At 35.4% G+C, this 131,504-nt stretch overlaps 1 protein-coding gene across 5 annotated transcripts; it reads right to left on the reverse strand.

Moving 5' to 3' along the window:
- Window positions 1-44,119: 44,119 nt before the first annotated feature.
- Window positions 44,120-121,529, reverse strand: MAP3K7 (mitogen-activated protein kinase kinase kinase 7). Of its 5 annotated transcripts, none has more exons than XM_044676479.1 (17): window positions 121,264-121,529; window positions 100,258-100,368; window positions 99,426-99,491; window positions 98,087-98,132; window positions 97,021-97,159; window positions 93,023-93,147; window positions 91,369-91,497; window positions 88,803-88,933; window positions 87,901-87,982; window positions 84,173-84,303; window positions 83,320-83,449; window positions 81,437-81,517; window positions 71,181-71,245; window positions 63,464-63,569; window positions 47,949-48,010; window positions 47,131-47,246; window positions 44,120-44,341 (listed from the first exon to the last, which is right to left on the reverse strand). In XM_044676479.1, exons 1-17 carry the CDS (start codon window positions 121,381-121,383, stop codon window positions 44,161-44,163), a joined length of 1,821 nt encoding a protein of 606 aa, XP_044532414.1. In that variant the 5' UTR covers window positions 121,384-121,529; the 3' UTR covers window positions 44,120-44,160. The 5 variants fall into 5 exon arrangements, with proteins under 5 accessions (XP_044532414.1, XP_044532413.1, XP_044532415.1 ...); XM_044676478.1 differs by having other exon boundaries at window positions 71,181-71,248; XM_044676480.1 differs by lacking the exon at window positions 81,437-81,517.
- Window positions 121,530-131,504: the final 9,975 nt, after the last annotated feature.

Consider the following 131,504-nt stretch of genomic DNA (forward strand, 5'->3'; position numbering starts at 1 on the left):
AACTTCACTGTCGTTCCTTCCAGGATTCTGGGTTTCCCTTTTGAAAAATATTTGACGGGGAAAATCTATTTGAACTGATGTGGAATGAAGTGAATAGAAGTGGGAGAATAATTTCTACTCCCATCTCAATACTGTAAAAAAAAAAAATCAACAATTTTGAAAGAGCAGAGTCTGGTCAAGAAAATAATGAATTGCTATTTCAGAAAGCCGATGGTAAAAAATACCACTCACCTTCCAGCAGAGAGCTGATAAGAATATTAGGCAGAATGAGACACATTTTTGGACATGGTGAATATGGGAACTTATTTGATCATACTTATTTGTTATAAGGGCTTTTCTTTCTTTCGGGGGGAAGGTAGGAAGGTTGGAGGGAGAAAAATGAATATTTAATAATTTTTTAAAATAAAATTTAATTTTAAAAGTATATGAGATAGATATTTGATTCCATTTTTTAGAAGTCAATTTTCTTTCTTTTCTCTTTTCCCCTCAGTTAGGAGAGTGGCTTTTGAATCTTTTTGATCTATAAAAGTACTGTAAAACTAAAAAAAAAAGATTACTCCCTTGCATGCCTATTTCTCCCCCCTTCCTCTCTCACCCCTTCTCCAAATCCAAGAAACATCAAACTTCCACAAAAATCAAACAAAAAACAAAGTACATCTTTCTATTTGCATAGCATCTTTGATATGCAATGAAAAACCTAAATGGCAGAAGCCATTGCCCTCCTTGGTATTAAGTGGAGCAGTGGAGAGAATTCTAGATTTATGAGTCAGGATTAAGCCTGAGTTCAAACTCTACCTTTCTAGCTATGTGACCCTCACTAAGTCACTTAACCTCATCAGTCTCATTTGCTTAATTTAAGGTTGTGAATTTCCATTTCAACTACAGAATGAGACAGTAATAGTTTTTCTCTCACAGAGTTATGTTGAAGAATAAATGAAATATATATATAGTGCTCTGCAAACCTGAAAGCATGGTGAAAATATTAGTTATTGTAAATATTATTCTACATTTTTTTAGAACAGGAAAGCCTTTTAGAGTTCACGTAGGCCAAGTCTCTTCATTTTACAAAGAAGAAAGGGGCAAAAAGACCTATTTGTGGTTATACAGCTAGTTAAGTGACCCCATGCTGTTTCCTATTATAGCATGTTGTCCCCCACCATTCTGTATTAGAAGATAAGAAGAAAACAAGCATTTATTAAGCACCCATTATGTGCCAGGAACTTTGCAAATATTTCATTTGATTCTTGCAACTTTAGGAGGCAGCTGCTATTATTATTCCATTTTACATTTAAGAAATCCTAGCATATAGAGGTTAAATAACATTTCCTGTCTCATAGCTTTTAAGTATTTGAGGATGGATTTAAACTAAGGTCTTCCTGGCTGTAGTTTCATGGCTCTATATTCCCCAAACCAGCTAGCTGCTTCTCTTCATTCCTGTACCTGAAAAAAAATTCCTGGTTTTGTTTTTTATCAATAACAGATAGCATTATGTTGAAAATTCAGAATATTCCAAATAAATCGAAACTAATTCTGGACACTCAGGAGCAGAAAAATGAACTTTCATTAAGTAAAAACCCATTGAAGAAACTTGTTTCACCAATGCTTGAATTCACCCTGAAAACAGTGACTCCCTTTCAAACTTTAGATTACTTCCTAAGACCTTGGAAAAGCATTGCTTAGCTAGTAAGTATGACCAGACACCTAACTTCAATGTCGTTCTTTGGAGGACTCTGAAGGGGATAGCTATCTAGATATGGTTTCTACCACAGTGCAATGGAAAGAATGCTAGACATGGAATCAAAATATTGAGTCTCTAGTTTTTAGTTCATTTCTACCATTTACTGGGTCTTGGGGAAATTAACCATATTGGGGCAATCTCTCTGTCCAGAAAGTGGAATAATATTACCAGCCCTGTCTACATTATAGGATAGTTTTGAGGATCAGATGAGACAATGCATGTGAAAGGGTTTGTTTGTGACTATAAATATTAAGTATCCAGCTCTAACATTCTAAAATTTGATTGTTTTTTCAGTAATATAAAATCATAAAGGGAAAATGTACTTATTAGGGTAGTAAGAGCCAAGTAGGACTAGGGGCAAATGGAATACAGGACATGTTCAGGGGATGGAAAGATTTGGTCATGAAAAGACCAAATAACATTGGAGATAATATTGGATAGGCTGTAAGCTATAATAGAAAGAGCTTTGGATTTTTAGTTAAAGGACCTGGTTTCAAATCCCATCCTTTTACTTACTGGATGACCTTGAACAAGTTGCTTTATTTTCCTGGGCTTCAGTTTACTCCTCAATAAAATGAAGGAGTTGCACTACATAATCCCTAAGGCTTCTTCTTACTCTAAATTTACAATTCTCTGACATTTGGACATTTGTAGAGGGGAGGGAATTGATGAAAGGAGAGGTAGGTGACGTCCCAATGACAAGTTTTGTCTAGGTCGGTCCCAAGCCTTCTTTCTGAAAACAACTCCCTTATTCACACCTCCTACTCATATATCTGAGGAGCATTTATGTGGGAAAAAACTGCCTTCTTTTAGTTTCTGAATTTCATGGCAGTATATTTTAAGAATAGGGAAAGACCATTGAGTTTCAGGATGTGGGATTTGAGGGCTCCTCCAACAGATGCTGGGAAAATATTAAACATAGTAGGAGTGACCTTGTCTTCTGCGGAGGCTTCTTTCTTTTTTTTTTAAACTCCAGTAATATTTTATTTTTCCCACTTACATGTAAAAATAATTTTCAGCATTTGTTTTCTAACATTTTGGGTTCCAAATCCTCTCCTTCCTCCTATTACTCCCTTGATATAGATTATATATGTGCTATCATACAAAACACGTGTCCATATTTGTCATGTTGTGGAAGCAGATTCATAAAAAAAAAAAAAAGCCCATGAAGAAAATAAAAAATAGTATGCTTCGATCTGCCTTCAGGCTCCATCAGTTCTTTCTCTCTGGAGGTGGATAGCATTTTTCGCCATGAGTCCTTTGAGATCATCTTAGATCATGGTGTGCTGAGAATAACTCAATCACTCACAGTTGTTCGTCATACATTATCACTATTACCATGTGAGATATTGTCCTGGTTCTACTCCCTTCACTTCAAATTAGTTCATGTAAGTCCTTCCAAGTTTTTCTGAAATTGTCTTGCTTGTCATTTCGGATAGTTTATAGTATTTCATTACCATACTATACTACAACTTGTGCAGCCATTCCCCCAAATAATGGATAGCCCCTCAATTTCCAGTTCTTTGCCAACCCAAAAAGAGCTGCTATAAATATGTGAACGCTTGTTTCCAGCATCAACTTTCAAAACACTTTGTTGGCATACACATGATATATAAAAGTTGGGAATTGTAAGTGAAGTCTGAGACTTGCTCCCCAATTCTAATGGAACTTATTTAGTAGGTAAGTCCTAGAAATCCGCCTGAGAGACTGGGATTTCATGAAGGAGGCTGTGATATAGAGCCATAGACCTGGAGTTGGAAGAAGCCTTGTCTGGTACAACACCCTGATTTTATATATGAAGAAACGTTTCTGCCCAAGGGCATAGAGGTAATAAGTGGCTGGATTTGGATTTAGCCTTAGTCCAACTGACTACAAGTTCATCACTCTTTCCACTTTCAATTTGTTGCTTCCCAGTCATGGCTGTTAAGACTGAGAAATGCCTCCATATCAGACGACTTTAATACCACCAGGCTCACAACTCTACCTGTGACTGATAAGCACAGTTTCCTAAAGCTTAGCCAGGTTCCATGTCTTGTCTTTAACACATAGCAGATGATGGCAGAGGTGGAGGTGAAATTTGAAGTTAGGTCTCCTTGCCTCCAAGTCTAGTATGCTAATAACAGTGTTGCCTCGAATATGTATAACTAAGAAACTATTTCTTTTCTAAAGAGATAGGAACTTGTATTTGTGGTTATTTATGCTCCATATTTAGCAGATGTGAATATACTAGTTCACAGGGGGACATTTACAAACAAAGGGCCGTTTGGGCAATTATAATCTTAAAGCAGTGGTTAACTGCCTTAATCAGACAGCACAGGGTAGTCCATTCTTACCTAGAGAAAAGGCACCAGCCACCTACCAACCCTCACAAGGAAGCTGAAGGGAACTATTTAAAAAGAAATGCTGAACTATGCTAATATTACCTTCTAAGAAATTCTAAAGCTCTCTGAAAGAATGCCACTTTATAGCAGTCAAAAATAATAGAAAGAAAGGGCAGGGGGAATAAGTAACTATGGCTTTGATCTCTAATAAGACTAACATGCTTTATATTATTGAATTCCATTGTACTAATGGATAAAGTGCTAAGCTTAGAGTCAGGAAAACCTAGGTTCAAATCCCTGTCCATTGAATATACTATTGAATATTCTGTTGAATATTGAATAGTATATTGAATATTTCAAACCAAAATATACATACATATATATCAATATCATATACAACATGTCCCAAACTGAACTCACTATCTTTATTCTCAAAACACCCTCCCTAAGAATTTCCCTGTTTTGAGGAAGCTAAGTGGCTCAGTGGATAGAGAGCCAAGCCTAGAGACAGGAGGTGCTGGGTTCAAATCTATCCTCAGACATTTCTTAGTTGTGTGACCCCGGGCAAGTCACTCAATCCCAATTGCTAGCCCTTTCCTCTTTTCTGGAATCTATACTTAGGATTGATTCTAAGAAAAAAAATGTTTAAATAAAAAAACAAAACAAAACACTTTCCTATTTCTTTTGAAGCCACCACCATCTTTCCAGTCAATGAGATTTACAACCTTGGTGTTATTCTTGATTCTCCACATTTCTTTGCTCCACATAGCCAATCAGTTGCCAAATCTCCTTTTTACTTCCATAATATTTCTTATATCTGACCCCTTTTTTCTATTTGTATAGCTCCCATCTTAGTTTGGGTCTTTATTACTGCTTGCCTTAATTATTGGAACAGTCTCCTAATTGGTCTTCCTGCCTCAAGTTTCTTATTTCCCCAGTCCATTCTCTACACAGCCGATAAACTGATTTTCTTAAAGTGTAAATGTTTGACCATATCACTACTCCTATTCAATGAATTTCTCCTGATCCCCATAGCTATTAGCATTAATTATCAGCTTCTTTGTTTAGTTTTTAAAGTCCTTCTCAATCTGTCCTTAACCATAGCAATTTTTTTGTATTACTCCCCTTCTTGCCTTTTTGCTGTTCTTTACAAACAATCCATCTCTCTTCTCATCTCCTTAATACTGTTACTCATGCCAGGATAATGGATGGAGTGAAGGCATTGACTAAGAAAGAGTCATATCTTGTAAGAGGAGGAATTGTGGAAAGAATCTGAACTGCCCACAATATCCAAAAGTAAAGGATTCGAAGGAAAAAAATGACTATCTTTTCTTTTTGTATTTGTTGTCTAGAGAAACCTCCTAATCTTGTCATAAAGCACCACTTATTGGTTGCAGAATAAAAGAATAATATTATTAATTTATAAAAGAGGAAAGGACCTACTTGTACAAAAATATTTATAGCTGCTTTTTTGTGGTGATAAAGCCACCACAAAAAGAGCAGTGGCAAAGAATTGGAAATTAAAGGGATGTCCATGAATTGGGGAATGGCTGAACGAATTGTGGTATATGATGGTGATGAAATACTATTGTTCTGTAAGAAATGATGAACAGAATTTAAAAAGAGCTGGAAAAACCATTCTGGATGGCAATTTGGAACTATGCCCAAAGGGCTTTAAAAGACTGTCTGCCTTTTGATCCAGCCATATCACTGCTGGGTTTATGCCCCAAAGAGATCATAAGGAAAAAGACTTTTATAAAAACATTTATAGCCATGCTCTTTGTGGTGGCAAAAAATTGGAAAATGAGGGGATGCCCTTCGATTGGGGAATGGCTGAACAAATTGTGGTATCTATTGGTGATGGAATACTATTGTGCTGAAAGGAATAATGAACTGGAGGAATTCCATATGAACTGGAACAACCTCCAGGAACTGATGCAGAGTGAAAGGAGCAGAACCAGGAGAACCTTATACACAGAGACTGATATACTGTAGCATAATCGAATGTAATGGACTTCTGTACTAGCAGCAATGCAATGATCCAGGACAATTCTGAGGGATTTATGAGAAAGAATGCTACCCACATCCAGAGAAACAACTGTGGGAGCAAAAACACAGAAGAAAAACAACTGCTTGATCACATGGGTCAATGGGGATATGATTAGGGATGTAGACTCTAAGAGATCACCCTAATGCAAATATTAATAATATGGAAATAGGTCTCGATCAATGACACATGTAAAACCCAGTGGAATTGCTCATTGGCTACAGGAGGGGCCTGGGAGGAGAGGAGGGAAAGAACATGAATCATGTAAGCATGGAAAAATATTCTAGATTAATTAATTAAATAAAAGTTTTCAAATAAAAAAAGAGCTGGAAAGATCTACATGAACTTATGCAGAGTGAAATAAGCAGAAGCAGGAGAACATTGTACACAATAACAGCAAGATTGTGGAATGATCAACTGTGATAGACTTAGCTACTCTCAGCAGTACAATGATCTGGGACAATTCTGAGGGACTTATGATGAAAAGTGCTATTCACCTCCAGAGAAAGAACTTTTGGAGTAAGAATGCAGATCAAAGCATGTGATTTTTCAATTGTTTATTTGGGTTTTTGTTTTATATGATTATTTTCTTACAAAAATGAACAATATACAAATATGTTCTGCATGATAATATATGCATATATATAACCCAGATTGAATTCCTTGATAATTCCATGATAACATTCTATACATATACATGTATATATATGTTTCTTACAAAAATGAACAATATACAAATATGTTCTGCATGATAATATATGCATATATATAACCCAGATTGAATTCCTTGATAATTCCATGATAACATTCTATACATATACATGTATATATATGTTTCTTACAAAAATGAACAATATACAAATATGTTCTGCATGATAATATATATATATATATATATATATAAAACCCAGATTGAATTCCTTGCCAGCTTTAGGGAGGGGTAAGGGAGGGAAGGAGGCAATTAGATCACATAATTTTGGAAAACTTATGTGGGAATTTATTACATGTAATTGGTAAAAATAAAATATATTTATTTTTATTTTGTTTCTTAATCGATTAATTAAGAATATTTTTCATGGTTACATGATTCATGTTATTTCCCTCTCTTCTTCCCTTCCCCATCCCATAGCCAATGAGCAATTCAGCTGGATTTTACATGTATCATAGAATATCTTTATTTTTAAAATAAGAAACTTGTCACAGGACTATTTCTCTTTTACTAAAATCCAGAAAAGATGAGAAGTCACATGGCTTTCCTGGCTTCCTTCAATACTCTGCTTCAATCCTTTCTTTTTCAAGAGGCATTTCCAAGGCTCTCACTCTCTAGTGCCTTCCCTCTGAGATTATCTCCCATTTACATTGTATATGTCATGTATTACATGAATCTTTTTCCTTTTTCCTCCTTTGGAAAATGAGCTCCTATAGGATGGAGTCTGGGCTTTTGTCTTTCCTTGCATCCTCAGAGTTTAGTACAGGACTTGGTTCACAGTAAGCATTTAATAAATGCTTGCTTGCTGGACTGAAGAATGAGACTAATTACAACAATAACAATGGTAATAACAACTTATACTTATCTAGCTCTACATGTTTGTGACATTATCTCACTTGATCCTCCCAAGAACCCTGGGAGGTAGGTGCTATTATTACTTTGATTGTACAAAAGAGGAAACTGAGGTTTGAGTTATTAAATGACATGCTAAAGGTCAGTGATCTAGTGAGTGTCCAAGACAAAATTGGAATATATGTACACCATTAAGTAAATACAAAATCTCTACACAATGAACACGGTGGGGTTTTTTAGGGGGACACTAATAACTGGGGAAATCAATATCTATGAGGCTAAATTCTGGGTGGCAACTATTAGCTCCAGTTCACCACATGGATGATTTTTCTCTTCCTATCCTGAGACCTATTGAGTTTAAACAATTGATGGATCTACTTAATATCCTCATTTGAAGATGATGTAGTCACTGCCTCCTTGGCTTTGTGAGCCAGCGAAGAGAGGTTTAATGGTTCAATTAACTCCTTGAGGAGATACATGGTGCTTGAGATATGCCAAATAAGCAGCGGGCAACCTCTGTGGGGGGAGAAAAAGGGGAGTCCTACCTTCTGAAGCCATCGCTTACCGTGGTGCCAGATGTAGCTGGTGTTTTACTATTGCTTTCTTCCAATAGCAGTGCTCAGGGGGGATAAACTTTACTTAACCTAATTAATTTTAATCACAGCTTTCAAATCTCATACTGTGAAAAGAATTACAAATTGGAATACATTAATAGAAGCCATAGTTTATGCTGCAAGCTAATCATGAAATGTGCATTTACATTTTCTGCATGAGTTTGCAATTACTATTGAAATAAAATTCGGTTATGTCCTTTTAAATTACTAAAATGTGAAGAGCAGATTGAGCTGGGCCCATTTGGGTGCTAAATGACTAGAGGAAAGTCTACATTTCAAAGAATTAGGCTTGGCATACCCTGTCTGGATTGTCAGGGTGGGAAATGATTTCCAGTTGTCTGCTTCTAGGCAATTTCTGTTACCTAAGTAATAATCTTCTCAACTGATTCCATATTTAACAATTGGATCCAAAGGAGAATTCTGATTGGAAGGAAGTAGATACAATTTTTTTGTTTGTATGTAATTATATATGTGTGTATGACTTCATTGTGAAAGAGGCTACAGCCAAGTGAAGGTCCTAATCCTAGGCTGAAAAGCCACAAGCTCTCTGAACTGCCTTCTCCCAGACCAGATGTAGCATCAGAGAGATGAAACACAGATGGTGATGGATTCGATGTTCTAGGACATTCTAAACTGTTATCTTATGATTTTTATGGAGTTTATATTCTGTTTGTCAGACCATCTGGGTGAACATTATCTCACTTGGTCCTCCTTTGTTTGGTCCTGGAAAGAGTCCATTGGGTATAGAATTTAGAATGTATTTAATCTTCTCCCAGAGTGTGCCTCGACTCCCACATATCTTGGCCAGTCCCCTATCAGTTTACAGAAGTAAGGTAACTCTTTAGATCAGTAAATCACTAAACATGTATTAAATGCCTACTATGTGCCTAACACTGGGGACACAATGAAAGCTAAAAGATAGCTCTTGTCCTCGAGGAATCTATAGTCTACTGAAGGAGAGAACGTGATAATAAGAGACAGACAGGATCATTTGGAAATAATCAAAGGAGGGAAAGGATAAATAAAGGGTATAGGGAAAGGCTTCCTGTAGAAGGTGGAATTTTAGCTGAGATTTGGAACTTGGGAAGTCAAGAGGTAGAAATGAGAAGGAAGTGTATGGTAAACAGGAAAGCAGACTTCACCTCAGCCATATATCATATTATACATGCATACACATTTATATAGAATATGCACACATATGTACATACATATGCACACATATTATATCAACATGAATATACAAGTATATGTATTCTATATCAGAAATTCTTTTTTAAAATTTATTTTTGTTTAATTAATTTATTTTTATTAGAAGTTCTTAATGAAGGGCTTTAACCTGAAACAAACTTCAAAGGACCTATAAACAAGGATGGGAAACATTGTGTCTTTATTTCAATATAATTAGTTTTGTGATATTGGAAATTTGGGGGTCCTTGAACTAATTTTGAGGTCCCTGATCTAAACTTCCTATGGACATTTAGGGCTCTTTCAAACTACATTTCCCATGATTCCTTGCCTGCATAATCATGTAGGCAGGAAGCATAATAATGTAGAGAGAGGTAAAATAATTAATCTGACAAACTAAGTAATTCACCTTAGGTCCCTGGTTTAACCCAAGTAGATCTAACTAGTCCTCAATTGGAAAAGGGCCAAGCCTTGAGCCGAGGGCCCTGGAGACATATGATACAAAAGCTTTGGTTACAGAGTTTCTTTTGAAAGGGAAGTTCCTTAAGTGAAGTTCAGGAAGATTCAGTCTTTACACTCACCACATGGAATTTCAAAGGAAAGATTTACAAACGATCTCACCAGCTTCGGAGCTCCTCCAAGTCCCGGTCATGAACCAGAAGAGCTCCTTCAGGTCCCGTTCATGAATCAGAAGAGGAGAGCCCTGAGCTCAATGAGGTCTCTTTTTAAAGGGGCTTCTTTTGCTTCACTTCCTGTGCTTTCCTCTTAGTTTACATGTCCAATCACAACAGATGCTTTTCTAGGACTGTCCAGGAGGCAGTAAGTAAATTCTGATTTGCTACTCACTCTAGCACACGTGGGTCATAGACCACCCAACTTGTGAGTTAAGTGGAGATGTTTTCACCTTTGGTGATTAAATCTAAAGATGGGCAGGGTAGATTTAATCTAATTAACACAGTTTCTGTTGTCATCCTGTATTTTATTTAATATATCTATAAACATGATTCCAAGATGGGGTCCATAGGCTTCACAAAACTGCCAAAAGAGATCAATGGCATAAAAAAGATTAAGAATTCCTTCTCTCATTTAACCTTTCTGAATATTGGTTTTCACATCCAAAAATGCATCCTTTCTTACTTCTAAATCCTCTAAGCCTATGCTTCTGTGAAACACATAAAGAGCATACCCATGCAAATGTAGCTATAGTTAGAGATATATCCATCCAACTTGAGTGAACCAGTCCTGAGCTCTTTTATTTCACAGATAAGAAAACTGAGGCCCAGAGAAGTTAAGTGATGTGTAGGTCCTCATACTTTATAAGTAGTGGCACAATAGATAGAATGCTGGACCTGGAGTCAGGAAGAATTGAATCCAAATTCTGCCTTAAACACTTAGTAGTTGTGTGACTCTAGGCAAATGCCTCTGGAAGTCTTAGTTTCCTTATCTATAAAATTAGAGGGCAAGGGTTTCTAAGACCTCTTTTAGCTCAAATTTAATGATCCAGTTATTCCTATGTCTGGTGCTCTATACACACCACATTACATTGCCTTTCTGCTGGAGGACCTGAAATTGAATCCTGGCTCTATGCCTAGCTTTGTGACTTGGGTCATATCACCATACCTCAATGGAGTATTTAAAGTATTTGGGGGAAGACTAGACCTCTGGTAAAAGGGCTTGCCAAGCTTTTTTCAGCCTGCTTTCCTTCTTTGGTGTCTACCTGCCCCCCAGTTCTTACTTGTAGCTTCAAGGAGCTGTAGTATGTGCAGTGGATACACCCCAGTAAAACCACCTTGATAGATGAGTTAAACCAAGTGGAGGGTCACTGACAGATCTTGAACCCATTAATAAGTTAGGGAGGTTGCTTGCCCCTGGCAGAAGAGGCAGATGAGAACAATTTGTTCCAACAACCATGAAGGTGGCAGAAGCAGGTGCTCTGAGGTGCTTAGAGCTTAGTGAGACACAAAGAAGCCAAGGTCATCTACTGCATCCTGAGTCATCACTAGTCCTCTTGGTTTTGGTCCTGCCACTCAACTTGCATGACTCTGGAAGAGGGAGGGAGTTTGATGACTTTGTGCAACCCTGCCTCACTTAAATCCAATTTACGAATGAATCAAAAGACATCACTGGTGGGGGCAGCTCAGTAGCTCAGTGTATTGAGAGCCAGGCCTAGAGACGGGAGGTCCTAGGTTCAAATCTGGCCTCAGACACTTCCCAGCTGTGTGACCCTGGGCAAGTCACTTGACCCCCTTTGCCTACCCTTACCACTCTTCTGCCTTGGAGGCAATATACAGTCCAAGACGGAAGGTAAGGGTTTAAAAAAAAAAAAAAAAGACATCACCAGTGATGTCATTTTGGTCTCTTTGAGTATGGATGACAACCGCCATATTTTTATAGATCTTAATTTCTTGTAAAATGAGCATCTAAAATAGTCATTGTTCTCAATCCTGTGGTGCCATGATGCTTCTGAAAAGGGCACATGTAAACATAGTAATTTTTATGCACTTATAAGAATTACATGCCTTTGATATATATATATACATACATATACATATATATGTGTGTGTGTAAGCACAATTTATATGTAAGTTATGCACATGAGCATGCTCTCTTCTAATACACAAATAAATAGACATGTACAGTAATAGCTACATATATATATATGCACACATTTGTTATATAATTATTTGTTATAGTAGAGATTTTATTTCCTGGTCTTGATTCCCTATTACCCTATGGGTGCTTTGGCCCAGGCAAAAGGAAAGAGATTGGGATATGCAGCATACCCACCCCTACCACCCTGTGCAGCAGTAAGGCTGACATTTGAGAAGCAAAGTCTCCATGATATTTTCCTTCCCTCGCTTTCCTACCAAATGGGATCAGAACTCTCAATGCTTAGTAATCTAAAACATTATACACATATTTAAATTTCAACGTCAATTTTAGCTGTTCGTTGAATTCATATCTGTCTATAGAATTTGGTGGAGAAGCAATGGATTTCAGAATTTTCCCTCCAGATATCCATTTTTCTTCACCAACTTTCTGACATACAGGAATAAGAGTCTGATTTTTGGATTTAGAACCTTAGAAGTAGAGGGAAACTTGGAAGTCATCCTGTCCTGATCAGAGCTAGAAATCCTTTAAGACTGAAGGATTTCCTTCCATATGGTCATTCAGTCATTCAGAACTGGTTTCATCATTGGAGAAGTTCTTCATTGTAGTAAATTTACTGAAATCTATCCTCCTGTAACTTCTGCCAATTGCTCCAAGGGTTTGACTTATGGAACTACACTTGGAAAAGTATAAAAAGCAATGAGCCTGGAGTCAGAGGATCCAAGGTTCAAATTCCACCTTAAATACTACCTACTTGGCCTTGGTTAAGCCACTTAGCCTCTTTGGGGCCCCAGTTCCCGTATTTGTATGAAGCATGGGCTGAGAAATGTGAGCAACTATGTACAAACAAGCTAAAGACAGAATGAATTGGAGATGATGGATCAAAAGAAAGAAGGCACTAACCTGAAGAGGGGGTAGTAGTAGGTTGGGAATGCCTTCTTGTAGGCTTCTAGGGTTTAGTTGGGACTTGAAGGAAGCCAGGAAGTCAATACACAGAGTTGAAGTGGGAAGAACATTCTAGGCATGGGGGACAGCTAGAGAAAATGCCCAGAGATATAGTGTTTTGTTTGTGAGGCAGTCAGGTGGGTAGAGTTACTGGATAAGTGTGTATAGTAGGGAGTGAGTTCTTAGGAAGATTGGGAAGGTCAGAGGGGGCTAGCTTATCAAGGACTTTGAGCATCCAACAGAACATTTTGGATTTGATATTGGAGGTGATGGGGAGCCAGTCCTAGAGTGGTAGCAGTATCAGAGGAGAGAGCAGGGCCATTTTAGAGAGATGATACAGAAGTGAAATAACCAAGTCTTGGAAATAGATTGGATATGGGAACTGAGAGGGATGCCCCTAATCATCCTGAATGACCAACCCTGGTCACATTCTAGTCTTTTTTTTAAAACCCTTATCTTCAATCTCAGTATTAATTCTAAGATAGAAAAGCGGTAAGGGAAAGGAAATCAGGTTAAGCAACATGTCACATAGCTAAGAAGCGTCTGAGGTTTGATTTGAACCCAGATCTACCAGACTCTGGGTATTCTATCCACTGTGCTCCCTACCTGCCTCTGTTATTGTCTTTCTTGAAATGTAGCATCAAGAATTAGACACATTACCTCAGGTGTTTTTTGACTGGCACAAATGAAAGTAGGATTGGATTAAGACCCCAGACACAGAGCATAATGGAAAGATCATTGAATTAACAGAAGATTTGGGTTCAAATCCAAAAATTTTATTTAAAAATTTTGGTTCAAAGCTCTGCTTCTTAATACCAAGAGGACTCTGGGAAGTCACTAGGGAGATCTCCATCGGTCTCAATTTCATCGTTTGTAGAGTGAGGGGATTAGAACCAGATCACCTCTAAGGTTCTTCTAAACTCTAATGTATGTTCCTGTGCCCTTCCTTGACCGAGAGTTGCTTTTTCTTCGATAGTTATATCATACTGTTGGCCTGTGTTATCGAGCTTCTGGCCCTCATAATCAGCCTCCCCACTGCCAATCTCTGACCACTCCACTCTAGCCTGTACACTGCTGCCAGATTAATCTTCTTAATGCATAGCTTTAATGATGTCATTTCCTTACTCAAAAGGTTTCAATTACTCTTTCTTGCTTAAAATCCAAACTCCTTGGCCTGACCTAGATTGTGAAAGCTGCAAGGGACCTTAGATGTTCTTCTAGCTCATTTTATAGGTAATGAAACTGAGGTCTAGAGAGACTAAGTAATTAGCCCCCAGTCAAACAGCAAAGTAAGGATGGTGTAAGAACCAAATTGAATCTCAATCAGAGATTCTTGATTCTATACAATTTTTGTTATTGTTGTTCAGGCATTTCAGTTGTGTCTTCATGACTCCATTTAGGGCTTCCTTAGCAGAGATATGGAAGTTGTTTTCCATTTCCTTCTTGAGCTCATTTTACAGATGAGGAAACTGAGACAAATAGGGTTAAATGGCTTGCCTAAAATAAGTACCTGAGGCCAGATTTGGACTCAGGTCTTCTCGACTCCAGGCTTGGGGCTCTATCCACTGTGCTACCTAGCTACATAATGCTGGTTCACAATTAATAATCCCAGTCTGCATACAGCTTAACTTTTAGCCTCATCACACACTATTCTCCTCTATGCTCTAGTCCCCAAAGCTCAAAGGTGCTTTGACTTGGCAGAGCCAATTGTTAAATTTTCAGTGTGATCATTTACATCTCAGATGTCAGAATCAATACCAATCGGGGCTTGATTTATTGTTTCCTTGATTGTCTAGACATAAGAAAAATGTTACAGTTGTTAAACATCTGCCAGCACACCCTTATCTGAACACATTTCTTATTTTTCTTGCTCTTGGATCCTTGCTGCTGATGGGTAAGAGTTCACTATGTGTAGGTGCCCCCAGATCTAGCTGCACTCTAAGCCATCTTCCTTCCTTACCCTTTTCTCATTGCTTCTCTTGCCTTTTAATCCCTTTGCTCTGGAAACTAACCAAATCAATTCAGAAAATGACATGTCAACCAATTACTATATGGCTCCAATCGCCTTCTATCCTTGGAGCAGGGATCATTTCATTCTTTGTACTTGTATACCCAGTACCTAGAATAGAGCTTGGCATACTGTAGGCACTAAATACATACTTCTTGATTGGATAATAAAAATACTAAGTAGCATTTCTATGGTGCTTTAAGGTTTGTAGATTGCTTTATAAATATAACCTCATTTTCTCCCATATCAATCCTGGGAGGCAAGTGTTATTATTATCCTTATAACGAGGAGAAAGTGGAGGAAGATGGAGACAAAGATATTTGTCCAGGCTCACATAACTAGCATGTGTTTGAATCAGGATTTGACTTTAGGTCTTTGTGACTACTGTCTAGCACTCAGAACCTAGCTGCCTGCTGATTGATTCCTGTGACTTTCCAGGTCAAAGTATCCCTCCTTTGCTACCATTATCCCATGTGTGCAATTTTTCTCCATTTAGAATATAAACTCACTGAGGCCGGGGACCATGTTGCTTTCGTATTTATTTCCCTTGGGTTAAGCACAGTGCCTGGCTTATAAAAGAACCTCAACAAATATTTATTGAATGAATGGTAAACCAATACATGCAGAATCTTTTTTTCTTTCTTTCCATTGATTGCTTTCAAGCCACATATTCTCAAGGAAGTTGCAAAATTTTAGAGAAGTAAAACAGGAAGCTGCTTTGGCTTCGGCCACTGCATTGCCCTTCAGTCATAGCTTTGTTTGGGCATCTTGATAGTGCCATAGATATCAGGAAGACTCATTTTGAACCTGTCTTCCTGACTCCAACACCATCACCCTAGTGACCATCACACAACACTCCCTCAGAGGGAGAACACATCAAAGAACACATCTAAGATGCAGGATGGAATTGAGTTTGAGAGCAAGTGGCACATTCCTAGTAGAACCTCTATGTTCTCTCTTTTTTTGACTGAGAGGCACTGATATTCAGGCAGCTAATGCCTTGCAGGAAGAATCTCCCTCCTCCTTTTCCTTTCTCCATCACACTTATTTCTTATGAATAGGTACACATCTCAAACACCAATGGGGAAACAGAGATTCATTTCCCTGAAAATGAAACCATGCTTAGCACCAGGAGAGACAAACAGAGGGCTCCGAGCTGCCGTAGAGCATCAATGGAAATGGACCAGATTTGTTGTGAGCAAAAACTCCTAGTTGAACAACTCATCAGTTTCCCACTGGGAATGCTTTAGTGGAGGAGTAGGGAGGGAACTAAATTTCTGGGCTTTTTGCCTGCCAGCCATGGAGAGGTTGATGCAGGGATTAATGAGGTATGTGGAATAGGAAGTGCAGTCCATTGATGTTAGCTTGCTCATATTAATTTCTAATAATTACATACAAGCGTGCCTTTGTCAAACCCTTAATGAAAACAGAGAAAGGGTATGGATGAGTGATCTGACGAGACAATTCACACCCAACTTTTGACTAACAAGAAGAGCAACACCATCCACAAGGGGGCAGAGCCAAGGGGTGAGAGGCAGAGTAAGCTTGGTGGTCAATGCCATGTATTTTTTTATGTTGGATGGTAGGAATGGCAGGTGGGGCTGAACTTTTGATTGATCAGAAATGCTCTGATCCTAACTGTTGGTTGGGACCAGGTATTGATGCCACACAAGCATGTTCTCAGGTTGGAGACACAGGGATAAATACATTTACAAATGTATAATGTATAAATACATTACAAATAAATACACACTAGACACAGGGATAAATACATTTCCTGAAAAACCCAATATTCCAATGCATTTGTATAGGATTAAAATTGTTTTCATTCCAGGATTTCCATAATTAAACCCACTTCCCTCATTATATAGGACACTAAGGGTGCCCAAAGCCGAAACTTAAGTTGTTAGTATTAGTCAGCTTACCTGAGCCAGAATTATTATGCATCCTGCTGCTGACCCCAACTAATCTTTTCTAATTATTGTTTTTCTTTTATTAATGGGAGAATTTTTTGCCTGGATATTTGTGCCTGAGGCAGAATTTCAGAGACTACACAGCAAACTTATTTGCCTCTTCAACAAGGAGGAAGTGTTGTACAGTGGACTGCATTTTGACCTGGAGACTGGAGACTTGGATTTGAGTTCTCCCTCTATCCTTGTTTGGGTGGCTGATCTAGGTGAAGCCACTTCATCTCAGTTTCCTTATTTATAAAGTGAGAATCATAATCACTATTGTAAAATGTTACAACTGGGAGGGACCTCAGGATGATCTAACCCATAATTTTACAGACAACAGAGGGTCATAGATCAAAGATCATAGATTTAGCGTCAAGAAGGCTCTGGTCCAACCCCTTCCATTTATATTGAAGAAACTGAGGTAGTAAGGAAGTGAGACTGGATTTGAACTCAAGTTCACTGAATCAAACCCCAGTGATCTTGCCATTATGGAAAAGATGTTGGGGATCATCAAATGCTGATTATGCAGGTCAGGAAGCTAAGACTCACAGAGGTCAAATAATTTGCTCAAGGTCACAGAGGAACCAAATGTCCAAACTGGGTCTCAGTCCTAGTGCTCTTCCCATGATACCAGGCTTGCATCACCTCCTAGTAGGTGCTGCCAAGAGAAAAGTGCTTTCTTCTAATAAATATGAGCCATTCTTTTCCCCAAGGGCTACATATACCATATATAAGAGTCAACTATTAGTGTGATTTATGAAATATAAAAACCCTTGGTAGGTCTACTGGTGCCTTTTATTTTTGTCCTTTGAAGCCTAATCAAAATGGAACCAAATTCCTACATACTCCAAACGTTTGGGGAAGATTCTTTAAAACCTTGTAATCCATGTGGAAAAGAGAGATCAAAGGAAAATTAGATGGCAATTTGTTAAAGAAATTTGTGGCAGCATTTTAATTATATAATGTTTCTCTGATTGAAATGAAGAACTCCCCAGGAAATGCTTTATACGTTAGAGACATTCCCTTCATATTTTATCACAAGTTATTACAGTCCTGCACAGAAAAGCCTTCGTGCCAGGAAGCACCCAAGATGCTGAATAATAAAAACGCTTGTCTCATAGCCCCAGTACTTTCTACTTCTCAGACCTGTGAGGTTATAGGAAGTAGAGTGAGGATGGATAGAGAAAAGGGTTTGGAATGGTGGAGGCTGAAAGGGGACGGGGAGGGGTACAACTTATTGTTTGGCTTCTATAGCAAAAGGAAGAAGTCTTGGGGCAAAAGATCTTAGTAGAGGCATATAATGGGACAGTCTGAAGTCAATTTTGAAACGTTAGAACCTACCTTCTAGCCCAATTTGTTCCAATATCCCTCTACATCCCTTTAACAAAACATTAGACACTCATCTCTGAAATCATTTCATGAGAAAGCAGGCTCAGCTTCTATCAATGGAAAGAATATTGGACTAAGGGTCAGAAACTCTGAGTTTGAAAATGATGGGATTACAGTTAAAGTTATATGACCTTGATGAGCTAATCAATCAATTAATCAATGAGCAATGATTAGATGCCTGCTAGTGCAAGACACAGTGCTAGGGAAACGAAGACAAAAAACAGTCCTGCCTTCATGCATTTTGCTTAATCTAACCTCTAGACTTCCTTAAGTGTTGTTGGATGGGGCTGGGAAGGGATGAATTAAATGAACTTCAAGCTTGCTTGAACAATCTGTTAAGCTATGAATCAACTGCCCAAGTGTCAAGCTATTCACAGCTGTGTTGTAGTGTTGGACTTGCTGAACTCTTATCTGGAAATAAGTGAGAAGCCTTGGACTCATTCATCCCTTTCAATACATTTTTCTGTGTTGGCATGTCCGATGTGAGACAAAGAAAAAGAGTAATGCAATGGTGAATTGTAATGGTGAAAGTGAAGTTGGGTGGACATGGGTTCAAATTCTATTTCTGATAGGTAGGTGCTATGTGACCCTAGATTAGTGACTTCACCTAATTCTCTGAGACTTGTCTACTAAGTTATATATGAATTATTGACTTAAGGAGTCAGATAGGGCTGTAGTGAAACTAGAATTTCAAGGCAAGGACTTTATATCACTGGAGTAGGATCATTATATGCCAGAGAAGGAAGGGACTTGGAAATCGTCCAGTTCATTTCCTTCATTTACATGTGAAGATACCAAAGATCAGAGAATTGAAAGGACTTGTTCCAGATAATTTTCAAAGTTGGGAGCATCACTTACATCTCCTTCCTCTCAGAGTTGCTCCCTTTCCATTAAGCCACACTGCCTTCTTTGGGACTCTTAGTTTTGACATATATTCTCATTATTTTTTGGCTCAAGCAGGGAACAGGAGTTTAGGAAATATGTTGGTTTTTTGCTGAATTCTCACAAATGATCAGATTCAGAATTCTTAATAGAGGAGCCAAATAAAGCAACTCTGAGCCAGATCCCCAGGAACATTTAATTGGTAAAATTTAAAACCTGGAGAGAAAACTTTCCTTCATTTTTCTTTTTCCTATTTCCAAATCCACATCGGGAGTTTAGGATGGAAGAGTTGATCTTCCTTTCAACAGAGCATTGGTTTCCATGGCAACTTGGCTTCTACCTCTTCAGAGTTACAAGCTGGGAAATTCTCTTAAATGCTTAGGTAGAGTAACAGCCTTTGAAATGATGCCTGGGACCAGCAGTTCAGTTTGTGCAATGTGTCCTACACAATCACCTCTGGAATTTTGTCATTTGGTTTGTATAAAGTACATAGATGTGCACAGAGTTTGGGTCTGTGGGGCCTGAGATCACCTGGTCCACATTCTATGTCCACCCATGATTAAGTGTCTGTCCTGAAATAAACAACACTTTCCGATTAGACAGTTTCATTTGTCCAGACTCGAATCCTGGGACCATGCTTCTTCACTCTAGTCCTTTTCAGCTGCATCCACTCATTTTTATGTCATGCTTTGGGAGCTAGAATCAAATCAGCATACTTTGCTTCTGGAAAGGCTAATTAATCAAATACTTTGTATTTTATTCACCATTTCTATGCCATCCCAGAACAAATATCTGTCCTTAAGCCACTACTCCCTTAAATGGAATTTCTCCCCCAATCAGAAGGTAAACTTTTTGAGTAAAAGGATCATTTATCTTTTTTGTATTTGGACCCCCAACATCTTGTACAGTGCCTGCCACACAGTAAACATCAACAAATGTTTTTTCATTCATTTATTATACAGTATTCTGATAAGGTATTTTTCAAGAAAGATTCTAGATACTTTCGTGATTGAACACTTGGAATAACTATCCACTTTGCAGAGTAGAATTCTGATTATCCAGGTCCATTTGCTTTTTTTTTTTTAATTGAGTCACTGCCTTTTGGCAATTTTAAAGTTTAGGTGAGTTTTGAACACAGCATCATATGTAAGATGCTTCCTCATCAGTTTGTCTGGAGAATGAAAAGTTTCAGTGGGCAAAGATTTTAAATTGTCTGTATTGGCTATTGGGCTTTTCCAGCTTCCTGCTATGACAAATTGATTTTTTTTTCTAGTCTGTGCAAGATTTGTAGTTGGCTACAACCACCTACTGGTAGAATTATAATAGTAATGTAAATTTGCCAGTATAATGCATGTATCAAAGAATATACATACATACACACACACGCACACATTTATAATGTCTTAATCATAGCTCACATTTGGATAATGCTTTAAGATTTCCAGAGCACTTTTCCCAATAGATTTGGCATCATGGATCTGCTTTGGAATTCTAGGGCCATTATATAGAATACCTCCCTGGAAAGTCAGTTAATCTCTCTACTGAGATTAGGTCTAGGATTAGGAAATAACAATACCTAAAGAGTTGTTATGAGACTCCAGTGAGATAACATGGGGAAATCACTTTGAAAACCTTAAAATATATAACTGTCAGCCATTTCTGATTATTTTTCTTATTTTCATTTTTATAATCTATGGAGTATAAGTGTGCCTCTCCTTCTTCAACTTCCCTAACACTGAATGTTGTGACATTTTTTGAGGTCATCTTTGCCAGTTTGCAGAGTTTGAAAAGAAGTGTCTGGGTTGTCTGATTTGCATTTCTTATTATTACTGATATGGAATATTCTTTCATGTGGTTGTAAATGCTTTGCATTCCTTGTGTTGAGAACTGTTCATATCCTTTGATCATTAACTATTGGGGAATGGTTGTTAGTTTTATAGTTATATTTATTATTTGGATATCATGGTTACCAAACACTTAGAGAAATCTGATGCAATGATTTTTCCTCATTTGATCACTTTCCTTCTTATCCTAAATGCATTAATATTGTCTGTGTAGCAGCTTTTTGGTTTCATATTCCCTCTTCTCCTGTAAACACAATATTATGTTCCTTCAGTTACTCTAATTTTTTTAAAGATAGCTGTTCCCACTGGCTTTCCTGCCCTCCCCCCCTAATCCCATCTTCTCATTGATATTCTCCCCTCTTCCTCTACTTCCTTTCAGCTAGTCCTCTTTCTTGGTTTTAAAATTTCATTTCCTTTCTTGCCCCTTTACATAAAGGCTTTCTCTCTCTTCATTATCCATCTTCTCTTTCTGTTTTTTCATTCTCTGATTCGTGATTCCTATAATTATCTACTCTATCTCTTTTCTCTGTATTCTTCAGGCTATCAAAACTTCCAAGCTATCCATTCTAAAGTATCCCCCTTTAGCAGCTGGATAGCTCAGTGGATTGAGAACCAGGCCTAGATAGTCCTGGTTCAAATCTGGCCTCAGACACTTCCCAGCTGTGTGACCTTGGGCAAGTCACTTAACCCCCATTGCCTAGCCCTTATCACTCTTCTGCCTTAGAGCCAATACACAGTATTGACCGAAGGTAAGGGTTAAAAAAAATTAAAATAAATAAAAAAATAAAGTATCCCCTCTGGGCACTTTATGCCACTGTCTAGTAGGGCTTGCCCCAAGGATTTCCATTGTACTTCATTTATAGAGCAATGTCAATTATTGTTATTATCATCATTTCTAATAATTATAGTAGTTAACAATTATATTGTAATGTATCATGTAGTAGGCACAAGTAAGTGTGTTATAAAAATGACTTCATTTTATCCTCAAAACAACCCTGGGAGTTAAGTGCTATTATTATCCCCATTTTACAGAAAGGGTCTTAAATAATAAATGCCAACTCACAAAATTTCCCCTAAGATGTTGACAGTACTTTAAAAGTCATATCTCAGTCCTCAAATAATCATGTAATTTGTCATTTTGAAGTTTTTACCTTTATAAATATTAAAACAGCGATATGTGAATAAACCGGGGGACCAGATTGCCTTTCAGTTCTAAGATCTTAACATGATCCTTCTTCGCATTTGTATCAGTGAAACTATTTATATTCACAAAATTTTCAGGTTTTTAATAAATAAAAGTAATAAGGAAGTTTAGGAAATGGTTAGATTTTCAGTAATATTTAATGAATTCTGTTTTAGACATAATGAGTTTGGGATCCCTTTGGGGCACTGAGTTTGAAATGTCTAATAGGCATCTGGTGAGGAGGGACTAGAGCTTTGGAAAAAGACACGGGCTGAATTTTGACATAGTAATCATCTTCATGAAGGTAGTGAAGAGTGAAGAAGCATGGTCCCAGGATGTAGAATAGAGAGAAGCCAAAAGGGAATCCAGAACAGAGCCTTAGGGGATAGCCATGGTTAATGGGTAGATCATGGATGAGACAGTCCAGAAAAATGAGACATAGAAAGAGCAATGAGATAGGTAGACAAGTCACCTAACCCCCATTGCCTAGCCCTTACCACTCTTCTGTGTTGGAACCAATATGGAGTCTAGTATGGAAGGTAAGGGTTGAAAAAAAAAAAACCCAGAGAAGAAAAAGCATCCATGACAAGGTGCTTAGGTTGTAAAGGTCGGAAAAGAATAAGAAGTGGATGTACTTTGGTGGCTTTTAAAAAGAGTTTAGCTCAAAAAGTTTAGAGAGATACAGGACTAGAGCTAAAAGGGATGGCAGGATTGTGAGGGATTTTTTTTTAAGAGATAGACATGTAGGCAGCAGGGAAGGAACCTATAAAGAGGGAAACATTGAAAATTAAAGAGTGGTTTGATAGTGGGGGGATTCTGTTAGGGAAGAGTAGAAGGAAGGAAATCAAGAGTAAGAGTGCATATAAAGGAACTGGCTTTTGCAAGAAAGTTACTTCATCATTAGAGACTGGAATGAAGGAGAAGATAAAGGGGAATGATATTAGAAGGATCTGAGATGAGAAGATGAGAGGATTAGCAAAGTGATTTAGCAAAGAGTCTTGACAAAGTGACTCAAATTTTTTCAGTGAAGTAGGTGAGAGAGGGAGGAAGAGAGTTGAAGGAGAGTGTCATTAAAAGCTTGAAAGAAGAAAGAGTTTGGAACAGCCCTTGTGATGAATGAAATAATTAATTAAATGACTAAAGATTCCTTTGTTTCAGTGAGGAGCCAGTTGAGATTAGATAGGATACATCTGTAGTGGACCCAATAAATGGTTTTAAAAACTTCCTCTTTTTAGGGGGCAAATATCTGAAAAGCAAGGGGATACCCATCAATTGGGGAATGGCTGAGTAAGTTATAGTATATGATTGTAATGGAACATTTTTGTGCTGTAAGAGTTGACAAGCAGAGGAGTTCAGAAAAACCTGGGAAGACTTACTTTTTGATGAAGCTGAGTGAAATAAGTAGAACCAGGAGAGCATTGTACAGTGACAGGAATACAGTACAATGAACAATTGTGAATAACTTAGCTTTCATCTGTAATACAATGATCCCAAACTATCTCAAAAGACTCATGATAAAAAACAAACATCTACTTTCAGAGAAAAAGAACTGAGTCTGAATCCAGACCAAAGTAAACTTTCACTTTCTTAATTTTTTTTTCTATTTGACATTCCTTCCACAAAAGGATTATTTGGGAAAATGTTTTACATGATTGAACATATAAAACCTATATGAGGTTGCTTACCATCTCAAGGGGAATGGGGATTGGGGGGAAGGAGGGAGTGAAAGAATTTGAGATTCAATATTCTTTGAATAATGTTAGAAACTGTTTTTACATGCAATAGGGAAAATCAAATTAATTAAAAAACAAAACAAAAAAACTTCATCTAGTTACATTAAGGTGGTTTGAGCAAGTTACACTTCACAAGGAGACACTGGTAGAGGCGTGGTAAGAAAGGAGTTTGAAAATTATTTGTGAGTTTTAACTAAATGTGAGATAAATATGAATCAGCAGCATGATATGACAGTCAAAAAGTGTGATCTTAAGTTACGTTAAGATACAGCTTTGGGGAATAAGAAGTGATGGTCCTGCTATACTTTTCTTTGGTGAGGCCAGACCAAATCTGGAATACTGTGTTCACTTGTAGCTGTGATGGTTTAGGATGAAAAATAGTAAGCTGGAAATCACCTGGACAAGGGCAACCAGGAGAGTGAAAGTTATGATTCTATTCAGGTAAAAATCAGTTGAAGGAAAGAGAATTTCTTAATGGTCTCTCTGTTGCTATAGTTACTGTTGCTTTTAATCCTTTCAAGTTTTTTTCTTTTCACAAAGATGAGCTTATTTATTTTAGACCTTGTACTTGGTATTTGTATTCATTTATTTTGTTTTGTATTTTTGTTGTTTAGAGGGTTTCCTAGTCAAATAATTTACTCTTGTATATTTTAAAGGGGTACTTCAGAGGCTTTTTTTCCTGAATATCCATCATTTTTCTTATATGACCAGTTCATGTATGTATAGCATGCCATTTTGGATTGCATCTTAATCTCCTTTGTTTTTCAGGATACATTATTCCATTCCTTATTCTGGTTTTTAGTGAATGTCGAATAGTCTTGCATTTTTAAAATTTCCTTTCTTTTGCAGGTGAAGATATTCTCATGGTGACTTGCAGAATTTGTTTTTTGTCATTGTTAAATTTATCCAAAATGTATCTTGGAGTTTGAAGCATAGATTTTTTTTTTGCTCATTTGTTTTTTGAGATCTGTCTGTTTTTGCAATTGGTGCTTTGCTTTCTGTATTACCAGGTTTTAGACAGTTTCCTTGCATTATTTCTTCCATTATGGTATTCAGGTTTTTTTGAATTTCATATTCTTCTGGAAGGCTTATGGCCCTTCATTTGTTTCTACAGATCCTGTCTTCAAGATCAATTTGTTTTGCTTGCAGAGAGGTCATAAATTATTTTTAAAAATTAATTTTAAAAATTTAAGTTCCAATTTCTCTCCCTCCCTTCATTAGTCTCCCCTACTCATTGAGAATACAATAAATATGATACTTGTTATACATATAAAATTATGCAAAACATAGCATAAGATATTTTAATTGTTTCTCTTCTAACAGATTGCCCTTCACTTCAGTGTATTCATATTCCCATTCTCTCTTTAGCTTTTTTGGACAAGAATTTGTTTTTCTATTATGTTGTTTATTTCTGCTGTTCAGATCATAAATTCTGTTATTCTGTTAGTTCCTCTAATTTCTCTCAAAATACTTATTTCTCCCTCTCTGATTAATCAAGTATTGGTTCATTTTTGTCATGTAAAATTTAATTAGTTGGAGAGAAGAGGGATTTTTGAATAAACAAGAGAATGGAGAACATCGTGAGATATAACATGGACAAAACTAAGTATATTAAATTAAAAAGGTTTTGCAATTAAAACAAATGTTGCAAAGATTAGAAGGAAAGCAGAATATTGGGGAAAATTTTTATAAGACAGCTTCTTGGATAGAGAGCTCAAATCTAAAATATACAAAAAATTCTGTCAAATTTATAAGACTAGGAGCTTTCCCTCAATTTTGATAAAGGGGCAATAGATATGAAAAAAATTTTTAGATGAAGAAATCAAAGCTATGCATAGTGTATGAAAAAATACTCTAAATTACTACTTATTAGAGAAATGCAAAACAAAATAATTCTGAGCTAACTCACATTCATCAGATTGGCTAAAATGGCAAAGAAAAAAAAAGAAAATGACAAAGGGAGGAGATGTGGGGAAAAGGTACATTAATAAACTGATGGTGGAACTGTGAACTGATCCAACTCTTTTGAAGAGCAATCTGGAATTATACTCAGAGAGTTACAAAACTGTGTGTACCCTTAGATCCAGAAACCATTTCTGGATCTATTTCTCAAGGAAATCAGAAGAAAAAGGAAAAGAACATATATGTTCTAAAATATTTATAGCAGTTCTCTTAGTGGTGGCAAAGAATTGAAAACTGAAGAGATGCCCATCAATTGCAGAATGGCTAAACAAATTATGGTATATGATGGTGATAGAATACTACTGTTCCATAAGAAACAATGAGCAGGTTAATTTTTTTTTAATTTGGAAAGAACTACATGGAATAATGAACAACAAAATGAGAAGAAACAAGAGAGCATGAAACACAGCTACAGATGTAATAATTGAAAAACAAATTTTGAATGTCACCTCCAGAGAATGAACTGAAAATGGAAAAAACGAAAGATACATATGTATGTGTGTATTCAACTCACATTCTTGCCCTCTGTTTATGTATGCTCCTTCTAATTGCCTTAATATGACAAAATTCTTTGGCATTACAAGATTCATCACCCCATGTAGGGATATATAGTTTAACATTATTGAGTGTCTTTTGATTTCTCTTTACTGTTTACCTTTTTATGCTTCCCTTAAATTTTAATTTTGAGAGTTAAATCTTCCATTAAACTCTAGTCTTTTCTTCAGGGGTGTCTGAAAGTCCTCTATTTCAATGAATATCTATTTTCCCCCCAAAGTATTATATTCAGTTTTGCTGGGTAAGTCATTTTTGGTTGAAGTCATAGCTCCTTTGCCCTCTGGAATATCAAATTCAAGGTCTTCCAGTCCTTTAAGATAGAAGCTGCTAAATCTTGCGCTATCCTGATTGTGGCTTCATGTTAACTTAATTGTTTATTTTTGGCTATTTGCAATATTTTCTCCTTGAGCTGAGACTTCTGGAATTTGGCTACAATATTCTTAGGAGTTTTATTTTTGGGGTCTCTTTTCAGGAGGTAATAAGTGGATTCTTTCAGTTTCTATTTTGTTTGCAGGTTCTAGAATATCAGGGCAGTTTACCTTGATAATTGCTTGAAAGATAATGTCTAATTCCTTTTTTTTATCATGTGTTTCAGCTAGTCCAATAATTCTTGCATTATCTTTCCTGTATTTATTTTCCAAGTCAATTGTTTTTTCCAAAGAGATATTTCACATTTTTTTTAAATTCTTTCATTCTTTTGACTTTGCTTGATTGTTTCTTTATGTCTCATGGAGCCATTAGCTTCCACTTTTACCCACTTCTAATTTTTAAGACATGATTTTCTTGAGTGAGCTTTTGTACGTCCTTCTTCATTTGGTTAAATGTACTTTATAAAGAGTTCTTTTCCTCAGTGCATTTTTGTACCTCTTTTTCCCATATGGCCAATTCTGCTTTTTATGACGTTCTTCTCTTCAGTGCATTTTTGTATATATTTTTCCATTTGGTCAGTTCTGCTTTTTAAAAAGCTTTTCTCTTCATTGGATTTTTGTGCCTCTCTTACCAATTGGCCTATCTGTTTCTTAAGATATTAACTTCTTCAGTATCTTTTGTGCTTCCTTTATCAAACAGTTGACTCTTTCCCTATGATTTTCATGAATCACTCTCCTTTCTTTTCTCAACTTTTCTTCTACCTCTCTTATTTAAGGTTATTATTATTAATATTAATAAGATTTAAACATTTTAGTTAAACTAATTAATATAACATTATTATATTAATATCTTATTTAAGATATTATTAAAATCCTTTTTGAGTTCCTCCATTAATCCTTTTTGAGCTTGAGAGCAATTCATATTTTTCTGGGAGGTTTTGGATGCAGCAATATTGACTTTGTCATCTGTTTCTGAGTTTGTTTTGGTCTTCTCTGTCATTAGAATAACTTTCTATATTGTTTCTTTTTTTTGCTGTTAGCTTATTTTTCAGCATTTTCTTTTCATTTAACTTAAAAAACTGTTAAAGTTGAGTTCTTTAACTGTAGTGAAGAGAGTTCCAAACTTCAGATTCTTTGTACAGCTGCTTCAGAGCTGGCAATGAAGATCTATCTGCTTTCAGTTCTTCCAAGATGGTATCATGTGAGGTGTGTTGAATATTCTCTTAACCTGTGCTCTAGTCTGTGAGTAACCCCTAGCACTCTTCTATCCCATTGGAACTGTGACCAGGGTCCCCTGATCCCCTGTGGCTGCAAGTCTGGTATATGCTGAAGATCTTCTTCATGCTGAAACTTCACCCAAGGACTGAGACCTGGATCTGAGTATGGGCAATACGACAAGAGTTTTTCACTCAGAGCCAGCAAAGGGACCCTTGCAATCTCCTTCTGAGCACTTGTCCAACCTCTTATTTTCAGTGGCTTAGATCTCTGGTAGCCTTTGCTCCTGTGCCCATTGCTGTGGTTGGCATGCTGTGTTTCACTTCCACCCTGATGTATTATATCCCTCATGCTGGCCTTTCAAGTTGTTTTTGGCTGAAAAATCACTTCACCCTGTCTTTTTGTGGGTTATGCTGCTCCAGAATTCATTCTGAGGTATTATGTCATAGTTTTTTGGGGATAATATGGTAGAGATCAGATAGGTCTGTGTACCTTCTTTTGTGTTCCACCTCTCTTTTTGAGATTTTTGATGGTTTTAGTCCTATATTTCCCCCTTCTCTGTCATATACTTTGTGATCCCTTTTCCTTTAATGGGGGATTTACCTTGGGCTGGGTCTGAAAGCTGTCTCAGTTTACTCCCATTTTAGGGAATTTCCTTTTAACTTTTGTTAAAAATTATCTATCTAGATCAGTGGTTCCCAAACTTTTTTGTCCTACCGCCCCCTTTCCAGAAAAAAATATTACTTAGTGCTCCCTGGAAATTAATTTTTTAAAAATTTTAATAGCAATTGATAGGAAAGATAAATGCACCTGTGGTCATCACTGCAGCACCCACCAGGGGGCAGTGGCGCCCACTTTGGTAATCACTGATCTAGATGATGTTTTTTTTAAAAAAAAAAAACATTTATTGGGTCAACTACAAATGTATGTTATCTATTCTTAATTGGGCTCTCCAGGAACAAGAAAATCTTTCCATTCCTACTTAGTACATACCAAACAGCTTCTCAAGAGTATAGAACTGGCCCTAGCTGCTTTGCAATTCTCTTTTCTTTAGCCTCAGTTCAGTCCTATATTCTGGCCCATTTTCTCAATTCTTTCTCCTCTGTAGTTCTCTGGCTGGGTTGAATGAAAGTCTGCTATTTTTGTGGGTTTGGAGGAAGGGTGGAAGGGGTATTCCATGCAAAATTTCAACTGCCAACTGCCTCTGATTCTTAACCTAGAAATATAGTCTCTTCACTCCCCACTTCCTCTTTCTGGCTACAGTTGATGTCTGCTTCTTATTGTAACAGGATAATAGGGAAAAGAGTAGGGACTGGGGAATGCTGGAAGAGCCTAAAGCAGGAGTACAATCTCTCAATGGGTCCCAAAGCACAAGCCAGTGAGTCAGTTTGGGTACCCTGGGGAGGGGAGGAGGTCTGAGTGCTATTAAAGAGTTAGCATTCTCTAGTGTTAAACCAAAATATTATTAGTTTGTTGAGTGTATTGTTTTCATGGCCTCTGGAAACAGTTGAAATTTCTCTACCTCTGGAGCATAATTTTTCTTTAGTGGTGGTAATGGTATTTTGAAAGTTAGTCAGGCTGGAGAAAAAGTGCCTTATCCTTCCTTTTGTTAGTTATATGAACAAGAAATGAAAGATTAGTTGAAGAAAGTTGGGATGTTTAATCTAGAGAAGAGAAGACCGTGGAAGCAACATGTAAAAATAGTGCTCAATTATTTAAAGGATTATCACATGGAAGGGGGATTAAATTTGGTCTGTTTGACCCTAGAAGGGAGAACCAGAAGCTCGGTGTGGAAGTTACAAAAAGGCGCATCTAGACTTGATGTCAGAAAAAAACTGTCCAACAATGAAAGCTGTCTAAAAGTAGGAAATGGGCTGCTTTGGGAAGTTGTGTTCCTCTTCAGTGGAGGTCTTCAGAGTTTTAGGTATGTTATTGTTGTAATTGCTTTCCTGTGTGGGTTGTACCAGATGGCTATTGACATTCCTTCAGATTCTAAAATTTTGTGATTCTTTCAAATTGAGAATTTTAGAGAAATAGGAAAGTTGGGAAAGCTTACTTCAATGACATCAATATTTTAGGAGTGAAGTCCATTTCCTGAGAAATAAGAGATGGGGTTCAAATTAGGACTTGAGGAGTGAAGAGGAAGTCTGAAAGCATCATTGTATTATAGTGAGCCAATAAAAGATGAACAGGACTACAAGATACTCAGGAGGGGATACTTAAGATTAGATAGCATCAATTTTCATCTAAATTAATCCTCGAGGTTTGATGACTTCCTTTAGTTGTAGCTAAAAGTCTAGGAGTAAAAGTTGAGGAAACAGAAAAATCCAAGGCTGAGGATTTACAAGGAAGGAACGATGGAAAGTCAAGGATGAAGATAGGCATGGTAGGATACACTTGTTATCGCAACTACCATTGATATGGGCAGATCTTTTGAATTTGGGAGTTCTGGGGTACCTTAGATTATGCAATTCAGGGTCTGAATGAAGTGTAGAATCAAGATGATGAGGAGCTAGAGAACTGAAGGTTGTCTAAGGGCGTGTGGGGGCGGCAAACTCGACTAGGAAATAAAATAAACTCCTATACTGATCAGTAGTGCTGGGGACCCAGAAGTAGTCCTTACACTTCCAGCCTGAGTAAGATGGAAGACTGTCTTAAAAAAAATCCAGGAAAGAAGATTCAAAGGTGGAGCGGAGCCCATTATTGAAATATCTGACTCAACACTAGGTGGGGAGAAATGTGAGGCACCTGCAATACTGAAAACTAAATGGGTCAGACTGTTGCTGGACTTAACGAGGCTTAGTCCCTCAGATGAGAGGTTGTTTCTCTTACCCAAGAACCTGTAGTTTGGTCACCATGGACCCAGCTGTAGAATTACAACCCTTAATGAGCTGACCTAGCAGGTGAAATCTGGGGATCGTGTCAGCATTTCAGGGCTCCTGTGTCCGGTTAAACAGAGCCAAGTACTGAGGAGTTTTAATTAAGCCCCAATTGGGAGTGAAGAGGGAGGAGGGCTTGGGGAAAAAGATGAAAAACTCATTTCTTATTACAGCATGTGTTACTGCTTACATAGCACGGATCAGGCCTCCTCAGTTGCCACGGGGGAAATTACCATATGTAAATACCAGCCACTGGATCACAAAAGGTCCTCCAATGCTCCGAGTGATTAGTGTTCAACTTAATCTTCAGGGATTAGTATTTATGCCAAGTTAATAACTGAAAGGATATTCAGTAAATGACTCATTTAGCCATAGTGTACGTTTATGGTTTTACACAAATAATCACTACAATTTATGGTGATTACAATATTATGTTCCATTTCTACTTGTGTTTGGAGGCAGCTGTTTCTCCCTGCTTTCCCTCAGGTTGAATATAATAAAACCCATATTGGGTCATGTGCTGGGTTTGGGAACAGGGATTGCTTTCTGAGAAAGACCTTGTCTATTGTGCTGATTGTACAAATATGGCCCCTATGGAGAGATGCTGTTCCACTGGCCCAAATCCAAGATCAGAACTATTCTCCTGGAGGTCATTCATTAGAACTGAAAGGAAGGATTACTTTCTGTAAGCCTCATCACTGGTAATTTACCCTTTCCTAAATCAACACAAAATTTTCGAAAGGCCATAAAATAATATTTTCTCTGTCTCTAGTTCTTTCTGTCTCTCTTTCTCCTTGTGCTTTCATCAGTGGAGGGAACTCCAGCAATGAAGATACACATTGCATCTTATACTCTTACATACTCAGTGCCTGGGATCCTGAGAGGTTTAAGTGGCTTGCCCAAGGCCACACAGCCAACATGTGTTAGAGATACAACTTGAACCTTCATTTTCCTACCTCTGGGACCAGTTATGCCTACTATTCAACATTGTCTTCCATTTTTCCTTCCTTACCTTCCTCCCTTCCATCCTTCTTTACCTTTCTTACTTTCCTCCCTTCCTTCCATCCTTCCTTACCTTCCTTTCTTCTTTCCATCTTTCCTTTTTTCCATCCTTCACCTTCCTCCCTTCCTTCCATTCTTCTTTCCTTACCTCCCTTCCATCCTTACCTTCTTCCCTTCCTTTCTTACCTACCTTCCATCTTTCCTTACCTTCCTCCATTTCTTACATCCTTCCCACTTCCTTTATTCCATCCTTCCTTCCTTTCTTCCATCCTTCCTCCCTTCCTCCTTTCCTTTCTTGCTTCCTTACCTTCCATCCTCCCTTCCTTCCTTACCTCCTTTCCATCTTTCCTTACCTTCCTCCATTCCTTTTATCCTTCCATCCTTCCCATTTCCTTCATTCTATCTTTCCTTCTTTTCTTCCATCATTCCTCCCTTCCTTTCTTCCCTTCCTTCCTCATTCCCTCCCTCCTTTCTTGCTTCCTTTCTTCCTTCCTTACCTTCCTCCCTACTTTCCATCCTTCCTTCCTTCCTTACCTCCTTTCCATCTTTCCTTCCTTCCATCAATTCTAAGATAAAAATGGCAAGGGCTAGTCTACTGGAGTTGTGACTTGTCCAGGACTGTATAGCTAAAAGTCAGTGTCTGAAGTCACATTTGAACCTAGATCCTCCAGGCTTGGTGCTCTATCCATTCTGCTACTTAGTTGTATGCCCCCAATATTGCCTTTCTTATATTTATATTTTGAAAAATTCAACTCAGGGAATTGAGAACTCTTCTCCTACTGAATTGACACTATAGTGTTCCATTCCATTTTATCAACTATCTTTTAAAACACACCCTTTCCTAGTCTTTAATTCCATAAGTATTGAAGCAAATGGAGGCTCAAGTGTTCCCCTCTTCCCCTTCTAATTATTCCCCACAACCTCTCCCCAAACTAGAAGATAATTGTCATTGTTTTATACTGGATACAAAAATAATAGAAGAGGTTAACATAGGGTTAAACCTATATTTTTCTTTCAGGAAGGAAACCAGGGAAGTATTTGAAGTACTTCATTTTGGAGATAGTTTATACCTGGCAATGGCTTGCATTTGGGCTGGTATTCCTCTACAATTGTGGAATAAATTGGTGTTCAGACAGAGAATGAGGGAGAAAAAATTAATATGTTTAGGAATCACATAGCAGGTTAGACCTGAAAGGAATCTTAACATTCATCTTGCTTGTTTCTATGATCTTTACTTCTCAGATAAGAAAACAACGTTAGAATACTTTTCCATTCGACTTTGGCTATATACAGGAGTGGTTTATAATCCTTAATCTTGATATGTGCAAGCATTCTACTTCCATGTTAGAGAAATATGGAATTCCTTTATCTTGTCAAATATTTTATCTTTCTACCCTTTTCTCAGGACCTCTGATTCGATTTTTTTCCTCATTGTGTCCTCCAATCCCTTTCAGAAGGCCATTATTCCTGCATTGGCTAGGCTCACCAGTTTTCCCAGTCTTGACCACTTAGTGAACCAGGTCACCTTTATGCTAGCTTCTACTTTTTAAAATCTCATCTGCTTTTCCTTTAGCTGATCATGTTTTACCATACCCCAGTCTTGGATTACTCCCACTATCTACTACCTCCATTCCTACTTATATATTCTTGAGTAGAAATGGAGGAAGTCATAAAATCGCACTGACTGGGTTCATTATTAACTTTACTTTAAAATCTTTCCTTTCTGTTGGATCTTCACTGAAGTAAGGCAATTCTACACCTTTTTTGCTTACTCACTAACCACAGAGGTTATTCTAAACCTCTTTCCTCAAGTCTGCCATGATACTCTTTCCCTTTTCACTCAGTTGAGGCACTTGCCTTATTAAGTCACAGAAAAAGTTGAGTCCATTTGCCAAGAAACTCCTCTTCTCTTCTTATCTTGTGTGCTTCTGGTATCTCCCAATATTTTATCCTTCACTCTAGACTTTAATGACAAAATTACCCTTCCTTTTGCAAACTTTTTTATATGTACTCTTGATACCATTTCCTCCAATCTTTCAAACAGATTGCTCCTATTATCAACCCACTCTCTAATCTTTAATCTCTCCTTATCTCTAAGTTCCTTCCCTGATGCCAAGATAAATGCCCATATTTCCTCCATCCTTAAAAAACAAAACCTTCATTTGTTCTTACCATTCTTACTAGCTCTTGCCCTATATTTCTCCTTCCCTTCTGAGCTAAACTCCTTTGCCTTTTCTTTGCATCCATTTAATAATGAGACAGTGAGGTACAGTAGAATGAAACTATGTTTGGCATTCAAAGCCAATCATTCGTACTCTGTCCCCCTTACCTTTCTAGTCTTCTTAGACCTTACTCTACCACCTCTTCTCCCCTATCCTTCCCCACTAAGTGATCCAGTGACACTGGCCTCTTTACTATTCCTTGAATGAGACAGTTCATCACAAGACTTGGTGCCTTTTCCCTAGCTGTCCCCCATCCCTGGAATGCTGTTTTCTTATCTTCAAATACTGTCCTCTCTGGTTTCCTTCAGTTCCCAACCAAAATCTCATCTTCTGGAGCAGTTTTTCCCGATTCCTCTCAATGCTAGTGGCTTCCCTCTGCAATTACCTCCAATTTGCTGTCTATATCTTCTTTGTACCGACTTGTTTGCATATTGTATTCCCTATTGGACAAGTTCCTCGAAAGCAAGGACTCTTTTTCCTTCTTCATTGTAGTCCAGCGTTTAGCACAGTGCCTTGCACATAGTAGGCACTTAATCAGTGTTTGTTCCCCAACTCTGGAGTCAGAACTATGTCCAAATCCCATTTCTGTTGGTTATTACTTCCATCACTTTAGGGAAATTTTTCTGGACCTCAATAGCATGATGATCAGGACCTTTGCCTGTTTAAATTCACATTTTTCAAAGTGTATTGTCAGGCTCCACCAAGGTAGATACTTAGAAGACAGCCAAAATGCTTGTCACAATCAGTTTTGTAAGAATTTGCCAAGTTTCTGAATCCTGTTCATCTTCTCTTGTGCTTATCCTTCAATAATTGAAGGTTCAATGAAACAATTCATGGGGGGAAAAGGATGGGTGCTCCCTCTACCAATACAAGCTTCTTTAGTAGATTGTGTAATGAGTTATTGACTCTTCCCCCCCCCAAAAAAAAAACAAAATCCAAGCAAAAACAACACACTCAGCTACCAGTGGCTAATTCTTGGTGGCCAGTCAGCATCTCCAAACTTAGCTTGGCTGGTTCTTAGAAACAGATGCACAGTCTATTGCTGGGCTGATACTTGAAACCTTTCTGGTTTGGTAGGACCTGGCAAAGACTGTACTTCATTGACTTCACTTTGAACAGCCCAGGGTAGCCACCTTATGCCAGCAGGATAGAAGTCAGTTTATTTCACAAACAAAAATAAAGTGGGAAAAAAATCTCCAGAATACTAAATATTTTTGCCAAATCATAGCCTTTATTTCAGTGTGGGGGCCAGAGTTCATGAAGTTAATTGAGATGAAACTGGCCCTTGGTTATTCAGGGGACAGTCTTTAAAATAGCACTTGTCCTGAGTCTCACCTTTGGGGACTACAGAGGTATTTGTCATTTCGAGGTTAGGTCATTATTTACACTATCAGGTTATTTAGATGCTAAATGAAGCTCAAAGGTACAATTATAGCTGTAATACTAGAACTTTTAAGACTGCAAAACCAACATAAGTACTAGCCTATTTTTTTTTTAAGAGCAAAGGGAAAAAAAAAGTTGATTACCTATACTCTTGATTTCTAGTTGGACCTTAAGTAAACATGAATCTTGGTGTAACAATCAGAGATCTTTAATAAAAAGTGGCTTGAATTAGCAACAACCAATTTCAATTCTGGTTTCTGGGGCTTCTGGTATTGGCTGTTGACATGCTATAGAGAAGACTTCCCTTTTGGATTCATCCCAAGATAAAAACAAAATAATTCAGTTCACTTCAACATGAATGTTATCAGGCTTCAGAATTTTCACTAGCCTTTCCATATGTCACAAAATAGGAGTGAGGTAGCATCTTGAGTAAGGCATTAATAGTAGCCTCAGGTATATTGCTGCAAAAACATAATCAATGAATTCAACTCTATCTCCATATGGGTGAATGACTTCAAATGACCCAAGAGAAATGGCTTGTTATTTTTAAAAGACTTCCCTGTAAAGGGATTCCAGTTTTTTGTATTGCTTCTTTCAGTGTTTATCACTATAGTACTCTAATGGGTCTTTGATTTTATTCTTGTAGGCACTTCCTCCAATAACATATCTAACAATCCATCTATGCCTGTCCATCCTGTGTGACTCTTATTCCATGACTTTACAACTCCAAGGATTCTGCCCCTTTGTGTATGGCATGGACCTCTTCTCAAATAGAAGGAAATTCTAAATTTCAGTAGAAGTTACTGAAAATAAAGATATCTTTTTTTTTTCTGCATCTAAATTCATAGATACTCTGAAATTTATCTGTGGCTATCCAATGATCTTAAATCTCTGGTAAAGAACCCCTATGTGACGCCATATTGCCTCTATCATCAAACCAACAAATGCTTGTTGACTGGCTGATACCCAGATCATTGCTGAGTTGGGAATAAAGCCTGCTCTTTCCGTTGTATTACATGGCTTATGTGGGTGCCAATACCCACATTTTTGATCTCCAAAGCAAATTCCATTCAATGAGACAGTATGGCACAGTGGAACAAATACTGATTTGGAAGTTGGATGACCTATGTTAGAATCCCATCTCTGATGCTCATTAGCTCTGTGACCTTGGAGTAATTACAAGCTACCATCTGCATTTTATTTCTTGGTGCTTCCTTTCAATAACATTTCTCACACAAACATTCTGTTTATTAAAATGGCTTCCTGAAGTTCATTTTGTCTTGCTGACTTCTGTCTTTTCTTCAAGAACTTAAATGTTATTACTTTGTGCTCCTGAAAACTCTAGTGCTATCATTTTGTGCTCCTTTTCATTAACATATTTTTAAAAGGAAATCTTTGTTTTAATTGTTACAATTTTATAGAAGAGTCAAGGACTAAGAAATCACAATAAATTTTGTCAATTAAAATGTCACTCTTGGGAAGCTGCAAGATCTGAGAGCTGACTTTGGAGTTAGACCTGGGTTTCAATTGCTACCTCTGAAAGTTCTTATTAAATATGACCATGTGTTAACTTCTAGGTGCTGAAATCACAAGTCTGAACCCCATAAAGAGAATAATTTTAATGCTTCAACTTTTACTTCATTTGATTTCCTTTGGGGTTGGCCTAACTGGCAATCTTAACTTTTCTCAGAGTACATCAAGACAAATCCAGGAGGGTCTCTCTCCCGAACCCCAGCCCCCTATTTTTTACAGAGCTGGGATTTCACTGCTGTAGGGGACTCTGAGCGAGGAAATTCTCTCTACCACTATAAAGGTCTGGTCTTTTGTTCTGCAATTGAGGTCTTACTCTGGAGTCCAGGAACTTTAAAAAAAAAACAACAAATTTTGATAATGATATCAATATAGTTTGAATCCTGTTTTAATTAATGCATTTAAAAACATTTTCAGAAGGGGTCCATTGGATTCTCCAAGCCCTGCCTTTAGTAAAATTTCCTAGGTCTTCCCGAGTCCCAGGGTTCTGTACCAGGGCTGCTGCTTCATGAAGACCTTCCTATGGATTGAGTTATTTATGATATCTTTGGGCAACTTTACACATGAAAGAAAATGCTATCATCTTAGTACTGTAAAATCTTTTTTTTTTTTTTTTTTTATCTTGGGACTCCATTCTAGGAGCATAGGGCCACAACCAGTAGGCAATGGGACACACAGTCACTCAGGGTCACCCAGCTGGGAAGTGTCTGAGCCCGGACTTGAACCTAGGACCTTTTAGTCTCTAGGCCTGGCTCTCAATCCACTGAGCTAGCCCAGCTGCCCCTACTTTAGGTTGCAGTTTCTTTAGCAGATGTAGTTTTTACAGGGTGGGGTTGCTAGCCCCACGCCCAACCCTCCTCCTTTTTCATCCGGGCTAGGGACCGCTCTTGGCCCAGGAGTGGTAAGGGTGGGCAGTAGGGGTCAAGTGACTTGCCCAAGGTCACACAGCTGGGGGGAGTGGTGAAGAGACCCTTCCTCCTTGGGAAGGCGAGGGCACAAAAATATGGCCATGCTTGCTGACAAGGGATTTTCACCTAACGAGGGCAACCTGAAGGAAAAATTGCTCTTCTTGTGGTAGGAAGTTTGTCAATTATTGATGAGTCAGGCAAATTAGAGTTGTACTGCTGCCTAATCACAAGGAAACACTTACTTCTTAAACCCTCATCTTTGTCATCATGACCATCACTTGTGGCTTTGTTTATAACTTTACAAGGCTGTTTTCTAAGAAACTGATGATAGTGTTACATAAAGGCTCTCGTATCTCAGAAAATGAACCTATTGTGTGGGAAAATCCATTTGTTCATTTTCTGTGCTGCCAGGGGAATGAGAAGATTGGTTTCTAAGTCAAGTGACTAACATCTATTGTGCAATTTTTAGTATATTATATATAAAAAAATAAATATAGCAAGCTTGATTTTGTTTTTTCTTTCTTTCTTTTTCTCTCTCTTTCTTTCTTCCTTCCTTCCTCCTTCCTCCCTTCTTTCTTTCTTTCCTTCTTCCTTCCTTTCTCTCTCTTTCTTTCTTCTATTTATTTGCTTGGTAATTTCATGGCGCTTTCAAAGCAACTATTCTGCTAGCATATGGCATCAATATCATCAACCATAAAGTTAGAGGAGAAAGACTGCATTCCATTACTTTAAATTATAAAATATCATCAGATTTAGATGATGTCTGAGTTCTCATTTTGCAATGATGCTTAACTGAAGAATGATGTACAAAATATTTTGAAAGTCCTGTGTGGTTAGGCAGGGTCTCAGTTCACCAAGTCTGCAGAGGCCATTGAGAAAGAGGCTGGCGAGGCTGAAAAATAGGATTAGATAAAAGGAACTGAAGTCCTTTCTGCTCTGGATGAGAAAAACAGACACTCAAGGAACTGCTCCCCTAAGTTAAATTATTGCCAGAAAGGTAACAAATTTCAGATGTTGGCTTGGGGTAAAGAGCCATCTCAGTCCTGGTGCTAGGCAAAAAGGTTTCCCTATAGCTAATGATAAATCTTTTTTTTTAAGACCCAGAATGAGGTGAGAGCAGGGTAGAATTAGAAAACAGAAAGGGGGGTCATGGAACCATATAGAAAGATCCTTTCAGCCACAGGACTTAGAAAACCACATACCTTTGCATTATTATATTTTATATATTTAAATATTTTCCAGTTTTCTTCAGTGGCCTCCAAATTTGGTTCAGGCTGCACTTGGGAATAATGTGGGCTACATGCTTGATACCTCTGGTGTAATGATTAGTAAAAGCAATCAAACTGAGAATCAGCAATCTTTTCAATTCAACCAAAAGGAGGCTGCATGCATGATGCAGTAGAATACTGGATCTGGAATCAGAAAACAAGGATTCAAATGAGCTCACACCACCAGCTTAATGTGGACAAACCAACCTTTCTGGGTCTGCTTCTTCAAATGTTGAATGAAGAAGTTGGACTAGATGAAACTTAAATATCCCTTCCAGCTCTATGTTCCTATATACATTATTTAACATTCCTTATTCATTTTGACATTGTTCTGAAACTCTAAAAAATGTTATACACATAACTGAATACAATATTATGCATTATAATTATGTTTTTGTCCACAAGACTTAAAGTTCCATTAAATATTATTGTATTTGACTTTGGAAACTCCCTACCTCTGGACAGAGTGGACAGACACTTATATACTTGTTGAATTAATTTATTACTCTGTACTAGGAAACTTGCACTGTACCACCAACTTTATATTTTTATGGTCAAAAAACACAGATGTACATACTTATCTTACTAAAGATGATGGAGTTTAACTAGCCTTTGTGTAGTACAAGAAAAGCAAAAGACTCTCTGTGAAGTATTTAGAATTTCTCCTGCACTGGGAGTTAGGAGTCCTGGGTTCTAGTCTCCAGTCTGTAATTAATTAAATGACCTACAAAAAATCAAGTATTTAATCTCTTAGGACCTCAAATTCCTCACCCGTAAAATGAAGCAATAGATGAAATGATTCCCAATAAGGAAATGCTCAGAAAACGCTGTGACTCTATGCTTTATAGAAACAAGGGCTAAATTATTTTAAATAATGTCAGGTATTTATGAAATGCCTAGTTTCCATATGAACTATCAGGTCATGTCAAAGCATCTGCAGTTTTTGGGGAAAATGTCTTCTTTTAGAGACATTAGTTTTTTAAAAATTGATTCAATATGATAAAGATTAAAAAGAATTTGTTTTAAAAATCCTGGACTTTTTTTAAACAAAGGAGAATATTTGAGAAAAAACATAAAGGTGTCATCAAAGTGTTTTTTAATTACAGCCTTTCATTATCATTTAGTGCACATGCATGCTATTCTTGGTCAATATGTTAATTTAGTGGCACAGATGTGAGTGTGTTTAAGATATTGGAAAAAGTTTCACCTAAAAGAACAACTGTGGAAGATTGAAGTGATTCTGAAGGGCACAGTTGTTCAATATACTAAAATACTTGATAGAAAACGAATTGACATTATCCCAATAGCCAAGAGGCCACTCTGAGGAAGACTTTGTAAGAATGTAGAGGGGAAAGAGCAAAGAGACAGATATGGATACAATAAATAAATGTGTGTGTGTATGATGGGGCTGGGGCGGGTGGGAGGATTAAGAGAAAATGGAATGAATATTAGGACTAAAGTTTGTTAAGAAGTCTGATGGCAGAGAAAAGCAATTTTCCCATTAGGAAAGTAATCATCTTATAGACCTAGAAAACAGGAAATCATTTATTCCTGATTCACAAAGGTTACTAAAAAGATATAATTTGTCTTGATCTGGAATAGGCAATACAAATAACCCCTCATTTCCTCAAGAAATCAAAACATTTCTAAACAGTAACTATAAAGATATTACAAGGATACTGAAAACGATCAGTTTTTATTAGCTTTTTTGTAAGGGAATTACAATGTTGCAGCAGAAAGCCACATAGCTCATTCCTTTATCATATGAAATCACTTGCCATTTTATATACAAGTTTTGAATTACAATCTTCAATTTCTCATCAAAAAAAAAATAAATCTAAAAAAACATTTTTGGGGGTTAGAGTCATAGAATACAGAAGGATAATGGCATTATGCAATATTTTACATAAAAATTCTGAATGATATAAGTAGAATTCATCAACTTTTTAGGGCAGAAACAAGGATGTGAAAGTCAGAATTTAAAAAGAGGTGGGGTGAGGAAGAGAAGAAAAATAGATTACTTCATCTCAATGAATATAGAGAAGGATAAGATTAATTAGGAACATAAGAGTAAAATGAAAAATAGTCAACACGCCAAAATATTTAAACAAAAAAGACAAGTACAACATTTGTAAACAACTGTATAACAAAAGCGTTTTGAACATGCTAATGTTGCCAAAAGGAAAATACTGGTGGTTGACTTTTGTGACTCAAAAAGTCATTGCTACTGCATAGATCTTAGACGAACAAAGTATTTGTCTTCACAGGTCATTTTATGGTAGGCAAATGTTACACAGGTAGAGCCAACTTTTAGTAATCAAAGTCTAATCCTTTAGTTGGTACACCACCTAGAATTCTTGCCTTCCTTTCTTCTCAACTCCACTCATCTATGATGATCAAGGCAAGAAGGTAAAAAGTAGAATTAAATTTGGCTTCTTGATAAAATTCCATTTAGAAGTTTGGAGTGAGAGGGTAGTGAAGAAATTGGTTAACATAAAGTTTGGGGACTATATTGGGATTTACATGATCCATGCCATCTATCCCTGTCTCCCATGACCAAGGATAATGAGGCACTGTCTACTCCCTTGTTAAAACAAAGACAAAAAATAAACACACAACTTTAGACTGGCAATACAAACTATTTAAGAACTAAACAAGTTGGATTTCACTCAATGTATAGGAAAACTACAGTACTTAAAAATATGAGTTGACTGTAAACAAAGAAGCAACTGCTCTAAATGGCCATTTAATTTATGTACCATGTCCTCAAACTAGCATGACCTTCACATAAGCTAAAGAAATTCTATTTCCCCTTTTAAACGTGGGTGGCGATGTGATACAGCAATAACCAGTTGATATCCTGAGATATGATCTGCCATCTGTCATTATTAACCATGCAGGTGAAATCATGCCTTCACATCCATGCTGCTCTGCATCATGCTTTGAAATATGTTATAAAAATCACTGATCATGGACTGAGTCCATTTCATCAGACTGACAGATGTATGAAAGCAGCAATGCTTTGGATAACTGTGCTATTCATATTTCTACAGTTATTTTCTCCGCCAATTACATTTTGCTATAAATACGTGTGCCCTTAAGTTGATCCCAATATCAGTTTCAGCTAGCTAATCAAATTATTTGGGAATGATAACCCTTCCTTTATTTAAAAAAAAAATGAGAAATTTTAGATTCCAGAGACTTCCCGATAATAGATTTAAGCTAAAAATGACAATTTTTAGTAACAAATCATTTTTCATCTTTATGATACCTATTCTCTCTCTCAAACATATACAAATGCTTTTGCACATGAACACATGCATGTGCACACAAGCCCACATACCAAGAAACTTAGTGGGAAGAAAAAATGAAAGGAAAAAATGTCATTTTTATGACTCGAATTTTAATCAGCAGCTTTGACATTAAGGTTCTTCAGACTAATGGCTCATTTGAAATATAGCCAAACAACTAAACAACTCCAACAAAAGTTTCAGTTATTTTTTGGGGCATTTTGATGACATAGCAACCTGCTATTTTAAAAGTTTTCTCCTCAGAAAATACAAATGCTTTAAGAAATCTGAGAATAATAGCATATGCACTTGGACTGACTGATGCCAGCTGAAGAGACATTATCTATAAAAATTCTAAGTGTTCCATGATCTTTTGTTTCTACCTTAAAATTATTTCTATCTACATGATTGTGGGCACGACAGACTGACACACATTCAAACACTCACTCACTCTCTCTCTTTCTTTCTCTCTCACTCTCCATTTCTAGCTGATGAAGTGTGGCTCCTTTCCTCTTAAGGCATTTGCTCTAGGATAGGTTTGCTTGGAGCAGACATCACTCACATCTTTGGAACATAGAGAGCTTGTTGAATTGATGCTGTTTGCTTTTACTTCTACCTTTTGTTCCTCACTTGGTAGATTCCTTTTTTTTATCAAGTGCAAGTCTTTTGACCCAGAACAACATTGCATCTGTGCTTCTTTTTCCATAGCTTTCTGAATATGTAGTACAAAACTAGCCAAGATTACTGTGGAAGGAATGATCATTTAGGATGGGATGGTTTTGATTAGGTTTTTTAGTTCAAGAGCTATGAGAGGCACAAAAGTTCTATGGTTTCAGCCCATGCATACGTACAATCATATTGAATTAAAAACATTTTTAAAAAGAGAAACATTTTGCTTCCTGCAGCGCCATCAAATTACAGTTCAATAAGACAAGGCTAAACTGCTCCTTTTCTAAAATGAAGCAAAAGCTACTTACTTACCTCCAAAAATACTATGGAAGGAAATCACTAAGGCAGAGGTGTTGGTAACAGATTGCCTTCCATTTTACACTATGCCTATAGGGTCAAATGTCTCTGCAATTATTTTTGGACAGTACTTTATCTTTAAACTTGGGATGATGCTTCTTTTTATCTAAAAATGATATTTTAAATTTGTTTGAGATGATATAAGTTTTTGTTTTGTTCTTACTGAGGTAACATCCTAATATGAAACCCAAGAAGATCTTCAATATAGCAGCCATTGTAACCCACCTTCTCTTTCTGTCAGGCTAGCCTTCAACACAATAAGCATGCAGTCATGGTTCACTGTATCTGCCTTAATGTTGAGTTCTGCTGCTTATTCAAGTCATGGATGTTCCATGTTATTCAACAGGATTGCTGAACTGCATGTCCACCAGAAGAATAGGAAAATAAATGATGTAACAAATGCAGCAAATATAGGGAGTAGGCATTCAGAACACATCAAGAAGCTAACACTCATGAATTATAAGTACTAATGCCCCCCACCCCCCAAAAAAACCAAGTCTTTCTGTGCGCAATTTTCAAATCCAAGGTCCCAGGGAATCATGAAGTGCCTTGCCGTTTTTGTTGCTGACTTCTGATGACCTCTAATTGTTTTTTGCATTGCTGGTAGTATGTAGAAAGACTTTTATTTTCATCTAAAAGCTTTTTATGTTCTTGTACCAGACGAGATGTATTTTGCTGGTCTTTTTCATCCTGGTCCAATTCTGCTACTAGTTCTTGCCTAAAAAGGATACCACATAATAAAATCCCAATTATGAAGGAAGAATTTATATAGTATTTGTTGCTAACTGGTAGCTCAAGCAATTAAAACTTTAATTCTGGTCCATTATTATATATATCAAGCATGCTACTCAAATAATATAATTATAATGTAGTGGGATGGAAAGAATCTTCTAAAACTATTTTATCATTTCATAGTCCTAATAAGTACATAAATAATATAATCCTTTCTTAAATAACTGCACTCCTAAAATGAGAGGATTTAGAGATGATAAAAGGCACAACAAAAATGAAAACAGTAACAAAAAAGGGAATATTATGTCTGATTACCCCTTCAACCTCCTATCCTCACTTTTTTATCTAGTTAGGGAAAGATGGGCTAGGGAAAGGTTATTTCTTAGGGTACCAGGAGGTAAGGGTAATAAGGTACATGGTTTTATCATACAAATTCTACTTAGACATTCATGCCATGAAGTCACAATCACATTTAACTCTATGCAGCTCAGCCAAAGATGTAGATAAGACAGCCCTAGCCAGTTAATTGAAATAGATGCTATCTAACATAAATCCCTTTCCTATTTTAGAATATACCACTTTGCTGAAAACACAGGGCATACTTTGAATTATTACATGTAAGCCCCTCATAAGAATACATTTGGATTATATTACTTGATTCTGTATATATTTTCAGAGAAGATAATCATAGACCTTGGCAGAGCTCTAGCCTAGGGAGCTTGTTTTTGTTGAAACCTTTTAAAATTGAGGGGCTTAGTGTTAACTTAAAAAAATGAGTATGTCAAAACTGGACTTTGGGGGTGGGGTGAATAATAACTATAAAATTCTTGAGTAAAACAAACAAACAAAATAATGCGGGGGCATCTAGGTGGCTCAGTAGATAGAGTCAGGCGGACCTAGAGGTGAGAGGTCCTGGGTTCAAATGTGGCCTCTGTCTCTTCCTAGCTGTGTGACCCTGGGTAAGTCATGTAACTCTTAATTGTCAGGTCCTTACTTCTTTACTACTACTTCTGCTTTGGAATTGATACTTAATATCAATTCTAAGTCAGAAAGTAAGGGTTTAAAAAAAGATTGTGAAATAAAAACATCAAGTATTTAAAGTTGGAAAAATATTTTGCTTTCCTTGTTTAGAATTTTGCTCAAAATTTTTTTCATTAAATGAAAAATTTACTTAAGATAGTAACTTAAAAAGTGTTAACAAAATTATAAATACCAAGTATAATAGTCTTATATCTTGAATTTCCAGAACAGTTCATCTTGTATCTGACTTCACCTTCAAATGGCAATACTCTGCTCATAATAAATGTATACATAATAGTAATTTATCAAAATTTAGAGGCCCAGTCTTCAAAATAATAAGTAACATAACAAATTACTCCATAAAGACAGTATCTTCTAGTTTTCATGTTCATTCCTATACTGAAATTGAGAGACAATTAACAAATGTTTTCAAAATATTTCTTCATGAACTATTTCTTCCCCTGGGATCTTATTTTAGTGATCACCACTAGTCCCAACTTGGCCAAGATAAAACATGCATTTCCTGAGGTGAAGTTAAGGACTAAGAGGAATGCAAAGTTAGAAATGTCTAAGTGGAAAAGAATTACAAAAAACAAAAAAAACAGGGCAAAAGAACTTGATATAGGTTGAATGAGTATATGTATGGGCATGTTATAATTTCAGAATAATTAGACTTTTCCAAATATATACTGGAGAATTAAAAATATTTCTGCAAATATTACACGTTTTAAAAATAACATAATAAAGGAGAAATGGTGTGGCATAGTGACAGAACACCCATATTAAAAAATCTTGCCTCTGACCCACACAGATTGCTGGGCTGTTATTAAACCTTTCAGCATCACTGGTCAATATGTAGCCCTCAACATTCCTGAGAAGGATTTAAACCAGATTAAAATTTAGAAATATTTAAGAAAAAGAAATAGATAATGTTATTATGTAATTTTCTAAGTCATTGTGGGTCCTCAGGGATCCTTTAGTATAGTTATTGGCTCCTGTTTCTATTTGTGTTTGATAGCTCTGTCACACACAACTTTTTAAGACTATAAAAACACAGTACAAATGCTGATCTGCATTGGAAGAAGTAATTTCCTCCCTATAAGTTCCCTAAAGCAATAAAATCACAAATCTGGTCCCAAAAGTTATCTTCATCATCCTAGTAATTTAAAACCCCCCCAAAAAGTATGAACACTTGAAATAGTATGCTTACATGAGGAAACTTTTTTATGTCTTTTAGTAGTATTTTAACTTTAAAAGTATAAGATGCAGGAAACAGAGTTGCAACAGCACTGATGCATCTCCCATTGTAGTAAAAATGGTATATACATAAGCAAGCCAAAGGGCTCATTTACATAGATACAATGACCTCTACAAACTTTTTACTTTAGAATATGGATCTCAATGAGAGTTTGAGGTTAGGAATATAGTTATTTATTCTGAAGACACTTCAATCTCCATTTTTGCAAAAAGATATTAACCTAAATTTTATTTTATTTTAAAATCCTTACCTTCCACTGGTTCCAAGGCAGAAGAGCAGTAAGGGCTAGGAACTAGGGGTTAAGTGCCTTGCCTAGGGACACATAGCTAGGACAGATGTAAGGCCAGACTGAAATCTAGGACATCTTATCTCTAGGCCTGGTTCTCAAACTACTGAGTCACCTATCTGCTCCCTAACCTAAATTTTTAACATCTCCAGAGATATGTTGAAAATCTCTATGAATGAAAATTGATAGTGTAGATGAAGAGTTTACTTACTTTCTCTGCAATAGTAATGCTATTTCTGTTTGAACTTTCATATATTCTTGGGCCATTTTACAATGCTGTTCAAACACAGCCATGGATTCTTTGGAGTTTGGGCATGGTGCTAGTGGCTGAAAATAAATCAGACATGTTAAAACATAATCAAATGAAATCTCATTATCTAATCTAGCTAGTTGGACTGTGACTGTAATATATTTATCCAGTACCAGGTTGCACAAACCAGTAAGCTTTTAAAAATAAGTGTTAAACCATGTCCTAGAAAATCTCAGCACACTCTTGCCAGGGTTAACTCAGAACTTAAATTTATACTTGCTGTTTTAACACTTTCTTTGTTACACAGTACCATGACCAAAGCTCTCTTAGCTAAGAGTATTAAATTTCAGGTCGCCAAATTACTTGTATTATACCAAAAGATGTTTATAGCTCACATAATCACATGTAGAATCACTGAACCTTGTTCTTATTTATATGTTCAACCAACATTAACACCAGAATGGATTGCGGAGTGTGTCAAATAATAAAGAAACTCACATAATGGCTATTTTTTAATGTTCTGATCTTAAAGAATAAAAATATTATGCTAAATAGTAGTGAATAAAGATGAAACAGTCCCTCAAAAATGAATAATGAAATAAGAACATATCAATCTACACATTTCTCATTTGATTACCCAAAACAAAAAGCAATTTATTGTAACTTTATTCAAAAGTGAATCAGGCCAATAACATAGTTGTCATCTCTAAAGAGAAATTCTTTTTAGTAAAAGAGTACTGACTAAAAGTTAAGGAGTTTTCAGCAAGGAAACATGTTACCTGTAGTTGGTGATCCAGTGTAAGGTAGGCCATTGGGATGGAGTTATCTGATCCATTAGTATCTAGAATTCAAACATTCATATTTTAAAAAACTTTATAATAGGCACAATTACATAAAAAAATCGAAAACCATGCTGGGAATTTTATAATTTTCCAAATGAAAAAAATATGTAGTAGTATTAATTATTCAGAATGATTACAAATTTAAAAAACAGCCAATAAGGTATTTATTATATAAATGCTAAGTAAAATGAGATATGGATTTGTTAGATGTTTTTCGTAAAATCATGTTCTGATACCCTAGCATTAAAATGACTGACAACTACAGCACTATTAAGACAGTCTGGGACAATCACACTAAAAAGAAACAAAACTTGACACAATTCATTTTAATCAAAGATTCTGCTTTCTGGCAGACACCTGACAACTGGATGCTTTAAGCTCTGATCCAGAGAAGTCCTACCTAGCCAAAACCTGTTTTCTCTCATTTCCTCTTTATACCAGGCTTACTTAAGGCTATACCTAGGCGGTGGGTGGTGGCCTAAGTTATTTGGTTGCCTTAATCCTCTAGCCAATTATGCTAAAACAGTTTGAAATGGCAATTGTTCATGAAGACTTTTTTTTAAAAATAATTCTTAACCTCTTTCTGAGAATCAATATTAAGTACTGGTTCCAAGGCAGAAGAACAAAAAGAGCTGGCTAAAATTGGGGACTTGCCCAGGATCAGAGTTGGGAAGTATCTGAGGCCAGATTTGAACCTAGGACCTCCTGTCTCTAGGCCTGGTTTCTCAGTCCACTGAGCCACCCAGCTGCCCCTGCATGGAGACATCTTCAGAATGGTTTAGAAGCAACTAGCACTACAAGATGTTACTGGAAACTTTTCTTCCTGCCACTATTCCAGAAGTGTTACCTAGGGTTTTCAAATACTACAAGCTATGAAATTTCAAAAGAGAGTGTACTGGGAAAATCATGGTAGAATAACATTAGATATTTTAATAGTAGTTCCTTTCCTTTCTTGTTACCGGAAAACAAAATGGTGAGCTGCTGGCATGTTAGTAATTAATGCTCCCTAAGAAATACTAGAAATGAAGACAAGGCCAAAAGGATAGCTGACATGCAACATTCAGTCTAGACAGAAAGGTTCATGGCTCAGTGACCTCCTGATTTGTTGCTTCCTGCTGTTTTCCATCCTTCCCCCCTAGTATTTTAAGAATTTTTTAGCTGTGATGAAATCAATCTACAAATTTCATATGAAATCCACTTTTCTGTTCTTTGAATATTGAAATGTCTACATTTGTGGATGTTTAAGTTTATAAGAAAAAAGAACATTTATATATGAAGGTAAATGAAGCTAGTCTGTATCAGCCTAAATTTATAGAGCTCTCCCCAAAAAATGACGGTTTATTCCTTTTATGTACAACCCAGGCATCAGAAATGAGCTAACAAAGTATTACTGCCTTTCAAGGCTCCCCAAGGGAGTTACTTTAATAAAAAGAAATGAATAATTAGTGTGCATTTCTAAAATGCTTGAGTACTTGAACCAAGCAGTTGTTTTAAATATCTACTTTACATATTTAGCCCAGGCACGGGGAACTTGAGACCTTGAGCTCAGTTTCACCTGGCTGATTTGCCTTCCTGTTGGGTAAGAAGTATTTCAATTATGCCTACCGTTATACAAGCAAAACAGCACATTTAGTTTTCAGTAATATAACAAATAGAAAGACAGAATGGTATAATGGGCGAAAGAGCTGGCTTAATGTCAGGAAGCTGTGGGTTCATGTCCTACCTCTGACCTAGTCTGGCCTGAGTGGCTCTGGGCAAGTCACTTGAAGTCTAGTGCTCTGGGCCAGTAGTAAGTATCAAACTCAAAGAGAAAATGGATCCTGGCTGACCACGTAATAACTTAGAAAATCACAAAATAACATTATGTTGTATTATATTTTTAAATACTTTTCAATGATTTTTATTCTGTTCTGGTCACACTGGAAGTTTTGTGGAATACAAAATACATAGGTTAGCAAGTGTGATAGTTTGGGTACCTAAGTCTGAGGTTACCAATCAATATTAATGGAGTGATGTTTTCTCACTTAGGTTTTCTAATATTACTGAAATCACAGGTTCAGTTCCTAACCCCATCCATAACGAACAGTTCTGGTATAGTTGTTACTCCATGGACACACTGGTTTCTCTACGATCAAATATAGCAATTCTAAAATTCCTGTATTTCAATGTAGTTTGTGATCTGGTTCTGCTTTACATATCCAACTTAATTATAATTGCTCTCCCACTGGTACCCTCTGTTCTAGTCAGCCATCACTTGTGTATTTCCGAGTTACCCTCCCTGTTCTTTTAGTGAATTCAGTAGCTGGCTGATGGTCATCATCTGTACATCACTCACTGCCACTCATAGATTTCAGCATTCATACTAATCATGTCATTTTTTCAATCTTTCCAATGTTAACAACCTTTCTCTACCCCATTTGGGTGACATTTGACCCCATTTGGCTTAGTCAGACAATGGATCTCACTCACCAGATAAATGACTCTATTTTGCAATGTCCAAACTTTTAAATTCCTTCTCATCCAAACCTGCCAACCTTTCCTACTCCTATTGTCACACTTAATCTACTCCTTATCTTTACTATGCTCTCCAGGATCTCTTTGTTGACCCTTTTAGTTTATCATTTCTATATGGCTTTAATAACATGATCAGACACTTTAATGTTGTCATGATGATCTGAAAAACTTACTCTTTGGGTTACCTTCCGAATTTTTTTCTGCTTTTGCACCAGGAGCTTCTGAGCTTCACTGGAGAAAACAAGTCTTGAAGTCAGGCTGATTTAAAAATGTATTGGTAGGGGGCAGCTGGGTGGCTCAGTGGACTGAGAGCCCTCACAGGAAGTCATTTAACCACCACTGTCTGGCTCTTTTGCCTTAGAATCAATACACAGTATTGATTATAAGACGGAAGTTAAGGATTAAAAAAAATGTATCGGTACATAAATCTTTGTTGCAACCATAATCCTTTTATTCTACATATATCTCACTCCCTATATTGATGGTTCCAAACTTTTCTCTTTCTCCTGCCTTTCCTTCTTGTCCTTGAATTGAACTGTCATTTACAGGAGAAATCAAAGTTTTTCACTGAGAATACTGGAACACTATAATATAATCTTCCTCACCTCTCCTCCATTTCCCAAATCTCAGGCTCTTTATATTCCTTCTTTCCTACTGTGGTAAGACGAGGGTTGTCCTTCCTGACTTATACTAATCTCTCTACCCACAACCTGTATGCAATTCCCTCCTGCTTTTCAAGTATAAAGATCTTCCCTCAATCCTTATCTCTCATTTCATTCAGAACTTTAAAAAGCACCTTGTTTTGCTATTAATGCTTTTGTCATGTCATACTGTTAACTATAATTCTCTAAATCTATTGTCTTGGATTCTGGGACGATGGCAGCTTAGACAGAGCAAATCTTAAAACCTCCTCACCCTTCCATAGTGAGATAGAAAACAATGCACTTTGAGAAGAAAGAGGACCAAATTTAACAACAGGACAGAGTAGGGAGACCCTACTGCTGGACAGCTAAAGAGGTATGCCAAAGAAAAAGGCTTGAATTCTTGAACTGCCCAGTCTGAGGTTGATAAAGGGAATCCCAGGACCCCTCCTCCATGCGATGTGCAGTCTCCAGTAGCTCCTGAAATCTCCAGGCGGGGGGTTGCGACAACCCTTCCTGGAGAGAGGGCCTTGCTGGCACTGGACTCAGGAAGTTGAACACAGGTACCTGGGAGGTGACTGGAGGAGAAAGCCAGAGAAACAGCAAAAATGCTCAGAAGATGACGGCTTAGTTGAAGCCAAACCTCAGACCACCTGGCTTTATCAAACCGACATAGAGAACAAAGAGCTTCAAGAGGAAAGAAAACCAGGAAACAGGAGGACAAAGCAAGGGCACCCTACTGCCAGACAGCTCTGGGAAAACACTCCATCTTGTACCCCACTTTTTTCTTTCCCCTGAGGTTTTAGCCTCAGGGCACATTAAGCAATACAGACTAATCCAATCAATACAGGCTTAATCCCATCAATTAGGTAAGTCTTCAGAGGTCAGGGAAACTCACCCTTCCCCCATACACTGCAGAGAAAGTAACAACCCTCCATTGCCAGCTGGGAGAAGATCTTTCATCAAAGCTCATTAAATTAAATCCATCTGCTCGAACTAGCAGAACAGAAAAGGAAAAAATATGAGTAAACAACAGAAAAAGAGAAAAGAAATTACAATTGACAGCTTCTTTCAAAGGAAGTGAAAAGAGAGCAAATGAAATAGAAGAAGAGGAAGAAGTTCAAGCAAATTGGACAAAGGCTTTGGAAGATCTCAAAATGCAATTAATTCAAGAACTTCAGGAACTCAAAAAGCAATCAAGAAAGGCTGAAGACAATTTGAAAAAGGAAATACATGAACTAAAACAAAAAAATAAAGTCTTAAAAGCCAGAACTGATCAATTTAAAAATGAAGAAAAGAAGGCAAAAGATGATCTACAAAGAAAATCAGACCAGAAGGAGGATGACCAAAAAGCCAGTGATGAAATTCAGTCTTTAAAAAAATAGAACTCAACAACTAGAAGCAAATGACTATACAAGGCAGCAACAATATATAAAACAAAATTTAAAAAATGAAAAATATGAGGAGAATATGAAACACCTCATTGATTCAACCAAAGATCTGGTGAACAGAGCTAGAAGAGACAATTTAAGAATTATTGGTTTACTGGAACACCATGACAAAAGAAAAAGTTTAGACATCATCCTATAAGAAATTATCAGAGAAAACTACCCTGACATTGTTGAACAAGAGGGAAAAGTGAAATTGAAAAAACCCACAGATCACCTCCTACATTTCATCCACAACTGACAACTTGCAGGAATATTATAGCAAAATTCAAAAACTATCAGACAAAGGAAAAAATATTATAAGCTGCTAAAAAGAAGTCATTAAGATACCAGGGAACCACAGTTAGGAGAGCACAGGATCTGGCTGCATCTACATTGAAGGACCGGAACTCATGGAACATAATATTCTGGAATGCAAGAGAACTGGGTCTACAACCAAGAATCAACTATCCAGCAAAACTGACTATATTTTTGCAGGAGAAAGTATGGTCATTCAATAAAATTGAGGACTTCTAAGTATTCATTAAGAAAAAACTGGACTTAAACAGAGAGTTTGCTGCCCAAACACAGAACTTGAGAATCACCATAAGGTAATTAAGGGGAGGAGGGATAAAAAAAAAAAATCTTTTCATTAAGGGACCCAATAAGTTCAATTGATTTGTATCCCTAGAAGAAAAGAAGATATGGGCAAATATTAAAAATTGTTATTATCAACAGGGTTACTAGAAGAAGTTTACATAGAGGGAATGGTTACAAATTGTATAAGATGAAATGTCAAGATATAGATATATATGTATGTATAAATATACACAAAACTATAGAGGGAAAAAAAAGAAGGTAATATTAAGAAAATTGGGAAAACAAACAAAATGGAGTAAATTCATATTCCATAAAGAAGCGCATGGGGCAAACAGGGAAGAATAACAATATAGTGGAAAGGTAAAGAGGTTGGAAAGAGGAAATATTTAATACTTAAGTGCATTAAAATCAACTTAAAGAGGGAAGAACAATCAGATCCATTGGGGCAGAGAATTGTTTTGTGCCCTATAGAGAAATAGAAGGGTAACAAAAGGACTGGTGGGAAGGGAAGCAACACTAGGAAGGGAGAGGGGTGAAGAGGGGGGGTAGTTTAAAAAGACCCTAAAGATAATAAGAGAGGAATAAGAAGGGAGAGGGGAGAAAGGGAAGTACAATAAGGGAGGGGACCAGGGGAACTGATTAAAAACAAAACACTGGTGTAGAAGGAAATAGTGAAAGAAGAAAGGGAAGGACAAGGAGAGAGAATCAAAATGTCTGGGAATACACAGCTAATAATTATAACTCTGAATGTGAATGGGATGAATTTGCCCATAAAACCGAAGCAAATAGCAGAGTGGATTAGAAACCAAAATCCCACCATATTTGTCTACAAGAAACACACATGAGACAGGCAGACATACATAAAATAAAAATGAAAGGATGGAGCAAAATCTATAGGGTTTCAACTGAGAAAAAGAAGGCAGGAGTTGCAATCATGATTTCTGACAAACCCAAAGTAAAAATAGGTCTGGTTAAAAGAGATAGGGAAGGTAATTACATACTAATAAAAGACAGTATAAAATGAAGAAATATCAGTACTCAACATGTATGCACCAAATGGTATGGCATCCAAATTTCTAAAGGAGAAGCTAGTGGAGCTCAAGGATGAAATAAATAGCAAAACTATACTAGTGGGTGACCTCAACCTACCCTATCAGATCTAGATAAATCAAACCAAAAAATAAATAAGAAAGAGATAAGAGAGGTGAATGAAATCCTAGAAAAATTAGTCTTAATAGATATATGGAGAAAAATAAATAAGGACAAAAAGGAAAATACCTTCTTTTCAGGAGCACATGTAACATTCAGAAAGATAGACCATGTGCTAGGGCATAGAAACATGGCAAACAAATGCAAAAAAAGCAGAAATAATAAATATAACCTTATCAGATCATAATGCAATAAAAAGTTATTAGTAAGAATACATGGAGAGGCAAACAAAAAACTAATTGGAAATTAAATTATATGATTCTCCAAAATAAGTTAGTGAAAGAACAAATCATAGAAACAATGAATAATTTCATTGAAGACAATGACAATGATGAGACTTCTTACCAAAACCTATTGGATGCAGCCAAAGCAGTTCTAAGGGGAAAATTTACATCACTAAGTGCATATATTAACAAATTAGGGAGGGCACAGATTAATGAATTGGGTTCTTAAAAAACTAGAAAATGAACAAATTGAAAATCCCCAGATGAACACTAAATTAGAAATACTAAAAATCAAAGGAGGAATTAATAAAATTGAAAGTAAAGGAACTACTGAATTAATAAATAAGACTAGAAGCTGGTATTTTGATAAAATAGATGGAAGTACTAGTAAATCTAATGAAAAAAAGAAAAGAAGAAAACCAAATTAACAGTATCAAAGATGAAAAGGGAGACCTCACCTCTAATGAAGAGGAAATTAAGGCAATCATTAAAAACTATTTTGCCCAATTATATGGCAATAAATATAGCAATCTAGGTGATATGAATGAATATTTACAAAAATATAAATTGCCTAGATAAACAGCAGAAGTAGAATACTTAAATAACCAATATCAGAAAAAGAAATTGAACAAGCTATTAAAGAACTCCCTAAGAAAAAATCACCAGGGCCTGATGGATTCACAAGTGAATTCTATCAAATATTCAAAGAACAATTAATTCCAATAATATACAAATTATTTGACATAATAAGCAAAGAAGGAGTCCTATCAAATTTCCTTTTATGACACTAACATGGTACTGATTCCAAAGCCAGGCAAACCAAAAACAGAGAAAGAAAACTATAGGCCAATCTCCCTAATGAACATAGATGCAAATATCTTAAATAGAATACTAGCAAAAAGACTCCAGCAAGTGATCAGGAGGGTTATCCATCATGATCAGGTAGGATTTATACCAGGAATGCAAGGACAGTTCAACATTAGGAAAACCATCCACATAACTTTATCAAAAAACTAACAAACAAAAATCACATGATAATCTCAATAGATGCTGAAAAAGCCTTTGACAAAATACAACACCCATTCCTATTGAAAACTCTAGAAAGCATAGGAATAGAAGGGCCTTTCCTAAAAATAATAAACAGTATATATCTAAAACCATCAACAAGCATCATATGCAATGGGGATAAATTAGAAGCCTTCCTAATAAGATCAGGAGTGAATCAACGATGCCCATTATCACCTCTATTATTTAACATTGTACTAGAAACACTAGCAGTAGCAATTAGAGAAGAAAAAGAAATTGAAGGTATCAAAGTGGGCAAGGAGGAAACTAAGCTATCACTCTTTGCAGATGATATGATGGTCTACTTAAAAAATCCTAGAGAATCAACTAAAAAGCTAGTAGAAATAGTCAACAACTTTAGCAAAATTGCAGGATACAAAATAAATGCAAATAAGTCATCAGCATTTCAATATATTTCCAGCACAATACAGCAGCAAGAGTTAGAAAGAGAAACATCATTTAAAAATCACCCTAGAAGGGAAACAACAAATTGGGAAAAAATCTTCATAACAAAAAACGCAGATAAAGGTTTAATTACTCAAATATACAAGGAGCTAAATCAATTGTACAAAAAATCAAGCCAACTCCCAAGGGAAAAATGGGCAAGGGACATGAATAGGCAATTCTCAGATAAAGAAATCAAAAGTATCAATAAGCACATGAAAAAGTGTTCTAAATCTCTAATAATTAGAGAAATGCAAATCAAAACAACTCTGAGGTATCACCTCACACCTAGCAGATTGGCTAAAATGACAACAAGGGAGAGTAATGAATTGATCCAGCCATTCTGGATGGCAATTTGGAACTATGCTCAAAGGGTTTTAAAAGACTATCTGCCTTTTGATCCAGCCATAGCACTGCTTGGATTATACCCCAAAGAGATAATATGGAAAAAGACTTGTACAAAAATATTTATAGTTGCGCTTTTTATGGTGGCAAAAAATTGGAAAATGAGAGAATGTCCCTTCGATTGGGGAATAGCTGAACAAATTGTGGTATCTGTTGGTGATGGAATACTATTGTGCTCAAAGGAATAAAGAACTGGAGGAATTCGATGTGAACTGGAATGACCTCCAGGAAATGATGCAGAGTGAAAGGAGCAGATCCAGGAGAACATTGTACACAGAGACTGATATACTGTGATAAAATTGAATGTAATGGACTTCTGTACTAGCAGCAAAGCAATGACCAAGGACAATTCTGAGGAATTTATGGAAAAGGACACTACCCACATTCAGAGGAAGAACTACAGGAGTGGAAACAGAAGAAAAACAACTGCTTGAACACATGGGTTGATGCGTACATGATTAGGATGTAGACTCGTAATGACCACCCTAGAACAATTATCAATAATATGGAAATAGGTCTTGATCTATGAAATAGGAAGAAACAAGTAGAAATGCAAGTTGGCTACGGGGGTGGTGGGGATGGGGGAAGAGAGAGTAAGAACATGAATGTGTAATCATGGAAAAAATTTTTCTAAAAAATAATAATAAAAAATGAAAAAAGAAAAAAAATGAAAAAAAAATAAACCTATTGTCTTTCCTTCAGAACATGTATTACAGGATTCTGCATGCAGTATGTACTTACATGAAACCTATCATTTTTTTTATTTTCACCTCTATGTTTTCGACGTTCATCAATAGCCCAAATCTCAGATGAATCTTTCTAGCACTTTCTATGTTATAGCATTATCACTGGACTGTCTATTGTCATACTGTTTAATTAGAATTTTGTACCCCAGGACTACACTTCCCAGAATTCCACTTTCATCCTCACATCACGCATCACGTCCTTATGTTTTGGAAAAAAGTTTCTGTAACCCTGCCCTCATGCTATCTTCTCCTGCTAACATGGACTGGAAAAAATGCTCTACTCAGGCTTTACTTTTACTTTTGTTTCCTCTACTTCAAGAGATTATTAATAAATATAATAAAATATAATACTTGGAGTTAATGGTTATTAATTTTAATCTTACAATACACTGTGTGCTCTTGGCTCCTCCAAATACTATGTTTCATACTCCCACCCCCTCCAACTTCTTATTAAGAATTTTTCAGCTTTTTGCCATCATGACTTCATTTGGGGTTATCTTGCTATGCATACTGATTTGCTATTTCTTTCTCCAGATCATTTTAACAAAGAAGGAACTGAGATAAAAAGGGCTAAGTGATTTGCTCAGGGTTGCACAGTTAATAAGTGAGATTGGATTTGGACTCATGAAGTTGAGTCTTCCTGACTTTATGTACTCTTATCTACAATGTGTCTAGCCCCTCCAATTTAATTAGCCCCTAATATAGGATTCTTAAGTTGCTATATTTATCAAATATAGTTGCAAGTTAAATGAAAGAAAATGTTCTTGCGCTTGCAAAAACAACCTAGTAAATTTTCTTTTTACTTCTGTGACCTTTTGGCATTTACTCTGAAGTCAATGTTTCTCAGTTAAAAAATAAAACGGTTCTTCATTTTTATAATTTGCTATCCTATTTATCACTATTAATTTGCTATGTAAACCCTGCCTTAATAGAGGCAGACTTTAACTCTGTAAATGATTATAAATTCCAAGTTAACATTCTGAATTCATGAGATTTTACTTATTACTTAACAATAATGCCAACCAAAAAAAGGTTAATCAATAGGACAGTGGTAATATAGCTGGTATCAGTGAAATTTAATTTCTTCTGGCTTAAGTTAGATTCTAGATTACCATTGGTTACCAACAGGCAAGGGGAAAAGGGTAAAAAAGCTACAAAGTAGAAAAAATAGTGGTAAGGTAATTTTGTCCAGTAGAATTCTAGTACTTTAATATAAGTTTACAGTTTGCCAAATGCTTGTCAAGCTGAGTGTTAGTTCAGGCTGGGAAAGGAGACAAGGTTAAGTTGGATGTCACAATGGGGATCAAAGGTCAGTGGTGCTGGGCAAAGAATTTGTGAGTTCTAGACAAAGCCTATAAATTGCTTTGTGTTACTTTCCACTGGAGGAGCTTCTGAAACTCAACTATATTAAATATGACTTTCATCAGAGAACTGTGTCACTGAATTTTTCTGGCATATGAAACAAGCATTTATAAAAAGTTCTATAAAAGTTTATTATGTGCTAAATTCTAGGCAGAGCCTTAATATGCCTGCCTCTAAGTCTCAGCTCTCATAAGAGAGACATAAACTGATAAGAGAGAAGTCCTTCTTTACCTGAGGTCTAAAGAACCAAAAGGGAGGGCTAGAATTTTCAAATGCATATATCTTACCACATGAAAACCATGCTTTCCTGTTTCTTTACCATTGGTAGAGATTGAGGGAGCATCACTTTGCCACAGGTTGCTAATAATTTTGGCCCATGTAGTCAGTGATAAATGTACTGAACCATCCTGGGCTGTGCTGAGCTAGAAGTGAAGAAGCCACCACTAAATTTAAACTAACTAAAACCAGTGAGCACGCCCATTGCTAAATATAGTGCTATCTTACATGACACACATGGGAAGGGAAGTGGCCCAGTTCAGTTTTAATTAAATTATAAACATGACTAAAGCATGCCAAATATCTATTACCATATATGGATAGTGGTTTACTTCTGTAAAGATGAATGGGAATGTGCTCATGACTTCAAATCTTATTTATTTATCATTTATAAAATATGTTTGTCTCACAAATTTTCAAATGGCCTAAATTTTCTAAGGGCACTTAAACTCAAAGATATAGGGTTGGAAGTGACCTCAGAGGTCACTTAGTCTAATCTTTTTATTCTAAAGGTGAGAAAACTAAGGCTCAAAGAGGGAGAGGGGCCTGCCTGAGATTACTCAGATAGAAAAAAGTGGCAGATGGCATTTCATCTCAAGTGTTCCAACTTCCAAACCAGCACCTTCTCTCCAGAGCTATGGGTGCTTGGTTTTCCCATTAGGCATGACAGTGACAAATGTGGATCAAAGAATCTTAAAAACTATATAACATGGGGCAGATGAGTGGCTCAATGGATTGAGAGTCAGCCCTAGAGACTGGGTCCTGGGTTCAAATTTGACCCCAGACACTTCCTAGCTGTGTAATCCTGAGAAAATCACTTAACTCTCTTTGCCTGCCCCTTACCACTCTTCTGCTTTGGAACCAATACATAGATTTTATTCTAAGACAGAAGGTAAGGGTTAAAAACCCCACACAATTATATAAGCACCCTAGAGTTAGTATGTAATATTAATATTCTTATTATTGTTTTTCACTTAAGTCAATGCTGATGATGACATACCATAACACTCTATAATGCATCTTTTTTGCCTTATGGCAAGTTTAGCTTAGTTGTGACTATGATATGATTTTACAGTTGTTTTTCAATGAAGCTACTTCATTTTGAAGTCCAATGTGACATGCTGATTTTAAAGCACATAGTGTTCACTGTGGGACACGCAGGACTTCTTAGAGAGTATTTTGGAGTTCATTTTGTAAAATCTACCTCATAACACATTAAACTAGTTGCCTCCTTTGGGTTGAAAAGGCTTCAGGATTCACGACCATGAAAAGGAATAACTACTTGTTTTTGTTACATGGTAGGATTAGAATTGTATTTTGGGATGGAAGGCACCTTAAAAAAGCAAACACCTTCTCTTCACAGAGGAGGAAACAGGTTCAGAGATTAAGGGACTTGCCTACAGCCACAGAGCCCAGTAAGTATTAGGGGCAAGATTTTAATGTAGGTCTTCCTACTTCCAACTTCAGCACTCTATTATACCATGCAATTTTAGTCTTTCAGGTAAGGGCCAAGATGACCTTTTTTTCCTATAGCATTATCAGTTAAGAATAAGTTAAGTGATCTTAGTTTTCTACTAATATCAAAAAGAAGTATGAGAAAGGAAAAAACACACATTGAAATATCAGAATATTTCTTTAACTGGAAAGAAAACAAAATCACCTGATTTCCACCAAAGACTTCATGCCTCTTATCAGGAATAATACTCAAACCCATGGAAACAAAAATACAGAAGGCAAGCTTGTTTTCATGAAACCAGATTTATTTTCCTATTGATTGCTGCTAAGGTATATACCCTAATATCTACCTGAATAATTCAAATATGACTTTGCCTTTGTAAAGATTCTACCAACAGACATCTTTCTCCCAAACTCTCCACATCTCTTACCTTCTTTCCTCAGGCTCAGGACTCTAAAATCATTCTTGACTCTTCTCTTACTCCTCATATCCAACCTATTACCAAAGTCTGCTGATTTTACCTTTGCAAGAGCTTTCCCAAAGGCCCCTTTCTCTTCTCTGGCATTGCCACCACCAAGGTACAGGCTCTCGTCACGCCATACTAGGATTACTGCAATAACTTCATGGCCTGCCTCGTCTCTCCCCACTCTAACCTACTCTCTGTACAGAGCTAGCAATGATTTCCCTGAAGTATAGTTCCCCAAATGGCACAGCTCCTACTGTGTAATTAGAATGTGATACCCTAAAAACTATGATTCCCAGTACCCCACTCTCCTCCAGTCATTATGTGCTAACATAGGCAGGATATAAATTCTGTGTGTCTGCCTCTCTCTTTCTCTTCTTCCTGTAATGGCAGTGGTGGCCGGAGGTCTTTTTAAACAGGCAAGAGAATCTAGTCTTGTGGTTCTATTTTGTTAGATAATTAATATTTTATTCCTTTACTTCTAGTGATTATTAATAAACTTTATAAAATAGAATACTTCGAGTATTAGATATTAATTTTAATCTTACATTTTTTGGTGAGCTCCCCCCTTCCTTACTCAGCCATGCATCCCTGGGTGATATGTGTGTTGGTCAACATCTTCCTCAGGGGGAATTGTATTATTGTCATAAAATTCTATATTTATAAAAATTTTTCTTATTTAAGAGTAATTTTAGGATAATAAACTTGCTGCCTCCCCAAATCAAGAAAGTAAACTTTTTGGAGAAGGAGCCATGAAAATGCCTGCAGAAACCAGACACTGCATCAAAAGATCCAGAATGAAGGTTGGGATATGGTGAATTGAACTGTGGAGAGTTGAACACATTTATTTTGAATGTACACACTTATGCCAAGGGGGACTGCCCCCTAATTGTTTTTTTGTCAATGCGCCTAGCAATCATTGGTTTTGTTCTCTTTCTCTTTTATTTCCCTTTTATCCCAAAATTATTTTAATTTCTCCTTAGCAAGTGCAATGGTTTATGTACTTCTAGTTGAAGATCCTTAGAGGTATAAGCTGGTTATGTTTAAATGATCCATTGGGGAAACTAGTCTCTCAAAGGATCACAGGGGCGATTATGTAACTAGAATCTGATACCCTAAAAACTATGGTTCCCAGCACCCCATTCTCTTCCTGTTGTTACGTGCTGATGTAGGCAGGATATAAATTCTGTGTGTCTACCCACTCCCCCACCCCACTTCTTCCTGTAATGGCACTGGCAGTCTTTTTAAACAGACAAAAGAGTCTAGTCACACGGTACTATTTTGTAGGATAATTGCCCTTTTATTCCTTTCCTTCTAGTGATTATTAATAAACTTTATAAAATATAATACTTCAAAGTGTTAGATATTAATTTTAATCTTATACTACTCAATAGATTCCTGTGGCTCCTTATCACCTCTAGGATGAAGTACAAAATGCTGTTTGGTATTCCAAGGCCTTCATAACCTAACCCCTTCCTCCCTTTCCAGTCCTCATACCTTACTCCCCACTGTATACTCTTTGATCCAGGGACACTGGCTATCTTGCTGTCTGACAATAAGACACTCCAATCTCTTGGCTTGGGGCATTTTTCCTTGTTGTGCCCTAGTCCTGGAATGTTCTCCTTCCTTCTCTGTGCCTATGGGCTTTCTTTAAATCCCAGTTTTACAGGGAGTCTTTCCCAACCCTTCTTAATTCTAACACCTCCCCTCTCTTACTTATTATTTTTTCAGTACAGAGGCAGTTTGTAAATATCTGTATGCTTGTTAGACTGTGAGCTCTGTGATGACAAGGGCTGCCTTTTGACTCTTTTTGTATCCCCAGTGTTCAGCAATGTACCTGGCCTATAGTACTGTAAAAAGGATTTCCTAAATTTCTTTTATTTAATGGGGGACCTGGAGATCCTCTTACCATAGAGATGTGTAGGGTTTAACCAGACTACAGTGATAGGAAGTAGAAACCATAGAGACAGGAAGTGAGGTATGAAAAGGTTATAAAAGGAGTCAGTTGCTGACAGGGCTGGCAGTTGTGAGGGGAAATTGGTTGCTGGGTGTGAGTTGGTCTTTGGAGTTTGGTAGTTAGTGGTGTAGGTTGGTGATTAGTTGGTGGTTGGGAGATATACATACATACATATATATGTATATATATGTATATATATATACATATATATTCTGGTGAGCTGAGCTGAAGGGTGATCAGCTGGACTTTCTCTAATAGCAGTTATAAGCAGACATAAGTAGTTTTAGGTAGTAATTATAGGTAGTTATAACTAGTATAAACATTAGGAAATTTTCTTTCTCTACCTCTTTCCTAGATTTCTCTCCTTTACTATATTCATTTTACTATGTTCTTTTACTATCTCTATTTTAATTAAACTAAATTGTTAATTTTTAAAAGCTGCTAGAAGTTTTTTCCCTCTGGCTTAAAGGGATAATACTAATTTACAACTCTACTATATTCTCATTAAAACTTAAATTATTAAAGGCTACTTTCATTTTGTCAAAACTCCTATTTTAACCCTTACAATAGGTACTAAATGACTGATATTACTAAATGAACATAAAGATAAAACTGAATCCTTACATACAACCTGTTAAAAATAAGAAATAATCAATAAGTCACCTGTGGAATCATCAGGGGTCCAGGGATGGCTCCTTGTTGGTTTTTCAGAAGTTGGTCCTGAGGTAGTGATCATTCTTACACTAGGACTGGATGACCTACTACTCACCTGTATAAGAAGAAATGAAAAGCAGTATGAAAAAAAATCATTCTGAAAAAAAGGTTGCCATATGAATTACATGTAAAATCACCATACAAAAAAAAGGAATGATTGAATATTGTTTTACAAACTATTTATGAAAAATAAAGTCTTTTCTTTTTTGCTTCATGTATGCCACTGAAATAGTTCAAAACAGAAACAAAAAAGAATGCAGATAAATGAAATCAATGTATAATAAAATATAATTTAAAGAGTTTAACTGTAACTAGATGGGCAAATATAAAACAGAATTTATGATGCATTAACATGTCACTGATGTTTCACCTCAGGCTCACAAAACCTAGGAGGTCAATCCCCTTATTTTATTAATGAGTAAACTGAGGCCTGACAGGTTAAGTGATCTGATCAAAGTCACAAAGGTAATGAAAGGCAAAGATCAGAACCCAGAAACCCTCTACTTCAAATCTAGTGCTCTTTCCAGTTACTATGCTAACTTAAATAAATAAAATGGAAACCAAAAAAGAGTTTCAGGTATTTGTTGTAGCATTTTCTCCTTTGGTATCCTTCTCTCAGATATGTTCCAAATAAATCAAGTGTAAGTCTTCTGATATAAGATTTCAAGACCTCCTTAGTTTTAAAAAATTATTAAAGGTCCTAGTGACTAATAGAAAATGTTGTACTGATTTGATTGTAGTTTATCTTTTCCAACATAGATGCTTACAAAGAAATACTTATTTTCAGAGTTCTAATAAAGAGAAATCAGGAAACTGCTCAAGAGTATTAAGACTTGACCTAATTTATAACAAGATTTTTAAAAAGAAAAATATAGGAATCTGTGACTCATGACAATGAATGAAAATATATAAGATAGCAAACTTAAACAAAAAAAAGGGAAATAAACCACAAAGAGGTTCAGAAAACATTCCAATGGAAATAAGTGAATATCTGGATGAATATTGAGAGAACTCTTTAAAAATGTGATCAAACCTAGTAAAGTGAATAATCTAGCTGAACACAAAAAATACTATTGTAATTCTGAAGTTTAAGTCCTTTTTGAAAATGTTTTCCTACTTTGGATTTTTTTTCAATTTTTCATCTGTCCTAGGACCAGTCTCTTTCATATTATCCATATGGTTGTTCTCATCTAGAGTTCCTGGATTTATGAAACCAGGGAATGAAGTTGATATTTTTGTCACCAGTTTCCAATTTTGTCTCTACTAATTTAAGACCACAAGAAAGGTTATAACAAGTTAAACCCCAAACCATAAAATGCCAAAGGATTCTTTATACTTAAAAAGATACATTACTCAATGAAGAACATGATGCTGCTTCAATGTATTGGGTATGAAAGTTAAAAGTAAACTTCAAATAAAATGAATCAAAACTTGGAACAGTAATTTTCCAATTAAAAAAAAAGTAAAAGGTAAGTGCTATAAATGAGAAATCTGACATCTGTTTAGTCTTTAATTTGAAATTCAATTGGTTTGTGCTTAAATTTGGGCCATTTTTCAATGAGCAAAGAAAATAATGAAAAAAGTCAGTAGTTTCGATAAGATAAAAAACTTCAAAGTATTAAAAATAGTTCAAAAAGGTTACAAAGTATCAAAAATATCTTAAAAATTAGTATTTTATTTTCACAAGGTAGATAATTTGATTTACCACTGGGAATGATGACAAATCTTTAATAGAGCACAGAAATACCACACAGCAGTTTTATTAAACCAAATTTAAATTGCAGAAGTAATTAGCACAGGCAGACATTTACCAGAGTTATTTTGCGCAGGATCAAATCTCTCTCTATATAAAAAGAATCAAGAGTTGTTTTAGGAAAATGAATTATGACATGATTTTTATGTCTCAATTTTAAAATTGGGAATATATTTTTTGAAAGTTAATAAATCTTGCCTAATGCTATCATTTAAGTTGAATTTCCAGGTAACTTGGTCAGTTATGCAACCTTGGGAAATCATTCAACATCTCTAGGCCTAAATTTCCTCATCTGTCGAATAGGGTGGTTTTACTAGATAATTGTAGCTAGCATTTTTATAGTGCCTACTATGTGCCAGGCATTGTGCTAAGTTCTTTACAAAATCATCTCATTTGATCCTCATGAACCAAAGAGGCAGTGGAGGAAACTGAAGCAAACAAGAGGTTAAATGATTTACTCAGGTTCATACAGCTAGTAAACTTGTCTAAAGTTGGAGTTGAATTCCAGGCCCAAGAACTCTATTTCCCCCTTCCACCTAGTAGGTTAAGATATGCTCGGTTTCCTTTCAGTTCTAATTCTCTGAATCTACGAAACCCCTTGTCTATCTCCTGTGATGAAGCAGTATTACAAGGGAAAAAAACCCCTAAATATTGATTTAATGGGATGTCCAATAAGTGACTAATCAATGAACATTCCAACCGCATTCCAATAAATAATTGTCAAAGTAGGGAGAAGGTCAATGACAGTTTTATCACAAGTCAACAAAAGAGTAAAATTTAAGTATTTGGATGGCATGGATATACTTTATCCTGGGCAGGGGTTGAGGGGGAAGGGGAAAGCCCCTAGCTAATTTATTCATGTAAATTTACACATTATGAGTAAAGCATTTTTTTATTGACTTCATCAATGCAGGAGGAACTTCTTCCACCAATGCAAGTCTATCCCTTCTCTACAAGTCTTGGGAGGGTTGTTTGGGGGAAACTGGGACTTTAGAGACTTGTTCAGGAGGGTCAGAGAGCCAGTGTATATCAGAGATGAGATTACTAACACAGAAGTTTAACCTCAAAAATAATCCTGATTTTATTATATAGCTTCTTTAAACTACAAATACCCTGGAAAGCTTACTATTATGTGATTTTCTTTTTTTTTTGACAGTAGAACAGGAACAGTGTAAAGTACAATGGTTTGTTTAAAAAAAAATCAAATTACTTGAATTATCTTTGCAAATAGTTTAATAATGCTAGAAAACCTAATACTGCACTCACCCCTTTCTGCATGTAGTTTTAGCCATAAAACAATGAACTCAGCATTCATGTTAGGTATTTCCATGTGCCTAATTATACTCAATGTATAGCTTATATTTCTTAGTATAACAAGGAAACCTATAAAGTAGGTATTATTCTTTGTCCCAGATATCCATAAAGTCTCCTGTACTTCACATGTGTTTTAAGTTTTATTAGGTTCATTCTGTCTCATTAAGAGCAGAAGTTTTATTAACATCATGCTGTCTCCTTTAAGAGGCAGAGCAGAGATATTGTTAGCTGCAACATTGATCTAAAGCAATCAATTATCAACAAGCATTATTAAGCACCTTCTATATGCCGTGTACTATGCTACTTGCTGGAGATATAAAAATAATAAAAACAAAACAGAACAATCCCTGTTCTTAAGAAGCCTTCATTCTACAGAGAAAAAAAACAAGACATTCATATGCAAGTATGTAAAGACTAAATACAGGCCACATTCTGTGTTCCCTTTCACACTGTAAATTGCCTTGTATAAACCAGAAAACTGCCCATAATTAGTGTTGATTTTCAGTATTTTCTTTTTTTCTTTCTTTAATCTGATTTCTGGAACAATTTGATATTTAAGGCTTATATTACATAGGAAAATGCTGAGACTTGGGGGAGTGGGATGGGGTGGGGGTGGGGCTAGTGCAAGATCTTGGTAGAAATTTCTAGAAAGCTACTTATCAAGAAAAGGAAAAAACAAGGACTATAGGTTTAGGGAGCAAGAAAAAAAGGATGAACTTGATCATGTGGTAGGAGACATATAATTAGATAGAAAAATTATATAGGTGATACTATGTATAATAGATCTTCCATGATTTGAACCTCTTCCTTTTTACTCTCTTTTTTTTTACCTTTACTATATAAAAGGCAGGTGGCTCATCTGATGTTCCATACAGAGAATTAGAACCACCAGTTTTCCAAGCTTTCCTAACGAGTAAGAAGTACAGGTGATAGGACCTAGAGTTCCTCTCCTAATGTAGAAAGAACTGGATGACTGGTTATCTGGCAATAAGAATAAAGTCACTGAGCAAACAATTTTTATTTTTCACTAAAAAATAGACCCCTGGAAAATCATCCATATTTGGTTCTCCATTCTAGAAGGATTATGAGGATTGTATTACTACCTTAAAAAATAACTAAAGCATTTGTCTTTTGCCTTTGTCTAGAGTAAGCTGGCTATCTGTAATTTACAGTTGCTGCAAGAATTATGTCCATGTCCCAAATACCAGAATTTTTCCCCAAGAGCACAAAAATGGAGCTTATTTCCTTTGTGAAAACCATTTTAAATCGCAAAAAGATTATTTATAGATTTAAAGAAAACAATTTCCATTGTCATCAGTGAGGGGAATGATTACAAAAGATATCTACATTTGTTTAGTCCATGACACAAACTAAAACACATCATTGTGGAAAGAAGTCTAAATTAATCCATTACTAAAGGAGACTAGTCATTTAAAGTCAGAATCCAAGGTATGACAAAAACTAACAGAGAACTAGGGATATATTTTAGATATCTTATATATTATCTTGTATTTGTTTTCCAATTGCTTCATTTACATCTCCTTAAACAGATTATAACTAGTTGTTTGTTTTTTTTTGGTGAGAAGATGGGATCACGTCCCTAAACATCATTATTGCCTATAATGTCAGGCTTATAACAATGTTCAACAAATATTTACTGAATTAAAAAAATATATTTCTAATGTGTATTTTGAAGAGTCAATCAATTCTTTACATATACTTTTTACATAAGGGTTTTCCATATCTCTTATTCCACATAAAAAATTTACTGAGACGGTAACCTTTAGTTTGCAGGAAGGGAAATATAAATTACTTAAAAATGCTGAAGCCCTACCTCATGTCATTGGTTAAACTAGAAATAGAATCTTATTGATTCCTTTCTCTAGGCAATATTACCATATTCCATTTCCAGTATCATAGAGAGACAATATTAGTTATCCTAGCACCTAGAAAAATGCCATGTACATAGTTGCTGAATAAATGTTTCCTGAATTTAATTACATTAATATGTTGGATTATTTGGCATATTCCTTCTTTGATAATCATAATGAGCTATATTCTTTTTGTTCTATGGCAAAATAAACTAGGTGTTCTCTCATTAAGCCCTATATTCCCAAGTACTAGGAGCCTGTTAGTTTCTAAAGAACTATACTGAGAAGATACAATGATTTTCTTAAGTAATAATGCTACTTACTACTCACATATATACCATGTCAGTAAGTTAAGGAATTATGATTCCATGCATGTGGGAATGTCTTTCACCTTTTCTGTAGTTCTAGACCACATATAATTTGGTAGACAAGTCCCAGAGAACTGAAACTTAACATGGTTTAGATGACTTGTGCATCTTCTCATAGTTAACAAGAGTTGGAGATGAATTTTGAGAATTTCCTAACTTTATGTCCAACAATATGTCTACTATGCCAAAATACCTTTACATTATCTCCATAAGAAACAAGGATATTTTCTTTGAATCTCATTTGACATAAATTTATGCAGTAGAAGGAATATTTAGTGCTTATGTTACAAAACAGACAGCCAACAGTCAGAGTTTATAATAGCAGATCTACATTTAAAAAAAGCAGCCCAGGTAAACCAGAACCGAAGGGCTTCCTACAACTTATTTTAAGTAGTTTATCTTGTTTGAATAAAAAAACAGAATAGTTTTTTATTAACTTTAATAGTTAGAGTAGTTTAGGACAATTCAACCCAATAAGTTTTTTACTCTATATATTCTGACTTGGATATAGTATACTTTCACACTTGAAGTTATTACAAATCAAGGAATAAGAAAGCAATCATAATGTTCACTAAGAATGCACTAGTGTGAAAATTAATAAGGTTGAAAGAAGAGCACTAATTCAAAGCAATGCCATTATTCTTTAGTTTAAAAAGGCATTACAATCTTTGTGAAATGAATGAAAGGAAGCATCACATTCTTAGTAGAAGGAGTAACTCTTGGCTAGAAGGCAGATCGTAATTAGGATATCAATGACAGTAGTAAAGAAAGTTTCAAAGCATGAGATCATCAAGCCTCTAGGAAGTCAAGCAGATGACAGATGTCCAATTATTTGCTACTAATTGTGAGTAATTAGCAAATATATTTGAGATGGGAAAATAGAAAGTTGAAAGCTCAAATTTGTTATAAAATAAAATTATTAACAACAAAGTAGCTAATTAGGTGGAAACAAAAATTTAAATTCACCAAAAACACTAAAAGAAACACATTATAAACATTTTGGGCAATCTTATTGTAGACCACAGTCATTTTCAAAAACAAGTTTTTTTTTTCAGTGAGAAAAATGAAAACCTTGGAATTTTAACATTTTAAATTCAATTTAAAAAATCTTTCTACTTATAAAATGGAGATTGAGTATATCTATTATGTATATGTATTGAGTATATCTAAAATAGAGATTGAGCATATCTATTAAAGATCCTAAAGGGGCTGTGCAGCTTTAAGATCTTTGTTAATGATTGTAAAAGCACTTTCAAAACTTAGGTACATTATAAAAATTGAAAATGGCAATGAATTATTCTTAGAATAAAAGACATTAAAATATTTTACAAATAATAAATGTTCACAACATATATGATAGCCAGCATTTAAGAACACTTAACATGAGTTAGAATTTTAAATTAGAATTATAAAGTGGATTTTCTAATATTTCTGATGCATCATATCTGAATATAAATTAGCTTAAAACAAAAAATTAATTTAAAAGTTACCATTATCAAAACTTATTATTTCTATAGAATATGAAAAGAAATTATACACAGAGTAATTATGAATAAAGGAAAAAGTAAAAAAGTGTGAGCCAATCATATTAACAGCAAGCTAATTCCCATTATGTAGGTAGCTAGGTCAAATAACTGGAAGTTTTATTTTGTAATTGAGATTACAACATGACATTTGATAAACAATACAATTTCTTGGGTCATCTAGGAAAGAGTGTCAAAGAAATAACATTGAAGATAAGAAAAAATCAAGAATTGAATTACATTATTAAAATTAATGAAGGATATAAGGGAATCCTAACATGGATAAAGGCATTTAAAGAAAGCTCACTTTATTTAAAGTAATGTTTTTTAGGATTATAACTATATAATTTTGTTAAATGATGACATATTAAATATGATAGTCTTCTAGGTATGCCAGTGATTTCCTGTGAATGCCAAAGCCCATCTGGACCACAAGATAGGAATAGTACCATTGGTTCATCTTACAGAGCAATAGTGAATTCATTAAAAAAATTATCATATTTCTATCAATATTATAAATGAAACTGCTTTACTAGTTGACACAAACGTTCTCCCCTAACTCTTCAAATACCCAGCTTAATTTACTTTATTTTCTGTGTTTATTTGGATTTTAATTTACCTGCTTACATTAGATATTCCTCAAGTCAAGTCAGCTTGCTGCAGCTCTAGCTTTTTCTAAGCATTAAAGCTCAAGATCAAAAGAACTTGGTCAAAGTTTCATGTCAAAGAACTTATCTGAATTTATAGCCTAAATTGTACAAAATGTATTGGAAAATAACTTGCAGTCTTCTCTAATTTAGTATTCCTCAAAGACAGAGAATTTAAGAATTGTCTTACCTGACTGGGTTCTGTTCCAGTAACACTCAAGTCTTGAATGGATCTACGCCTTGGCTGTCCGTTGCCTGCTAGAGAGAATGAAAATAAAACACTCACATGTATTTAGAAATGAAACAAGAGTACAGCAGGAAGTTGGACTTTAAATAAATCCAAAGAGAGAAACAAAGTGTGAAAAAAAAGTATGACAGTTTGGGTGCAGAGGAAGAAAAAGGGAGAGGGGGAAAGAAGAGGAAAGGAGAAGAGACAGCTGCAATGTTTTAACTCAAAAAATGCTGGCCTGCAACAGAAAATATACCCTAATACAATAACCACTCCTACCACATGAATAGCTGCTACTCTCTCTTCCACCATCTTCTGTCATGTGTTTAAATAGGATTAATGCTTGGGGGCTGGGGCTGATGACGGCATCTATTTCAAGGGCCTTACGTTATGCAAGATAGCTAAGCATGCTGTAAGACACTACTAGCTTTAACCTGTAGTCTTTTTTGTTGTTGTTGTTATTTTCCAAGCCCCACTATCTTTAGGCTCAGCTTCCTTGCTTTCATTAAGAAATATCCAAAATCATACTTAGTCCAATATTAGCCTTCATCAGAATTCAGGACTTAAAACACGGTAGGTGCTTAATGAATTTGTTAAAACTGAATCTAACATTTTAACTCTTCAGTTGTCAACAAAAACTTCCTTGCATTTTCCTTATATAGCCAAACAACTATCTGCCTTTCCCCTATCAATTATAAATGTTTTCTTCCTTGTGAATTGAAAACTGTGGTTTTTAAGGTATACAATTTTTAAAATTCCATCAGTTGATGAAAAGAAAATCTCTAAAATCTGAATGAATTAAGGAAAAATTTCACTGGGCATTTTGTTTTAGGAATAGGATTGTTTATATAGTATCTCCTAAGATGAGAGATCAGCTGTCCAAAAGGAAACACCAAAATGCTCTGAGTAACAGCTGACACAATGCTCTACATTCTTTTGACTTTGAAAGCTGCATTACGTAACTCTCCTACTAGCGGGCAGCACTCAGAAACATTCATTCTAGTTCTTGTAACCCTATGAGCACATACCACTCATACTCAGTATTTCGTAACCTACACATCACATTGATTTCCCCAACTTTGGCTCTAATTGGTGGCATAATTCAGTATACTTATTGCTCTCAAGACCACAATGTACTTATCTGACACAAATTTAAACAAACCTTTAAAAATAATCATGATTTTCTGCATGAATATATTTAAATTCAAATTCTAGTGATATGAAACTGAATTCTTACCTATACTCTTAAGACAGTTATCTTCACATTTATCTAAAAATTTCATTAAAGATCCCAAAGTATTCAATCTTTTTAATGTGAAAAAACTAGTTCTTAGAAAGTATTTAATAATGAAACTTATTACACAATGGTATTAATGGTAATACCATCAATTCATTTTGTTTCTGGAGCATATAAACAATATGCCTAAAATAAATAAACAATTGCCTAAAAACAATTTCGGACACATTTCATTCAACAACCCAATTCTAAAATTAGCTTGAATAAAACAGGCTCGTAAAAGTGTCTGGGATTCTCATTTCACATCAGCAACATTTGTGAATCTAAGTAACCTGGTATATCTGTCCCTAAACCATTAGATCATCATTGCAATAAAAACAAAAACGAAATAAAATATTCAGATTGGGCAAGGGAAGAAATGGGGAATCACAACTTTTAAGGGAATAGGGGAAAGCAGAACTGAGAGTCAAAGAGTGAATTCCTTTAAATGAGGAATTTTCAGGCTAGTTGGAAGAGCCAAAGCAAGCAGTACTGGGTGATGCATTTCAATTAGCATAACCACGGCAGAAACCATCTGGCAAATAGTTCACACAAAGCAAAAAAGGATTGCAATCAACAAATACTTGTTGCTCCAATATCAAGCTTTAAGTCATAATTTAGAAATATGAATGTAAGATAATCCATCTCCTGTTATCTCAAATGAAAATTACTAGGTCTGTTCCTAGGAAATTTTGATTGATTCTAATTTTTTTGCCCTATAGAATACTAATTTGGCAACTCACTAATTTTACATTTTTGTATGGTTCAGTGGAATGCACATACATACATTATCCATGGTCCTGTAAAAGAACTAGTAGAGACCTAGTGGAATGAGGTAGATGGGTTCCTAAACTAGTAGATCAAGTGGTGATATGAATATCATGGCTAGTTTCAAAGTCACAACTGAGTACAGTTTTCATAATTAACCATAAAGAACATTTTATTTTAGAACCAAGGAGATATGCAAAGAATATGGTTTGAAATGCTAGGTGGGAAAAATAATTCCATGACCTATATGTCGTATCACTGAATCTAATTCTCTGTGCAGTAATGTCAGATGGAAAGAGATGGCTTTTGAAATCAGTTGATTGATCCTTGAGTCAACTAAAAATGAACAAATTAGGTTTTACAGAGACCATTGCTTTCCTGGTTTAAGAAATGGAATCAGAGGTTCCTGAAAACCCTCTTATTCAGATACCTTATATTCTTGGCTTAGGGAGGCTTTTTTCCTCACCTTTCTATGTAATAATTTAAAACTTTTCCAAAGAACTTTCTCTATTCTTTTCCTCTCCTCACTATATATCTTTCTTTCAAAGTCCCTCATCTTCCCCAGACTCCCTCCTTATACCTACTTTAATATATAGCAGTGGTTCCCAAACTTTTTTGGCCTACCACCCCCTTTCCAGAAAAAATATTACTTAGCCCCCTGGAAATTAATTTTTTTTAAATTTTAATAGCAATTAATAGGAAAGATAAATGCACCTGTGACCATTACCACTCCCCTGGATCGCTGCAGCACCCACCAGGGGGCGATGGTGCCCACTTTGGCAATCATTGATATATAGGATGCTCTTCAGCTCTTGGTTTTGCATTCTTAGCTTTAACTATTCAAATGTCTGCTTTGTGATTAAGATTCTCAAGATATCTTCATTCATATTCTAAGAGCACTTTGTACTGAATTATGACACCATTTTTATACAAAATTAGAAATGATTTTGTATTCTGACATTTCAATTTGTCTGCATTTTCAGATCTCCATTTGGTGCTTTGGCAACTTTTGTGTTAACAATTACAACAGATAAAAGTAGCTTTGTATTTGATGAAAAAAACCTTGGACTTTTGCTTTCTAATGAATCCTAGAAAAATCAATGATATAATATTTGTAAAGTACTGTGGTGGCACACAGTAAGCACTCAATAACTTTTTGCACCCTTGCTCAAATCTTTCCCTGGGAAGGGTTATCTGTCCAGGGATACATTTAAGGTCAATACCATTAGGTTGTACTTTACCTTGTGTTCAAACTGTACTAACATACCTAGAAAGCATTAAAAAATGATGATAAAAAAGAACTTTTGATGTAGCGCCTATTATAGATTACTTTCTAGTTCCTTGCTAGTGTTAGATATATTTTACCCAGAATTTCCTATTAACGAGTTTATAAACTCTCCCCAAACTTCATCTTAATGACCTTGCCATTTCTCCCTTTCTATATATAGCACTTAACGGAATTTTCTGTATTTTATCATTAGCAGCATTATCTACAAAATATTCCCTAAATGACAAGGCATTTGTCCCTATTTCCAACTATCATTGCAAAAGTGATTGTAGGATTCTATTTTAGCTAAAACAAAAAAGAATCCTGAATATCATTTAAAAATTTTTTTGTTAAGCCTTCGCTTCATTCTAGAAACAACTCTAAGACTGAAAGCAAGAATCAGACTTAAGTGGATGCCCAGGATCCCTCAGCTAGGAAGTGTGTAAAGTCACATTTGAACCTAGATCCCAGACTCTAGGCTTAGTACTCCATCCACCATGCCACCTAGCTACCCTCCCATCCCCACCCCCGAATATCATTTAAAAAATGAGAAAGTTTTCTAGTTACTAGATTTGGCAGTTAAAGAAAGGAATGTATCTGTAATTACTATGGAATTAAATTTTTTAAATATAAAAAAATGCATAGTCCTGTTGTCTAAATTCAAAAAACATTCTTATATAAATAAACATGAGAACTATTTATTTTGAGAACCTCTTCAAAATCCTCAAAAATAATACATAAAAAAAAAAACAGGAAGTGTTTAGGCAAAACACCTAAAAAAAAGGTTCTAGTATCAATGTGACTGAAATCTATAGCTAATTTATTATTTCTTTAAGGATAAGGTGTGAGCACATTATTCATTATAGCATTAAATCACTTCATTATTTTTACTCAATTATTTTAGGGTCAGAAATTACAAAATACGTAGCGAAGTGCTTTTGTACCACTTTTTAGAAACTGAAGCAATTAAGAGCCCTTCATCTATAGACTTGATGGAGAATTTTCAAATGCTTATAAATAGAGGTGAAGGGGTAAAGCAGGGGGGAAAATTCTCTTACATTAAGTTAATAACTCAATCCTGAGTTATGAATGACAGGATCTTATAATAACATTAACAGAACAGTTTAAATACAAAATCCCCTGTAAAAGTAGCTACACTTTACAATGACAGAAATCAATTTGAGTATAAACTGTTAGGAATTAATGTTATTATTAGAGAATTATGGATCACTGAAGACTTCTGCATCTTAAACAAGCAATAACAGTTCTGTTAAAGAGCACTTTTCTCCTATTAAAAGGCATTGTGATTAGTTTTTAAGAGATAACTAGTACTACATAATTAAAAAAAGGACTAAATAGCTTGGTCAAATCTATGCTTGTCTAGTATATAAGAAACTCTGAACAACATTCTGGGTTTCTTAACAGTTAAACTGAATTACTGTGTCATTACTTGTATTCACTAGGGCAGTGAGGGGTAAACTTTTTAAAGAGGGGGCCAAAGGAAAGGAAATGCTCATTTTTCAGTCTATTTCTAAGGCAACTCCTTCCAAGTTTCATTGTATTGTATCCTACTCATTGTATTCGTCAGATTAGGAATAATGTCACACAGTTGGATAGAACATTTCAGGGGGCCCACATCTGGCCCATAGGCTATAGTTTGCCCATCACTGCACCAGGACACGGTTTCTCCCCACTTAACATATAAATTTTTAACTGCCTAGCTTCTTCTTGCTCATATGTGGACTGAATATCAAGATATCTCAAATCCCACATTCTGAACTTCTTAAAACTATAAACTACTCAATCCTTTTCTCCTCCTTTACCCCCATTCTCCTAACAAAAAAACTCACCACAATAAACTAACTACAAGTATGATACAATAAATAGTTTATACTGTTAACTGATATGTTGTTTCAAGGCTATAATCTCTACTCTATTGACATACTTTAAAAATAAAAACAAACACTACTTTCGGGTTTAGGATAAAATATTGAATAGTGGTTCAAAGGCAGAAAAGTGGTAAGGGCTAGGCAGTGGGGGTTAAGTGATTTGCGTGGGGTCACAAGCTATGAAATATTTGAGGTCACATTTGAACCAATAACCTCCTGTCTTTAGGCCTGGCTCTCAATCACCAAATGCCCCCTTATTAATATACTTTCTACCAAGGCAAGAAAAAGTAGTCACTCAGAAAAGAATATTTGGTATGGGCAATAAAAGTTATAAGAAGGAAACAGAAAATGACATACAAAGCATGAGATAAATGAATTAACAAAGATTTCCAGGCTTATGATCTTAACTCATATTGATAAAAAAAAAAAAGGCACAAAACCTTAAAGCAATTCAATAGAGATTAAAAAAAATCTCCAAATAAAAGAAAACTTTGACTTAAGACATGGGGATTACAACTTTTAAATCCTTAAAATTTTGCTGGCTGGAAAATACTCAAGAAAATTTATCTCTGCCTTGGAAAAATTCTAAATTTATTAGCTCACAAAAAAAAAGTTCAATAAATAAACATAAAACAAGGCTAACTTGTCTGCATTCTGAACTGAGAACTTTATGTGACCTAAATGTTTTCTCCCCCTCCCCTATGGTAATCAAGCCCTATATGCCCCTAACTTGCTGAGGCAGCAGTAAGCCACTTGGAGAACCTTTTATACAAAATGAAAATAAGTAGCACTGTGTGTTCCAGTGGTGCTTTTAGTTAAATTGTAGATGACATGTTTATATATATATATATATATATATTTTGGTGTGGATTGCTTACTCCACTGTCTCATTCCTCTTCTAGAGCAAAGGTGAACAATATGACTCACAAATAGTTCCCATCTACTGAATTAAAGGTTAACGATGCACCAACAAATGCTCTAGCTCTAAGATGCTTTTGTTTTCTGAATGGAATAGGGGTTATTATAGTTGTGGGATAGTTTTGTCCGAATTTTGTTGCTATTATAAGCTATTATTTTGGGAAACAGTACTTTTTTTAGAAAAAGTAGATGAATGGGGGCAGCTGGGTAGCTCAGTGGATTGAGAGTCAGGCCTAGAGACGGGAGGTCCTAGGTTCAAATCTGGCCTCAGACACTTCCCAGCTGTGTGACCCTGGGCAAGTCACTTGACCCCCATTGCCTACCCTTACCACTCTTCTGCCTTGGAGCCAATACACAGTATTGACTCCAAGACGGAAGGTAAGGGTTTAAAAAAAAAAAAAAAAAAAAAAGTAGATGAAATATAAAGGAATGGTTTAAATTGGGGACAATAAAGTATTTCTCTTTATTATACATATAGGGTAGATTCGGTACACATTCGGTAGAAGTTTTGGTAAAAACAAGACAAATGCAACTAAAATTATAATGGAAACAGGCAACTGGGAACAAAATTTGGGGGGGGGTACACAAAACTTTTACACCAAATTTTGCAGATATGGATCTCATTTCCAAGATATATGATCCATTCACCAAATGGTAAATGACAGGAACAGGCAGTTTACCAAAGGAAGAAATCCAAACTATCAAAACCATTAAGAAGAAGAAGATGCTACAATTTGCCCCAGTAGAGAGAATATCTACACTGACTAGATATTGATGTTAAAAGCATACCCTCTGGTCTAACTAGGATAGAAAGGTTATACAAGATGCTTTTGTAGTATGGATGAGGTAACTGAGACTGATTCTCTCATGTTGATTGACATTTAAGTGGCTAGTGCACTCTACTCTTACACCTATAAAAAGGTTACTTTGCTGAATGACTGGATGGGGGAAAAAAGAAAAGCCCTAAATTTTGAACAAGAGGAATTTATTTTATAGTAGCCGGAATACAGAAAGGTAAGATTATTAGACTTTTTTACATATGATTCACTATGCTGCTGTAATCTTGGAATAACTATTTAGTCACTCTAAAAAGTGACTGAGAACTTTGGTCAAGGTCTTTGACTTTTGGGGACTTCATGTGTGTGAAAATTTTAAGAATTTTAAGAAACAGACAACTTTGAAAAGGATCATAGATTACATAAATAAATAAAGCAACCTGTACTTACACAAATAAGCTAATTCTGATCACCAATGAGTTGAGTTCCAGGTACTATATCCCATTCTATATATTACTTTGTGCCAAAGGAAAATATTAATTTTGGAAACATTATTTCAGACAATATTGGGACTACTTCAACCTTAATAGAAAATATGTGTGAATTCTCATTGGGGTTTCTATGCTTCTAAATTCTATTTTTAATACATCAAAAAGTCTTTTCTTTGGCTATGCTATATAACTCTCTGGGAAATACATTAATTCAAACAAAAAAAAACCCCAAAATACAACCTAGGAAATTTTTTGGAATTAAGGATCACTAAATTTTAAATATTTGCTACTTTTATTAGTATTAAGGACACTTGCCTCATTCCCAAAAGATGATTTACAGGACTTCATATTTGATATACATTTCCTTCCCAAAAATCTACTTTCAATCCTGGAGCTTGTGTTCCTTTACTAAAAAGTAAAAGAGTTCACTTATTTGCAGTAAAGATTTAATTAGAAAATATGGCAAAAATGTTTACAATAATAAACTGTTGAAAGGGACATTTAATGAATTTAGAGATCTATCTGTTGAAAATGAAATCAAATACTTCAAATTCAAAAGTAACAATGTAAATGATAAAAGTTGAAAGAGATGAGATTCTTTAATAATTTAAAAGCACAGTTCAATCCAAATCTAATGGTGGCAAGACATTTCCAGGCACAACATTGACCATACAAAGCATAGCCATGCAAAAAGCCACATGCTCAATATCATTAAGACTTTTGGTTGGGTTATAGGTAATGTTTTCTTTTCATTTACAGAATCACACAGAATTTGAGTCAGAAGAGTCCTCAGTCATCAGGTCCAATTTCTGCTTGCATCAGAATGCCCCTTACAACATACCAAACATCCACTCATTACTTTTAGATAGCACTGACTGCTAGATTAACTGTTAAAGTGTTAACCATTATCAAGCCTAAATTTTCTTCCTAGCAATTTGCACTCAACTAACAACTTCTAATCCTGCCCTACAGGGGCAAAGCAGAAAATATCTAATTCCCTTTCTATCTTTATAGCCTTTTAGATAAGTGGAAAACAGCTTTTCTGTTCCTCCTAAGCCTCCTTTTCTCCATGTTGACTTTCCTTAGATTCTTCATTCTTTATATAGCATGAATCATCAAGTAGTTTTTTTCTTTCAGTCTAAATTTGCTTTTTGGATAGAATTTTTAGTGTTCTACAAAACTGGCTATCTTGATACTTCCCTGATTTGCTTTAAGCATTACAGGGAATCAAGCTTACCTGGATAATATCTAATTTTAGTCAGGATTTGGTGCCACAACAAAATGGTAACAATTGCAGTCAACTGAGCTTAGGTATCTTACAAATTAATTTCTTAAATTTAAGAGCTATTCTGGTTGGATAAAAATCTCTATGTTAAAAGCTAACTTAGGGTTAGTTAACTTAGGGGGGCAGCTGGGTAGCTCAGTGGATTGAGAGCCACGCCTAAATAGAGAAGGTCCTAGATTCAAATCTGGTCTCAGACACTTCCTAGCTATGTGACCCTGGGCAACTCACTTGACCCCCACTGCCTATCCCTAATTGCTCTTCTGTCTTAGAACCAATACATAGTATTGATTTTAAGGTGGAAGATAAGGGTTTGTTTTTTTTTAAGCTAATTTATCACTTTAAGACTTCAAAAACCAAGAAGTTAGAAATAAATCAAAATTTTAATGTTTTGTCTATCAATCCTTTCTTATGAAAGTGAAACTCAGTAAGCAGTTTTAAGAAAACCTAATTGTAGGAGTACAAAACTGTATACTGTGTCATGGAAGTAGCAATGGAGATAAAGAAATTTTAGACTTTAGATTTCAATGCACAAAACTAAACAAACTGTGTTTAATTTTCCTTTTCAATACATTTAAGTAATTTCTTTTACTTTTGACCACAAGAGTCATTCCTTTCAATTAATTGTTTGAACAGCTCAGAGAATCTCCTTTTGTTTGTGACAAAACAGGCTTTAAGGGAGGGAATAATGCAAAGGGGGAAAAAATCCTGCAAATAACCTCTTTAAGATTAGGGGTTGGCAGAGGGACAGGAAACCAAATAGAGTAAAAGTGAAACTATGTGTTGCTTTCACTGAATACTCCATTTTAGAATCATCTAACACATGGTAAAATTTTTTAAAAAAGCAAAAATCAGACTAAGACTATGATACCATGCATGGATTGGACACAAAAGTCACAAACTATTTTCTAACTTAAAACAATTATCCTAATATAAGTAATGAATCAGAAGTATATTCTTGGTATATAAGATTATTCTTTAGTAACATATCCAGCAAAACATCATATTTCAGGGTTCTACATTGTTTTGGCTTTCCAAATGGAGCAAAATAGTATTTATGAAATCCCTTTCCCCACTGTGAACTTCCTATTTAATCTGCTACCTACAAAAAGAGGCAGGATATGAAGTTGGTAAAGAAAGAAATGTACTGAAGAAGAAGAGGATGTAGGAATGTGGGAAAATTAAAAATCATTGCCTTTTTCTGTCACATGCTAGGAAGTCAGAGACCCTTCTAATTTAGCAAACACTTATCCAATTCAAGATGAGAGAAATTCTATCAATTCTGGCAATCACATTTTCTCCTAGAAAATGCTGGTTTTTTCAATTATATTTTGACAACTGATTCATTTTTCAAGCCCAGGTATGATGATAACGCTTCTGCTGGCCAACCTGATCATTTCGTGCAAGTCATTTTTTTCCTTTTAAATGGCTACTTGCATGGTCTCAAAAAATTGGAGCAAGAAGTATTTATTTTTGTTTATTTATTTTAATATGGTGGGTCATTATTCCAGCTTCTTAGCTATTAGACCAACTCAGGTGGTCTATGATACCTGATACGACGATCTGAGGGACATCCAGAATGTTGCCAAATGAAGCAGTTTTACGATGGCCCCGTTTAGGCTTGGAACAGGCTGCAAAAACACACATATACAATACACATGCAAACCACTACAAATAGTAACATATAGAATGATTGACTATCAAAAAAGAATATTTTTTCTATAGTTATGTTAACATGCAAAACTACATGCAAGACTATCTAACTTTTTATACATGCTTACGAAAGAAAAGCAGAGATTAAAAAAGCGAACAACTACCAATACAACACTTCAGACACATTAGTTTGAATTAAGCCAAGATAAAAACAGACAAAGACAGACAAAGATGGTCAAAGCTGCATGGCAACAAGGATGATAATTCCTAAAATTGTTTGTGGGGAAAAAATCCTGCCTATTTAGTATTATATGAGGAAGGGAACAGTAAGAGAGGGGAATGATCAAAGTACATAAGTTATCGATAATATTCTAATTACACAAAATTTGGATATATGTGTATGTGTGTGTATAAATTTTAAATTGGATGAAATTCTTTTCTTGAATGTGCCTATCAGGCCTGTATATCCTGTATAAACTAAATATAACTGAAAACAATAAAGACAAATACTTTTTAATCTTTCATAAAAACGCTTACAACCATACAAACTTCTTATAAGGGAAAAGTGAATCTTATATAAAATAAACAAAACCAGATTTATAATGATTTCAGAATCAGAGACCAAATTGTAATTCACCTCAAAGACAAAGTACTCTTGGCATGTCTTAAGTGTGTGTGAGCCTGACAGCCCTTGATCAATCTTTGAATATTGACTGGTTCACGTACTCTCAGAGCAAGTGATCCCAGGAAACAAACAAACAAAACAACACTATAGAGTCCAGGATACATTTTTTTCTGGTCAGTATTTTAGAGGCAACATTAACTTTTCTTGAGGAAGCTATTATCTAAATTTGTAGAGTTTTTTCATTTTTCTTTCTTTTTTGGAGGGGGGAAATTTGGCCAATTTCTATCTTGACAAAAGGAAAACCATCTTTTTAGGAGAACAAATTAAAGTAACTGAAAATGTTGCTAGGAAAAAGGAGCAATGTTGTTAACTCCAATAAGTTAAATATGCATGTACCTTTTAATTTCTGATCCTCTATCTTTCATGATGACATTTTAAAAATGTGAAAAGACAAAACCACATCAGTATAAATAAAACTAGTTTCTTTAAGATTCCAAAGAAAAATTACTGAGCACTTCTCCAAATGAAAAATAACTATAGTTAACTCAATTATTCATGCTCATATGGGGAACAGCAGGCAGGGAGGACTATCTAATCTTGGGCTTTAGAACATAGTTTTCTGCCAAACTTAAAACAAAATATTTTGTCATTCAGTAGGAAATAACCTACATAAATCACATCACTTACAATCTATTGGCAGAGATATGACAGTCTTTGTTTGGCAAGAAGTTTGGTTTCTTCTCATAGCTTTTTTAGTTAAAGTATCAACTGAGCTATGCTTGATAAAGGCTTTGTTTGCTATAAACAATGACTTAGTAAATTATAATATTTCTATTTTCTCCTCTGAACTTAAAGGGACATATTAATCTTCAATAATTTCTTTAACAGCCTATAACAAAGGTATTCTTAAATGAACTGCTAAGAACTTAGGAAGTATATTGTCAATCCAATCCAATTTTTATTTTGTTTTGTTAAGACAAAAAGGAAAAAACCCACAACACCAAACAACCACCACCAGACACCCACTATTAACAAAACATAAACCACTATTACAACAAAAATATAACAGAGAATTAAATATATTTGAAAGCTTATTCACATGATAAAATACTTGCTAGTGCTCTCCACCTCAGATACCTGCATTTCCTTTTTTACCTGTGGTAGCAGCTATTCTTGCTTCTATTTCAGACATGTCAGCACTCATCCTCTTGCCCTCTGATGATGGTGGCAAGCTTTCCACACTGCTCCCTCGAGATGCTCCCAAGCTTAAACGCCCAGAATCGCTCTGTTAAAATTTTAGAACTGTTTGAATAACTGATGCTCTGAAAATTTATCATGAAGTCTCCTTCAGGGGGCAATCTGGAGGGAGGAGGGTGCTAACTACAGTCTTTTTCAAGACTAGTCTCTAAGAGATCATGGAAGATTGGAAGATTCAGAAATACTGACAACATTCATGAGGACAGTCACTATACTTCTAAGAGAGAATTGTCCTCCATTTGATAACTGACCTTTGCTAAAATATCTTAAGGCATAAGAATAAAATTGATTGTTGAAATAATTTAAAATGGATAATTGATGCAATAAAACAAAACAGATATTAATACCATTAAAAGCAGGCTTGCAGTTGTCTCCTACATCTGAGCAGGCTAGTGTATAAAACATGACTTAAGATATATTATATACTTATTGAGTTAATAATATGAGACTTTGTTGGCACATGACAAGAATCATGCCATACAAAATAGAAAAGGCAATGTTCATAGCAAGGAAGAATAATAGGATGGTGGAAGGTAGATATGAGGAAAATTAATTTTATAATTAGGCCTATCCAGGCTGATCTACCTACTTAAGGAACAAGACAGAGAACTGTAAAATGGAAAACAATGGATACTGCACAAAATAATAGGGACAGAAAATATGCACAGAAGATAAACCACCCTCAAAAATGTTTATGTAGAAATGATTATACTACTGGCAAGATGGATGTATAATTTTTCACTTAACAAACCTGTTGTTTGGCTTGATTTTTCAACAATTTTGATTCTAAGCGCTTAATGGTATCATTTGTTGCTGGAATTTGTTCCATATTAGTGTCACTCTTGTTACTGGTATTTGTAGAAGTGATATCCATGAATGAACCTAGGAAGGCAAAATATTTGTAACAGTTTAATTTAAAATAATATATAATGTCTTGAGGAATGCTCTGTGTAAACCTTAAAGTAATATTTAAATGTGGTAGTGGTATAATTTTTTAGCAATAACAACACATCTACATATTGTTATCACTTCTAGTATCAAATATAAAGTTCTTTGGTATTCATAGCCTTTACAAACCCTTTTCTCCACCTCCAAACTTTCTAATTTTCTTATATCTTTAATCCCTCCTAATGTCTCCCCATGTACTCTGTAATCTACTGATATTTACCCCCTTGCTATTCTTTGAACAAGACACTGCATCTCCCACCGTACGCATTTTCACAAGCTGTCCCCATATGCTTGGTACTCTCTTCTTTACCAACCCTGCCCCCTTGGATTCTCTGCTTTCCTTTAAGTCCCAGCTAAAATCTCACCTTCTCTAAGAAGCATCAGTTGATCCTAGTAGCTTCCTTCTGTTGAGGCCTCCCACCATGTTCACTTTCCCCCCATTAGGCTACAAGCTTGTTAGGGGTAGGTATTTTTTTTTTCTTCTACACTCAGTGCTTAGCGCAGTGCTGGCACATAGCAGGTGCTTATCAAATGTTTATTTGATTATATTAGGAAGTTACTTATGTGAGGAAATATAAGAACAAGCTGGGGTAGGGGTGGAAGGTTGGGGAGCACAGACAATGGAGAAAGGCCTCTGGGTATTTTAGACTACCTAAGAAAGAAAAAGCCTTTTTTCAGTTCTCATCTTCTCTCACTTCTTTGCCACATTAAAAACTGTTGGAACATTCTCCTCTGCCCTGGCTCCTATCTACTTGCTTGGCTGCTCCTTCTGCTTCCTCTGCTTCAATCATTATCTAAGGCCTAATTCCTATGTGTACACATAGTCCTGGGGCCTCTTCCCTTCTATCTTTACATCCCTCTTAGTCACCTCATCAGCTCTAATTGGTGTAATTTCTATTCATATGACTCTCAAATCTACATCTGCAACCCTCACTCTTCTCCTGAGAAGCTCTAGTTCTATAGCACTGACTCTCTGTTGGACATTTCAATTTGGATGGGTACCATGGGCATTTTAAACTTCTTTATTTCTAATCCTAGTCCTTCTAATTCCCCTATTTTTGTTGTAGGATATCTTTCTAAGAATCCAGGTTCACAAGCTTAGTTCACAGTCCTTGACTCTTCATTCTTTTTTTGTTCAATATGTGATGAGCTTTGCTGATTTTACCCCACATCTCACAGATATGTTCCCTTTTCTTCAATCATATGGTCACTTCCCTAGCCAGGATCTCAGTGACTCCTGCCTGCACTATTGCAATGGCTGCCTAATTGGCTTCTCTTCTTGTAGTCTCCCACCTCTCTCATCTATCTTTTCTAAAAATGCCAAAATGACATTCTTAAAAGTTCAGGTTTGACTATGTCACATCCTTACTCCAGACATTTCGTTATCTTTCTATTGCCTGTAAGAAAGAATACAAATCCCTCAGCTCAGCATTTACAACTCTTCACAATCTGGTTCTAGGCTATGCTTTCAGACCAATTTCATATTATTCTTATTTCTTCCAAATTGGCCTATTTGTTGTTCCCTGAACATGAGATTTCATCTCCTCTCAGTTTTCTACAGGCTGTGCCTTCTGGCCCTGGAATACTCTCTTTTCTCTGGTTTGTCTATTGGCATTTATAGGTTCCTTAAAGGTTCAATTCATAGACCAGCTCCTATAAAGCTTAATCCAAAAAGAAGTGAGGGATTTTAAGAGGTAGATATGTGGAGGCATGTAAAGGGGAAAAAGGGATTTTATGGGTTCAATATACTAAAAGATTGTCGCCAGAGGACTGAACTATTATCAATCCTCAATTAAGAATAATCTCAAGTCAAAATTGACTTTTATGGTAGTTTATTTACAATTAGGAAGGTTGAAGATAGAGAAATTGAGAGAGAGAAACTCTGGCCTGGATGAGAGGCCCGGACCAGGTAAGAATTTAGAGGCCCCAGCAGAGGGGCACAGAGGTTAAACAAGGCTTCTAGCCACAAGGCCTTTTACAATTAGAGAGGCAAGAGAGGCCTCACTGAGGGTAGAGCCTCCAGAAATGCCAAGGGAGGAGAAAGGAAGTCAGCCTAACTTACCCATATGACAATTCAAAGGGAAGCAGTCAGAGGTCCCACCAGAGATCCTTCTACACCAAGTTCAAAACGCCAACTGTCTCCACAGGAAGTTACCATCATATTTAAAAGATAGCATCTTTCGTCACTTCCTGCATCCACCTCCTAATTTGCATGTCCAATCACAATAGCTGCTTCTCATAGGACTGGGGCAGTCAGTTGATTCTGATTAGTCACCCACTCTAGCACATGTGGGTTATGGATTTCCCAGAATTAGAGGTGCTCTCACCTTTGGTGATTAAATCTAAAGATGGGCAGTGTAGACTTAATCTAATTATCACAGGCAACATGTTCTGGGCTTCCTATACAACATATGCAAAGCAAGGGGATGGGAGGGGCAAGACAAGATCCAATCAGACTATGGAAGGCTTAAAATACCAGGCTACTGAGGATGGTTTATCCTATGGAAAATAGTGAACAATGAAGATGTTTGAGCAGGGGAAGCACTTTTAGAGTCAAAGGTGATTAGAGTGAGAGAAACATTTGTGTATTTAAAATGTTGGCATTTGAACGAGATAAGGAAAACACTAGAAGTTGGGAAAGCTCTTTAGGACTCTATTTTATAGCCCAGGCAAGTGGGTGTGAATGAGGGTAGTGAAAGAATGAGATCTTAAGAAATCATAACTCTCTACCTGGCCTTAGGGACCCTGAACATAACTAGATGAAGTTTTAGCCATAAGAAATTTTTTTCCTTTCTATTACCTCAAGAGGATCTTTTAATATATATCACACCTTACTCTTCTAATTTTCCTTATGGCCACTGTGTAAGGCCTAACTCCCCAAAGTAAAAAAGTGGAATAAAAAGTTAACATTCCCAGCAAAGAAAAGTTTTTTAAATTTTACTCTGAATTTATATGGACAATTTCTAATTTTACAAAGTTGGGTTCTAGCATAAATTATATTTAAAGATCAAATCTGAATCTTAAGTTAAAATGCTTTAAAAACTAAATTTTGTGAAGTAGAGGTTTGTTAGGTTTAAGCTGGTTTAAGCTGCTTTGTTGATGACCACAAAATATTGCTATCATCATCATTTATTATAAGATTTGGGAACTTTAACGTGAAATATCTGACTAAACTTCAGCTTTTCACCTAAGAAGTCATAGAAGTGAGTCATTTTAGTTTTGAGTCATTTTAACTTTCCCTGCTTCTATGCAAAAAAAAAGAAAGAAAAGAAAAGCCAATACAAATATGATATTCCACCCATTTACAAATAATCATGTGAGAATTCAGACTTAGTAGCAGTTCTTTATGGTCCACAATACCTTTTTTGTCTGGATACTGTGACATAGACTGAGGGACATAAAATTGCATTCAATCATATGAAACAAACAAAAAAAAGAAATGCAAATCTAGATGTCAATCTTTTGCTTGCTGATGATAATTTTATAGGTTTAGAGAAATCAACTTATTACTATTTTAACTTCTCCATATACCTGTGCTTGTGGCAGAATTACTTTGTCCTTCATCTGAATACTGACAAGGATATTGTAATGGCTCATCTGCTCCTGGAAAGTACTGTATAAAAATGTAAATTACAATTTAGCATGATTGAGATATATGCTGATACAATTCACTCATTTAACAACCAATTATTAAGTGTCCACTATGTATATAGCACCTGAATTATTTCACTATAGCAAATTCACTGTCGGATTCTTCCAAAACATAAAACTAGGTCAGAGCTGAGGCTGAGATATTTATCCCTTTGAAAAATATTTGTCTAGTTTGTATCTTAACATGGATGATACCAGTCACCACAGTTGTTAAATATTCAGTAATCTGAAAGAATTGAGGGACACTCTAACATAGAAAGGTAAATATTTCTTCTGACCCAGAGACAGATTATAACTTATAACCCACAGCATAAAGAACACATTAAAAAATGTTTCTTAAATTAGATTAAAATGTTTTTTTCCTTGAACTAAGTTGTCAGATTTAGCACAAATATGTGCTTATGGTAATTCAGAAATATTTTTAAAAATCATAGCAAGGCCTTCTGTATGTTGGACACAATATAGAGTAGCTACTGAAGGGCATCTATAAGAACCACAGGACAGAGAAGGTGTGGGAAGGTTTGATCTTCATCTCTGGGGCCAGTACTCATTCCAATGAGATCATAGAGCCAGCTATGCAGGTAAGAAAATTTTAAAAAGACAATTAAAATAATCAACAACTCAACAATTCTTTCACATCAAGTTGAGGAATTATCATAAAGCTCATTAGTGAACAAAGCCAGATCATCTATGACTCCATTAAATTAAAAAATTACTCTAAACTCCTGTAAATGAAACTTTTCCAAACCCCAAAAACAAAACCCCCTCAAAAAAAGTTATACCTGCATCAAGTGAGTCATTATTTTCACAATTTCCTCCATGGAAGGTCGTTGTGAAGGATCCTTTGACCAACACCTAGTCATTAAGCTTTCAATAGGTTTGGGTAAATTTTTGATCAGTGGAGGTCGAGTACCTTAGAAACAAAATATAAACATTTAGTTTACTTACATCAATGATGATGTAAACTCTGTAGGTACAAGTGATTCCCAACTTATTAAGAGTTTGTTTTCCAAAAATTTGTAAACTGGGTCAAACTCTGAATTTTTAAAAGCAACATTTTAAATGGAGATTTGGCTCAAAAAAACGACATTTATATCTGATATATAATTTTGTATTTCAAGTACTTTAGACTAACCATTTTATGTGTGACTATTTTAAAAGAAAACATATTAGAAATTCTATTTAGGATGCTAGGTACCATTATCTCCTCTACATTTATGGCTTGAAGCAGAGTAGGCTATAAAGGGCCAGGAGGTGAGAGTGGGGCCAGGGTGGCCCAAAGAGGTAGAAGTTATTCATAGATAGGGATAAGAGGTTCTAATATTTAATTTCAGTTGATTTTTTCCTTATTCCCTTTTCTTCTAAGAATGACAAGGGCTAATCAAGTTGCTTCCCATTCTCTTGTCACTGTCTATTGTTTCCAAAGAGGGTCTTTTTCCTTCCTTTGCCAACTGGAGAATGAAATATAGCCATATAAGCACATAAAATCTGGAAGGTTATCTGGAATTTTACTGGTAATAACAAAGGGGCAATAGATAGGAAAGAGAATACTGTCTTCCTATGCCAGGTGTCACTTTTTCTTTTCTCCCCCACTTGGGACTTTCTAAGCAAAATCAAAATCATAAATAGATGTTAATAATAAGCCACTGTTTCTAAAAAGAATGAAGATTCATCTACATTTATTTCATAAGCAAACCAGAATCAGGCTATCCTGGAATTTCATATGAGAAATGCAGGATGAATTTCATTGAAGGTGTCTGAAGGAGGAAGCAGTTTGGTATAGCAAAACAACATAGGCTCTGGAATTAAAACACCTACTTATGTGAACTTAGGCAAGTTACTTAACTATTTGGGTCTCAGTTTTCTCACCTATAAAAGGAGGGGCTTGAACTATATGGTCCCTGAGGTACCCCTCAGGTCTAGATCTGTGATCCTAAAAGGTAAGATGAGGTGGAGGCAAACACTGGCAGTGATTGGAAAGGAGTCAAAGAAGAAAGGTAATCAGATTTGACACTGCCCTTCTTGCACCAACCAATTCTATTGCCAAAGATTCTGCCCTTAGAAAAGATGAGAAGCAGGGATGGAGTTGGTGGGTGGTATCAGAAAACAATCCTAAGTTGTTTGCTAGGGAGGAGAAATCCCAGTAAGTGGCTGTGAAGAAATAAGAATTCCAGAGGCTATTAACCTATGGTATATATAATTTAGGGGCAGGCAGGCATCCTTCATTTATTTTTAAAGTAATGGATCCGATTTTACTGAACTTAGTGAAAACCTATACCTAGATAAGATCATTTCCCAACTTTTTTGGCGGTCAGAATGATTTTATATTAGAACATTTTGTTCCCAAAGGGTTTTTTTAAAATAATTTTTATTGATATATTTTGCTTTCACATTGCCCAAACTTCTTCCTTATTCCTCCTCCCAAACATTCTTGAAAAATTACCCTACATAACAAGGAATATTTTTAAAAGGGGAAAAAAAAAGAAAAACAATCAGCAACATTGATCAATACAATGAAAAATAATCAGAAAAATATAATGGATCTTCCATCTTTTAAAAGGAATAGAGGAGTCTATTTCCTCTTGGGGCATATTTATTCTTTGACTGTTTTTTCTATGTACGCTATACTTTTTGTCAACATTGTTTTCTTAGTTCTGCTTATTTCATGCTGTATCAGTTCACTGAAGGCTTTCCATGCACTCCTCTGTATTTGTCACATTTATTGTTTTGTAAACACAGCACATACTATGACTTATTTATCCATTCCTCCACTGACAGACATCTACTTTAGTTTCCAGTTTTTGGATATCACAAAAAGTGCGGTTACAAATATTTTGCTATATGGAAACTTAAAAATATATATGTTAATGACCTATTTGGTCATATGCCTAGTGTTATCTCTGAGGCAAAGAATATAGACATTTTAGTCATTTTATTTGCATAATTCCAAATTGCTTTCTAAAATGGTAGTAATAATTCACAGCACCATCAAATAGTGGGCTTATTCTGTAACAACCATTCCAACCTTGACTATTTTTATCTTTTGTCTGCTTTGCCAAATTCCTAGACGTGAGGTGAAACTCCAGTTATTCTGATCCATATTTCTCTTATTATTAGTTATTTGGAGTATTCTTTCACATGATTATTAACAGCTTGCAATTCTTCTTTTGAGAAATATTTGTTTAGATCTCCCAAGGGATTTGTTAAAATGAGATAATTACTTTGCAACAAATACTGAAAACTCTCATGGGGATAGAAGAATACTTTCACATATAATTTCAAATATATAAATACGTGTATGTGTGTATACACACACACACATATATAATTTTTTTTCTTTCTACTCACCATTATGAACAGCCCACATTATGCGGAAAGCTGGACCACCAATCTCATCGAAAGGTTTCCTACGGGTTATTACTTCCCAAAGGATAATGCCCCAACTGAACACATCACATTTTTCACTGTAATTGCTACCTGGAAAAAAAAAAACAATTAATTAGCATAACCTGATGACTTTCTTCCATAACATTTAAACAAAATGCTGGCTTTCAAAAAAGTTTTAAAGCAACTATAAGCTCCACAACTCAATATGTAGAGAATGAGAAACCATTTTTTGCTAGGGTTCCTTAATTCTTTCAGGCTGCTAAGGTGATTTTTCTTCTAAAATTAATTTAAATTTAATTTAATTAATAAAATTAATTTAATTTAAATAAAAATTTAAAATTAAATATTACCAGAGTATTTTGTAGCCAAATGACATCAGGAAATATTAGGTCAATCACTGAACTGAAATTAAATTAATAATGGTTCTTATTTCCTAGTCAATTACTGTTTATAGTAAAAAAATGTCTTTTAAAATAGTGTCTATATAATAGAAGCATAGTATGAAATGTATGAAATGTATGAAACACACAAAACTATCACCAGGAATCTATAGTAAATGGAAATGTAACAGAAAATTTGAGGCAGTATAATCATATCCTTGAACTCAGTCAAACATTGTCATTTGTATTCTTCTTAAATATTGCTTTTATCCAACAAATGAATTCTTTCTAAAGCAGATTCATTCAAATTTTTAGTGCTAATATCAATTTCTTAAGGGTATACTTATGAAAGGGAATTTAAACTCTTTTTCTTTATTTTAACTTAATCAACAACTTGGAGTCTCCTGCCTTTCACACTTACTTAATCATTAACATTTAGTTATTTCTAAAAGACCATAAGCACTCCTCCCGCTGCCCCTGCAACTCCCCCCACCCTGGGCAGTGCTAGGCAAATTAGAAGACTATGATTGGTTCCTGAGGTGTGACAGACCAGCCCACAGAGAAAGGAACTAGAAACCAGAGAGACAGGAAGTGAAGTGGAGAAAACTGCTTATAAAAAAGCCAGGGGGGAGGGAGGGTTGGGGCGAATCTGACTCATTCTGGTGCCTTGATGGCTCTTGCTGAAAGAAGACTTCTGGGTTGGACCTTTTTGCATTAGATTCATTTCTGAGTTGGGAGAGACTTTCACAGACTTCCACCTGGAGATTGGAACCTGGAGGCTGAGACTCTCTTGCTCTTCTGGCTGGAGATTGGAACTTTGTCTGGGAGTAAGCTAGATTTCTTCAGAGCAGACTTAAGAGTGGTAGGCTAGACAATTCCCCTATCGCCTCCCTATATTTCCCCTTTTACTATCTCTACCTTGCTGTAATAAAGCTAGTAAAGCTACTAACAGCCTTTTGACTTAGGATTTAATTTTTATAAACGGCAACCATAACAATTTTTAAAGTTCTTATATTTGTCAAACCCATTTTAATTATTACACACTTGAAAATATGGAAAAGATATAAATTATACAAATCTTGCTTTGGAAGATTTAGAACCTAAGATTTTATTTACACTTAAGATGCATTACCTATCTTACTTTACAGAACACAAAAATTACTTTGGAAGTTAAAAAAAAATCATTTTTTGATCCAACAAGAGAATTAGGTCATCACAAACTAGCATCATTTTACCTTCAAAAACTTCAGGTGCCATCCAAGCAGCACTTCCCTTGTTGTTGGTCATGTGTGTTTGAATGTCACAGGCAGTACCAAAATCACAAATTTTTAGAACTGTTCCCCCTGCAACCAGCAGCAAGCTGTTAAAACAACAACTTTTGTAAGACCAATAATATAATTCTAAGTGGAAAACAAATTTCATTAGTAGAGCTAACAAAACCTTACTACTCAACTTCTGAAGATATGTAGATAAATGATCACTGCATACTGTATATGTGCACATGGCTCAGTGAGAAAATATATAGAATTAGAACTCAAATAAGAGTTAACACAAGAGGAACAAAAATTAACTTATTTCCACCTCTTCACTCACTATTCAGTAGAATTCCTGGACCCATCCTTGCTATTCTCTCACTACTTTCATCACTATATAGTTTCTGGCTATATTATCTATCTTGGAAAAAACCAATCACTAGGCACTAGATTTCCAGTAAATAAAGAAGGTAATAAGCTAAGAGGAAAGTGGGAGGGTAAATAGCATCATTATCTACTTCTCTCTTCTATGCAAGTCATCTCTAAATATCATTTTTGGCTAGTGAGTCTAATAAAAACTTAGAAAAAATGGAATTTATCTTAGTTCCTTCTGTGGATTATGACACTAATGAAAACTCAAAGTATTGTAAAATGATAAAAGCATGCCACTACAAAGTGCTTCTTTTAACTTGCAATTATAGACTAAAGCATATATTACAAAACAACAAACCACCTTTAAATTGTTATTAGCCAAGAGGTTTGATAGTCATTGATACTACTCTATGTTTGTGATATAATACTCCTTTATTCAAATAAAATTAAAGTTTTTATAATATGTTTCCAAGTTTCAAGTCTATGACAATGTGAATGAACACAACCATAATTGAAGATGTAAAAATTTGGGTGTCCACAAATCAAAGTGCTGTAAATTTCCATGACACTAGTTTTTCTTGTGAAAAGTTGGGTCCACAGATTAATTCTTTAAAGCTTTCTGTTTTGCTCAAAGTCAGTGATATTTTCTATCTACCCTGTGCAGCAAAGGAAAGAAGCATTTATTTGGTTTACTTAAGAGTTAGTAAAGGGAATCTTTTTTTGAATAAATTATTAAATTAAGGTAAAAGTTAAGATGACTACAACTAAACATTCTCATTTACAAAAGAGGATAAAAAGAAAAGAAAAAAAGCCTCTAAAGCAACTATGGTTAAAAGGATTAAATGAAATGCCAACTGAGTAACTCTCTGACCTTTAGACTCTGGGCTTCACAACTGCTACACTGCCAGAACTATTACTATGGAACATTTCCTCACCTAGAAACAATTTTCTGATTCTGCCAATTAAGAGAAAGATAAATTGGTAATAAAATCTGTTTTGGCACACCAGTATAGAAATTTAGTAAGAAAGAGCAGTATACATCCTTTAATTTCAATTTAAATTAACCTCTCAAGCGAAATAATGCACATTAATTTTGTTTAGGCAGATCAATTAGAATTTATAGTTAAATTTAATTAAGACAGCTTGATAAATAAATAACCACTCATATCAAATGTTAGATCAGCATGTGTAGACATGTGCTGCCAGTTGTGGGGAGTACTTCACTAAATGTAGATGTAGAAATGCCAAAAGATCTGTGTCTGGCTCATAATTTAACTAATGGATTGTCAGAAATTTTAATAATTTAGTTTCCTTCCACAGATTTTTTTTCAGCAATACTATTTAAATTCAAAGTAGTCTTTATTGGAATATCTGATCACAAATGAAGCTCATGTAGGCATTACTGAAATAATTAATTCTTTATCTCTAGTTGTTATAAATATTCATATAGATTTGGTTTATTTATGATATAGTTGGCTTATATTACCTATTATATGTGTATAATCACATATACATACATATATTTTGTATGGAAAATGATTGGATGCACACACATACATAGCTCTAGATTCTAAGAAAAAGAGTATACCTAGGGCTATATCCATATAAAGTTGAGCAAAGCTAAATTTAAGAAAAATTAAAAATTGACAACTAGGAGAACTTAAAAAGCTTAATGCTTTAAATATGTTATGAAAAACACTTCAGCAAAGTGAGCACATACTTGTTACTCATCTCCAAATCCCCTTATCTTACTGGAAAATGTCATTGTATTGACCTGACTGTGTTGGGCTATAGTGGTAAAATTATAAAGGTTACAAAAAAGAAAAATTCCAAGAGGAAAAATAAGCTTAGCAAAGTACTCTCCCCCTCCAACAGACTACCTATAAAAAACAAACATCCCTCGAGATATAAATATATATTAGAATTTTTATATTGGGAAATGGTAAAAAAATTTCATTTCCTAAAATCCCGAACTCTTTTACCATTTTCCAAGCTGTAAATGAAAAAACAATATAATTCTGACAAAGAACTACTAGAAATTAAATTTGTTACTTTATATGGAGAAAATCTAAAGGTTTAGTAAAGTTATAGTATATAATAAATATTATGTCCTTAAGACATAAAATCAGATCCAATGAGTCTAGAGGGCCAAATAAATAATTTTATAGGTCAATGGACTAGAATGATAACAATTATGATCATAACATAAAATGACAATATTACACTAATGTTTAAAATTCTAAGTTGAAGAACAGGTGCTGATCTACACTGTTATCAATCAAACAACAAATATTTATTAAGTACCCACTTTGTGCCAAGCTTTTTGTTAAGTACTACGGATTTTTATTGTTTGGTCTAGCTGACTTTGTGATCCCATTTAGTGTTTCCTTGGCAGAGATATTGGACTGGTTTGTCATTTCCTTCTCCAACTCATTTTACAGATAAGGAAAATAAGGCAAAGAGGGCTAAGTGACTTGCCCAGAGACAACCAGCTAGAAAATATCTGAGGTCACACTTGAACTAGGGTCTTCCTGACTCTATCCGCTGAGCCACCAAGCTGCCCAGCAGGGCATATAAATTAAAAAATGAATGTCTTTGCCTTCAAGGAATACTGAGGGAAACAACATGGGCAGATTTAAGAACATACATACATAAATATATACCTATATAATAAGAGATATATAGATATAATGATATATCTATCTAAATATATATAAAGCTATAATGACATATATCTTTATATGTATATATATATATACATACATATGATACCAAATATATTCAAAGTAATCTGGGGAGAGAGAGTACATAGACATCTGGTGAGGGTAGAGGGTGTGTGTGTGTGTGTGTGTGTGTGAGAGAGAGAGAGAGAGAGAGAGAGAGAGAGAGAGAGAGAGAGAGACAGACACTGAAAGAGAGAGGGGGGGAGGGGAAGGCATAGAAGGTGAATCTTGGGATGGTCATGAAGGAAGGCATGGATTTTAAAAGGCAGCGTGAGGAGAGGGAACATTCCATGAGTGGAGATAGCCAGGACAAAGATATAGAAACAAGAAGTGGAATGCAGAAGGAGAGTAGTGTATGTATAAGGTGCATAGTGAGTAATATATAAGGAGACTAGGAATATTGGAAGGGCCAGGTGATGAAGAGCTTGAAATGCCAAAAAGAGGAGCATATATATAATCCTAGAGGTAATAAGGAACCACAAGAGTTTACTGATTAGAGGTGACATGCTCAGAATGTGCTTTACAAAGAGGGAATTTCCTCTATCAAGGAAACTACAGGTCCAGAAAAAATGAAGGGCAGGAATGGGGGATGTGGAAGGAGGGAGAGGGTTGACAAAGTGCTTTCCCCGCCAATGACACTGTTAGAGAGACAACGAATATTATTAATCATTTTATAGATTTAAGAAAATCAGCTCCAGTGACTTGCTCACAATAACCCAATAGTTTTAGAGGCAGCCCTTAACTCAATTGTTTTGTATATGAATGCTCTTTCTATGACATTATGCTGCTTTATTAGATAAAAAGTTCATCATAAATGACATTTGAAAATATAAGCTAATATTGTAATCAATTTTCTTACAAAAAGATAATGAACTGGGAACCTACTTGGGTGGTTTCAAGTCTCTGTGAATTAGAGCTTTTGGTTGCATACTGTGAAGATAGGCCACTCCTTGGGAACACTGTAAACACCAGCTCATTGCATGGGCAGCAGTGTAGTATGGCAAAGGCTCAGCACCATGCAGCACTAAAAGAAAAGGCACAAACTAAAAAGAACTTTATTGCATATTACCATACACACAGAGTTAATCACTGCTGCCACCACCATTACCACCACCGCCAGGGTATCTCAACGTCAATTTGCTCTTCCACAAATCCCCTCATGGATCCTTTTAAAATGTTTCTTCTCATTAAAAAGAACTGATTTTATATACTTAATTTTAAGTAGATAATTTACATATAAATTACCAATCATACAATAATGCTCATATTTAATGTGACTCATTTAACTGTAATAGACGTTATTCTATTTCCTTCTTATATATGCTATATATAGGTATACATAGAAATATACACTAATATTTCATGGAAGAAAACTTTAAAAAAACGACTAATTTGATTGTACCTCAAATTCTGCAAGAACCAGAAGTTGTTTTGGCTGAAATAGTCTATGAAACAGCTGGGTTTCCATACTTTATTTCCTGCGGTTATTGGTAAGACAGGCAGATGTGAAATGAAAAGGCCCAAATTTGAGAGGGCACAAAAAAAGGGGGGGGGGGGGAAGGGTGAGGCATGAAATAAAATATGCTGAAACCATTAAAAACTAATACTTTTATTTTATTAAGTACTTTCCAAATTATAAAAGTTGCTTTCTAATCTATGAAAGGAATCCTAACCAAAGAAAAAAAAAAGAATTAACTTGATAATTAGAATTATTTTGTATCATTAATGCTTAGATTTTACTTTTATTTATGAGGACAAACTCCAATTATTTTTATGACTTTTTTGGAAATTACCATCTTTGCATCTTTAATATCCTGGTATTATTATTGAATGACATTCAAAGTATTTTACATATAAACTTAGAGGTATAAATAAAAGGTTTTTTTTTTTTATTTTGCTAAGAACTTATCTCTTAAAGAAAAGAAGTACTTCCTGCTATGCTGATACTCACCATTATATAAAGAGCCTCCTTCAGCATATTCCATTACAAGACATACCTAACGGGGAAAGACATGAACATCAGGATAGAAACATAGGGGAAAAAAAAGGATTCCCAAGATTATTTAAAAGACATATTTATTCCAACCCACATCACAGATGAAGAAACTGGGACATAAAATGGATTAACTTGCCCAAGGTTATCATTAATTAATTACAGAATTAAAAGTCTAAATACAGGTTTCCTGAGATTTCCAAAACATCAGAACAAAAAAGGCAAGCTACAATCAATCAGAATTATCTGAATTGTCCTGGGGCCACATTGAGAACTTTAGTAATGGCTAATCTCTGAAAAAAATGTAAGTGCCTTTAAAACAGGTATCATTCCATTGTTTGTCTTTGCATCTCCAGCACTCTGGTATACAGTAAGGGCTTAATAATGTTTAATGACTGAAATGATTTGAAAGTTAATTTAAAATGAAGAAAAACAAATAAATTATTTTTAATAGGAAACAATGCAAAAAAAAATTTATTGCATGCTAGATTCCTCAACTGTTCTAGATGCTGAGGATACAAAGCAAAAACAAAATATTCCCTGCCTTGAAGAAACTTACATTCTATTGGATAGGTTGGGGACAAGTAAAATTAATAAACCTGAAGAAATAGTTGGTTAAAAAAATATGCCCTAATTTATGGACAAAAGAAAACAAAATCCAATGACAAATAATCCAAAAGGCAGTAGAAAAAATGATGTGGTTGGCAAAGATTAGAACAAAAAAGTAAGCATTTACTCCATTCATGAATAAAGAAAGGACAAATGTGAAATCTGTATGAGAATAAAATTGTTTTAAGTAAACTTGATTTATTTTAAAGTTTGAAAATAATAACTATTTCAACTTGAGTCTGTATATAGAATAGCATACTCACCATTCTTTCCAAATAATGGTCATGAAGTATTTTATTTTCAAGCATAAATGATCAAAATTACAATATTTTTTAAAAAGCTGTTTCAAAAGAAATGCAGTAACTATAATGAGCAAAGTCAGTCTAAGAGAATAGATAATGAAAAGTCTCTCTCCTTTTGGTGGAGAGTTAGGACCAAAAGGGGCAGAATGTTGCAGACATTATCAGATCACAATATCAGTTGCTTGTTTTTCATTATTATAAGAGAGCACTTGTTGCTGGAGGATGAAGAGAAAGGGAAGAAGAGACTCTTCAAAAATGACAGTGATGCAAAAATAAGACAACAAAAAACTCATTTAAAAAATAAAAGCAGAACAAGAAAAATTTTCCACAAGCACATGTATTAGGAAGACAAGTGCTAGCAACTTAAGAAAGTTATATAAACTTACTGGATTTAAACAGGCTCCATATAACTTCACAATATTTGGATGGTTTACACGGGATAATTGCCGAAGCTGGAACAAATTAAATAACCCTTTAAAAAAGTATTAACCTTTAATGCAGTTACTTAAAAATTATTACTTAAATGAAAATACAAATTATAATAAGCTATCAAAACAGACAACTTCAAAGGCACAAATCAATTATCTACTAGCTATTAAAGCTTTAAAAAAGAAACTGACAACAAATACATTTTAGTTACTCTATAGCTCTTTCACCTTAGTAACATGAAGTTCTGTTTATTTACCAGTTTAAAAAGCAAGAAACAAATTTAATATATGTCAATATCTTTTCATAGTAATGGAATTCTAGAAATTCCTGTATGATTGAATAAGTAAGATGAGAGCTCAATATTATTTTCTCTCTAAACTAGGAAATTAAAAATTTTTACTCTCCAAAGAATCTACTTTGACTTAAAAGGGAAAAATATGAATAATAATATGTGAAAAGATATAATGCTCCGTGGCTCAATTCAGGTAAAGTAATTTCTACCTGCTTAAAGTAAAGCTATTAATCTTGCCACAGCTAAGTAGTTCGTTCAGTCAATGTAGTTAATCTGGTTATATTTAAGAAGAATATGTAAGGAAAAGCATTTGAAATGTCATTACCAGTATTTCAATCAGGCTGGACTCTGATGTTCAAAAGGCTAAAGGAACTCTTTGTAAAAATAAAGTAAAATGGCCACTTTGTTGACACGACTACTTCAAATATCACCCACATGATAAAAAGCTAAAATAGTGGAAGATATTTTCTCAAGATACAACAAACTGGGTTACTAACCTCTACAATAAAGGCTTTTCTCTCAGATTCACTTTCTATTTGTTTAATGGCCACATCTTTTGCTCTCCATTTAGCTTTGCACACCACTCCAAAGGCTCCTCTTCCAACAACCTAGGATTAAAAAATGTTATAATTAGGTGCAAAGAAATATTTAAAAAATTTGTTTATGCTAATCTGAAAGTCAATGGTTGAAAAAAATTTAAGAGATAATTTACATTTGAATGCACAGCACACTAAACTAAAAAAATGTGAATAGTTTCAGAATCAAATGGAGATGTGTAGTCCTTGTCCTTGAGAAGCTTGCAATTGTAACAAACATGCTTTGAAGGAATTTTAGAATAAGGAGGAGAAAATGGTGAGAGAAGCTAGATTGGACAAGAGTAAGAAATGACTTCTGTATAAAAAGAAAGAAAAATTGAAGGGAGAAAAAGTGATGGGGTAAATACAATCCATAGTAAGAAAAATGTCAGATTTTTAAAAATAGAAAAATAAAAAAAATAAAGTTCTTTGAATATCTAAATTATTAGACTTGAAAAGGGCTTCACTAATTATCTAGCTCAACATTTCACTTGATGAAAAAAATCTTCTACAATATCCCTGATACTTGGTCTATGTTTGAATGCTTCTAGTAAAAGGGATTTCTCTTTATCAGCAGACCATTTCATTGGGGACAGCAAACTTAAGTAATACAAAGTTTTTCCATACCCTGAAGTGAAATTTGCTTTTTCATAATGACTATACGCTGGAACTTGACCTTGATCTCTGGAACAAGAGAACAAATTCAAAGTTCCTTCCATATGACAGCCCTTCAAATATTTGAAGACAGTTATAATTTCTTCTACACTAGCCTCCAAAAAGGACTTCCTGCTGACAGTAATACAATCTTGAAAGTACAGAGTGTATCATTTTATAAAGTATCTCAGAAAGGAGAAGATACTAAAACAAAGTGCAGTATAAAAGTTCTGTTCAACATGAAGTCTATCATGAACATATTAAGATCATACACCTTTCCCAAATTAATGCAATTCCAGAGATAATTCTTGCTCAAAGACCCACTGATTATTAACCTCAATGGAGGCACATAAAACAGGGAAATGTATGCTCATGAAAAGTGTCAGCCCTGGTCACAGAAGATAACTGCAAAAGATCTAAATGAAAGAGAAATTCCTTATAGATAGTCAGGTCCTCTTATTTCTACATTTAGTGCTAACTAAATCATGCCTCAAAACATTATAGGGCAGCCTAGAGACAGGAGGTCCTAGGTTCAAATCTGGCCTCGGACACTTCCCAGCTGTGTGACCCTGGGCAAGTCACTTGACCCCCATTGCCTACCCTTACCAATCTTCCACCTATAAGTCAATACAAAGAAGTTAAGGGTTTAAAATTTAAAAAAAAACAAACAAAAAAACCCCAAAAAAACATTATAGGGCCTCCTCAGTGAGTGCCATGATGACTCAAGATTCTGGTTTAACAATCCAGAGGAAAAACCAATTGGATGAAATACTTATGTTGTTCAGACTTAATGTTCAAATGGATGGTAAGTTCCCTGCTTATTAGTACATCAGTACATGCACCTGGGGGAGACAATGAAGACAGATAATGATTAAGACAAGAACTAAAAAGAAGAAAATACACTGAATTTCAATTGGGAAACCAGACAGTGCTTTTACCAAATCTAACCTACTTCCTGGTACAAAGACCCACACATGAATCTTGGAATACTACAGCTTCTGAAGAGTCAAAGTTGAGGCTGACCCAAAAGCCACTGGAAAATGTGCAGCAAGGACAAGTAAACTACTATTCTATAATATACTACATACACATGAAATAAATAAAAACCCTTACCTTCCATCTTAGAATCAATGTGTTTTGGGTCCAGCAAGGGCTAGGCAAGAGGGGTTAAGTGATTTGCCCAGGATCACCCAGCTAGGAAGTTTCTGAGGCCACATTTGTCTAAGGCCTCTCTAGGCCTGGCTCTCAATTCACCAATCCAACTTACATTATAAAAAGAAAACATCAAGAAAGTTTACAATCCGAAAAGAAAGTGGGACGGTCATGTAGTGAGACATAATTGATGGATAGCCAGAAAACTACACTAGTAATCACAAAACATAAAAAGATCTAGGAAAAGGACTAGTATGTTAACTGGATTGATTCTCTGTGGAGGATCTTTCTGGAAGAAAATGAAGAACTGTAAAGATAAAATCTCTTTATAATAAGGCTAGCTTACTAAAGAAACAAAATCACCTTATAAACAATATTAAACTTTGATGGTAGTTTTCCTGATGAGCTGTCAATGTGTACAGCCATTTCTATATCTGCATAATACTTTATATTCAACAGAAGCTTCATAAGTGCTTGCTAAACTGATAACAGATCTGATCCTGTAAAAATATGGGACATCATTAGTCTTTGACATACTGAAGTTCCTATCTTTATTTTCTCTTCTTTTCCCTCCCACAAATTACATAGGCATCTAGCTGCCTTCTGCTCTCTAATCCTGGTTTCCTTATAAAACTGGCAAGGAAACTAATATTGGTTGCAAGTTTAAGTCAGAGAATAAAAGACTTTGTTTCAGTTAAAAGAAGTTATGAATTTTGTGCAGAGGATGTTTTAAGGAAAACCTCTGAAATCATCATAAGTAGCTCTGAAGATAAACCTGATTCAGTCCTTTAAATGGTCATGGGTACACGTGAAGGGAAAAAAAGAAGGTCGCCTTTTGGCTTTTTATTACTACTGGGAGGGCAAGTTAAATTGGTCTAAGCGGCTATGGATATCAGAGACTTATTTCCAAAAACTGGTGAGAGTTGAGGATAGAGAATTGTATGCTCCAGCCATCAGGCTTTCTTCAGATCTCTGAACCTTCCTGCTAGGCCCTCTCCAAATCACCCTGCAAATCTCTCTTTTCCCCTTTATTTCCAGACCACAGTTTAAGGTGCGTCCCTTTCCTTTGACAAACAACTGCTACCTACATATTATGTTTTCTAGAACTTCTGGCATCATTCTTTTAGAATTTATTGATATGCCTTACAGAAATGCATCTTTTCTGACATTATACTTCTGAATTTCTGTCTTTGGTCCAAGCCTGTGATATAAAAACTCCTAATAAGGAGGCAGACTGGTACCTCATATGCAATTTATAATTTTAAGAGTTGCTTAAGACACAGAGAAGTTAAGCAATTAGCTTTTAATCGTTTAAGGACTTGATCTTGGGCTTTCAGACCCCCAAAGAAAACCTTTATTTACTTGATTTATTATTGGTTGATGTAAAACAACAACCAATATTTACTATTGTCAAGTGCAAGTTGGCCTATATAGGAACAGAGAAACAAAGTCTTTTTTTACTTATTTTGTATTGTATCAATCTGTTCATTCAACATGGGCTAGAAACACCTATACTTTATTTCTGATTGTCTTAATCTATTTACTCAGTGATATTTACCAGTCTCTAGTACAAACAGAATAGTAAGAAAGTAACAGTCATCATTTCTCCTTATTGGTGCTCATGTGCCATCTAGTGGCCAAATAAGTGAAGGTTTTTTTTATTACAAACTATTTAGAAACGGTTAATATAATTTTCATCCAGCTTCATTAAAATCAGGATCTACCTGTATTAGGAATAGTCTCTTCCTTTAAGATGCTTAATTTATAGTCTAATATGGGTGAACAGATATAAACTCATGAAAAATTAACTAATAGTATGAATAAAAAGTGATAAAAGGAGGTGGTTCTAGTACAGTAGCAAGGGATCTCACTAGGCTTTGAAACTTCTCTATATGATCTTGGCCTAGTCAGCAAAATCCTCTGAGCTTCAGTCTCTATTTGAAAAATGTGGATAATAACACTTTATAGGACAACTGTGAGGAAAGCAAATGGCACTAATTTAAATGTAAGTTATTAATTTCAATAAAACTGTTAGGAATAATAAATATTTTGTTCAAGAAATGATGAGATCAAAGCAGATTGGGTTAGCCTTCTTGGAGAAGATAGAGTTGAAAGACTGCACAAAAACCCTGTTTAGAAGAGAATAAGTAGATAGACAAGTTTGGTTGGAGGTGAGGATTTTAATATGGGAGTATAAGGAGAAAAGGCTGGAGAAGTATGCTAGAGCAATAGTGTACTACATGCCAGATTAAAAAATTTGTGCTTTATTTTCTAGGTAATAATAATTTGCATTTATACAAGCCTATTAATGTTTCAGTACTGGGCTAAACCACCCTGGGAGGAAGGTGCTATCAATATCCTCATTTTACAGATGAGTTAACTAAGATAAAGAGAAGTTAAATAACTTGCCCAAAAAGTCACACAGCAATTACATGTCTTATATACATTTTGGAGTTTTAATTTGAAGACTAATATAAACTTTTCAAGTGTTTCTATTTTTTTTTTTCCTTTTAGGAGTCAGGGACTTAAACTGGGATCTCTGAATTAAAAATATATACTGGTAACTAAATTTCAACTGAATTGGTTTTCTTTGTAATCTTATTTTTTTTATGAATTTAAAACAATTTTAGGAAGAGTTCCATAAGTTTCATTAGAAAGTCAAAGGTGTGGCAGCTCAGTGAATTGAGAGCCAGGCCTAAAGAGAGATGGGAGGTCCTAGGTTCAAATCTGGCCCCAGATACTTCCCAGCTGTGTGACCTTGGGCAAGTCACTTAACCCCCATTGCCTAGCCCTTACCACTCTTCTGCCTTGGAGCCAATACACAGTATTGACTTCAAGATGGAAGGTAAGGGCCCTAAAAATAAATAAATGAATGAATTCAAAGGTATAACAAAAAGTCTACAACCCAATAAATGTTAAAAATCCCTGTTCTGAATGAATCCGTTTACAGGAAGAAGCTGTAGCTATATTTAAGTAAGAATTCAGAGATCAGGAAAGTTGGCCTAGTGAAATGGAAACTATTAAGCATCATAATAAAATGTAAGATAAGGCATCTATCTATACCAGTGGTTCCCAAACTTTTTTTGGCCTACCGCCCCTTTTCCAGAAAAAATATTACTCAGTCCCCTGGAAATTAATTTTTTTAAAAATTTAATAGCAATTAATAGGAAAGATAAATGCACCTGTGGTCATCACTGCTCCCCTGGATCGCTGCAGGACCCACCAGGGAGTGGTAGCACCCACTTTGGGAATCTCATACTGATTAAGTATCCAACTCAGCTAACAAATAATTTAAGACATAGTCTTTGCACTTGGACATTATAATTAAATAGGAATAAGACTAACACAAAGGTAAATATAGTAAAATTCAGAATGACAATTACACAAGAAGATTGAGAAGTGTTATGAGATCACTTCTAGATTGGAAGAGGAAAGAAGCCAAAGAAATCAGGAAGGTTTTATAAAGATTACATTTGAGTTAGGCTTCAAGACTAAAAAAGTCCATCAACAGAGGGAAGAGAGTAACTGAAGGTATGTGGCACTGAGATGACTTAAGTAAGAAGGTACTATATACTATGCCACAACACTATTATACTCTGCCACAACCAAGGCTATATCCTTTTCTCTAGTCTCATAATGCAGGAGGGTCTTTCTCACTCCAACTTCCCAAATGACTATCTTAAAAAAAAGTGAGTCAAGAATAGGTTTCATGCTTCTTGTCCTGGATATTTTATAATGGTTCCTAAAATGCAAAATCTGCTACTTAGCGACTAAGAATATTTAAGCAATAGTAGGAGTGTATGGAACATGTTTGTTGTACAGCAACTACAAGTATCCCTTCCACATAAGGGTGCAGTGCCCACATGATCTGGAAAATCTGTGAAAAAAATTTTGGCTCTCTTTTCATTACAAAGAAGTCTGAATTTTTTCTTTTTTAATTTTTTAATTTTCTTTTTTTTTTTAAACCCTTAACTTCTGTGTATTGGCTCCTTGGTGGAAGAGTGGTAAGGGTGGGCAATGGGGGTCAAGTGACTTGCCCAGGGTCACACAGCTGGGAAGTGTCTGAGGCCAGATTTGAACCTAGTACCTCCCGTCTCTAGGCCTGACTCTCAATCCACTGAGCTACCCAGCTGCCCCCAATTTTTTCTTTTTTTTTGAGGGTTTATAATACCTTAACATATAATTTGGTTTAAGTACTTAGTCATAGACTTGTGAAAATTTAAAAATACCCTTTGGCACTTGTGGATTTTAAAGAGTTTAATCTTAAAACTGAAGCTATAACTTGCTTCTTTCCCCAAGATCTTTTTGAATAAGAATGTTTATTTGTAAACAAATCTCTTAAGACAGTGAGACAGAGAAAAGTGGACATGCACTCTCTGCAGCCAGTCCAAGAATCTCTTGACTCATCGGTCCAAAAGATCCACCTATTGCTTACAGTAACTGGAGTCCTCCAATTGGAGGGAGGTCAGGAACAGCATAAATTGGAGCACCAAGAAAAAGTAGGGCCTTTTTCCTGGGAATCCAGGATGAGTAGGTGTGCTTTTCAGGAAGGCTTCCTAAGGGAACAGCTGATTGCATGTGGCTGGAAGTCTTTTCTTTCTCTGGATTACTTTTATTGTTTAATACATAATTACAAATTAAGATACAGTCCCAGAGAATTTTAATCATTAGGCTATACAGTTTCTAAATATTTTGAGTTGTCTGCTGGCCTTCATGTATCATCTGTAGCTTCTGCAAAACTCCCTCCAAATTCCAATTTAATTTCTTATGCTGACCCATGATCTATCAAAACCATAATGGGGAAAGTCTCGATATAGAAGAGATACCTATATCTCAATTGATCTTCATAACATCTCTGGGAAGTATACTACTAGTATTCTCATTTTTTACAGATGAAGAAACTGAAGCAAGCAAAAAGAGGTTAAGTGGCTTTCTCAGGATCACACAACTTGTAAATATCTGAGGCTGATTTTGAGCTCAATGTTTTTTGTGCTTCTAGGTTCAGAGCTCAATTCACTACGCCACTTTATTGCAAAAGAGGAGTTATATTTTGTTCTGGTTGGTGCCAAAAGGCAAAACTAACTAGGGGCAATGGGTCAAAGTAACAGGCAAATTTGTGTCTGACATAAGGAAAAATTTCTGAACAAAGTTACTCAAATGTAGAAGGGACCACCTGGGAAAGTAATGGGTTCCTTATCATTGGAGGTCACTAAAAGCAAATGATGAATAGTTCAACTTGTTTCATAGTGGAGACTGTTCTTTGGATATAGGTTGGACTATCTGGACACACTCCCCAAAGTGAAATTCTGTGCTTCTATGAAAAGGCCTCTAATTGCAATGTGATCTCACTAATAACAAGAGCATAGGGAAAAAGATCTTTGTGACTTTAAAGAACCACATTTATTCCTAAATTGAGAAGTCTTACTTAGTATTAGGTAAGTATTAGGTTGTTTCTAAAACAGACTAATTTTCAGGATGTTTCTGTAGCTATTTTAATTTTTAAAAGCTACCAGTCCAATTGCTACCTTGGAAAAATGTGGGTGGAATGTCACAATCCAGCTGTCTTTATTCAGGTAAAAGAATCTAAGGATATTTGTATAAAAGATTTCCTGATCACCAGCTTTTTACTGATGAGATACATTCTACACATTTATAGGCATATTGCTTCAGAAGATGTGATGCTTAACTGTCAAGCATATATAGTGGAGAGAGAAAACAGTAATTAAAGTTAACCAATGATTTTTTAAAATCCATATAATACATATATAAGGTTACACATTCAAGTATACAAATGTATCCATATGTACATGGATAAAAGCCATTTGTAATTATAAACAAGTCATTTGTTGTGGCAGAAAGCCAGGCATAGAAACTAGAAGAGAAGCCTAGAAATTAGCTATCTGTATTAACTGAAAAACTGTTTAAGAAAGAGAAACAAAAGCACAGAAGGCAAGTTCTCTCTGACTAAAGGAAAATTATAGCAAATCAATTTGAACATATTTTCCCCAATTCTGTTTAATTATTAGAGGGCATAGTGGAAGGTTTAGTGCTGTGAAGTCATTAATCCATTACAGAAGGAGACTTAGGCCAAGCAGTATATTATAAGAATAGGTGGCTCTTAAATAAAAAGAGAAGGATCAGAAGTCAATTCGATTTTTTTTTCTCACCAAACTGTAAAATGATAGTTGAAAAGGAAACCCAAGGGTATCAAAAGTTTTCCTAAGTGCAAAAATAACCTCAATTAAGCAGTATTTGAAAATAGTCTAAGATTAGAAAGGAACTAAATTTGTATCCAAGTATTTATAGTTCTTCTAATTTTACTCTATATTATACACAACTAAGTTTGTGAAAGAAGGTATTTGATTTTGATGATGTATTGTTTTAATAGCTATTAAAATAAAATAAGAGCTACTCTCTAAAAGCAAAATGGTCTAAGGACATAAAACTAGTTTTGAAAAAGAGAAATGAAAACTCTTCATAATATGAAAGAATACTCCAATTTACTAAGAATAAGAAGGGAAATTAAGACAACTATCAGATAAAAAAATGGCAAATGTTTGGAGGGGCTGTGGGAAAGCAGGTACACTAAAGAATAGTTGGTAGATTTATAAACTAGTCCAACTCTTTTGGAAAAGCAATTAGGAAATATACTAGAAAAATCATTCAATTTTTTATACCCTTTAACTCAGTGATGCCACTACTAAGCATAAATTACAAGGAGACTAAAAATTAAGGGAAAGTTACATAGAGACAAAAATATACATAATAGCACCTTAGAAATGGAAGCAAAGTGAGTGCCAATCAGTTGGGGAATGATTAAACAAATAGTGGCTTATGATGAAAAACATGCAAAGTTAGCAGAACCATAACAATTGACAAAGCAACATAATACTGTGGAGGAAAACAATGCTGACAAGCATGAGTGCACTGATTGATGAAGTGACCAATCATGTGACTTCAGAAGACTGATAGAGAAGCATGCCTCCTTCCTCTCAGGAGAAAAGCTGTGAAGAAGGAAATAGGTGAAGAATGAAACCTATAGCATTAGATATGGACTATTAATTTATTTTGCTTTACTGCACTTGTTAGAGGGACAGTGTCTATGAAGTGGAAGAAAGGGAAGTCATCATGAGTCACAGCAATATAGTGGCCAATATAGATAAAATCATGGAGCTATTACTGTAAATAAGCAAAAAGGTCATCCTAAGCATGAAAAGGTTTGTGAGATGCTTATACTCACAGTAAAATCCATAGAAAGTTTAAAGGTACTAAGACTTCTGCCCTATATACCAGATTATGTAGAGAGGGCAGTTTATCATCTGGAGAAAATTACAATTTGGGAATCTTAAAGTCACAGAACAGCTTTCAATGTGATAAGAAAAAGAAATAGCCTGAGTTTTGATGGATGGGATTTTGCCTTTAAACATGAAAAAAGAAAGAAACATCTGTATAGATATTTTATAATTTGAGTTTAAGCAATTATGCCACTTTATCTAAGGTATCTATATTGGCTAATATAGCTCACATTTTGATCAGTAACAAAGAATTTAAATGTCATATGGTTAAAATCCAAAATAACAATTGTATTTCTAACTAGGCCTAAAATAAAATGTTATGTAAGAAATAAGGGCTTTTTGCTAGTCTTCCTTTCACCATTTTCCTCCCTTCAATTCATTTAGCATGTAACTGTAGGATCATCTTTCATAAATTGTTGAATGACATCATTCTCTCTTTCAAGAACATACAGTAGCTCCTGTCTATTGGATCAAATCTAAATTCTTCAACCACGCATCCAAAGTCCTCATTGGCTAACCAACCCTCTACTCCTCCCCCAACAACATTCTTCTACCTAATCTCTAGCTGTTTCCTGACTACATGGCTTTCTTTCTGTGTTTTAAGAGCCTTTTACTCCAATATTTTCATATTGATCTAACCCATGAAATGCCCTTCTCTGTTGGATCATGCCTCTTAGGATTTATGACAAGAGAAAGCCTTACTTTTTTTTTTAAACCCTTATCTAACATTTTAGAATCAATATCATGTATCAATTTCAAGGCAGAAGAGAAGTACTAGGCAATGGGGGTTAAGTGATTTGCCCAGGTTCACACAGTCAGGAAGTGTTTGAGGACAAATTTAAACCCAAGACCTCCCATCTGCAAGCCTGGTTCTCTATCCACCAAGCTGCCCTCTGAGAGCCTTACTTTTCGCAAAAGGTTTTCCCCTGACTATCCTCACTGTTATATTAGTCACCCTCTTATTTCTACAAGTCCACATGTTCTAATCTATACGATATTATTCCACACTTGATTTTATTCCTTACTTAGTTTAGTAGCACATCTGGTTTCCTTAAGAAGACTGCATATTCCTCAAAGGAAGAGATAGCCTTCTTTGCTATGTTTCTTCTGCAAATGATGGCTACATGGTAGATACAAAATAACTATTTTTAAAAATCCATTTCACAAAATTATTGCTGAAGAACAAAGTAGATTTTTGACATTAAATAGAAAATTTTAAATTTTTTAGTAATTAAAGAGTATTAAAAGGAGCAAAGCATATAAAATATATCTGGCATACATTTAATATTATAAATATATTAAATATATAATAAAGTTTTTTTCAACTTTGAGTCTACATAAAATTTAAACACTAAAATAACCTTGCTTAATCCCACTCCACCTTCAGAAATCATATCTATCCTATTCCAACATTTCATCATGGTGTAGCAGTGAGTCTGGGTTCTTAAAGGGTATGCCAGAGATATATATGTTCTTAAAGATTATACTAAGTTGGAAGAGCTTTGAGTATATCTTCATCTAAAGAAAAATCCAAATATATTCATAGAGTTTATCATCAAAAAATTGATTTCCCCCCCCTTTTTAATTGATATGGTCAATTATGTTGATGGTTTTTCTAATACTGAACTGTTAATTATAATCTGTAGCCAAGAATGTTGCAAATAAGAACAGCCAGGAATGTTAATATAGGAATGTTAAGTGGGGGGAACTTTAATTAATCGATCCTAATAGAAGCATCCTTGTATTCCAGGTATAAAACCTACCTAGTCATACATAGTGTATGATCTTTATGATATATTGCTGTAATCTTCTTGGTAGTATTTTATTTTAAACTTTTGCATCAACACTCATTAGGGAAGTTTGTAGTTTTCTTTTTGTTTTTTCTCTTCCTGCAATACTGTGTTTGTCTTTTTTATCCTTCAACAATTCATCAAGACCATTAGGGCAAAGAGGGGTTGCTACCTGCGATGTTGATCATATCTCAATAAACCACTGAATTTGATTTTAAATACTGGCAAGGATTGTGTGTGTGTGCGCGCGCTTTTGAAGGAGGCACTCTAATAAAATTAGGAATGATTACCTTCCTCTCCCATGAGTTTAGGAGCTGGTAGTTCTAGAAAGAGTTCATTAAAAATCCACTGATTAATGGGTCTTAAAATATTTTGCCAATCAAAGGAAATATATTTAATAATGATTAACACAATTAGATTTTCAGTCACTTTAATTTTTCACTTATTTTGTGATAGTAAATTATTAGTGTAAGCAATTACATCATAGGACCCATAAAGAATAGTTTATCTGCTTTGTTCATTTAAGTCCTATTGTTTGATATGTGTATACACACACAAATCCAAGGGGGAGATATTGTTAATTTCTGAAAATTTTAGTCACATGCACATAAAAAAATAAATTAAAGCAATCAATCAGCTCAGTGGTTGCATTGGTATGTTTTTTTTTTTTTAACCCTTACCTTCTGTCTTGGAGTCAATAACGTGTATTGGCTCCAAGGCAGAAGAGTGGTAAGGGTAGGCAATGGGGGTCAAGTGACTTGCCCAGGGTCACACAGCTAGGAAGTGGCTGAGGCCAAATTTGAACCTAGGACCTCCCGTCTCTAGGCCTGACTCTCAATCCACTGAGCTACCCAGCTGCCCCCTGGTATGTTTTTTTGAGGATGGTGAAATCATAGACTACTTGAAAACTCAAGTAAGTGTTATACTGCCATCAAAGTGTTGATAAGAACAGGAAAACTTGGTATCCAAGAAAAAGCACCAGTTTGCTATTTTATCCCTCAATAATTCCAGAAAGGAATACATATTTACAATAAAAAGTCTGGTGAAAAAGTCTTTATCTTTTTTTTTTTTTTTTTTAACTCATACCTTCTATCTCAATAGTTCTAAGGCAAAAGTATGGTAAGGGTTAGACAGGTGGGGTTAAGTGACTTGCTCAGGGTCACACAGCTAGGAAGTGACTTGAGGCCAGACTTGATCTGGGATCCTCTTGACTCCAAGCATGGTGCTCTATACCCTGTGCTTACTAGCTGCCCTTCCTATTCCAGATGACTTTTGCAGATGACTTATCAGTGATTTGATAAATTCAGGTTTATTATTCAGATGTTCACCTGAACACTAGTTCCTGGTCAAGCTGTTGTACACAGTAGGATATAATTTACTTAAGGAAAGGGGCAGTTTTTCATTTTGTTTTTGTATACTCCTTTGGCTAGCACAGTACCTGATAAGAATAGGTACTAAATAAATGTTTGTTGAGTTGAAATTCTTGTGTTTGTATTGCACCTAATTCCTCTGCATGTACTTATTACTTCCTAATACCTTGGAACACAAAACTTTCACACAAAAGTACTCCACACTAACTTGTTCTTAAGTTGCTTGTTCTATTAATAAACTATTTAGGTTACATAGTTACAACTGATTGTCAATTCATTACTAAAATATTGATGTCACTATCATAACAGAGTACCTCAGGACATAGTTGATTTCTTAAACTGAAATTATGCAGGTTAAGTAACAATTTTGTACATACTATAGTAGACAGGAGATACAAAGTACCTACCCACATAGAACTTAGAGTCTTGGAGATACCAACTAATTATATTTATATTAAGACTTACAAAGTGTTTGTAATGTTTCTGAGGTTCGCAGTCCTCTTTTACATATTTACAGAAGTTAAGTGACTTGTAGTTGGTCCCACAACTAGCCCTATTAAGCACTTGATATCTACCAAGTACTATGACAAGTGCTGAATTACAAAGAAATAGGAAAAACAGTTCTGGTCCAGATCTGGAGTTTTTGATTTAAAAAATTGGGGATTATGAGAACAGAATGCTGTATGTGTTGTTTCATTATATCAATTGTTTTTGTTGTTGTTTTTTTTTTTGCTTAACTATTTTTCTTTGTTACAGGGGACTATTCAATTTGGGGGAAGGGGAATTATAGACATAACTGTAATATAAAAACAAAAAGCATCATTAAGTTGTTTTTGAAAAAGAAAATTCGGGGTTTTTCTAAGTCTGCAAGTTCAGTGAATATGACATTGTTGGCCCTGCAACTAGTAAATGACATATTTAACTTTATTTTAAAAGGCAGATTATCTGGAATAGGGAAACTGATAGTTTTCCCTATGTTTTGGTCAGACCACACTGCATTAAGTTCTGGGTATAAAATTTTAAGGACGACACTGACAAAACAGTATATCCACTAGGAAGATAAAAGTCCAGGGTATAACAAAGTATGGAGAAGACAGGGACATGGTAGTAGTTTTCAAATATCTGAAAGCCTGATATGTACAAAAGAGAGACTTGTTCTACTTGGCCCCAGAAGCTAGAACTAGAAACAATGGGTAGATGATGATATAGAGAGAATGACTGCACATAGCCTTTGTCAGAGATGCTGCAGAGGAGATTCCTGCAGGTATACATGTACTAGATGGCTTCTAAGGTTCCTTCCTACCCAGATTTTGTGATATGAAAATATTCCTAGAAAACAAGATAAATGCTTCTTTTTAAAAAATTGTTTGGCAACTTGATTGAAGTTTACTCCAGTTTGGCAAGGGAAAAGAGCTAAGCATGAAGTCTACTTTTTTCCTAAATCTTTGAAGTTCCTTTATTTTAAGTAGGAAAAAATAAAACTACAATGGGGGTAAAAGTTAGCAGTCTAGTTGTTCTACGTTCTATGTTTGTCACAAAACATGGTATTTCTAAAGTCCTAGTTTGTATTCTCCAAGGTGATTAAAGAACTTCTGAAAAAAATGTAAGGAATCACATTTTGGTGCTTAGAGGATAAAATGCAATTTGTACTATAAAAACCTGACATTGTGTTTTACTACTAATCAGTTAGATAAACAAATTTTTTTGTTTACTTTTTTGCTAAATTCAGGTAAGACTTCTCTACTACACTGAAATCCTAAGATAAAAGATAAAATGTAAGCTCTTAATGGGATTAACTTTATCTTCAGACAGGTTAAATGAAAAATTCTAATTAAAAACTATTTTTACAAAGGAATTCTAACTTAAAAGATCAGAAATATTCCAATTACTTTATCTTTTTATACTTAAAATTGCAGAAGGTTGATTAAGGATAGAAAACATTTTATCTTTGCTCAACTAAAAGTCTACAGTCTCCCTAAAGAGTGTTTGTGTGTATCAAGTCTATAAGGAAATGAACATTTGTGGTTCTTTACAATTTCAAAGCAATATGGGAATATACTTGATTTTCACTACTGAAGCAGGAAAAATGACTTGAGTTCTTTCTAAGGAATAGTCTTTGCTCTATTATTTTGTTTTAAAGTTTCTTATAGATATTATTTTAGGTTTAAGTGTAAAATGCTTCCTGGAAACGAATTCAGACTTTTCCTATGATAGTGAAAACTCTTGAATTTGGGGAGTTTCTTACAGATCATTTAATTGAAAATATACATTAAAATGTGCTAGAAATAACGGATAGCTAGCTAGTAATGAATTTTAATATATCTATTTACATATGCAAAATACATTATAGTTTAAATACAGTTTTAAAACTATCCGCTATCCTCATTTTAGCATCCAGAAAGGACTTAAAATAGACAGTGGACAATTTGCACTAATTAGGTAAATAACTCAGCCAATACTGGTTCCTCTTTACTTGTGGCAGTGTGATAGAATAGAATGCCTTAAAATGGTAAACTCAGACTTTACTGACAATTGAGGGAAACAACAAAATCTAGTCAAGGAGTAAATGATTTACTTTTTATCACATGATCAAAAGGATTTTGACTTTCATGCTCACATAAATAAAGGAACCGAGTACATTTGACATATATTGCTTTTAACAATTATCTCAGGGGACAGTTAGGTGGCTTGGTGGATTGAGAACCAGGCCTAGACAGGGGAAGTCCAAGGTTCAAATCTGGCCTCAGACACTTCCTAGCTCTGTGACTCTGGACAAGTAACTTAACTTCCATTAGGTAATGCCTTTGTTGCTCTTCTGCCTTAGAATCAATATTAATTCTAAGGCAGAAGGTAAGGGTCACAAAGAATAAATAAATAAAAACTAAAAAACAAACAAACAATTATTTTGAAACTCTATTTTTAAAGTAATAAAAACTTTTAAAAATAATTAATAAAAGATTACAGAACTATAGTGCCTCCCGTCCAGGTCTCAAGTGATTACTTTGAGTAGTTAGTCATCACATCTCTTTTACAAAAATCTGAAAACAAAAATGTAAAGGAGTTATCTCTCTCTGGAAAGTATTTCCTCTTCTTTAAAATAGGCAAATTAATTTTGTATATTCTTTTAATAATACATGCCAAAAGAAACAAATAAAAAGCCCAACAACCTTATAACATATTTACAGATGGCCAGAAAGTACACAGTTCTGTGTAGATATTAGCATGAAAGGCACCCTATGCAAATCTGAAATAAATTTACTCTCTCTAGTATAAAAAACATTCATTACAAGTTTGATAATAATTTTTAAAAATACTCCAATAGTTTTAAACTAGAAAACTGGCCCATAAATTATCTAGGTAGGTTAAAATGTAACTGAAGACTGCTTTTAAATGTGATTATTTAAATAGAAATTTTAAAAGACTCTGGCCTGAAACATGTCTTTGTTAAGTACTTCTTAATTATAAAAAAAAAACAACACACAACCAATACATATTTGGCATTTAGGAACTACAGAGCTAGAACTTTTAATTTTGTTTGACTCAGTTTTTTGTAGAGTATATGAATGCGTCTGATGGCTATCTGCTTATATCTATGGTTAGAAATTTGGAACAAGAACCAACAGCAAAGATCTTAAACTTATTAGTTCAAGACTAGGGGCCTCCAACTATTTCGGAACTTTAAAACCTATTAATAAACATATGGCAGAGTAGAACTGCCATCTGCTGATAAGACACTCTAGATATTACAAATGTGAAGCTTTGATTATATTAATTTTTGAACTTTTCAGTAGAAATCTCTTATTAAAGATACGACCTCTGAACCATATATATATATATATACACACACACACATATATAGTATTTGACTTACCAAAGAGACAAATCTATGTAATCTCTTTAGGCCAAATGGATACTATATAAACACCTTTTTTGGGGGTAGGAGAAGGGTTTATTACTTTTTTCATAACCATTTCATAACTTCCAAGAAAACCAAATTAATATTTTTATGGAAGCCCAAAACTACCATATTAAATCAACAGCTACCAATCTGAATTCCCTCTGAGCTGTAAACTTTATTTTGTTATACAGTGGACCATATCCATAACAAATTACAGGATATGTAACAAAAGAAAAAAAAACGCAAGTTATTTTAGTATATAATTTCTCTTCTTTATAAACTAAAACCATTTTAAATTAGGTCATTGCAGTTCAGAAATTAAACTCCTTTAATATACCCTATATATGGTAGGTATGCATTTATATATAAATTCCATTTTATACTAAAGTAATACACCTTGGTTTTAATGTAGAAAGTATCAAAACCTATCTCAGAAATTCTAAGTTATGTAAGGGTTAAAATTTATGGTTGGACTAACTATAACAGAATGTGGTCACCAAAATTAATATATCTCAAGTCAAATGACTTTTAGCAGCCTTATTTACAAAATAGAGGGAAAGACTAAAGTAGAGAAATGAGAGGGTAGAGAAGGTATCTATCCTATCACACTAGATAATTACTCCTGCCTGGTTTGAACCAGGGAGGGCTGGTTAACCCTCCCCCAGAGGGCTCTCAGCTAGAGGGCAATTTAGCTGGAGGACACAATGGTGAATAACCACCCAGCAATTAATCTCTCCAGAAGCCAGGAAAGGAGTTAACCTTTTCATTCACTTACATGGTAGTCCAAAGGGGAAAAATCCAAGAGCAGTATTACCAGAAATAGTCCCAAACTGGAGCTCCTCCAAGGCCAAGTTTGAAGGAGAAAGTGAATTTGGACAGGAAGTTCAGGGTTTTTATAGTACTTTTTTCATATCACTTCCTATCCCTTCTTCCACTTTATGGGGACCAATTGCCAACTATAACTTTGCTTAGGACTGCCTAGGGGGCAGTAAGTCATTTCTGAGTTGTCACTTTAGCACATGGGTTGCAGACCTCCCCCACTTAGGCATTAAGTAGGGTGTATACACTTCTGGTGATTAAATTTAAAAGGTGAGGAGAGAGATAATCCTATCTTCACAGTTATTAAAGGTTCTCCAATACTTGGTCCTATCTCAGAAATGACATTACTTACTATGATTCCTGCTTCTGTTCTAGCTAAATTCATCTATGCATATAGCTATAACTTCATTTGTGTTCCAACAGGCCTGCTCAATTACTACTTTATCTGGAGTTCTAATGACTTTCAAATTTCTCTTCATCAATGTTTCTTATTTTTCATTTCATTCAAAATCCAATTCAAAACTCTAGGCAAATAATCTCAACAGAGGAACCCATTTAACACTTAAATATTTGGTTTGTGTAATATTCACTTGCAGTTGATCATTGAAATAAAAAAGACATAGAAAGGGCATGACAGTTTTCTAAGGACTTGAAAGGACTATCATATGGAAGGGGTAGAAAACCTGTTTTGCTTGGTTTCAGCAAATATAACTAGGTATAATGGATAGAAGTAACAGATGCACAGATTTTGCTTTCATAGATTCAAATAATAGAGCTGTCCAAAAATGTAATGTAATAAAATGACTCAGGTGGAAGGCATTCACTTTCAGACTTCAAACTGAGACTGTAGGATCATTCATTAGTTGGGAGTGTGGTAGAGGGGATTCCTATCAGTTATGAGCTAGAGTCTCTTTCAACTTCAAGATTTCATGAAACTTTGTTCCGCATAGCTCGAGTAACTTTCTCATGTATTTTTATTTCCTCAACTGTACTGTAACTTCTTTATCAACAGAAGCCAAGTCTTATAATTCTAGTATAAATTTCCACAAACAAAGTAGAAATTTAATAACTGTTATTGAATAGTGATTCTTCCCCCAACCCCCCTCCCCTTCTATGGAGGTCTAGTTATAAATTCTGTAGCAGAGATAGAATGGAAGATTTAGAGTCATCAGTTCCAGGTTCAAACCCCAGCTTTGCCATATATATACTTTGCCTTTTACACTAATTCTTATTCAAACACAGCAGTTCTCATTGTGGAATTTTTTTTAATTTCAATTTTTATATGTGACACAACTTTTATTCTCAAAAGTATAAGAATATGTGCCCCAATGAGGTAAAAAAAAAAAAAAAGATACAATGATACTTGTTTCAGAAAATAAATTCCTTTGAAATAACAATGAAGTTGTGCTATTGTTTCTTAAGGGTTCTCTGGGTTTTAATAATCAATATGAATGTTACAATACATTTTGTTATTTTTTCCCCTATAAAGTTCTTTTCTTGTATGCATGAACACAAGTAAATAACAATCTGATCGGTTTTCTTATTAAAACATGAGAGAATTGGACCAAGGTTTCTTCAATAAGTTACTAACATATTAAATGAAGAAAAAAAATTCTTCAGTATATGATAAAGCTTTGTTATACTATTTGGGATACCACTAGTTAGTTCTATTATAGAATAAATACTATAAGTTTGAAAGCTGAAGATGTACTTAAGTGACTGGGACCATGTTAATATAAGATATGGTTCTTTAAAATACTTCTAATATAGGAAAATCATAAGATTGAGTGTTTAGGGGTGATATCAGGGCTTTAGAAGCCATGTAGCTTAATACAATTATCTTATAGATGAAGAACTAAGGGTCAGGAAGGCTTATCAATTTGGTCTTAAGGCTACACAGGTAGAAAAAGGCTTTGAAGTCATAGAAGATCCTCTGACTATAGAGTTAGTACTCTTTTCTTTAAATAAAAAATTTAAACCCTTACCTTCTATTTAAGAAGTAATACCATGTGTTAATTCTAAGGCAGAAGAGAGGGCTAGGCAATGGGAGTTAAATGACTTATCCAGGGTCATAGAACTAGGCAGTGTTTGAGACCTTCTATACATGAACCCAGGACATTCCATCTGTAGGTCTGAGGACTCTCAATTCAGTAAGCTATCTACATATCATATCTAAGTATCTGCCCTCTAGCACTCTTTTTAAGAGTTCTCATTGTCTAAAAAATCTTAAGCTATTCCTTTAAAATCTTCCATGAGTCTAACTTTTAATCTTTTCTTCATGTATAATTTGTTTTGGTTTGATTTTATGATTTCATTACTGTGGGGAACTCCTTGCAAGAAAAAAAAAATCCCTCTACCAAGACAAAAAAGTGGGCAAAATATGTACCTGTTTTTGCTTTTCTTCTTCTAAAGCTGCATTTATTTACAGTAATTTATACACTTATATAATATATAATCTCAATCACATCTTTGCTAGCTATATAGACAAAAACTGGAGTATTAACTTTATTACACACTAGGAAGAAAAACTGAAGTACTGTTGTAATGAAGGGATAGATGCAGGTTTCCTAACAATAACATAGTCAACTTCCTTTTTAAAAAAATTCTAGACCTTAATTATGAGGCATCTTTGCATAATTTTGTGCTTTTTTTTGGTGCTCTATGGATTGCATACAAGAAAGGATCATTAATGTGAACCATGAACGAAAAACAACTTAATCTAAATAAAGAATTTTAGGAATCCCTATTTTATATAGTATGTTTCTGTTCCTTATTCACATCCAAGGATTACAGTTAGATTTATGACAAAAAAGCCTAACTTTACATAACAGATTCGGTTCTTTAAGTGTCTTTAATACAATTTTTGTAAAATCAAAGAACATAGAGGGGACCTCAGAATATATGACTTAACCTTTTTAGTTTACAGAGCAGGAAAGAGGTTCAGAAAGAGTGTTACTTTCAGACAAATAATATGTAAGCATATTTTAAATGTAGTTAGAGAATTTGAATGCTTACTTTGTAACAAAAGTAGTTAAAAAAAACAACTCTCAATCTCTTTCCCTCTAGCCCCAAGTTTTCTATAAAAGGTACCACTCATTCTGTTGGTAATGTAATTTCTGATTCTTCTTTTTTGCTGGAAACCAACAATCCAAATTGTGCACTGTATTAACTCCAACCATTTATCTCTTCTTCGTTCCTACTGCAACCATCCTTGCTCAGGCTCCCTTTTAACTTAATCATAAAATAAGGGTTTTAAATGAGATGGGCATTACAGTCCCTTTAATCTCGAAAATTTAGGATCTTAACTAATAGCTAACTGCTAGTTTATCTTCTGTCAGATTTGGAGTCAAAGGAAAATCTGGTGCAAACCCCAGCCAGCACTACTACTTAGTCACTTATCAGTGTGACTGGAAAAGTCACTGAACATTTCTCTGGGCCTCAGGCCTCAGTTTCCTCATAGTCTCAAAGTCTCGCTCGAGATCATATGATCTAATTAGCTATTACTGCTATGCGAATACAGCACTAATAATAACTGGACCTTTATTAGAATTGGGGTGCAGGAGCATCGGAATTGGGAACCAATCAGTAGCCGTAGGAACGAACGGTCTCTCTACCATCCACAAGGGTCTAAATTGTGTGAAGTTTACAGAAAAAGGAAACTAAGTCGTGCTCGAGAAAGCTGGTTACCTTGAACCCTGCTATCCCCTAGCATCACAACATAGGGCAAAGAGGCACTTTGGCCAAACTTATATACTAAATGGAAAAGGATAGGTTCTCCCCGAAGCAGGGGAAAGCAGTGAAGATCCAACAGCTTCAACCCCTCCCCTTCTCCCACTTCCTGGACCCCTCAAGCTCCAGCCTTAGAGCTGCGGGGTAAGACTAGACCCAAGAAGTCCCGTGTAGGGCAGGCAGACAAGTAAGCAGGGAGGAAGAAAGGGCTCGACACTCACCTCTTCCACCTCAATCTCCTTATAGTCGATTTCTTCGAAGTTGAGGACCTGCGAGGGGGTCTCTATCATCTCACCCGCAGAGGAAGAGGAGGAGGAGGAGGCGGCGGAGGCAGTAGACATGATCCCTCTCGGCAGCCGGGGGGCCCTGTCAGGAGGCCGCCCCGACAGTCCGGAGGTCGGCGTCCTCCGTCGTCCGGACCGACCTTCAGCCCGGACAACAACAGTCCGGGGACCCGGGGGCCCGGGGAGCCGTGGTGGGGGTAGCGGCCGAGGCCGTCTTCCGGCTCGGGCTCAACTGCGTTTTCCGGTCCGGGCTGGGGGAGAACCCGCCTCCTGATTTTCCGGTTCCGGTCTGAAACCTAGTAGTCTTGGCGCGCTGTACCCTGGGAGTAATAAAGGAAAAGAAAGTCTTGTAGGCAGCTTGGCAGTTCTATCCTGAACCTTTAGAACTAATGTCGCGAGCATTGGGTTGCAGCCCCAAGTCTCTAGATGTAGATACCGCGATAGCTGGGGTGCAGACTGGAATAAAAAAGCGCGAATGTACGCTTTTTGGCTGGCAGTTCAACTGGTGATGAATAGTGTTGTGTGTTTCGTGGAGTGAGCGCGGGGGGGGGGGGGGGGGGGAGGGGTCTGGGGTAGTGGAATCTGACACTTCTAAATTGAACTGAATAACGGTTTCTCTCCCTAATTTGACAATAAATTTCCCGCCTCTTAAGCACCCGGTGTGGGTGGTAGAGGGGCAACAGCGCTGAGAAGAAAGCAGAGGCCTAGGAGAAAGGGATCTTTCACATGCCCCCTTAATAAACATGTATATCCCTTCCTGACCTCGATCATAATTCAAGCTATGACTCCTGGGAGCACAGAATGTGTTTCCTCCACTTAATGACTGTGACAGAAGTAGTAAACCAACTGGCAATATTTGTTGATCATTCTGTCCTGTGACTAACACTGTCTGATGCCAAATAAGCCTAGGTCAGAGCTTCTCTGCCCCGAAGTAAATAATCGGAATAGTGGAATAGGGATTCCAGGCTCCCTGTCTCCCATCAAAAATACTTCCTCAAATTCTTATCAGTTTTGAGTTATCTTTTTCGGGAAGAAACCAGTCAGTCAACCAGCAGCTAGCTGGCTGGTGAAGGTTAAATCCCCATGGCAAATCACTTAACCTGTTAACCTCAGTCTCCTCATCTGTAAAATGGGGATAATAATAGCACCACTTGTGAGGGTCAAGCGAGATAATTGTAAAATCCCTGAAAGATAGGAAGCTTTACATTATTTTTATTGTTAGAATTATTATTATCAGGCTCACTAGGTGTCAGCTACAGTATTAAGAGCTGAAGATACAAAGTAAGGGAAAACCAGTCCTTAACCTTACATGCTAATAGGAAGACATGTAAACTAATAGCTACAGACAATAGTTATAAAAATAGATAGGAGGGGGAAAGAAGAGAAAGATCTAGCAGCTGAGACTACCAGGAAAGATCTGAAGGAGGGAGAGGATTAATCTGAGGCTTGGAGGAAGTTGGGCATTGTAAGATGCAAAGGTGAAGAGAGAGGTATTTCAGACATGAGGAACAGATGTAAACAACAATTTAAACAGTATTTAAAGTGGGTGGAGATGATTAAGAAGATTGAAAGTACAGGAAAGAAGCCAGGTTTGAGCTTTAACTGCTGAAAAAAGGGCTTTATATTTGATCTTGGAGCTAATACAGAGCCATTAGAACCTACTGAGTCATGAGGGGATGACATAGTCAGACTTGCACTTTAGGAAAATCATTTCCCTAAATGAGTGGAGAATAGATTTGAATGGGAAGAGATGAGACAAGGAAACAATTAGATTATTATAACAATACAAGCAGGTGATAAAGGCTTAAACTAGAGTGGTGGCTGTATGTGAATAGAGAGCAGGAGAAACACAGGAAAGATATATGGTAAAAACTATGAATTGGTATCATTAAATATGTGGAATGAGTTAGAATGTGGAGTAGAGGACAGCACTGCCATTGTGAATCTGGCAATATGGGTGAGGTGTTCCAGCAAAAATAATGAGTACTGTTTTGAGTATACTGAGTTTGAGATGCCTTTGGGACATCAGTTAAGGAAGTCTGAGATTGTTCTCTGTGCCCTACAAATTAGAAGACCATAATTTCTCTGCATATTTGCTGGGAAGGCAATTTAAGATCTGAAGGAGTTCCCTAGGCATAATAATATTATTATTAAAAATCTTTTCCCTTATTGTATTATATATGAGGCACGTACCACAAGTATTATTACCCCTAACTTTCACAATTAAGAAAAGTGAGACACAGAGAGAGGCTTAAATAAATTGCCCAGAGTCAGAGTCAGCAAATATTTAAGTCAACACTGAAAGAGAAACCAGAGTATTGAAAACAGTTTTGGTATTGGAGTTTTGGATTTGGTGTCAGATGATTTGGGTTTGAGTGTAGACAGCTATATATTTCTCATGTGATCTTGGGCAAATCACTTAACTTCTTTGTTTCAGGTTCATCATCTATAAAAGTAAGTTGGAGTAAAACTAGATAATCTTTTTAAGTTCCTATCAAGATCTAAAATCCTAAAACTATGAATACTTGGCATATAACAACATTTTAATCTTTAAATTGTAATGCTTAATTTGATACATTTGGTCATACCATAAAATGATATACCAGGTGCTTTCGTGTAACACATTAAGCTAAGGTAGTCTTTGAACAAACATAGTCCTGCAATTCTTATTCAGATCCATTCCATTTTGATAGGATCTATTAGAAGCTTGTATTCCACTTGCATAGACCTTAAAAAACTCAGGGTCACCATGCTTTAATAAGGATCCAGAATAGGGTGAGCCTTTAATTTGGTACTTTTACACAGTTTTTTCTCCTTTTAAAACTCAAGTAATTATAATAGTTGTAGATCTACATGCAATATAGCCCTCAAAAAACAAAAGTTCTAAAACCACCTACCTTATAATTCAGCTTTGAAATAATGTATATATATATATTCTCTTGATGGTTGTTGTTGGTAATGGTAAGATACCAAGGTTTAGCTGTTAGGAAAAGTTGGCACAGAGAAAGTTTGGAATGTTGGAAAGCAACTTTGAGTGATAGGAGCATGGGTTGGAAGAAGCAGAGGCTTGTTGGAGGAAGAACCCTGGGAAGGGTCTTCATCTCTGGACTCAGTGAGAGATGGAAGACTTTTACCCGACCTCTGGAGTCAACTGAGACTACCTGAGGTTTTCCCTGGATATCTCTTTTCCCTGAAGACCCAATAGTGTTCCTGCTTCTTATATATAGCATCAAAGAAGAGTTTAGACATCTGCCAGTGGCTGAAAGGGACCTGAAAAGCTCCCTGAGCCAACCTTGAAGACTCACTGTCCTGTCCTGTGCCAACTGAGAAAGATCCTCATAATCCTATTCTGTCTGTAGTTTAATTAAGATAAAAGATAGAGTAGAGGGAGTAAGAGAGCTCCTGGTCAAAGCCTGAGGACTTGGCCAGGCACCAAGGACCTCATTTGTTATGGTGACAGAGCAGGGCTTCCTAACCCCACTCATCTAACCCATACTTATTCCTTCAATATAATAAACTATCTTGTTAATGAATAACAGTCAGATAAAAGTTTCTTAAAGTGATACAGTGTAAATAGAGGGAAGAAGAGAGAATTGGAGTGGTATGTCTACCAAGCTTTGGTTACGTAAAACCCAAGGCTGCCTGTCATTCAGTCTTTCCCTGGCAGGACTGGTTTTGGTAAGGGTTTCTTCAGGTCCAGGCAATTAAGTTAAGTCCTAGAAAACAGTCTATACCCAAACCCAAAGAAACCCTTTAACTGAACACTGGCTCCTATCTAGCTCTGTCTGCTATACCATTCACAGAAATAACTTCTTGATACCCTCAAAGTAAAGGTGAAGAGTTCACCAGTTAGGCTTCACATACGTGAGCCTATCTAACCAAATAACATCTTTGGGACTCCCTAAAATCATCTTTACAGATTGTTCTTTGGTAACCCACAGAGAAGGGTCTGCAAGTCTTTTCAGAAACCAGTATTCTACACACACTACCAGAGTTTTTAAAAACCAGGACAGGGTTTTATTTTAAACAGTGTGAAGGGGAAGATTAAAGAATTAGGTTTCCTAACTCCAAGGGGTCTAGCTAATTTCCTACCTTCTACAACCCCTGCAAACAGGATTTCTTCATTTTTCTTCCAAGCTCCCTAGGCCTTACACTGTCTGTCTAAATTTCCCCAGCTATCTGACTACCTGACACTATTTAATCCTCCCAATTACTTTTGGTAAGATATACAATTCTTCAGAGTAGTTTAGGTTGAACCCTTTATGGTAGGGCTTAAGATGGCTTCAGGCCTTCCCACCATTGGCAGTTGTACTGTCAAATCTTCAGAGTTGACAAGTACTTCCAGATTGCAGGTACACTGATGATATCAAGTCAATGAGGGGTTTTCCAGACAGGAATAGCAGGGATCAAGTTATTTGCCTCCAGGTGTAGGAAACCAAAATCCTCCTCTTCAGAGAGATGGAGAAGAAGTAGAAGCTCCTGACTGTCTCCTCAACAGGAAGTCCAAGAGCCCCACCAGCAACTACTAGTGTCCACCTTTATCTGTTGCCTGCATTCCAGAATTCACATCACCAATTCCACAGCAGGTGGTCAGGTCCAGCACACTTCTCTCTTTGCAAAATCCTCTCTGTTACCTGTTTGCAACCCATTTCTGTTCTTCCCTAATTACATTCCACCTTTTTGAACAAACCAAAATTCATTTTGAAAAAATGTTTTGGTATTTGTTCACCAATAAACTTAAATTCCCATTATAGCATTCCTATTCTAATATTCTTAACCAAAATAACAAATATTCTACTCTCACCTTATCCTAGTCCTTACGCTAAGGAATTGAACTAGGGAAAGGAAATAAGGAAAGGAAAAAAAAGGAAAGGAAAGAAAAGGAAAGGAAAGGAAAAGAAAGGAAAGGAAAGGGCTTTATAATAAACAGTTACAAAGATACAATCAAAATTTAAACATTTGCAAAAACAAAACAAGCAAAAAAAATTCAAAATACCAATATAAAATGCAAAATATAAAAGAATGCAATAAAAATCTAAAAATTCAAACTGCAAATACAAAAATTCTTGCAAAAACAATTAGTAAAAAAATCTATGATAATACACAAAACAATCTTATCTTAAAAAATAGAATGTATAAAAATAGAAAAATAGGAAAACACAAAAAACGCAATTTAGCATAAGCTTTTACAAAAAACAAATCTATCTGACTAAAAAAATAAATTTATGCAAAATGCATTCAAATAAATTTAAGCTGAAAAATTCAAAACAAAACTTTTGCTATGCTAAATGCTATTGCTATTACATAAGACAAAACTGTCTACATAGAACTTTGAAACTGAGTATCCTATCTTAAGAATCTAAATTTTTCCAACATTTTAAATTATTCACAGATTCATTTTACATAATCTACGCATATATTTATGTAAACATATTTATATAAATGTATGTTACATATGTATACATATATGTACAGATTGGTAAAAACTTTTCGTATCATAGCAACTATGGACACTCAATATACAGACATATTTTACAACATATACAGAATATACAAGCCACATATACACACGTACATGTATGTACACTCACTATATTACAATTGTTATCTTGAACTATATTACAATTACATACATGTATTTATAGACCTATATACATATGTTGTAATGTGTACTGCAGATTACCACCCTTTTGTGAATCTTAAACCCTAATCTTTACATATCCCTGTATGCTTGCTGATGTTACCTACACAGAATATCACAACTCAGATCTTCTATTTAGGTAAGACCTTATTGCAACTAATGTATATAGCTAATCTACTGTTATCCACTATCTATGTTATCCATTTATCTACATGGATACTTTGCTTATCAAAGATCTTATAATAGATAGTGAGAAATGTATCCTATATGTATATGTTGGATGTAACCATACCTACCAAACTCTTCAGATTCTCCTCTTCTCATGTTCACTATTGATTCTCTTCTGCATTCACATTTCTTGGTAATATTATTTAGTGTTGCATGCAACTAAAATGGAAATGTACTATGCTTAATGACACAGTATCTCACACTCTTGTGTCCATTAACTGTCTGTTCTTCTGTGCAGAGATCTTGTGCAATGTCTATTTTCCTGTTATCCTCAGGTCATCTGCTTTCTGTCTGATTCTTTACATGCTGTCATCTGGTTCCTATGCTGTTATCCTCTGGTCTGCTTGAATTATCCTCTTCCACAGGATTTTTCCTCTCCTTACTGAACTTCCTTACTGTAGATTCATTTTGCTTGTTAGAATCTCTCAGCTCTCCTCTGTGTATGTGTTTTTCTGTCTCTTTCTCCTTCTCCTTCTCCTTCTCCTTCTCCTTCTCCTTCTCCTTCTTCTCCTTCTTCTCCTTCTCTTTCTCTTTCTTCTTCTCTATCTTCCCTATCCTTCCTGTGTGCTAGTTTGGCATGCAAACAACAAAACCACGAATCTTTCTTTAGGAACTGTTGTTTTTATAATAAATATAGACGGATATTAAAAGAAGAAGTAATATTTTAATTACGGCCACATTGGTAAAATAAAAAATGACCATGCGCCTGCTAAGATCTATTTCAAATCACCCGCCATTTCCTTCTCTTACTTTTCCTACATACCAAAGAGCCCAGGTACCAGAAAAGGCCACCTCCAATGACCTCAGGAGTCTTATATCATTCTCTTATGTAATCATACTTCCTGTCTACCTCCATTACAAGAGGAATCATGGGAAATGTAGTTTCCAAGCCCCCTAAGCGCCCACAGGAAGTTTGTAAGTTTGTCATACATCTAAATATTTAAGCTCAAATGAGCCCCGAATAACTCTCAATGGAACCCCAAAAATTCCAAATAACACATTCCCCCCTGAGATCCAGCAAAAATGACTGGTCTTTTTCAATGGATCTTATAAACATAGTCAACTTCTAAATTATAGGAATTTGGGGATAAAAGAAAAGAGGATAAAAACTAGCTGCATTGACAAAAAGCCAATTGGGGCAGTCCCCTATTGGCATTAAGAAATACATTCAAAACAAATGCATTCAATTCCTCATAGTTCAATTAACTGCAACCCAAAGTTCAATTTGGATCTTCATGATCCAGTGAAGGCTCTTCAGGTATCTTCATGGTGCCTTCACCAAACAGATTTGTTGTCTGGATTCTAGGGAGATGGCAAATTTCTTATCCTGAAATTACTCTCAAAAGAATTTAAACTTTACATTATAGATTATAAAACATACATTTCCTTCTGAGAATTGTACATTTTCCCCCTGAAATTACTCCTAAAAGAGTTAAATTTTTTTACATTATAGATTATAATACAGACATTATGAATATAAAATTCACAACCCCCCTGAGGAAAATTCCAAATAACACATTCTCCCCTGAAGAGGGTACCTCAGGTTAGCAAAGGATACATGGCTGAGACACGGGTTTGTATGAAATCAATTGGCAAAAGAAATTAAAAAAAAAAAAGAATAAAATCCAAATAAAAGAGAAAAAATTAACTTGTGAATGAAATGTAAAATGTGCAAAAATGTAATGAAAATAAACTTATAACAGGTCCTTGAATCAAGACCCAATTAAAGTGATTTAAGCAGTTTGCAATTACCCATCCAGGAGCCAGGACTACAGAAAATTGCCATTCTCTATATAAGAGAAATAACAGGACTAAATATGTGAGCAAGGGAAATGTCTTTCCCTGGTCTGATTTGCCTGCACCTTCTCAGGGAGTGAGCCATAATGATAGCCAATCTTAGGTGCTTTACTAGGAATTTAAGTTAAGGGGAAGTCTGGCCTCTAAAATGTTAGAAAAGCTGCAATCCCAAAAATCAAACACTAGTTTCAAGCCCTTCATTATTGGCATAGAACTTCCTTAATCCGTGGTCTGCATGGTCTTTTGCTCCTAGGCACTTTGCAGATTCTCAGTCATTCTCCATGACCTTGTGGCTCTTTTTAGCACTTCTGGAATCAGACAGAGAGACATTAAATCACAATCCCATAATATTTATCAATAATTGGCAGGTTACCATAGTCTAAGGCTTTTTGGGTGTACATTAATATTATAGCAAATATATATTTGCATTAAGCTTATATCACTGTAAAATCAAAAAAGGATTAATATTGATTATATTACTTTAAGTACAAAAATGAGAAAAAGGAAAAAAAGAAAAAATCAATTGCTCTATTAAAAAAATTAAAAGGAAAAGCAATAAGAAAATTTTAAATCCAGGGAAAAAATACAATGCTCTCAAGGATAAAAAAAAATGAGAGAAAAGAACACATATTGCATTGCACATGCAAGGAAGAAAAATAAAAGAATGTTTTAAAAATAAAAAAATATATAGCTTAGAACTAGTGAAAGGTTTTTCACCCAAAAATGAGATTCATTTCCTGTTAAGCTTTTGCATGAACTGTAAGTGTAAATGGTTTTTACAAAATAGCAGATTAATAATGTACATTCAAATAAAGTACATTTTCCAATTACACATTTAAAGACAAGCCCATTATTATAACCACTTGCTATGATGTATAAAAATTTCTATACAAATTTTAATTGCTGAAGGTGAAACTAAAATTACATGGTAAGGGCCAATCCAACTTTTTTGCGTGACAGATGTTTTTGTAAAGTTCTTAATATAGTCAGAATCTCTTGGTTTAATATTGTGTAAGGAATAATCCAGCAGACCACACGGGACTAACACTTTCATGTCATGAAGTTCTTTTGCCATTTCTTGCAAAGCAGCTATGTAGGATGCTATTTGCATATCCCCTCCTAGCACTGAGGCATAAGCAGTTTTACAAGTCTTTGCTTGCAAAGGTGAATGGCAAAATAACATTTCATATGGTGTTATATGTAAATTAGCTCTAGGTCTATCTAGTTCTTAGGTAGAAAAGTGCTATTGGGAGTGTTTCATTTTAGATGAGTCTCTGTACTGAAAAAAGTGGGTTGTATCACTTTTAAAGATGGTAAGATGGTGACAAATGCAATCTGAGTGCTTTTCCTTTAAGAACAAAAAGGGTTTATTGAAAAGATTCAAAACAGGGAAAGGGAAGGAGGGCCAAAGGAAATTTCCCCAAGCTATAATTATATATATATATTGTAATGCAAAAGATGCAAGAGAGGCTTTTGCGCTTGCAGGGGGGCAACTAAAAACTTCTGGCAGTTAGAAGCCTTAGAATTATGAGACAAGTCAGTTGGTCCCTGAGGCTTGAACAGAGTGGAAGGACTAACTAGAGTTCTGCTTGGCTTTCAGTTTTGCTTTGGCCTGTGCTTTGTCTCTGGACAATTTGAACCTAGCTAATTTCTCTGGACCTTTCCCTGACCTTCTCCATATTATTTCCCTGTTTCCCTGCCTGTTTTTCCTGGGGCTCTGGAAGACAGAGTGGCTTTTGGGTTTTTAGTGAATAGACTTTGTGGGTTTAGTTTTCCCCAATAGGCAAGTAGGACATCCTTGAATTCAAACTATCCCTGTAGTATTCCCTCTACTTTAAGAGCAGCCAATACTTTACTGGCTGAGAGAAGCAGGTCCTTCTCTCAGTCTAACCTATTCCTATGACCCTCCCCCATCTTGAGTTTCTCTCTAGCAGCTGTCAGAAACCCCAAACCCCTCTCTCCTTCCTGACCAACTCTGAACATTAATAAATCTCTTTGTTACCTAATCAAACCCTTTGGAAAATCATTGTATTGAAGAATTAGGCAAGGGTTGAAGGGAAGGAATTATTCTCTTTTATTTCCTGAGGGAAACTGGAGGTATCCATCTTGGGAGGAAGTAGTTGCCCAATACTTCCTCCTGAATCCCTTCAGTTTCACTGACAGGGTGAAGTCTTGTGACTCCTCCTTTGAGGACTTGAGAAACTGACAAGAAAGCCCTCAAGTCAGATTTCAGTCATTTCTGACTGGCCTTATTCCTTGTGTCTGTAGCAGTACCTTTCCTGCCTGGAAGGGTTCAGCCTATTTCCCCTCAGTATCCTTGTCTCTAGCTTGGGTGTCTAGTCTGTGTTAGCTGCCTCTCATGAATACCTCACCCTGTACCCTTACCATCCTAATACCACCTTGTCCATTCCTCCCTAAACTCAGCCATCCCTTTCATTCCTCTCCTATTACCTCAATCACCTTTTACTTTACTGTACCCTCTTTATATATATATATATATATATATATATAT

Source organism: Gracilinanus agilis, chromosome 4 (genome assembly GCF_016433145.1).
Source record: "Gracilinanus agilis isolate LMUSP501 chromosome 4, AgileGrace, whole genome shotgun sequence".
Taxonomy (NCBI): domain Eukaryota; kingdom Metazoa; phylum Chordata; class Mammalia; order Didelphimorphia; family Didelphidae; genus Gracilinanus; species Gracilinanus agilis.

Coding starts and splice junctions, on each gene's coding strand:
- MAP3K7 (XM_044676478.1), bottom strand. CDS start 121,383: ATGTCTACTGCCTCCGCCGCCTCCTCCTCCTCCTCTTCCTCTGCGGGT. Junction 97,160..98,086: donor AGGAGGCTCTTTATATAATG/GTGAGTATCAGC, acceptor CTTTTCTTTTAG/TGCTGCATGGTGCTGAGCCT. Junction 71,249..81,436: donor CCCTCAGATCGTCGTATCAG/GTATCATAGACC, acceptor CATTCTCTCTAG/CAGGCAACGGACAGCCAAGG.